This window comes from Channa argus, chromosome 10 (assembly GCF_033026475.1).
Source record: "Channa argus isolate prfri chromosome 10, Channa argus male v1.0, whole genome shotgun sequence".
In the NCBI taxonomy this organism is placed as follows: domain Eukaryota; kingdom Metazoa; phylum Chordata; class Actinopteri; order Anabantiformes; family Channidae; genus Channa; species Channa argus.
In genome coordinates this window covers 11,325,809-11,448,024 of record NC_090206.1, presented here as the reverse complement: position 1 = coordinate 11,448,024, position 122,216 = coordinate 11,325,809, and the positions used below count along the sequence as shown (strand labels likewise).

Genomic DNA, 122,216 nt, shown 5'->3' with positions numbered 1-122,216 from the left:
GGCCTCACAAATGTGTTCCTGATTTGGTTATAGCACTGGAATAACATATGTTATTAGCTCATGGTTTACAGCCATAAAAATAAAGCAGCAAAATCTAGGTAAGAGTTGTGATGTTTCGTATTGCTGCTCTGGGCTTAATGATACAGGACTTATGTTTGAAGACTGTTCTTGGAATGCTGGAGCTTGTTGGGTTGGTGACTTAATTATAACATTGGTTTGTAATGAACGTGAACTGTCACCTCCAAAGCTAGATTATTTTTAATTTGTTCTCTATGCTTTTCTTACTTCTTGAAAAAGGGATTTTTGTTTAGCAGGGAGAAGTTTGTCATAGTAACATTAGTTGCATCTTCTAATTGTTGGAAAGGATAACATGTTACTTCAATTTAAAAAGAATTATCCTTTGAAAACTTTTTTGCATTTACTCAGGTTTCCTTTGTTACTCAGGTTTGAGTTTACTTTGGTTTGCATTTATGTATGAATTTCTGAGGATCTGAGACTACTTATAAGATCCAGAGTTAAAGAAAGGAAGGGGTGGGGTTGTTGTTCTTTTTTTTTTTCATTTCTTCACAATGTTGGACTGAATGGAAATTTTATTTCTGGATTCTTTGGTGATGATACAACTATTCAGTAGTTGAGCATCTGTGTATGGTTTATTACTACGTTGTATGTACGTATTTTAGCCTATGAAGCGCAGGACTCTACTCTGGTTACTGTGGTGAGGTGAATCGCTTCCCGATATCCGGATGAATCAGGCATGGTAGTCGAGCGCAGATGAGAACAGAGCTTAGATGGAATATGGCTCTCTCCAGAGGTTTGAGATGCTGTCAAAGGGTTTTCTCCTGGATACCTGTGCTTATTATAACCTCGGTGATATTGTGGTCGTACTACGCCTATGTGTTTGAACTATGTCTTTGTAAGTACGACAGTGTGCTTGTTTGTTGTCATTTAGATCGTATAACTGTTGACAACGAAGATTGCCGCACAGCAGTGAAAACAAAAATAACGTTGTAGACAGAGCAGGGGCTAGCTAACTAGGCGGAAGTGGTTTAGGGTGTGCGCCTGTATTTAGTTAACGTAACATTTTCTTTAAAAAAAATAACTAATACTTGAATTTATCATCACCAGTATGAGGTCAGCGTTAACTCTGTATTCATACAAACTGTGCTGTGCCTCCTAGCTACAACCTGTAAACCGGGCTCGTAGCATTAGCCGGTCAGTGTTTTTCTTTTGGATAACGTTACGTTTACCAACTAGGTGTCAGTACAGACAGTTACCTTGACTGTGTCTTTTCTCCGGCATCCGTTTGTGGTTTCATTATATTCTTCTTGTTTTTTGTGGTTGTTGTTTTTACAGTTACACTCACCAACACATTCGAAAAAGGTGAGATATTAATTAATGTATGTGCTACGCAACAAACTTGGTTCATGTCATTGCTGTTTTTGCGTATTATTATCACTGGCCTTTTGTACTTTCAGTGGTGTATCTACTGGTATTTCATGTTTGCTTTCTGATGTTCACCTGGACCTACTGGAAGTCCATCTTTACCCCTCCTGCATCACCATGCAAAAAGGTTTCCCGAACTCTTAAAGATGGCAAACTGACCATTAAATTATTAGTTTACTGTAGCATAAATTACATCTGTATTTTAAACAAATGTGGTGTTAATCATAATGCATGTTTTTTGCTCCAGTTTCAGCTGTCCTACTCAGACAAGCAAAGATACGAAATGGAAGAGAGGCCAGACGCACAGAAACAAATCCTGATTGAGATTGCAAAGAAACTGCCCATCTTTACTCGAGCTCAATCTGGAGGTAGACTGACAAGTAATGCATATTTTTACCCTGTAATTTCCTATGGTATTATTTAATTATTTGCCATATCTGTAAATCAGTGGGGTAACATGGCAGGTACATTAGCTACGGTCCATCATCCGGCACGTAATCTGTGTATGATAGAAGTAAATGGGTTATGGCAAATAGCTTTGTGTGTGCTCCTGAGCATCCCCATCTAGAGTTATCAGCCAATGTATTTCTTTCATTAGTGCTGATTGGTAAGGCCGCAGGATGTTAGTGAAGGGTAAGCTCAGCTCAAATATCGTTCATTTAACTGGTCATCCCCTTGTCTCTAGCTATCAGGTTCTGCGACCGCTGCCAGGTACTGAAGCCTGACCGCTGTCACCACTGCTCAGTTTGTGAAACGTAAGTCACCCTTTCCTTCCCAGTGCATTCATTTAGAGATTACCCTAGGCAAGAAGATATTTGTTGGTCAGGGAGTGTTGTGATAATTAGAAGGTGTAGCGTTGTTCGCACACTACCCCTTAGAAAGAATATCCTTTTAATCAATCAGAGAAGTGGTTTACCAAAATGGATCAGCAGACCTTTGTCAGAAACCTTCTCAAATTTAAACAAGAATTTTTTCTGGGAAATTGGTTAATGCCTGTTAAGGCTGACTCATATATGTAGAACCTAAAAATTGTATACAATTTTCTTTTTAGATGCGTCTTGAAAATGGACCATCACTGTCCCTGGTAAGCTGTACCTTAGCCTGTATTTAATTTTACTAATAGATTTATGTGTTGATGTTGATTTTGTTCACACCAGAATGTTTGTCTTTTAGGGTGAACAACTGTGTGGGTTTTGCCAACTACAAGTTCTTTCTGCTTTTCCTCTCCTACTCCATGCTTTACTGTATATACATTGCAGCAACAGTCTTTCAGTATTTCTTCAAATTCTGGGTGGTGAGTAGTCCAAATGATTAAACTCATGCTTAGCATCTGGTAATGCAGCTATACCAGATGCCTGAGTTGCACAGCAGTCTGAACTATTGTAAACTCAAAACACCAAAGGAGAAAACCCTATCTTATGAGATACACCCTACTAAAGCTCACCATTTTTTCTCACCCAAGTTTCTAGCTCTCCTGTTTCTTTCTCACAGGGGGACTTGCCAAATAGCCCTGCAAAGTTCCATGTCCTCTTCCTTATGTTTGTGGCACTCATGTTCTTCATTAGTCTCATGTTTCTCTTTGGCTATCACTGTTGGTTGGTGGCCAAAAACAGATCTACTTTAGGTAAGAGTTTACATATTTATTGGAAACCCCCTTTCAATATTGCTCACTTACCTGCTCTGTCACTGCCTGAAAGACAAAAATAATTTCCTTTAGCTTTTTGGGTTTGTAAATGCAAACTTAAAGTATTTCAAACATATTTCAACCCACAGCAGTTTTTTTTGTTTGTTTGTTTTTGTTTTTTTTTTCTAGAGGCCTTCTCAGCTCCAGTGTTTGGAAGCGGACCAGATAAAAATGGCTTTAATGTTGGTATACGCAAAAACTTGGAGCAGGTATTCGGAGAAGATCGGAGACTGTGGCTCATCCCTGTCTTTACAAGGTACGTTTTGATTTGCCATTTACATACTCGCATTTAAATTTAAATGCGGCTCTTTAAAAGGAAATAATAAGTGTCCATAATAAGTAAAAATGATAATCAATTATATAACAAAATGCAGGAAATACGGATATTTGAAAGGATGAACAATATAAAGCTCACGGTCTCCAAAATACAAGGACTTTTCCATGGAGCTATTGGGTAGTGCTAATAACCAAATGCATAATGAAAGATTAGATAAGTGAATGGGAGTTGCTACCATTACTGTTCCTTAACTAGTTTCCCACATCCTTTGTCCAATGTACATATCAGCCAAGGAAATGGCCACTACTTCCCCTTGAAGAGTTCCAGTTCTGATTCACAAAACCCTTTATTATCTAATGAGGACATGTGGGAAGAGTCAGATGATTGCTCTGAGGAAGGAAGCTTGGGTGAGTCACTTCAGACACACAATTGTGACATATTTATACTTCCATAGGCAATGTGTAGAACATAAAATACAAGCGCTGTAATCAACTTGTCAATCAACTGCAAACAATGTAGATATTTTGACAGTTTAAATAATTTATCAAGCAAACAATGTCATACATTGGTTTCAGCTTTAAATGTTATGCAATTTCAAGATCTGTTGGGGTTTAGATGATTGATCACATATGCAAATTGAAGATGTGACATCATATAGAATAAACTGCCAAAATTTTGGATTATTACCTGCAGCCTTAGGTGAATGTGAAATTGTTTTTAAAATGTGTGTATTCCTGTGTAACAATTTAGAGTGTATTACAAATTATAACATAATATAGATAAGGTTTTTATGATTTAAAAAAAAAATTCTGATACTAAAAAAGTGTTCACAACTCTTGGAAAGTCTCTTGAGCTGCCTAATGTCTTTCTTTAATCTCCCTAATCTTAATGGTATAACCACACCTGCTAATAAGCTTTTTAAGCTACATTACACATAACAAACAAAAAATTGTTTTTATGCAAGACATGGGAGACCCTATTAATCTTGATATGCTAATTGATAACATCAGTGTGATTTAAGCTTTTTCTGCTTTTATAAAACCAACAATGTTTCTGTCAGATGTTTGGACTTACCTTTTCCTTCAGGGATTCCTGGCATTGGCTTGCTTTCCATTAAAATCCATTAAAAACATCTTGAGAGTTAAGATATGTGTAGTTGTTTCCCTGAGTTTACCATGTAGTTAAGTCATGTTTTTGTTTGGCAATTCCTGCCTCTCAAAGGACTTTGCACGGTTACTTGTGGCAAGACGGGTGTAGTAAGAGGAAAAAAATGTATGCAGATATACTTTTATATATGCTATCACGATCTGGATCCATTTAGACCGCAAATTGTGGACAGCTCATTTTACTAGCTATTTACATATACAAATTATACAACAAAAAAGTATTTTATGCAGAAATTCACTTTTTATATATGTTCTAGCACCATAAATTTGTCACGTGGGATTGAAAACAGCTTAGGTGTGAGCTGCTCAGTGAACTAGAGGAGCTGATCTCACCCAGTAAACATGATTGTTTGTCTTTGGGTTCAAATCATAATAATTTGCAACCACCTGTTGGTCACATGTATCAAATGTATAAAATTAATTTCTTTCTACAATTTCTGAAAAATTATTTATTTACAATATAAAATGCTTTTTTTTTTTCTTTTTTCAGTTGAAGACCAAGACCCCTCTGTTACCATAGAGATGGAGGAAGAGTAATTTATTGTAAAGACAATGCACACTGGTACAGAGGATGTAGATTAATATTATACACAGTGTACCACCAGGCAAATTCATTCCAAATCATGTGGACGCTGAGACTTTTAAAAAAGCAGAAGGGGGCCAAACATTTGGATAAAAATCTGCATTTGGACCGTTATTGCCGCTTTTACAATGGTATTTTATGTAATGATGAATGGAAGAACTCCATGGATGGCCAGCAGTATCAACACATATCCTCTTATGGATGGGTAAACAACAGTATTGGTTTGATTTTGGGGCGAGGGGATGATAAAATGTTACCTTGCATATAAAAGACAAATGTTATTTACCATAGGCTTTCTCTATTGCTTCTAGTTGTTCATCTTGAAGCGCAGGCCTTTTTGAGATTACTGTTGAGTGGGAAGCTTCTGTGTAGAACTGTGTTTTTTTTTATATGCCTCTGTTTCAGTGTTGGACTGAATTTATCTGAACTGACCTCACACCCATAATGCTTCAGAGTTCTTTTGTATTTATTCAGTTGTGTGGCCCCTACTACTGCCCCTTCTTTGAATACCTATTGTAATCTGCGCCTTATACACTAAGTACAATTATTCTTGTGCTGTAGGAGTTAATTCCTCCTAAGAATGTATCCATTATCCTGCTTGAGTTTAGATTATGTTAATGTTTTGGCCACGTTTAAAAAAACAAAAAGTATCATGTATTCATCATAGATATTGAGTTCATATGCCATTACCAATGTTTGATCAGACTGGTGACAGTAATAAAAACACAGCTATTACTAAATATGTTGGAAAGTTAATGCTGTAATCTCAGGCACAGTATTTGAATAATGTTTTTAATTTTGTCAGGATTGCCTCATGTAAATACACTGTATATCATTGTCTTAAATGCAGTTGGCTACATTGCTGATGAGTGTAGAAACTCCGTAGTCACTTTTGATTTTCAAGCCTGGGACATACTGTGATATATATTTTCTAAAATTATCACAATCTTGTTTTCTACCATTGCAGCCAGCTAAGATAAGTTGACACTTCTGTGTGGTTGCAATGTGGTAAAAAAGTGATGTGAAAAGATCTTTCATCATAGATGGAATCAAACATAGAAGATATAAGGTTCTTCTATAAGTTTTTAATTTGTAGTCTTTGTAAACTGTACATATAATGACTGATCCTCATCCACTGGTTGGTAAAGATCAGTAGCCTTCTGCAATATGTTATTCTGATTTTTTTCTACTTGTATGTTTTTTAATACCAGTGAAACAGATTCTCCTATTGAGGTTTGCTGACTTATGCTCAATATGTGTATTTAGCCAGTGTAATTATGTAAAAACCCATTGCTGTTACTAAGTACATCCATTTATCCAGTAAAGATAAAAGTTGGGTCTTTATCAAACTGTGATGCTGTTTGATATCGACAACTCAACTGCTTCTTCAGAGCAGTTTTCCTACTTGGTTGTGTATGCCAAATAAAATGCTGCTGATGTCTGAGGAAATCGCAGAAGTCATTTACTGCATAAAACTGAATGTCGTCTTTATCTAGGATATGATGTTAAAATCATGTATAAAACATTAGGAAAGATTTGGATGTTAAATGTTTCATATAGTCTTGTGTCTATTTATTATGCTTTTTTTCCCCCGTGAGTGTACTGATCCGTAACTGCTGTAGTTGGTGTCTGTGTATGTTGCTCCATCAAGTGACACTTAAAATACTGAAGCAATGTGCTATTATCAAATATTGAGATATTTAAAACACCAGAAAGTAACATTATGCAGTTAACTCTCGCTTTGGATTTTCTGGGACTGTTTCATTTGCTGCTCTGTTAACAAATATAAATTCTTTATTGATTCATAAGTTGTTGTAACATGCAAAATAAAATGATCCAAGTTGTACTTTTTAAATGGTTCAGTTCTTTCCTTAGCATAAGTAATCAGCAAAAAAAAAACCAAACATAAAATACAGCCGATCTACTTGATAATTTTGGATATAGTATACTTTGGATATAGTATAGCATATAAGTAGGTGTATATATATATGTATATATATTTTGTGTGTGTGTATATACGTGTGTGTGTATATACGTATGTGTGCGTATATACACGTGTGTGTCTATATACGTATGTGTGTGTCATTATATACATATGTATGTGTGTATATACGTATGTGTGTGTCAGTATATACGTATGTATGTGTCTATTTGGCACGACAAGGACAACATGAAATACACTTAAACATTTTCAGTTTCATTTCTGTCAGTCTGTTAACAAATATAAATTCTTCATTGATTCATAAGTTGTTGTAACATGCAAAATAAAATGATCCAAGTTGTAATTTTTAAATGTTTCAGTTCTTTCCATAGCGTAAGTAATCAGCAAAAAACAAATCATAAAATACAGCCGATCTACTTGATAATTTTGGATATAATATACTTTGGATATAGTATAATATATAAGTAGGTGTGTGTGTTTTTATATATATATATATATATATATATATATATATATATATATATATATATATATATATATATATATATATATATATATATATATATATATATATATATATATATATATATATATATATATATATATATATATATATATATATATACACACACACACACACACACACTATATGTGTATAGTGTGTGTATATACGTATGTGTGTGTGTATATATGTATGTGTGTGTATATTTGGCACAACAAGGACAACATGAAATACACTTAAACAAATTTAATACTGCAAATCATGTTCCTCAGGTCATTCTCGGTTTAGTCAGTACCAAAGTACCTCTGTCCAAAATGTGTTGGAGCCACTGGGTGAACCTCTGTGGTCAAGATGGTGATATCTGGAAATTCCTGAATTATGGATTTGGCACCTAGGAAAAAATGAAAAGATGTTAAACTTATTTAAGTTTTAAGATGCATTACAGTAGTAGTAATGCATTACTACTGGTACGAGTTAGTAACACTGGTAGTTGAAACTGCCATAAAATGTCCACAGAGGATGAATACTGTTTACTCTGGTGATCTCTTGACTTTGGATTACATGCTGCGCTGCCCTGCCAAAACTTGCCAAATACTGAAGCACCTCACCGAATATCTAAATTCCTGCCAGCCTTAGCTGTAATGAACTACTATAGTACTGACCAATGCTGACAGGGTAAATTAAAAAACATAAAAAAGGACAGATGAGCCCAGATGTATTTATAGTGTTTGCAATTCTAGAAACATGTCAGCACTAACAAATCCAACTGTATTTTATAAAAGGACAATATTTGTAATAGAGCTAATGTGCTAATTCCTTAGGCCAGTATGCTAGGAGGCTTTAACCAAACACAAAACTGAAAACATTTGAGAAAGTCTGTGTTGTTAAAATGTATAAATCCTTGTAGGAACATTAAAGGCTTTAAAGTTTTGATGGTAATGTGCACTTAAGATTAAAGTGTACGTTTTGGTAAAATAATGGCACTGGGACTAAAAAAAACAAAAACAGAAATTTCTACTCTGGGAAACTATTAATATCTGAAGTAAATGTCCTGACAACCTGTAAAGTTGGCAAAACATAAATCTTTGTTAACACATTAACAAACAATTTCCAGTTTTATTAAAAAAAAAGGGGGGGGTTATGAGCGAAAGACTATTATACAGGAACAGAGGGACAGAGAAAATTGGGGCTCAAGTTTGTGCGCTGCAGGGTTAACAAAAGTAAACTGCCAATAAGCTGCAGTTGCAGTGAGCTGACTGTAGGTATACCATGTGGAGTTGAGAAGAGGCTGAGGAGAATGATGTGTTTGGGCTGGACTCTGTGCTCTATGAGCACCTTCACCGCCTCAATCACAGTGTTCCCTGTGCCTGCAGAGAGAGAACATTTAAGTTTAAATGTCTGATTCACATTCCAATCTTTACAGGGTCATATTAATTTGCAGAAATAAAAACATATTAAGGTAAAACTTACTGACTTACTTACTGACTTACTTTCTAAATTGATCAATTTAGTAAAATATTGTAAAAACAAAAACAAAAGCAGTGCAATAAAACTGCATTGGATCTACTTCACTGACTGGTGTTAGCGTCTGAAAAAGGTATCGAGCTGTGTGCCCACGAGTCTGGGTACTTGGCAGGCTTTAATTTCTGACCCTCTTAGTATGCTTCAGTGTAACCATATGTTCCATTATTCTGACATAATGAAGCATACCTTCAACCTAGCTTCACTGCCATCATATTTTTGAAAAACTCAGAGCATAAAAATGCTGCTTTGTGACATTGCGAAACCAGGGCTATTAAGATACTATTTTTGTTGGCCCTCATTATGCTATTCAGCAGCTTGGTGGCCATCTCTCAGGCACTGTATAATTTCCCCCATGAGAGCTATAATTATCAGAACTGTGTGAATGAGCCTGTATGATGTGGAAATGCAGACTTGGTGGTGAAGGTCAATTTAAGGGAGATTTTTCAAAATGAATAAATACATTAAATTGTTTTCACATTTACACAAAAATGGACATCTCTTGACATTTCTGTGCTGCTGAAGGTGTTAAACTGGAGTCATCAGTAGAATAAACTGTGCTTGTTCCCCCCGGTTACTTACTAAGGATGGGGTACATGAGCAGCACCTTTCTTCTGTACACATCTGGGGGGAACTTGGCATAATAGACCTTGGCTTTCTGGGTCTCCTCATCGCTCTGGATCAAGATTTTGCCGATACGGATAGAGCGGCAGCAGTCCCGAAGACCCTGCTCCATGGCTTCCCCTATGGGGAGGTACACAGAGCACAATAGGGATCAAACTGTTTCGTGTAGAAATTCCCCTTCTACCTGACATAACTGCTTCCTGTATGGGTGGAGCTCTGGAGTTTAAACAAGAATCCAGCTTTTACCATGATGTCAGACAATCCAATACTGGACTTATTAATTAGTGTCACGTTTTTTTGTACAGTGCTGGTTTCCAACAGCCCTTTGAGGTATATAAAGAATAGCACCACTCCTGAAAAAACACAAAAATCCATCTCCATTAAGAATCACGATATGTTGTGATAAAATATATTGTAATTCATATTTTTTGGTGTTGAAACTTGTTATATATGCTGATAGGTAAATCACAAATATGCTTATCAATCAACAAGAATATGCCAAAATGCAACTCTTGCCTGGATGTACAGCTTTTAGACACATTTGTTCTGACTTGTGTAATACAGTGCTGGTGTATGTTACCTTTTAGACCTACTATTTGGGCTGTTCTGGGTAACTTCATAGCTGTAATAATAAAAATAACTGATAAATCCCACTAAATTTCAAATGAGAAAGAACAAGCAAGTCACTCTCACTGACTGCAATGCCTTTAGAGAATATCCTCTGCAAACTAAAGAACTGCCTCTAACTCAGTGCTCTATGTTATATTATTTAATTGTATTATTAAGTATTCACATGATCAATCCATTTCATTGAAAGAAAGGAAATGACAGTTGCTTAAAAGTACATGATCCAGCACACATAATGGTCACACCTGATGAATAGGCGAACAACAGAATGTACAGCTGTAGTCCACAGTCTGCACAAATTCATATGCATCGAAGACATAATATGTGCTCATACTGCACAAAGAAAATACTCCAGTTTGGAAAGTGACTTATGGCAGGTTTAACTTACCACTTCTCATAATGCTGACTCCACAGTTGCCTCTTTCAAACCTGACACCTTCATACTTATAGCCTGAGGGAAAAAATTAAATATGGACTTTCAAAAATGTGTCACATATACAGAAAGATGGGATGTTTTTATTAGGTTATATTTGGTGAGCTGCACCAAGCTTGGTCTAGAGTTATATTAGATTTAGATCAATATCATTTAATTTAATTTAAATCTAAATGTTTAGTTTGCTATTATAGGGAGATTTTCACCTGTTGGTGTGGTTACGGTGCACTCTGAGTAGGGGAGTTGATTTAAACCCTCTTCAACCACCAGTCTTATCTGTTGTTGAACAACAAAGGAATATTAATTGTGTGTGTGTGTGTGTGTGTGTGTGTGTGTGTATATATATATAAAAAATACGCACTTGCGGTATTATTAATTTAGTCATGATCTTACCAGTCGGTCAGCACAAAAAACAAAGTCACCTCTGCTGGTTGTCCTGAAAATAGAAATATAATAAATTTAGGGTACAGCCCATTACTCATCACTGATCTGATGTGAGTGATTTATTCTCTCTTTCAGTTACAGTATCTAACTCACTGTGTGAAACTGACTAAGTTAACGTAACCCTTTGCTATAATTACACAAAACGTCTTGTGATCCACTAAGCATTTCCTGATACTTGTGCTACATTTAAAAATTAGTAGGAGATTTATAAACATTTGTATTTGAAACCAAGTAATTAAAAGCTAATGAAGTCACTGGAGCTATCACTGGGCAAGATGCAGGGTACACCCTGGACCGACACCCAATACAGAAAAACATAGACAAGACAATCATTGACACACCTATGGGCAACTTCTAGCTACCGATTAACCAAACATGTATGTCTTTGGACAGTAGAAGGAAGCTGGAATACCCGGAGGAAACACACGTAAGCGCATGGAGAACATGCCAACTCCACACAGAATGGCCACAGCCTGCCAGTATTCGAAAACGGAGGGGGTTGGGGGGATTTATGATATGGGACAGCAGCACTAACCACTCCACCACCGTGCTGCGTTAAGAATCTTTAAATTTCTGTGGGTTGAAAAATGGCTCACTGAACAGCATGATAATGGCTGTGGGACTGAGAAAATCCAAATCGATCAGTCACACACTCTGTGATTATTACCGATCAACTATGAGGTCAGCATTTAAGCTTATATCAGATTTTTACATCACTACTCCACCTATAAACTAACAGATGCAAAGATTATTCAAGGTAGGGCCAATAACCAGTCAGTACTTTTATACAGTTACATAAAAGTTGAACATATAGTATTTTAGGTATAGTTCAGCCTTAATATAACAATGTCCTACAGCTAAAGGCAGCCTAAAAAGAATAGATATCGAATTATTTGACTATTCCATTTAAGCGAATGAACAGTTAATACATCCCTGGCAATCATATTCATTTTTCCACCATAAAGTTAAACGAACAGCTTAGATTCATTACTCAATTACAGCATCTTGAAGATACTGCAGATATTTCTTGATTTACAAAAAAGTAACAGTATAGTTTACACCACAACGACCAGAGTTTCTACTGTAACATGCATGTAAGAAGAGTTGGGACTCACTTGTCCCTGATTATAGTCTGTAATTCACGGATCTGGTCGTTCAGAGGAAGCAGTTTAAGCTGGGGTCCCAAGTTTTCCTGGCTGACAAGTTGAATGGTGGCATCACTTGGTTCAGAGTTGGACACCACTTCTGGAACAGTATCACTGCCGCTGACAAAACGCACCTGCTTCATTGGGTGCTCCTGGACAGTGTTGACTGCTTCAATCAGCTTATTAGGGCACGGCATCCTGAGTAAGAGATAAAAGGGGGTTCTCTTAAAACTGTTATAAAGCCAGTCCCTTCACTGATCGACACTTACTGGGGCTTTTCGTGCTGTCTAATCCAGGAGACAACGTGGCTTTCTGTCCGCTTCGGCCCTTGTTTTTAAGTGATCTTATCCGATTTAGAGACCTACCTCATAAACCTGCTTATCAGGACCACACTCACAAACAAGTTTAGATAGTTAGTCACGTTGTGTTAAAATTAACAAACCAACTATTGGCTTTGTTTAAAGAGGCTAAGGCTTTTCTCTTGCTAGCTGCGACACTACGACTAAACAACTACGACAGCCGGATATGGCGTAAGCGGCGTGTTCACGAACAGTCTTCCTTCTTCGTCAACATGGCGCCGATGTTGGTACGGCTGAAATGCGGCTTTTACTTCCAGAGACAAAAATTAGCACACATTCTTCGACAGACGAGCACATATCATATTTGGAATAAAAGTCGCAGTGAAAACTGGACCGAGCATAAACGCCAAAGTAGATATTTGGTGAGTGAGAACTAAGGATATGGTTGTGTGGACAGGACAGTGTTTGTGGTGTGACGGACGCCACACAAGGGCAGAGATGGAAAGTCTAAGCAACTTTCAGGAAAGTTACATTTGATCATTTGGTCATTTTTTTTGTTTTTTTCAACAGTTACATGAACGGTCATTGGCGTGTGAGCACAATGCTAGTCAACCATTAAAACCTTAGCTTAGCTTAGACTGACTGGCCACAGCTTTACTTAGTTGGGTTACTTGTGTTAACGTTATAACATCAGCGTTGTGTCATGTTAACGTTACACTGTGGTAATTTGTTATAATTGTAAAGTCCTTGTTCCTTATATTTTACCCCATGTAAAGTAAACGTCTCACATTCCCCCGCTGCCTGTTCTGTAGCCTGTAATCGCAGTCACGTGATGTTAGGAGGTCGACTGACAGTAAATATTAGATAAGACGTGGTTTTGTCCCACCCCGGGTATAATTTCAGTGCTGATGTATCTGTCATTGCGTGGTTTCACAGTGTCTGTTTACATGGTGTGTTAGGTCATCTAGCTAATGGGATGAGTTCCATTCATAATGTGTCTTTAAGGAGGTAAAAATATATTGTATTGGTCACTAATATCACCAATAACTCCTAAATGTAAGAATGTTTTAATAAGTGTAGCTACACCATAGATCAGGTTAAAGTTTAGTATGCTTATCTTAAACCTCCCATAATATATCTTGCACTATCAAGACCTCAGCCTCTGTGGGCGTGTTAGTTTTCATCCTTGAACAGTGACTATGCTTAAATTTAGTTTTCTTATTACAAAGTCTCATTAGTGTTGTCTAATAACCAGGGGCTATGAAATGACTTCTTAAGATAATTTCACTTAAGAAAAAGAAAGTTTATTAGTTTCATTTAGGTCAAAAATTATTATATTAGTTAAAGATATTTATAGTCACTTGAAAACAAAACTTTCACCAACCAACTACTACCAACTACTTACCTGTAACGAACTTTGCCTCCGTTAATATGTCTGTTCAGTATGTCCACAACCTTTAACCAAAACCAATTGATCTATGAACTATTTGGTGAAATTGTGAGAAGATATTTTGGGCCGGCTTGTATTTTTGGAAGTACATCTGTTTGCAATTCGTTTTATTTAATGTAATATTACTTTAGTGGAATTGCTTTTCCTCATTGTTTGTTTTTTTAGTGTTTCTTGATTTTTGAAAGATTCTTAAAAGACTCTGAAGAAATCTGAAACATTAGTCAAATATGCCATCTAATGTGTTATAGTTGAGTTACCCTCCACACTTAAGCACAGCAGCATGGAGTACAAACCGGGGCAAAAAAATTGGACAGATTTTGGAAGCAGCAAAAGTAAGTATTTTTAAAAAATTATTGTGAATCAGCATTTGCTATCAAGCTCAAAGAGAATAACAAAGCATATTGTTACCAAAAGCACTTACAGGTAACAGACAAACGAACATGCTGGCATGGGCATGCGGGAGGAGGCCTGAGTGCAGATCCAAAAAATGTGGTGAGTACAGTACCTTCTTTTTGTCTTTGGTTATTATAACAAAATAAGGATACATTTTCATGTAAACACTAAATATGCCAGTCTGTGTGTCATACCACAGTACATATGAACTGCAAACAATTAGAATTCTTAGTATTTTCACAATTTTATATTTTCCTTCAGAGTCCAGTGTTTTCCACTGTTTGGGTTGGATCGCATTCAGGGTTCGCTTGTCAGTCATGTATAATTCCTGAACCTGGTGCATTAGTGGAGATATTGACATATTTAAAAAGCAAAAAAATTAAATGTTTAAAATACTTATATATATATATATATATATATATATATATATATATATATATATATATATATATATATATATATATATATATATATATATAAGTATTTTAAACATTTAATTTTTTTGCTATATATATACTATATATATACTATATATATACTATATATATATATATATATATATATTATATTATATATATATATATATTATACTTTTTTATAGTATAGTATATATATATATATATATATATATATATATATATATATATATATATATATATATATATATATATATATATATACTATACTATAAAAAAGTATAATACTATATACTGTAATCCCTTGCTTTATAATTCAAACGTGTCATTAATAACTCAATGACACGTGGCTGTCTGATGACAGAACTCTCAACTAATAGCTTTTTTGCTAAATCATGGCTATTGTTTCAGTCCTCACATAAGTGGATGCACAGCTTCCTCTTATTAATAGTTTTGATGGTATGAAATGGTTCAACTCCTAAGGCATAATCCAACATTACCTTTATAAAACAAAAAACTTTCATGGAGTTAGTCTAAGAGACTTGTATCACACATTAACCGGTCTTCTCCACATATGTTACAGAAATCTTCACTAGTCCATTCAACTGTTAATGTTAATCCTTTCTTCACAGTGTCACATATAGCTTCATTGTATTTGATTAAAAGCAGGTGTTGGGCAGAATTTCACAGTAATTTGCTTGGATGTGTACCATGGGTAACATGGTACACCATATTGAGTGGATTAGTGGAATTACTGCATATTCTTTGGGCTGCTGCAAGTCCCTGTGGCAGGTGTGTGGTGGAGCGTGGGTAAACAGTCATGTCGGCACCAGTGGGCTTTCAACCTTAGCTGGGATGACAGCCCAGGTGTCTCTTGGGACTTGTAGTGTCACGTAGGATCTCCAGGTCCACCTGGAGTCTTCTGTCATTGTTTCTCCCAGATCTCCCAAGGGAAGTCAATTGACATTTGATGTTCCATATGTGTGATTGGCTTACGGAATGCTAAATATTATATAATAATAATAATATTATATTATAAATGTGAGGTAAATATATTGTATGTATGTATGTATGTATTCATTTATTTATACATACACACACACACACACACACACACACAGAGAGAGAGAGAGCAAATACACTTTGACTTGTATCTTACAGGACAGACTTGTTTATCAAACTGTGGGCATTATAATTTACATTTAGTCATATAGCAGACGCTTTTATCCAAAGCGACTTACAAGTGAGGTACAAGGCAAGCAAAAATCTAAGACAAGGAGAAAACATCAAAGCAAAGTCCTATCAGAAAACTGTCCACAGTTCACGAGATGCAAGTGCAAGAGAGCAGAAAGGATATTTATTTTTTTAAGAGATTTAAGTGCAGAGGAAGATGCGAAAGAGTTCAGTTTTCTGCAGTTTTTTGAATATTGGGAGTGAGTCAGCTGAGCGTGCAGCATTTGGTAGCTAGTTCCACCATTGTTGGATCATTGCGCTAAACATATAATTTGATTAGAGACTTTGCTTTTGTTTATTTCTTTTCCACAGCTGAAGGAGGTGAATTCAGCCAAGATCCTATCTGCAATGCTGTCTTATGTGTGGCCAAAGGACAGACCAGATCTACGGGCCCGTGTCGCTATTTCTCTGGGTCTTCTTGCTGGAGCCAAGGTATGTTGACAGAGACCAGGGTATCATCATTATATACATCATTGTCATGTAAACCTGATTTAATCTGTTCAATCAGTGAAAGCTTTTGTTTTTCAAAAGCATGACATTTCTTCTGCTTTAGGCGTTCCTTTGTAGAATAGATCAGTGGGTTTCGGCTTGTCGCTTCAGGGGTCGCCACAGGGGAACGTGTTCCGCGTATTGATTTGCCCATCCATTTTATCCAGGCTCGGGATGGGGTGGGGCCACACCTGGTGTGGTGGGATTCAAACCAGCAGCCTTCTGCATCCCAACCCAATGCTCTACCAATGTGCCACCAGGCAGACTATTCTTCTGCACCATGTTTACTGTGAATCATAAGTTGATAGAATCAGTTTTTAGTTTCAAGACTGATGTATAAATCTTATTAAGTTTTAGGATCAAATTTGCGCACAAATGTAGTAAATTCTAGAGCGTTAAAGGAACACTGCTGTACATGTAAGTAGAATAATGTTGATGTAATGTGTATATAGGGCATCCAGGTGAAACTAATTTGCTGACGTTTTGGGGCCTTAAAGAAAAATAAAATGTAGCAGTGACACACAACTTTAAGCAAATGTCAGAAATCAAGAAAGAATGCCATTGCTCAGTCAGATCTACTCGCCTTTAAACACAGTTTCAAAGCAAAACGGTACACCTCTAGCTGTTTTGATATGATTAACACCTTGTCAGTGTTGCCTGGCATTGCTGTTGACATAAAAAACCTGCAACACATGAGAGTTAGCTGTTCACGTAGCGTTACGTTTATGACCTACAGTACACTGCTTGAAAATTAAAACAAACATTGACACACAAACAAACAAAACAGTATCTGGTAAAAAAGAAACTGGGAGAATCAAGAAGTGCTATACGATTTTAATAAATAAATAAAAAAATAAAAAAAGTACCATCACTTCATATCGCCATTGAACCCACACAATAACAATATACTTACTATTCAGGGGTGGCCAATCAGTCAGAGAGTAAGAGCCACTTTTTTTACTGTGTTACCGCAAAGAGCCACATCATACATTTGGGCACACATTAAATTCACCCCATCTCTTCCTCATACACACACACACACCTCTGCTCAGCCAGGTCTATTGTAAATGTCACACACCAACATGATAATGAGGAATGAAATTGACTCCTACATTTTCAACAATGAACATTGTGTGCACTGTCTCACACACAAACTATCAACCAAGCCCACAAACAAAAATATAATATAATATGCATGTTGTGTAGTGGGAGCAAGATATGTAGAGTCTACATATCTGGCTTGTATTCCATTGTTGCCACTCGAAGCAATTCTTTCACATGGGTGTCAGTCAGAACAGATCGATGCTTTGATTTCACGTGTTTCAGGGTAGAAAACACAGACTAGCAGACATATGTTGACCCAAACATTGACAGTATCTTAAGCGCAGCCCGTTTGACATTAGGGTATTTTTCCATTGGCACACTTTTCCAGAACTCAATGGTCCCTTCCCTTAAAGCAGGTTTCAGTTGGTCCTCCTCACAAAGATCGATCTTCTCCGACTCAGCCGCAGCCTCATCTGTGACTAGCTTTCAAACAGTCCGTCTCCGCATTAAATGGGTTGGCGAGGAACGTAATCGGTGGCATTTTCAGTTATAGATCACGGAAGCGGGTCACAAAGCTTTCCTGCAGGTTTTCAACCAGTGTTGCACACAAATTGTTTACTCAAATGATCTTGCCCCTACTGTGAAACTTTGGGTATTTTCATCTCACGCACATGCACATTTGACGAAAATACCATATTGAAATCAAGTGAAGCGAACACGCTCATAAAAAAAATAAAAAAAACACAAACTTCGATATGAACGCAAAAGCGCATGAAACCAGGCAAAGAGCCGCTTGCAGCTCGGAAGCCTCGGGTTGGCCAGGCCTGTAGTATGTGAATTATTCTTTTTAGCAATTCGAATGATCAATTTCTGCTAACCTCCCATTTTAGTGTATTAACAGATCCCATATTTATTCAAATGTTTATTTTGCAGCATGTACATATTTTTCACTAAAGCCATTAATAACACCATCTCCATGATCCACTTACTGATGGATGGATGATTACTGCTTTACAGACACCTCATGTCAAATTATTGATATTAAGAATGATGGTTATGTGTACATGTAGTTTAATAAAATTATATCCTTGCCAGAACAAATAACCTCCAAGCTCTGATGACTTTTTGATCAAATGACATGGCTACACTCTATAAAGAACCTGTAAGAAAATATGTGTGAAGTTAAAAGCATGTTTTCTTAATAATTAAGTGCAAGTGCATCAATCAGTGCATGTATTTGATCTTCCTTTGTTGATGGTCTCTAATTTACACCCTGGAAACGGTAACAAATTCACAGCTCATAATAAAGTATGCCCTGCTGCTGCTTAGCATGGCTCCCTCTAGTGTGTTCTAAGGAGGAGAGAGCAACACACACACACAAGTCAACTGTCTCCATCCATTTTCCTACTTGGCTGGAGTTAGCCTCGAATTCAGCAGTTTGTCTGTTTGAACTCAAATCACCAGCAGTGTGGAGGCAATTTTTAAATCAACTGAATAATTATCTGCTTACAGTGCCTCACACCTCTGCACTCCACATTATCACTGACATTTTCATTTCTAAAAACCAAGCTTTTGTTTTTGCTGGCCTCAAATAAAGCCTGTCTTCATGCCAGTCTGTGTGTCATACCACAAGCGTAAGCTAATTCTTGATAGCCTGAAGCCTTCTTTCCACTACTTGACACAATATATCTATTATGAAATGACATATTGCCAGGTACAGATTGACATGGTGCTGATTTAATCTCCAGTGCTGGCCGTTAATGGATTAAAAGAGCACATCCAACCTTATCATGTATTAGTGGTAAAATTGAGGATGTGTTTTGGCCCTTTGATAATAGGCTCAGGCTATTTTTGTGTCATGTTCTGTTGTCTTGGTAGCAAAGTGGCAGATATTGTTTTTCCTTAAGGGTTTCTGAGGACTTCTATTGTTGAGTATAATACCCAAGTGTATAAAGAAAAAACCCAGGAGATGTAGCTTTTGCAGTATAAATAGTGAATTATTAGGTGTCCCTTTATCTTAGCAGGATCGACTGTGATTTATTTTAATATAATAATGTTGTTAGTATTATTTTTAAATTATAATACGTAGAATTTGACAGAAGTAAAGGAACAAAGCGAAAAGTAAAAAGGAAATAAAATAAAAGCTCTCCCCTGTGTTAGGTGTTGAGAGGTTCAAATGAAATGGGTTTCAAATGAAAATGCTTTGCTGTGTGCTGCTGTGTTCTCTGGCTGTCCTAATGTGCTGTGGACCGCCTAGCCTGAGTCACACAGCTGTCCCTGTGCTTTTAATTAGCCTTAATAACCATTTCAATTCCATTAGCAAGACGCACTGGCACAGCCAGTTAAGAAAAATGCACAAGCACACGCGCACAAACACACGGCATAGGATACATACATATCTTGGGATGCACCTGAATTGCTAACGTTTGATTTCCTTTCCAACAATAGTGATAATCCATCTTTCTAAGCATAAGAGAGAGACACGCTTATATTAGCTAGAGAGATGTCACAGAGGGATAGATGAAATCGCATTGGACTAAAATGAGCAAATGTCTGCCTAATAGGCTATTTGAAACTATTTCCCCACACTTTTTTTCACTTTTTCTCTGAATGTTTCCTCCCTCCCTCTCTGCCTCCCCAGATCACAAATGTGATGGTGCCCTTCATGTTTAAGTATGCAGTGGACGAGCTTAACCAGATGTCGGGACACATGCTGAACCTGAATGACGCGCCAAGCACTGTGGCTACCATGGCAACGGCCGTGCTGATTGGCTGTGAGTCCCAAGACTTGTATTGCACTGGCAGGTGCTGCGCTCATCAGAGGGGACTGTGGGACTGCCTATTATCTACAGGCTGACCTTTCCCAACACATTCATATCAATGCTATTCCGCAACCCCTGGCTCTCCATGACATTATTTACATCATGTACTCTGCTCTGCTTTGGAGTTCTTTTAATCCACGTGGCCCTCTCGTCAGTGCTCACGACTTTTCCATAGGATACCTGTGTGCTCCCAAGGCAGAAAGAGCTGGATACATTATTAAAGCAGAAGGAAAGGAATTGCTAACGTCCTTTGAAAATAGATAGGTATTTTATAGTAGTACACAGAGGCCAGGGATGTTTTCTTTCACTTCATCCTTTTAGAGCACCTCTCTTTGTTCTAATGGACCGTGTGAATACAAGAGGGCCAGGGGTGAGATGTAGCATGAATGTGAAGCTGCTTGTTGATTAGAGTATTTCTATGAGCTGCTAATGAAAAGCAAAAATAAATAAATATTGTAAACCTGACACCTACTGCAAGTCACTTTGAGTGGGATCAGCTAGAGTCCAATGTACACTTAGCCCTGTAGCCACTTATTTTAATGAGCTCACTTAGGTCTTGCACACTAATGCTGCCTGTGGAGTAATTGGAGCACGTGAACAGGACTCCAGACAGGACAAATTAGGATGATGAGGAAGAATGAAGGGGATGCTTTTAAAGAAAGGAATTGTATTTTTTGGTCCCACTTCGTGATGCTCATGGCTCGTTACTTGAAACCTGCAGTGACGTGTAATTTGTCTGAAAAGGTTGCACAGTGCTCATCCTACCTTGTCAGATGTGGACACATTGTTCATTAGATGAGCATTCCTATTTAACGCCACATTACAGCCCCATTAAGACTAGCAGACAGAGCGATTATTACCCTGACTATGGTCTCAGCAGACAAGTGATGTTCACACAATCCGCTGAAATCTCTACAGGAAGGCCACATGTCATTCAAACACAGACTAATATTAATATGACAGTCATGCTAGCCATCTGCTTGTATAACAGTTTATAAGAAGTGTTAGGATCTAATACCTGACTTTCTTGGAATTGAATTTGTGATTATAGTGAACTTACAGGTTTAAGCAAATCACTTACAAAACTCTCAAAATATGCCACAACAGAGAAACTGTAAAGAAAGGCAATGCTGCTTGCATTGACTCTCATCATACAAATCAGCGAGAGAAAGTCTGGACTCTGACTGGTGAAGTTAAGCTGGTCATTGTTCATTAATGGCTCATAGTTACATTTTAACATAACACTCATATTAAAACCTCCTTCCCCTCTTCCAGTATTCTGCTCACACATGTATATTCCATTCCCCTGCCCCACACTTGTGTGCTCTCAGATACCCTCCCTTTCCTCAGTCTGCAGTGTGCTGGTCTGCCAAAGTAGCGAGGTTTTAGACAGCATCCTGCTCAGTAATTACAGAGACTGCTGCTGTTGCACTGCAGGACTTGCAGACCAATGATAATGTGAATAACCTGCCACTCCAACTCATTCAAGCCTTTACTTTAGAGCAGTCGACAAGCCTCAACCCCGTCTAGTCTCAACTGCCTCATTACGCTGTATTACATCTTACAGGACAGGAAAAGTATGGGTCAGATTCTTGTTTTGCTGCTTCATATCAGTGCTGATGGTTTAGGATGACGATAGATATTCACTTGAGGGTTCACAGCAGCTAGCTAATAGCTTTTTGAACCTCCCTGCATTTCACAGCAGGTGTGCTTAACTCTCTGTCTTCTCCACTATCCCAGATGGCTTGTCACGGGCTTGTTCAGCTCTCTTCAACGAGCTGCGGAACACTGTGTTCGGCAAGGTGGCCCAGAGCTCCATCCGTCGCATCGCCAAGAACGTCTTCCTCCACTTGCACAATCTGGATCTGAGTTTTCATCTCAGCCGCCAAACGGGAGCGCTTTCCAAGGCTATCGACCGTGGCACACGAGGCATCTCCTTTGTCCTTAGTGCACTTGTCTTCAATCTAGGACCCACGGTCTTTGAGATGGCCCTCGTCAGTGCCATTTTGGTGAGTTTCCATGTAAAAATGATGCACACATAAGTAGGCATCAGCTTTAAATACTAATATATTTAGGAGGCTATCCAGTAACACTTCCTACCATTTTCTGGCCCTGCTTTCACGTTGCGGTTACCATTTCAGTCTTTAATATTAGCTTAGGATCTTCCATCACCTTGACACTCTTCACAGCAGATTGTCCGGAAATTAATTTCAGGGATATTGTCTCATTTACATTCTAAATGGAATATGAATCCCCATGATCTTTGGTTGCAACACAGAGCCCATTAGTGTCAGTGATGAATCCCAAAGCTTTGTTGGAGCCTAATGTCCTCCTGCAAAGTATCCCCTGAACAGTGGCCCCCCCCACCCGGCCACCACTGAAAGAAAGGCTTGTCTATAGCTTTGTGCTATTATTCCACTCAAGACCATAATGTCAGCTTGCCTGTAATGAAGCCAGACGTCATTGCCCAGATAGCTAAAGCATTAGTACGATTACTTCTTGTAGTTTCCCCTCCATTGGTAACACTCAATTTCATAGTGGAATGGTCAAAAACTGCTCGTTCTCAAAAACCTTCTAATGCCAACCATGGGACCTGGGGGGCTTATGTGGTCACTTTTTTACAACTGTGTCTTGACTTCTTTTCTCTTCTGCAGTATTACAAGTGTGGTGGACAGTTTGCAGCAGTAGCCTTGGGCACTTTATCAGCATACAGTATTTTCACCATTCTCATCACTCAGTGGAGGTAATGTCAAGTGTGTTTGTACTTTTTCTTTATCTTTCTGTAGTTCATTTGTTTGTTTAAGTGCCTGTGTTTGTTAACACTTCACTACGCTTCAATGACTAGATCTGTGACTGTGCTGTCATATGTACATAAATAATGGTTTATATCATTGTGCATGTCTGTCTGCACACAGGACTCGTTTCCGGATAGAAATGAATAAAGCAGACAATGAAGCAGGCAACGCAGCTATTGACTCCCTTCTTAACTATGAGACCGTCAAGGTGAGATCCAACCCCCCGCACATGCACACATTTCTTATACACTCTTTATTTCAGCTCTTCCTCCTCCCTTTCCTGCCTCATCGCTTTCAGCAGTCCTTCCCATCATTTCTAGTCTTTTTCTTTTTACTTAAGCCAGGCACATTGTCGTGAACAAATATTTACTCCCCTGTGATAATAGTGTTTCACTGGGATGATTGCCACTGTCACAATTTGCCTTTTAATCAAAGAAAAGCTTTCCCTCTCTGTCCCTGATTCTTAGCACTTTCATACTTAATCGCTGTGTCAAAACAAGTACAAGATGCATTTTAAATTCCATTTTAAACAGCTCTCTCAGTGAGAGTTACAGCCATGCTGTCTTACAGGTTTACTTGAAGTTGACCAACTATTCACAGTAATTGTACACTTTATGTAGCCAACATAAAAAGCTATGTGGTATGGTCACGGAGACTTTTTCATAACTGTGGTTTTATATATTATTTATATTCCTTTATTTTTCATGGCATAGATTCACTAAGGTGCTGTAAACATTCCTTAAAGAATTATTCTCCATATTGACGTGATGGCATAATGCAGTTGCTGCAAATTTGTCAGCTGCACATTAATGATATGAATCCCTTTTTCCACCACATCCCGAAGGTGATCTATTGGATTGAGAGCTGGTGACTGTGGAGGCTATTTGATTACAGTGAACTCCTTTTTATGTTCAAAAAAACAGTTTGAGAGGATTTTAGCTTTGTTACGTGGTGCATGATAGTGCTGGAAAGGGGCCTTTAGAAGATCAGTCCACTGTGGCCATAAAGGTGTTGACATGGTCAGCAAACAAAACTCAGGTACGCTGTGGCATTTAAACAATGTTAATTTTGTATTAAGGGTGCAAAAGTGAGCCAAGACATGAAGCACCACACCACCAGCAGCCTGAACTGTTGATACAAAGCAGGATTAATCCATGCTTTCATGTTGTTTATGCTAAATTCAGACCATACCCTCTGAATGTTGTATGAGAAATTAAGACTAGTCAGGGAAAATTTTTCTACTCTTCTGTTGTCCAGTTTAATGAGCCCTTGTGAATTGTAGCCTTGGTTTCCTGTTCTATGCTGATAGATTTAGTGTAGCCCATCTGCTTCAAGGTTTGGCGTGTTTGTTTGGAGAAGCACTTCTGCATAACTCGGTTGTAACAAGTGTTTATTTGATTTACTGTTGTCTTTCTATCAGCTAAAACTATTCTGGCCATTTACCTCTGACCTTTGGCGTCATCAGGGCATTTTCACCCAGAGGACTGCTGCTCACAGGATATTTTACCCCTTTTAGACTGGGCTATGTAAACCCTGTAGATGGTCGTTCATTAAAATCGTTGTAGATCAGTTGTTCCTGGCATACTTAGACTAGCACATCTGAAACCAACAACGACACTACCATGTTCAAAGTCACTTAAATCAATTTTCTTACCCATTCTTACTGGTTGGAGCTTCAGCTGACCATCTTGACCACGTATACATTCCTAAAGGCATTGAATTGCTGCCACAAGATTGGCTGATTTGATATTTGCCTTCCCCAGTAGAACAGATCTACTGAGGAAGCAGCTGGGCAGTGCATACTGGATCTAAAACTGCAGAATCAATCAAAATATCAGTTTTTCTGGGACATTTTTTTCTTAAATTCAGATATTGTGGTTAACAGTTGTCATGTGTAAAGATATGACAAAATGTTATTTTGTACCACAAAAGAGGGTAAGATCTGAAACATTTAGGGGGAAAATAAATAGTATTATAGTTATATAAGTAAAGTGCTAAAGACTCAGTGGGATCAGCTTGAGGTTGATATTTTTAGGTGGAGTACAGTTAATAACCTTGTCTTTCAGCATTAAGATAACAGTGATTGTTGTTGACATAGTTTTGTACATATTGATGTCTAACCTCAGCTAAGAATAGTTTTCATTTCAACTAATTAATTTCCTGATCTCTAAAATGTCAAAAATATTAGAAAACAATCATCACTGTTTTCTTAAGGCATTTTGTCGACTAACGCTCCAGAACCTAAAAATATACAGTTTACTGTCACATAAGACAATTAATTTTCTGTTACTCAGTTAGGTGAGAAATCTTTTCATGTTTCTGCTGACCCACTCACACACATTTGAATAAAACATTCCTGGACTTTTACTTTGCCTTACATCTTTATTTTTTGAATCTCCCTTGCTCTCATTCTCTGTCTTGCTTTTCTTTTCTCTGCCGAATTGTCCACCCCTTCTACATTTTGTAAATGTAATTCCAGTTGCTGAAACTATGAGACATTTATCTCTGGAAACTCAGCACTATTTTCCTGGCTTAGTCATTGACCCAAATTGTTTCTTCATTATAGTTTTGGGCTAAAAGTATCTGCCACTGGAAGCTTTGATTTGAATAAAAATGTCTACTGAGAGCTAGGGTGGTTTGGGGGTGAATATGATCTCACAGACACCTGACTGTTCTGATGTGAATATAAACATTGCTTTATACTTATTCTCAGTGGCACGGTGATCCTATATATTCTTTTTCTGTTTTAGGCCTTTTTATAGGTAACTCGGTACACAGAACACACAGAAACATAATTACCATCTAGTTTTGGCTGGTTTGTTGGCTGTTCCAGATATATTTGGTACCCATGTTATTTTCTTTGCTGTATTATTTTGCATCCTGTTTTCTTAATGTTTTGTTCTGTGGTATTTTGTGTCATCTGTGTCAATGCGGCCGGATTTAGCATCACTCTGAGCTGTTAGTGTGCATATGTAATTAGATCTCCGCCCACTCAGAAATCCGTTCCACTTTCACAAAGGGCTGGATGAGGACCTGAACACGGTGCCTTGCACTGCTTTGGTTTGTCATCTATGTGCTACTTTCCTCTCTCTCTCTCTCTGTCTATTGCTGATTTCCTGCATTTCCCTGTATGCAAATCAATGGCAAGTCGGTAGCTGCACAGCATTACTGCCGTTAGCTAGAAAAGCAAATCGCCCACTTAACTGGAGCAGAGAAACAGCAGTGCAACCTAAACAAACAGCAATATTAGGTAATTGACAACAGAGTTGAGGAGGGTCATTGTTATGATTATGCTGTAGTGTGCTTGTGGCTGATTCATTAGATTTTCTTTTCTCTAAATGATAGCTGTATGTCCTAATCAAAATTAGCGTCGCCTCTGTGTTGTAACATCTAAGAGAGCTATATGTGCTCTGTTGTTGGGTGTCTGTGTAAGCTGCTACAGATGTCAGTACAGAGGCTGAAAACAGTTCCAGTGATGAATACTCTGCAGCAGTTCGTATTTGTGATATTTGGACATCCCTTACAGTCATAACTGCCAGATATTTTCTAAACTGTTGTTATGCCTTAACCACTATGCTCTGCCAATGCTTCAGATCCAAAGCCTGCTCAGCAAAGCAGGCTCTGGATTTTGTTCCATCGCCCTCTACGTCCTTTAAGATCAGTGGGGAAGAGATGAGACACTGAGATGTGAAAAAGTGCTTTAGAAGCCAACTGAGACCCAGACTACGCCTAGAACGGTCACCGAGAACAAATGCAGCCTTGAGGCAGGCTGCGTTAAAGTGTCTATCTGCCTGACACTGCTCTCCATGCTTCCATAACCTTTAGCCTCAGCCATATTTTGTATTCCCTCTCCTTCTTTCTCACACTACTTACATTTTCTTTCCTTTTGTGCATCGTCTGTCTGTCTCCGTGCCCTGTGCTCCCTTTTCTCATCCCTGTCTTCATGTTTCTCTTCTGCTGCAGTATTTCAACAATGAGAAGTACGAAGCTGAAAGGTATGATGGATTCCTGAAGATTTATGAGTCATCCTCTTTAAAAACCACGACCTCACTCGCCATGCTCAACTTTGGCCAGAGTGCCATCTTTAGTGTCGGCATCACTGCCATCATGTTGCTGGCCAGCAAGGGTATCGCAGCAGGTGAGTGAGTGGCTTAGGGAGTTTTGTTTGTTTGTTTGTTTGTTTGTTTTTGGAAAAACATTCTCTCGTACTCAGTAAGCCATGAACAAATTTGACAGTTTCCAAGTGCAAGTGTGCAAAATGCATCGCCAGCCATGATTTTATGTCTTTATGCTCACAATCTGTGGCCACAGCACAATGGAAGAAATTGTGCATTTAGAAATATGAAAGCTTGAAAAAACATCTCAAAACAAAATCAAATGGACAGATGAAAACAACAAGTAAAACCCTGACTGAACTGGATAATAGAAAGTAAATGAGAACAAAGCACAGCAAGCCTGGAAAAGAGCAATGAATGGGATATAAAGTAGCCTTGATGCAGAAAATGAAATCACTGAGGGTGGAGATAGATTCAGACTGTAACATGCATTGTCTGCTTTCAAAACTTGAAAGAAGAAATGGTTTGAGTGTCATTTTCTAGATCCTGTTTCCAAATATACATACATGATATAACAGTGCTTGATCATTTGCTCATCTCTTAAGTTGTTCTGTCGCTGACATGTAGGTACAATGACTGTGGGAGACCTAGTGATGGTGAACGGCCTGCTCTTCCAGCTTTCTCTCCCTCTCAACTTTCTCGGTACAGTGTACAGAGAGACCAGACAGGCCTTAATAGACATGAACACCCTTTTCACCCTGCTCAGCGTTGATGCTAAGATCAAGGTAACATGTCAACATGACATGCACTTCACTGCACTATGGTGGTAAATCACAAAATGTTTTGTGTGTTTGTTAATATTTTTCTTCCTCTAACAAAAGAGAATAGAAGAGATGAACTTGAACACAATAAGAAGGAAAATTGAAAGTAAAGATTAACCTAAAAATAAGAAATGAAATTGATAGTATTTTGTTGTACTGTATTTTGATATTATTTGGATTATTTTGTCTGGACATCTTCTAACAGTACACTCTTTAACTGCACAACTGATATAAAGATTTCAACACAGGGCAGAGGTAACCTATTTACATGTGCTACAAAAGTAAATAGGTTGTAGCCAAAGCTATTAACTACATGGTTTATGTTACTCGGGTGCTTGCTTACCTATTACCTATACAAACCACAAGGTTGTTTTGGTTGTGTACTATAGTTTTCCACATGTTTATGATATGATTAAAAAGTATCAGTCTAATGATGGTAATATATTTTGTTGTTGTTGTTCCGTCTGTTATTTTTGGTGCAGATTCTCCTGTAAACAATAAGTGAATGGTGATCATTGTCAAGATATGAAGGGGAAGAGTGAAACTGTTGTTAATGTTTTGTTTTGAGTTGTTTTTTTTTTAACTTGCCTGGGGTTCACATTTGCCCCTGTTTCATTAGTATTTGTATTTATTTTTGTACATTCTCTCTACACTGCTCCTTTCTTTATGATCCCTTTATGAAAAACTAAGTGGGATACAACTAGATAGTGTTATTTAACTGAACAAATAACAATAGGCATAACAGATGTTAAACACACAGGGCCGGTGTTTCTTCAGTCTAATAGCTGTCAGTTGTTTCTGGGAGACATTTCATAGCATTTATCTTTTTTTGTTTTGTTTCTTTTTTCCTTTTAAGGCATCAGCCCATCTTGCGTCAGAAGAGCACACTTAAGTGCAAATGTGCGCCTGCTGCCTAACAATATGAATACCATTCTTGTCTACAGCCTGTAATTACAGTAGAAGACATGAATCTGTCCAGTTATTTTTCACTCATCAGTAATACTCATCTCCATTGTGATTCCCTGTGGAATGGCGCTCCCCGGCAGCCCATTACTGTCTGAATGCTTTTTTTTGTACAACACATTGGCCTATTATGTAGATGTATAATAATTTAACACTCCCCCTTACTTGAAACTGTTCCACAATATGAAAAAAAAAAAATTGGGCTCTTTTCCATATTGGGGTGTGTGAAATTATCATCTATCTATACTAATGGACTGTGAGTTATTTGTATTAATTGGCTGAGGTGCATTGTGAATGATTATTATGCTATTGGGTAGTATAGACCAGAGGCATAACAGGCTTTTACTCTGAGAATAAGGACAGTGCTTTATTCATTACTGACCTTGGCTGCATCTCAGCACTATGGCTTGGTTCAGTACGTACCAAACGTTTTCACGCTTATTGATCCTTCAGTCACCATGAAGGGCAGCATGTGAAGATTCAGACAGTCTTTTAAAACGACCTCCTGAATTTGCTGTGAATGTCTCTGCTTGATGCAGTCTGTGTAAGCGCTGTGCTCCAGCATTATCCCTCTTTACAAGGTGTTGGAAGAACGTTGCATCATGCCGGGGCCTTCTCTGCCAGTGGGTGTTCTGTATCTGTCTCTTCTTTTTCCATTTCGTCTGTCTTAACCCTCTGATGGTTGGCTCTAGGAGAGGGATCTCGCACCGCCATTAGCCATCATGCCACATGAGGCCACCATCCGCTTTGAGGACGTATATTTTGAATACCTGGAGGGCCAGAAAGTGCTAAACGGAGTGTCCTTTGAAGTACCTGCTGGGAAGAAGGTGGCTATAGTCGGTGGCAGCGGGTCAGGGTAGGTCAGCATACATTAAAGTACATTGACTGTCAAACATTCAGGCAGCAGCATGTCATCTCATTTGTATGTACAGCCAGTCTTATCATCAGATATCATCAGTAGACTGTGGGGGTGCAGCTCACAGACAGAATGAAGCTGACGATTGGTTCCACGTCTGGTTTGCAGGAAGAGTACCATTGTGCGACTGTTGTTCCGCTTTTATGAGCCTCAGCGGGGGAAAATCTACGTAGCAGGGCAGAATATCCAAGACGTCAGTCTTGACAGCCTGAGGAAAGCTTTGGGGGTCGTACCTCAGGTCTGATACACACCAACACAGTAAAATAAACAAAAACAATGAAAAAGTAATAACCACATGTACAACTTTTTTTGCATTTAAAGCATTTTTACTATAAGTAAAATGCACATGTGTCCAGATACTGCATGCATTTAATACAAAATAAATGTATTTTGCAATTATTATTTGTAATTATATACAACAAGGGGGCAGCATAGAACAATGTAACATTTATATTTAACAACACTGAATTCAGTTAGATTTTCACTGCAGTGAGCTTAGAAGCCGATGTGAACAGATGGTACACGAACAGTATTTTGTTATTTGCATTCTTTCTCCTTCTCCTTCCTACCCTTGTCAATGTATCTGCAGTTTTCCGTTTCTGTCTCTGCTGCAATAAAAACATTATTTTTTTTTTTTTTGTCTGTGTTGTTGTCAGGATGCTGTTCTGTTCCACAACACCATCTTCTACAACCTGCAGTACGGTAACATCAATGCTACACCAGAGGAGGTATACCAAGTGGCGCGACTTGCAGGCATTCATGATGCTATCCTCAGGATGCCCCATGGCTATGAAACCCAGGTTGGGGAGAGGGGCCTCAAGCTGTCAGGTTTGCTGTGCCTTTATGACTACTGTTTGAATATGGTCTCCTTGCACAAGCAAGTGATAGAGTTGCGTGTTTCCTTTATTTCCCTGGATGGTATAGTAAACAGGGAAAAATAAATAAGCTAGCCGTTATCTCACTAACCGGTTGTTTATAGTTTCATGGGAAACTAGAAATACAGCTTTAGTAGATATAAGAGAAGAATTTAAAATAATTACTGTTTTCATCATAGTTAAAACTACTGATTATTTTCTTGATGAGTTGTTTGTTCTATAAAGTTTTAGAATTCTAACAAAGCCCAAGTTGACATTTTATCTTGTCCAACTAGTAATTAGATCATTACAGGAGAAATGCAAAACCAGACAATATTAATATCTTAAAAGCCATCAACAATTTTTTTTTTATTAAAGAAGCTGAGTATTTTTTTGTAGTGTCTATATTTTTTATGGTAAAATGACAAAAAACACTTTATGAACTTAACACACAACTTTAGCTGTTGAACCTAATTACATAATGCCCTCTTTAGTGACCAACTTATTATCTTTTTAAACAGAAATAATCCTACCTAGATTCACTACCAATAGGGGTCACTACCATTAAATATATGTTTTGATATTTCATAATGTTGTTTTTTTACAAATCTTTACCAGAACGGAAAGCCTGCAGGTCATTTCTATAATGGTGCTAGAAAAAAATGTAACTGTAAAAGAGATGATCTAAGTCATCCACACCGCATCTTGAATGTTGTCCATCTGCTCCCTGGTGTATATATTGGGAACAGTAATTTGCACGTTCATGCAGGAGAGATTTTGAATTTGTACAGCTTTGAATTATATTAAATGTTTTCAAAAGGTTTAAAATTGTTATGTTTTGATAATGACTTGAAGTCTTTTAAAAGTATGTAATGATAAAAATTCACTTATTAATTTGATTTGACTTTATTGTATAACTTTCTTTTATGATAGTTTTGATCTTTGACATAGTTGATATTTTATAATTTTCTTAAATTTTGTGAATAAATGTTTATAATGGCTTGTTCCCCAATAGTTGAAAGTAAGTCTTGCTTGATCTTTAGTGAAAGTATAGTATAGTATTTGGCTCCTAGCATCACCCTGCAACTCATTTAGCCCACGTAAACACTGTGTGTGAGTACTTTCACTCAACATTCAAGATGCAATTACGAACAGTACAGATTTCTTTATCCAGAGTGAGAGAATGGACAAAATAAAAACACGACTAACTTCTCATTAATTTCACTGCTGCTGTACGTGGCAGCTGCCAATGAGTTTGTGAAAGGAGGGAGGCTCATGGAGGGGGGCAGTCCAGGCTGTGAGGCACCGAACTTCCTTCATTGCTTTTCTGCACTGGCAGCGATATTTATATCTGCTGAATGGCGCTTACTTTCAAGAGGCCACACACAGCTCATATGTAATAAGGTCCGAGTTAAACACAGTAGGAGAAGTCTTTGTGTCATGCTGATTTTTCTTCACAATTAAATGAAAGTCTGTTTTAACAGTCTGAAGGCAGTAGCATTGGTATTGTCATAGACCTGGCCCTCTGTTTGAAGTAATTATCTGATGAGAAGACCCAAACAGAGAACGGCAGTATCTTCACATATATCAAACCTTTTAACTTTAGCTTGGTTTGCTTTCATTTATGATGTCTGTTGTTTTAAATCAGGAGGGGAGAAGCAACGTGTCGCCATTGCCCGTGCAATACTAAAGAATCCACCTATCCTCCTGTACGATGAAGCAACATCTTCTCTCGACTCTATCACGGAAGAGGTGAGCCTGACAGTGCATGAAGACACACAAACTGACAGAGACAGGCATGCATGCATGCATTACATATACGCAACTGCTGTTCCTTGCTGCACTTACAGGTTGACACCTTACCGTGCCTGCATACACATTTAGCAGAACAAACACCCACTCAGTCACCTGCTGTAGGTTCACAATAATTCACCTCACTCCTGCATCACTTACCTGCTGTGACATACACCCTCCCCCTTACACACACACACACACACACACACACACACACACACACACACACACACACACACACACACACACACACACACACACAGACATACACACCACCCACCCCCATATTCTCCCTTGCCACCTGCCAGTGTTTTCTCCCACTTAATCTCCAGCTCAGCTTAAACCCCACAGTCTTTGTAAATGTTACATTTAATGAGAAAGTTCAGCGTGTCCTCTCTGAACTTGAGGAAAGGGAGTGGAACAAAAGATGTGATTGTTAATTTTGATTTTCCATTGCTTCTCATAATAATAGTGTTTTTAAATTATCATATGTAAACATTGGAAAGGAATACCATATGAAGGTGAATGTTGCACGGCAACATTGTGTTGACTTAGCTCCTTCCTCAAATCAAAGTTTGACTGTACATTTCATATATATTCTGTCATTCATGGACTTTTATTCCCTCCTATTTTTGTAGACCAGCCTTATTGAAAACCTGGGGGACTATTTTTTTGATTAGGGGATACTCTTGTACGGCCTAGCAGAGTGATAATGATATTTGTCTTTGTGTGCTTCCAGAACATCCTGAGTTCAGTGAAGGAGATGGTAAAGGACAGGACATCAGTGTTCATCGCCCACAGGCTTTCCACAATCGTAGATGCAGACGAGATTATAGTGCTCAACGAGGTAAGATTTCATCCACTTATTATTTTTTTACTTGATCTAGTACCTTGCCCGATTAACATTTTCAGTCGTAATGTCAGTTTTATCAAAGTAAACTACAAGACGCTTCAGATTTTCTGAGTATAAACATGAGCTGTGTTAATAGCCAGTCCAATTAGACAATTTTGCATTGAAGGGAAGGATGATGACCTGCACTCAGTGTCACCCTCAGTGCACTGCCAGCAACAAGAATTTAGCAACTAGTTTCAGTTTTTGCGACTCATTTATTTGCTGTTAACTTTTCTTTTACGTACATGATTAAAACATGCTTTGTTTAGCTTTTCTCATTAACTTCAACAACGACAGGTCACTGTTAGTAGAAGTGAATGTATTATTTTCTCCATAAGGGCTCATTAAAGCAGTCAGACTCGACGAGCTGTTTTGGTCAGATGGCGTGTCTTGTTTGTCTCGGTGACTAATAATGTATGGGCCAGCTTCCCAGGCACTGATGAGGCCTTATCCAGGACTAAATGTGTCTTTCAGTGATTGCCATTCAAATGGTCTTATCTATACAGTTTTTGGTCAGTGGGTTTTAAACTAGGCTGGATGCGATATGGAGACAAAGCAAATGTGCAGATCTTAATCTCTTTGGTACATTGTCACATTATTGTGTATCAGAGAAATATCTAGCTGAGGAGCAAAATGATGCAGCCCATTATAGGTTACAGTTGAAGACACTATAAACGACAAAGAGAGACGGTGTGAAGTCAGTTATTGTCTGGAAAGTAGGAGTTAATACGAAATATAACACAGGTGAAGTGACATTTTCCACCAGTGTTTGAGTCAAATAGGATAAAATGAGAAGAGGATTCTTTGAACTGTGGTAAGTGAGCATGTGTCGTTCCATGTTTCCAGAGTCAGATGGTAGGGATCAGAGGGTCGTGGCGAGGAGGCATGTTTGCGTGTGATGTCGCCATGGCGTTTGCTGGTGTCACCAGCAGAGGACTGCCTGGGGTGCTCATTAAAATAACGAGCGGAAGCGATCACGTGCTCATCTGCATGCTCATGGGAGGTGGGGGAAGGGGGTGCCTTCATTTTGTGTTTGACTGTGTGGGAGGTATGTGTGTTTGTTGTGTGTGGATGCATGTGTGTGTCTGTGAGTCTGTGTTTTTGTGAGAGGAATGCAACAGTTGTTGGGGAGGCGGCAGGGATTCTAGGGGGGAGCTGACTCTCTGCAGAATGTGGTCAGTGTTGTGTGGTCATGTAGAGATGCTAACTATAGGACTTGGTGTGCATGTTTCCCTTTAATTGCAAACACTTTTCTTATGTTCTAATATTCTAATTTATGCTGTGTTTTTCTTTGATTCTCTTTCTTTTCTCTGCCAGGGTAAAGTGGCAGAGCGAGGCAACCACCACGCCCTCCTCAGCACTCCAGGCAGCTTGTATGCAGACCTGTGGAACACCCAGAACAGCAAAATCCTGAACAACAGCAAGAACTCGCCCAAGATGCCAACTGAGCGCCTGTCCCAGAAGGAGGAAGAGAGGAAAAAATTGCAGGAGGAGATACTCAACAGTGTGAAGGGCTGTGGGAACTGCTCCTGTTGAGAGAAGCTGCCACCTCCATGTCTTTTCATCCCTCACAGATGGCCTACACTGGAATCCCTGGTCTGTGCAGTGCTGGGGAAGGAGGGGGGGGCACGCAGCCCCACTACCCACTCCCACTCCAGCCAAGCCTCCACCCATGTGACTATCCCTCCTCCTCATGTGAATAAAGGCCACTGCTCGCTGGAGTGAAGAAGGAGGAGCAGTAGAACAGGGAGCAAGTGTGTTTAGCACTGGCTGGCGTCCAGAGATGGAGCTTCTATGCCAGTTGTCTCAGCTGAAGCCAAGCATAAGAGACCTTGTATATCACATACGTGTGGGTAAGACATCTGTTAGTCAACATGGTCCCCCCCTTCCCCTTCCCTTATTTTTGACATCAGGTTTATTGACATCTTCCATTGCACTGGAAACAGATGAAAGTACACGTAATGACATGCATATGCCTTGATTTTTGACACAATTTGTATTGATTTGATTTTTTTAAAATTATTTTACAAGTAATTTGAACTTCTCATTTGCTTGTTTATTTTAAGGATGTGTACATATTAAGTGAATCTGTGGTGAAGTGATCGCAGTTATATGTGAGAATAACCAGATTATTTTTGCAGTATGTGTTTGAGTAACACTATTTCATTAAGCAAATACATCAGTGTAAAACACGTTGAAATAACATGTTTTCAAACTATCAAATCTGGCAGATAATTAAGTCTTTGTATGGATGTTTGGGGACTCCCCGTCACATACAAACACACACACACACACACAGAGTCACAATGATGTAAATATAACACTGAAAATGACAAGTAACTCTAATAAACCATGAATTCTTTTCCTAACAATTGAAGCCACATTTAGAGGCAACAGCTTGAAAGCCTCCTTTGGGAACATATCATTCAGTGACGTCATTTAGACTTGGTCGATGGTCCTCTACTAATGAAAAGTTTTCATGGAGTTTTAATAGTACATAGATAACTTTTTTTGATTGTATGCTCAGACTATGTTGACTTCCTCCTGAAGGTAACATGTACAATAAATGCTACAGGTTTGTCCTCATTTTCTGAGGGCTGTTTGCTGTGAGATGCACATTTTGTTAGGAACCTTGATATTGTATCTTTAAATAAAAATACATATTAGTTTGGTGTCTTGTATCATGTACTATACACACAATGTAAAGTCTGCTGCATAGTGTCCTGGCCGATTCTGATTGTGAGTACAATGCAGACAGGCTCATAAATGTTGGGCTTTGTCTAAATAACAAGGTTTTCAGGTGCTGTTGTTCTGATTTGTGTTGGGCCATAACCATAGATACTGTACAAGGATATACGTATACATGTCATAAAATTCATACAAGCTGGTTAAATGTCTGGTTGTACTAGAATAACAATGTAGGGTAACAAGCTGAATGACAAAATAAAAATAAAAAGAATATTTCTATATAAGAAACTTTTTTTAACATTTATTTGGCAGAACAATTTAAAGTGTGTATCCTTTCAGTATTTTTAGAAACCTTAAAATTGCATTGTTTTCAAAGGGGCAGTTGCACAAAACTGACAAACCTCATGTGAAATACAAAGCCACATTCAGCATCTACTGAGTGTAGCTTAGCATAAAAAAGTGTGAAATAGCTAGCCTGGTTCTGTCCAAAGGTATCAAAATCCAAGAACCAGAACTTCTAAAGCTGGCTAATTAACACATTATATGTTGTTTGTTTATTCTTTAAAAAAACCTAAGAATAGAAGTCACAATTCACTGTTTTATGTGTCGTACTATCTGAGCAGTTGCCAGGAAACTAGCAAAGATTCCAAGAAGTTAATGGTTCCACTCAAATAAATAGTCACGCACATAACCCCTGTAAAATGGCGAACTGTAGTTTTGCACTTTAGTTGCACTTGGAACTTTGGTTTGTTTGAAATAAACAGACAAGATATAATTTGTTAATTAGTGAGTTGTAGAGGTGCTGACAGGCTGAATGCGTTACCTTAGCTTTTGTCCTTGGTTTCCAGTCTTTGTGCTCGCTAATCGAAGCAAACCAGCTGCTGGCGGTGGCTTCATATTTACCAGGAATAAGAGTGATATCAGTCTTCTCATGTAAAATCCACAGATTTCCTCAAATCTTAGACTGTTTTTATAAATTTGTAATATTACACCATCAGGCCTAAGCATATTACTATGAAGCAGCCTCTGAGGAGAAAAATCACTATTTGGTTGAACTACTTGAAAACATATTGGCAGTACTTTATTTACAGAACTTTTGCATCATTATCTTAACTAGATTAAGTAGTGTCTAAATTGAGTTTTCAGAAATGCTACCATAATATTAATACAATAATTACATATGACACATTTTATTCACAGTTACACCTGAATGTTACGGAACTTAGTACTTTAGCTTTTTTACATTTAAATTGTTATGCTCAATCAAGAGATTTGCAGTACACTGGAAGAACATGTAACTCTTAAGAGAGTAACCAAAGAAATGACTGTAAATTCTGTAGTTAACATTATATTGATCAGTCTTCAAGTTAATACAAACTAGTACGATTTACAGCTTCAAATGTATAAAGACAAGTGATTCTAATGCTTTCTTATTGTGTTTATTGTCTGCTGGACAGGATGACTGTACAGCTCGGTGAATCTTCTTCTGGGACCAGATACATAGACCACACCGCCTGTGAGGCCTTTCAGGGAGGATTTTAATTGAAACCGACAATAATGAAAACATTCATATACCGTGTCAGTCCAAACCCTGCTTCGCTGCATACCAAAGCCTCTATCACCTCCTCAGGAAGTCGCACATTATAGATGAAAGTAGACTTTGATAGAGCCCTGCTTAAAAGGAAACCAACTGGATGATTACTGGCTGGATGGCTCTCCTTTCATGCGTCAGATGTCCAGGCAGATGAGTTGATGTTAATGACGTCCTTATAATCTAACCTAGGAAGAGATTATGAGACTATTCATTAGCGAGTCCCAACAACGTTCAGCTGCTGCCCTAACAGGTTAGTTGCTAATTATTCAGTGAACATAAGTCACTATGATCTGCCTGGGTTCTCTGACAGAGCCTTAGATATGACACGCAGCAGATTTTTTTTTTTTCCTTTCCCTTCTCTTTGCAGAATCAGAACGTTGTGTGTGTGTGTGTGTGTGTGTGTGTGTGTGTGTGTGTGTGTGTCACACGGTCAAGGACATAACACTCTCAAGTATTGAAGTTACTGAGCAATCTGAGATGGACTAATGTGGGGAGGGTTTTTGCTCTCTGGCTATTTATGCCTAAACTGAATCACAAAAAACTGTTGTTCAGTGACCTTTAATTGTTCAGTATGGAGAGGAAACCATCTCCCTGCTTACCATACAGCATTCTGCAGACGCAAAGGACAGGCCTCTAATAACGCCTCTTAATGTGGACTGCAACAGGAGAGTCAGCCCCTAATGTAAACCATGACCTTCTATTAAAGGAGAGTTTTCAAAGAACGTGCTGCTAGTGTGCAGATAGAGTGGTTTCTGCTTCCTGTCTGCAAATATCTTATTATCCTGCATGGTGATTTAGTGATGCATTTAATATGTATCATTTCTAAACAAGAGCTACGTTTTTGGTCCCTTGAAAGTGTGTGCATAAGTGATAAAAGGGGTTTGGCCACACACCTCAAATCCCTGCTGACCCTTCTGTGGCCTGTTGCATAAGTCTGCTGTGCTCTTTTTCATCATGGTAATAGGGGGGCAGGCTGAGGCTCAGGGTGATCCCTCAGCACCAGATAGTCGACTCACTCCCATCCCACTACAATGGAACTAGTATGTAGCCAAGGGTGTCTACGCCTTAATAAATATGCATCGATGCCTCAGAGAAGATGTAGTTATTTCCATCGTTTTGTGTAGGAGTGTAAATTTATGTGCGTAATCCCTGTGTACTATATCAGTGCTCCTGGTCAAAATGAGAATGAATATTCAGACATGCATGCACTTGCACTCACACGGATGATCGTTTTAAAGTCAATAAACACAGATATAGTTGGTTTTACACAATATGCTGCAGATGATGCAAATCTTGAGCAGAAACCGGTTGATACAGGCAACACATTTGTAATATGTATACTTGCTGCAAATGCTAAATTTATGAATCTCTTATGAATTTAAATTCACAGAGAAAAACTTTAAAATGCTTTCTCTTTTGAAGCTAATTGTGAAAAATATGAGAGCTCCACAAAATTGCACAGTTGTGAACTTGGCTCAGTTATGGAATTTTCTTAAACCTTTGGTACTTTGTGTAAGATGGTACTGGTAGGCTCATGTGGTGGTGCTTTGATATTTGAGAAGCTTTTAGAATTTACTGTATAAGACCTAAAATGTGGTCTGGTTTTTACTGTTCTTAAACTAAATGAACAGAACCAAATTTAACAAATGAGGCCATTACACTTGTTCATTTAGCAAGAAACACAATCCAAACTTGCATATTTTTGTGTGGCATGTATGTGAACCTGCAGGAGGCCATGGGATCGAATCCCACCCCACCAGGCGTAGCCCCACCCAGCCACCAAGAGTCATCTTGGTGCTGGTCCCGAGCCAGAAAAATGGGAGGGTTGCAGCAGGAAGGGCATCCGGTGAAAAAAATTCAAATCAACAAATCAAAGCCAAATCAACGTGCGCAACATTTTCAACTGTGGCGACCCCTGAAGGGACAAGCCAAAACCCGTTGATATTCGACAGGAACATGTCAAGTAGTCAATCCGTGACATTCAACAGAAAGTGCATCAAAAAACACAAGTTTTTGTATCAGAGAATTTTTAAAGCAGAAGCAGTGGAATGTTTTGTAATGGGTGAGTCCTGACCTTAATTTTATAGTAATGCTGTGGAAGGATGCGAAGCAGTTAGTTTATGTGAGGAAGCCAACCAACATTCCTGCGCTGTAAGGAGGAATAGGTTGATACAGGCTGTGCAGAGCTAATAAACAGTTACATGTAACGTTTACACCAGTTATCAGTTCACATACTTTTGCTACACACAAATATCTAATATTTCCACAATTACTAATTAAGAGGACTTGAATGAAAATGTCAAATTTAATTGGACATGTAGAAAATTCTACAGAGTCGAGTGCAAGATGGAATAAATGGATAATAAATGGAACTAGTCTCAGGTATAAAAATGGGAAAGAAATACTACAAACCTATAAGTTAGGTTGTGTTTATCCACTGATTTTTGACAGCAAGTTATACTGACTCTGCCAGCTTGACTCACATTGAATAAGTGACTGAATCTATGGCCAATTTTAAATGTACCTACACCAGCTATGGATCACAAAATGTCCCTGTGCCCCAATAAAATAAATGTGGCTGCTAACAAAGAGTCTCACTGGAGTTGTTCCATTATTCACTGTCTATGGAGCTGCTCTGGGATTTGTGCCTAGATGACATCATCACCACTGTCTGTCTCTGTGTTACACAGCCTTACAACAGACTTAATCAAATATACAAATTAAGAAGTATCGTGGAAATGTGTAAGGTGCCACAAACAGCTCTAAATTGGGTCATCATAAAGCTTTTAAACTGGAGCAAATGTCTAAGAGTGAGGACTTTTTCTGGTTACTCCCTGTCGTACAGTGGTCATTAAGACTTGGATGGTTGGATTTACATAAGTCAGTGTATGTATCTGCATGTACATTTCAGGACTGCTTTTTGAATCAAGATCGCCACATCTTCTACCGGGCTCACAAATCACACTGAATGGCCCCTTCTCAGGCTGTTTGGTCAGGCATGATGATGCTAATACAAAGACGGCTGCATGCAGGTTATAACTGTCATAATCTTATTAGAGATTTTACACTGACTGTCAGACCTAGTGAGCATCAAAGCCTGAAATTTCAGCATTTACATCCTGCTCTCAACTCCTCACCATCTTTAACTTTACATGGCTGTGAATTCCAGAGTCACTGCCTGTAGATACATTTAAACTTTAAAATGTGTTACGGAGAATCTGTGTATTTCCCGATATATAATTTAGATTAACTTTTCAACCCACCTTATTGAAATGTGAAACATTTTATTGCTGCTCCTAAACTGCCAGTTAAGTCAGTATACAGTACATACGGTATACTTACCTAGACATAAATGCTATTCACCATTTTACTAAATTTCAAGCTTGTTTTTGATTGGTCACAAAAAGCTTTTTATTTCTTTTTTTAAAAGCTATTTACATCTAAATAGCTTTTACATAGACCCAAAAGAGAGAAGAAAAATACTCTATAACTCAAAATTAAAAACTCACACATTGTTGTGCAAATCTAAGTAGAACCAAAGGTCTCAGTACAGAAATGCAGAAATACACGCAGTACTATGAATTCACTTCACATCTATGTAAAATGAATTTAGACCTGTGAAGCTTCCAGCTGTGATGGACAGATGTTTGGACGTTGCATTAAAAGAGCTTGTTAGTGAAACTGTTCCTCTGAAATACAGATATTCGAACGGTGTATCACTCGTTTGTGGTCTCTGCAAATCCCTTTATTTAAATTTTCTTTTAATAATGTATTTTTTAATAAATTCATGTTAACTCTGAGTTCATATGCTGTGTTTTGGAAACTTTGTGTTGAGTATATGGATAAAGGTTCTAGGTTGTTGACACCCCATAAACATGTTTTAGTTTGAAAACTATTTCCTATAATGTGTTCTCTGTCAAGGCAGGTAAAATGAATTCAAATAATGACAAATGTTATGAAAAACAAGTACATGTAAGATATATTGGCCTTTAAGACCCAGTTTTCAAATCAAAATTGCCATATATTTTTGTGTTAATTGTGTCAATAGTTAAATGGATTTCTAACATACACATTTCAGCACTTACACTTACATTTAAGCAAATAATTGCCTTGTATTGATTGCTTTGCACTGAGGTTGATGCTAACATCTTTTAATATCACATTAAGCTGCTCTAATCATGTAGAGAAACAAACATGTAATTATTTTCCATACTGGATGTTTACAGATAATAGATTAAGTTTGCTGGATTTGAAGCTTCATATACATTTTCTAAAACAAATGTTGTGATGACCTTTATGATAATGCCATTATCTGTTTTCAGTGCTTTAAATTACACAGCTTATGAAGAGCTGCTATCTTTACAAAAAGTATATTAAAAGATGTGTTCTGCTCTTGCCATCTTTGACTTTTGTTATCAACTTGCAGTGCTCAAGAGAAGCTGTAACTTAAACCAATTTGTCTCTTCCGTAAAAACATCTGTAATGATGACTGTAGATGAAAAAGTATTTTAAGAAACATGGGCACAATTTCTGTTACTATGGAGTCACTATGGAGATCATTAGCATAAGTCCTACACTTTACGTGGAAAGTGAAAACATACCTAATAACTAAACGCTTCTCTATGATTTCCAAGCTAATTTAACAACTTAACAACTCTATCTCTCTTTCTGTGTGTGTGTGTTAAAGTGTATTTCAGTGAGTTATATTAACATATATGATAGGTCAATGCATGTTTGTGCGCACAGCACACAGAAAGAAGAACAAGCTCATTATATCTACTGTATCTAACTTTATATGCCATTTAAATTATAATATGTACCTGAGCTGTTTTTTTTTTTTTTTTTGCCTCTGTTTGATTGGAGACCATAATCAAGTGTCCACACAACAGGAAATAAACTGTTTAGTTTGAATCAATTGTTTAGTTTAGTGGTTCTGTTTCACTGGGCTTCACTGCACATTTATATTACACTCCAGTGATGGTAGGAACTAAGGAGCCACATGATGTCTGAATATTTATATAAGAAACATACCTTTATGGCCACAGGCTTGCAGTAAAAAACAACAGTGGATTTATAAAGTAAATCCACAAAAAAATAATCTGCATCAATTATGGAGTTGATTCATATTTTAAGATATGTTTGAGCACAAATGCCAACGTAGTTAGTGCTTCCAGTGTCTGAAATGGGAATATTTAGTTTCTCGTATACTAGTAACATGAATAAATTTTAATTATAAATGTTTAGCAAGAAAACAAACAAACAAACAAACAGTTTGAATACACTATGTCAAGATGAAATTCAGGTAAATGTGATGTCAAGCATTTGTTTTTTACATTGATACATTTCAAAAGTGATTGTTAAAATAATCAATAGAATGGTTAATTACATGAAGGTCCGTGCTTTTATCTGAAAATAATTAGACAATTGACAAAAGCCTTAGTAAAGTTCACAGAGACGGCGGTAATGTCTTCATATGCACAGGGCTACCCAGGAAGAACTAGTTACTACTTATGATGGTGTATAATGCGGTTCTGAATAATAATAAATTGTAACTGTCCCAAAACCAAACATTATATAAAAAAAACATGATATGAACAATTGAATATCTCTGAATTTGACTCTGTTGGTCCTAAAAAAAAAATCGTCATCTGAGAAATTATAAAGAGCAATTGTCACAACTTTCTGATTTTATTGAAAAAATTAGCCACAAATAGGGTTTATTGCACCAATAGGTTCTTATTCCTCTAATCCACCCATCCATCCATCCATTACCTGCACCCTCTTGTTCTGTTCTGAATTGCAGGGGACCTGGAAGCATATTTGAGTTTTTCTTTGGGTAAGAGGCAGGGTCCAATCATGGACAGGTCGTCAGTCTGTCTAAGAGCCAACACAGGGAGACATGCACAGACAGACAGCCATTTACACTCACATTCACATCTATGGACAATTCTAGTGACCAATTATAACCTAACATGCACGTCTTTGGACTGTGGGAGGAGATTGAAGTACCTATAGTTACCTCTACTTGTCCACAAAGCTTATCTGCTCCTTTAGTGAGACACTGGGAGTGAACAGGGTGGTTGGTTTATTTACCTTGAAGCCATTTATGGTCAAAATCAGTTAGAGGCTGGTACAGTTGTGTAGGGAGTGTGCTCCAAGTTAAAACTTAATAAAAAAAATAGTTCAAGAAAAAATGATTTAGTTGTAAAACTTTTTTTTTTAAATGTTGCTATACGTTGTAAAAGAAATAGGCATTTGACTGTGTTATATGTTTTACAGTTTGCAGAAAAATAAATAGATAGATGGATGAGAGGGGGTAAAAGAGAGAGGGAGAGAGAGAGAGAGAGAGAGACCCTCAAGACTATCCAAATACTGTTTCCAGTCCGGTAGGCTAAGTGTTATGAGTGGGCCTATCATCCACCACAGGCATACATGAGTAGCCTATTCATTATTCATGTGATTGCAGTTGCCCTGTTATGATACAGTCCTATTTGGAGTGGGCTACCTGATTTGCTCAGCGCGGCCGTCAAAGCAGTGCGTGGCCCTGCGTCGGCTGGCTGTGCGCGCTCATAGGTCGGACCGAGAAGAATCGGAGGGGGAGCAGGCCGAGTGCGCGCTTACGAGACTGCGCGCTGCAAGGAGGGGGAGAGGTCCAGCTGCAAAAAAAGGAAGAAAAAATATGCCGTGACAATGGCAACATCAAGCATCTCGTAAAACGTAGATAAGAGGCGAGGGGGCGCCGCGAATCGGGAGTTTGAGAGGCGACGACCCCTGTTTGTCCCGAGAAAAGCGGCGATTTTAGGACATGCTGGCTGCTCTATAGCGCGTTTCCTGGAATACGAATTCTTCCGTAATTGAAAATGGAGCGGCGGGGGAGAGGAGAGTCGCGCTGTCTCCATCATTGAGAGGCGCGTCCACCTGCTCTAACTGGAGGCCCGGGCTGCTGCTGCTGCTGCTACTGCTGCTACTGCTGGTGGTGGTGGCGGCGGCGGGGAGGGTGGGGGGAAACATGCAGGGGAAGTGTTTGCATTTCAGGGGAAAGACGCATTTCTGATACTGTCCGAAGCAGCTGAGAAGGATCCCATTGCGACGGGGGAAAAACGCAGTTTGGGCGCATACGCTCTGGAGGTAGGCAGTGAAAACGTTATTATGATGCTATTCAGTGTGCCATATGTATCTGAACTGGGAGCGAGCTCCATTAGGTATGCACATGACAGCTCGATTTAAACACACACGGTTTTACAGCCTTGCTTTCCTTGATTTGATCTGATCGGATATTTTATTCAAAGGGAGAACACACCAAGCATGCGATGTATAGTAGCAGCCCTACCTCCATGGGACAGCTGTCGTAGCCTACATTCATTCGTCTGTGCTCCATCGATTACCTATTCCCTGCGAAAAATACCCCTACATATACAAAGCACAGGCTCTCTCCTGTTAGCTTTATCATCAGAAATACAACATAAATACAGATGCCACGTGTGGTTGCTCATATTGAAGCCAGTTGCCTCGCACTGTGTGTATGTTTTGAAGACAAGCACTGGCCTGTGGACGTCATTTTGAATCTACGTTATGCATCCCGAGCAGTGCTGCTCCAAAAATGATCAAGAAATGAAAAGAGGGGAATAAGCTGTAGTCCAAACTAATGAATCATTCATGAATGGGCCATTGAAACCCGATGGGATAACATATCATTGTACAGCTAGGCCCCTCCACTGTGAATAAATCATTCATAAAAGGCTTTTAAAGCACAAATTCCTAAAAGTGACCTAAAGAGCATCATAGCAGAGCACACACAGGTGCACCAAGGCACGTGTGAATGCCTGCACTGTCGGGTCACTAGATCAGTAGCTTACTGTGTCTGTACTCTCCTTTAAGGATGCCTAATGACAGATGTTTACTGGATATCCCAGGCAGCCACACTACGAGAGAGACAAGCCATGCTAGAAAATAATGAGTTATAGCCCTTAATAACAGCCTCCGTGCTGTGGTTCTGTGGATGTGTTAGAATTAGTTGTTAACTTGGTTTAAAAGAGGATTTTAATTGGATTAAATTTTAACTTGCTAGAAATTTGCCTGACTGATGTTTATTGGAATGTCTTGTGAGATGGGTTTTTTCAAATAAGAACTTGGTGAATGTACCAGCACGATTAATAAGCTGCACAGCACACAGTTAGTGATCCCACATGACTTGCTTTCGTATATGTTTTGAAGTTTTTGAAAGTTTTTTTTTTTTTTACTACTTTTCAGCTTTGAAAATCCAAGAGTCCAAAGGGCAGTTATACTGAGCTGTTAGCACAATGTCTGTCGCCGGCCTCTCCCTCTGTAATGTGAAGACAGCAGAGGAAACCAGATGGAAGGCCATGCATTGAGCGTATGAGAGCCTATGAGAGGGCTGAATTGAGTTGACACGTTGATTTGGGCGTCATTATCATGTGTGACATTACTGTGCGCCATTGGGATGGAGGCTACAGTGTATGTGACGAGTAGAGGGGAGAGGGCCTTCCGCTTCTGCCCGTCGAGCCTTGTTTGAAGATCATACATGCGGAAACTAACAGGAACGCTATCATGTGCAACTGTGTCTTCATTCTGTGTTGTGCCCCCCCCCCAACTCCCGCAACACAGACACACACACACACACACACACACACACACACACACACACACACACTTGAAGGTTACATCATTTGCTATTCACTTCTCTTCCAGGTCAGTGTTATTGCTTTTGTCTCACTCTTTGTTTGTTAAATTTGATGACAAATTGAGCCCAATGACAAATTTCAGCACCATGGCTTTGTTCCACAGGAGTGAGGACAGCCCTGGCAGGTTATCTAAAAATGTGTTTAAAATGCTATCTGAGCATTATGTTGCAGCAATAAAGCCAGGAGCTTGTGTACATAGTCTCTTATCTTCCCCTGTCCATGTGTGCTCTGTGGCTTCTCCTTTGCTTCAGCCTTAGGCACATGTGTTGGCTTTCCACTAGCACATCTGTCAAACAGGGAAGAGTTTCAGTCTGACAGTCTCAGTGAACTGATCCTCATCAATTATGCTTTTTATAACCAGTGGACATATCATTCATATGTGAGGATCATGCTTCTGATAAATATTTTACACCTTGCATATTTAGATCACTGTAAAGCAGAAAAAAGAAAGAAAGCAACACATAGGATGAAAACTGTTTTGCTTCTTTAGAAATTATATTACACGTTCTGAGTTTATGCATGCCAGAGTACCAGAGTGACCGTCTCCTTAAACACACAGGATTGGCTTTGCTCCCCTGTATGGAGCCCTGCTGTGTTTTATGTCTGAAGTGCTGTTTTTCTCCACATTGTATTGCTACTGTATGGAAGCACTGTTGCTCTGTCCCAGTGTATGTAGAAACATGCTGAGCCCATCAGGACCGGCTATATGCTTAAGCACACTATATTTATGCCAGGCCACTGTATGCAGAGGCCTGCTGCGTCGACCCCACACCCCTGCATTTGGGCTGTGACATGCTGGCTGTGGCCCAGCGGAGGCAGTCTTCCTCTGTGCTGCTGCTGAGTTCTGTAATTAAAGGCAGAGGTAAGTCCAGGGGAGAAGGCTGGGCTCTGATTGCTTTTCATGGCCGCGAGGAGAGAGCTGCAGCATGTCCTGAGGGACTGAGGCGCTGCTGAGCTCTTTGCTGCCTTTGCTCTGCCCCCCTAGACAGGAGCTGTTCCAGGAAGACAGACACATTTGTACTCACAAGCTACTAGCATACTCATGCACAAACACACACACACACACACACACACACACACACACACACACACATACATACATACATACACAGCAGCTGAGAGAGACAAAACTTATATCTGTAGCTGAGAGACAAACAGTGCTAATCTACTTTAAAGAATGCCCCGTTTTAGAAAATATGTGTCAGTATGAGGCGTGAAGTGCTGAGGCAAAACTGTTACAGTGAAGTCATGTAATGAATTAAAAACAGCGCAATCAGAAAGACATTAAGGGGTCTCTCCCTCGATTGGCTGCTGGTTGGCATTGACTGAGCAGTTGATGTGTGATTGGGCTGTGAGCAGAGGCTGCCTGTAGTTGTCTGGGACCAGTGCTCTGCAGGGGGAGCTGTGCATTCCCTCCTTTATGCCCCCCTCCCTCCCTTCCTCCTCCAGCAGCAGCCGCAGCCAAACTGGGGAGGACTGGCCTGGACTCTGAGGACTTGGCAAATGTGAACATGCTCACATATAGGATCTGGGTGGGCCTCAGTGCTTTTAGGGGGGGAAAATGGCCTCAGCTATGTCTGCTCCTCTGTGTGTGGATTCATTCATGGGAGCTGGGCAGTTACAGTACACTGAAGGTTTAACCCATCACATGCCTTACAAGTCCTATCAGAGAGATTCCTGTGGAAGGAAGACACAGGAGTACTTTGAAGATATGAGGTTTTAAAAGAGAGAGAGAAGGAAGCAGTTGGAATCCATTTAAATGCCAAGTCCAGTCACGTTTTTGCACCGTGTTCATGAATTAGTTCTGCCAGGATAATTAAAGTAATGCATCAGGATTTCTGCCATTAACAAATAAAAGTCCAATTAAACTGGGGTCTATTAAACCACTTTCCGTGTTGCCTACTTGATCTCAATATGTAGGCTGGTGGCCGCTGGGACCATGAGCATGCAGGCTTGACGTTCATAGCTCATTTCCTGCTTCCACATCAGGCCCTTATATTGCAGATGGATAGATAATGTGAAATTTCCCCTGTTCTGCAGGCACTCTCTAGGGCCCGTTTGTACTTTGTGGGATTCTTGAAACAGATAGTGCAATGCGATGCTGCTAAATTTGAGAAGGAGCCGAAAGAGGTGGAAATTTAATGTAGTGGACACAGGTGCTCTGACATGAATGGTGTGAAAGCAGAATATTCACAACATAACTTGGAATGGAGGAAGTTTTATGACAGTACTGGATTTTAATTGGTTTCACATAGTGTGCTTTCATGTATTGTTCCCTTTGTAATGACACACAGTGGCAATAACTGCTCTGGTTTTTGTTATATAATAACACTAATAGATTCATCGTCCCTTGTCTAATTTGAACATGTTTTTTTTTTTATTTTATTCCTGATGTTGGAGCCAGAGGAGTCGCATATCCATGTTATGCTTCATGTGTGTACTGTCAGAGTCCCGAATGCTAGTATAATAGGCCACCTTCATTAGCCTTATCTTTGATTTGGCGAATGGAAAAGGGGGGGAGGGGGGAGATGAAAAAAGAGGTTGATGATGAGAAAGGGAGCCAAACATAGGGTAGGTTATACTGTGAGAAAGAAAAGTAAAAACAGAGGAGCTGCAGAGGAGAGAGGGGATGAACATGGTGGGAAGATTAGAGGAAGGGCTGGACAGACAGAGGGAGAGGGACAGAAAAAAGAGAGGGACATAGTTACTGTTGGTGGTGGGGGTTCAGGGAGGGTGCGTCCTTCCCATCAGAGCCAGTTGGAACAAACAAACGGTTGTGAGACAGACAGTGTTATTTCTAATGGGAGAGAAGCTCACTGTGCCCTGGATGTTTCCCTGCATCTTTCATTTTCTAAATGCTGTTTTGTCTGTTCACCACTTAACAAGCCACCAGTGCCTCAGAAAGGAACCACGCTTTATTTGCTGCTGTACATAATTACCAGCCATTCAAGACAGGCTTGTTTGCTGCTCTAAACGATGTTGTGAATTTATGTACAAATAGGAGACAGGCTATATTTTGCTGTAAATCTTTTCACTGCATATAAGTTGAGTGTTTAAAATTTATGACATTGCGAGTGTTCGGTTTAAGATTTGTTGTAATTCATTTTACTGTGGTGACTGAAGCATTTGTGGCCTAATCAAACATTTGTGGTAATTGAATTGAATTGCTCTTTTATTATACACTGCGGTTAATGTAGACGACAGTATTACAAAAACCTGTTGCGCAGTTGCGATAGTCTTCCTGTCAGCTGAGGGACGAGGCTTTACTTTCTTTTTACCATAGCACACCAGAGGCAAGACACAATCCATGTGCAACAAATGTACAGAAAAGTGAGATGAGAAATGCATTTGAGTACTTAAACTCAGAGAATGTGAATTGAGTTGCATACACAAATTTCAAGTTGGATTTGACCCTGATCTGTTGGATGATGTTGCTGATGATACAACAGCATGAGTGCTATTCTACTACGGGTAATAATTATAATCATTCACAGCTAGTGGTCCTTGTCACAGGAGTGGGGCACAATGGAAATAATAATTAGGACTTCTCATTTCACATGCATCTCCAAAGAGTGTATGAAGTGTGTACTGTGGCTCTCTGACTTCTAGGATATACAGCTGTGTGTATACTTGCTTGTTTCCCAGCGTGCGTTAGTGCCAGCACGCTTCGGTATTTCTACTGGCTTGGGGTTTCCATCAGCTTTGTGACTGCTGTTATTTTTCGCTCACACACACACACACATACGCATATATTGTACGTTATGACAGTGGCCCAGGCTCTGCTGTCATAAACAAGTAGCTAATTGTAGCATAAAGAGACATGAAGGGCCAGAACACTGGCTTCACATTTATTCTCAGCTCACCCCTGACAGCTACACTCAGTGACGTACTGAAGCTCTGTCACGCGCAAATAGACATTTTTCAACTCACTATCTTTCAGTGCTCTTCTAACCCATTTCCCCAAGTCATCATTCAGCAACACTGTCAGAATACAGCCCACATATATCACAGGTGAGCCAGTAAAATGCTCTCCAGAAGGAGTCAAATATGTACCTCAGTGTTGCCACTGCTGATAAAAGAGCTAATTCATCATTTAGTCACACAAAGCCTCAGAGATTCTTTGTAATATTTTGTATACTGCTGGAATTCAGGAGATAAGGATTTGCTGAATAATTTCCAGACTTTCTGCGTAATGACAATGTACAGTTACCGAATGTAGATTTGTTTTTGAATGAGATACCATGTCCTTTTCTCAGTTTATGTATGCCATATTTATTTTTTAAGATAATTGTTGTTGCGGGTTTTGCTAATGCCCTGCCAAAAAGCTTTTTTTTTTGTAGCCTCAAAATTAATGAAGCAATAAAAAAAAGGCAATTCTTTAATTTCCAGGTCCTTTATTTTACAGATTATTTTCTAGGAATTAGGAAGGTTTCTAGGAAATTAGATGGAAAATACAGGAGCTGGAAAATAAAGGGTTACTAAACACTTACACTGGAAGCTCGTTCATATTCTGGCTGTGGCACTGATTCTTATGTACTTCATTTCTATTCATGTATTTCCTCATTAGTTTCAAACTATCTCATTTTAGACTTTATTTTGTTGTAATAAAATCTCTTGTTTGCTTTGAGTTAAAAATGAAAAGATCAGTCAAGTAATCGCTTGATCGCGGGAAACATAATCTGCAACCATTTTGACACTTTTAAAATTATATTTAGGTAATTCATTTTCAGTTAATTCCAGCAAAACCCCAGCAAACATCTTGTACTTTCCAGTTCGTAGGTTGATAGGATGTGCTACCATCACCTTTAAAATTGTAAAGGGGTTATTTTGTGTTTCAGAGTTCAGACAAAACAGTGGAAATAAACAAGCAAATTTATCAAAAAGTGAAAATAGGCAGCCTAGTTAAGACAAAAATTGGTACCGTATGTCAGGTAGAATATCTTCTGATGGCAGACAACCGTTACAGATGCTAAGAGAGTGTGCAAAGGATAGATGTGTGAACAAACTTTTTTATAAGTGCATACTGCTACATATTTTTGGGGAGACAGATGCAGATGCACTGGTGAGTAACTGCACTATTATGACTAATTTTATTACAGTAAGATACACACGTTACTTGTGATTATTACATGCAGTAAAGAGAATGTGAAGTTGATGTCATGCTATGTTAACCGCTGGGGCACATGGGTGCACTCTTGTCAGAATCCCACTTTCTTGGAGGCTGTGTTTTGACTTTCTGTGGTGATTCTAAAAAGTTTCACCATGGTAAGTCATTGCTGCTGTCATAGTTAGTAGAGGAGTGCCATCTACCTTTGCAAGTACTCCAGTACTTATATGAGCAGATATTGCATGAAGCCATTCAAAAACTGTCGCTTCATTTTTTTTTTTTACAAATACCATAGCTTGATACTGCAATTTCAGTTCCTTTCCATGTCCATCCAGTTTGAACTGTAGCTGTCAGCGGTGGTACTGCAACCTCTTCTTTGATCACATAATGCAGCCTGGACCATTTTAGACAAGCAGTCAAAAAAAAAAAAAAAAACGGAATATGAGCAGCTACAAAACATTTCTGAGTGTTACAAACTATGCAAATGCATTCTTGTAATATCAAATTTGATTTGATATTATTTGATATTATTTGATTAATTTGGCCCAATATTGTTTGAAAAGTCTCGAAAAGACATGGGATTATATTATTTTATCCCCATTCGTGTGTGGAGCCGACAGCCGCGAGTGGAGAAGATCACTAGTGTGTATACTTGAGGCCAAAAAATGCAGATGCATGAGGATCATTTGAATCGTTTTAAACTATAGAATCCTGAGGGCAAGGATTTATGTCTGCACTACTGGGCAACTTTCATTGGAGAATATAGACGCTATGTTTTGATTTGGTATCCACTTCTCATAAAACATCCATGTTAACTAGGCGGGACGTGACTTCACACTCTCTATATGCACCAGGAACTGCTGTTTTCCCCTCATATACAATGTCCATTATTCTTACTTCCAGTACTTTGATTTCTGTAATAACGAGTTAAATATTTTTTAATCCACATCAGGGATTTTCTTTTTATATTGAAATTGCATTGTGTACAACCTGCTCCTTTGAGATCTGTCTTTGAAGAGTGTATATACTTATTGGTGAGCATGCCTTCTTGCCTTTTGTGTGCATTATTTGGGATTTGCTTATGGCTTATTTACAGGTAATTCAGCTGAGAGGGGAGAGCCACTGTATTGTCTGCTTACATACTTTATAGCCATATGATCTAATAGGTTTAAAACTGACTATCAAAGATGTATGCTGCAGTGATGAGGCCTCTGGAGAGGTTCAGTGTCTCTGTGCAGGAGTACATGTGCTAGGTTGTTTGTGTGTTTGTGCATATGAATTATCTGTAACAGGGGCAGTGAGTGCAAAGGGAAAGCCTCTGTGCTGACTGTTATTCCTGAGCGACCTGACAGAAAATTAGAAATAACATGCACGCGTCTGTCTCTTTCTTATAGTCTTACAAATTATGCCTGCAACTGTTGAGACTTCACAGTCAGTCTGTCAAGTGTTTCAAAATATGAATGTGTAAATACATTTGTACACATGCTTATTTGGCCTCTGAACTTCTGCTTGGGCACAGAAGTTTGTTTTTCTGTATGCACGGGTCAGTCTGCATTCATGAAATAATAAAATGTTTTATGTTTTTTTCATCTTACACTGTACACAAAATGATACAGAGTGAACACTGTTGTTTGGATAACACCGAGTGCCTACAAGGAACTCATATTCAGAGGACAAAGGCTCCATTGTTGAGAGAAAAGTAAAAAAATTTGTAACAATTTACACGTTGACTCCATCTCTGGGGGCTTTACGAAATGTTAATTTGAGTTCCTATTATAAAATGTATTTAAGTCAGACTAAGAATTAATTCCATTATTCTTGAAGGCAGCTGGGGCTCCTGCATCCGTCGAGACGGTTTGCTGCTCCCTCCTGAGACCTGTGGGTTTTCCCATCACTTTTAAAATCAATTATCTTCTGCCTCCCTCGCCTCTCCAACTCTCTTTAAGTACTCTTCTCATATTCTTCATTAGAAAACCCACCACTTCACCTATAGCTCACTATGAACACCTCAACTGGAACCCTGTGTATTTTCAATGGTTAGTGGCACGTGTGAATGCCTCCCTCTGATTTAATAATATGTCTTACAACGTGGTGGATAGCTGGTGGCCTGTGCAAATTGTTCTCAGCCAGCATCTTCACTGTATCCAGACAATGTCGCTGCCTCAGGTATAAATAAGAAGACAATCTGTGACTGGGTAAGACCGGTTACCTGTTGTGACACTAAAACCACAACAAAGACGCTGCTGTACTGCTGCTGAGGAGTGGCTGCAGCCTTTGGGAGAGATCATGTTATTCTCCCTTGTGTGCCAGCTCACAAACATCTCACCGCACTAACTGAGGGGCAGAAGCACGGATGGGTTTGACGGCTGCTTCCTATTTTAGTCATCGGCAGGTAGGCGGATGAGTTGAACTGCGGAGGATCTCTGTGCAGCGAAGTCTTCGTCTAATTAGTTTGTTTAATTATGTCTTTGTGCTGGAAATTTCTCAAATTAGTGGTATCGTGCAGAATGTGAGCATGCTCATTATGGTTGTCATGAGAATTGTTGCGGTGGTTGAGAGAAGAGAAGAAAAAGGGAGAGAAGGAGTGTCACTGGAACCAAAAGCTCTCCATGGTCCAAATCCCTTTATCAAATACAAATATCTTTCAAAGGGAGCTACAGTGCCCAGCTTCATCCTAGAAATTGTTACTTTGGCCTGCAAAACACTTGGCACACTTCCACCCAGGGCAGGGTTCGCCTATTTGTGGCAGTCTATGAAAAGGTCCCCTTTGATATTCTCTACTTGTGCATCAGCTGCAAGAGTGTCATGGCATTGGCTATGAAAGTACCTTTTTGATTATTCCTCCTTGTGAGGTGCCACAGCAACTGGGATGGAGACACCTGTTCTCCTCCTTCTCTCCATCACCCATGAGTCTGAGCTGCTTCTCCTGGCCACCAAGCTCCCCTGGATCCCCTTCCTGTGACCCAACTGGTGTTCATTCCTCCTCCTGTACAGCTTCTCTTCTTTTCTTGCCTTTCTTCCATCTCTCCTTCCTGTTTCTTCCCCGTTCCTTCTCTACCATTCTCTCTCTCATTCACCCTTTTACTCTATCTCCCTCTGTCTCCTTCCCCCACTCCTGGGCCTACAGTAATTGGTATTCCGAGTGGCAGCTGGGATCCATACAAACACAGCAGACAGAGGGAGAGAGCAAGCGAGACAGAATGTGTGTGAGCGAGAGAAAGAGAGAGAGGGAGAGAGAGAGAGGGAGAGAGACATGGAGGCAGAGGGAAGGAGAAAGCCAGTAAGTCAATACGCTGGTTCATTAGAGCACTGAGTCACAGTGGCCGCTGCCTCGTTTGTTTGTGTTTGTCCAATACTCTGTCTTAAGCAGAGCCCACCGCCTCTGTCCGCTCACACTGGCAAACCTGACAGCAACACACCCCAGGCTGTCTGGTCGCCTGTGATATGGGCTTTTCTGCACTTGTGTGTATTCTGACATACCAGCTTATGAAATAATTACCAAATCAATAGCTCTGAATTAAGTGAAGCAAGGCCTCTTTTCATAATTCTCATGAGCATCAGTCCAGGTTCATGCCTAGAACAGTCCCAGTATGGAAATTGGCATGATATATATTGCTTCTCGTGTATATTAGTTCATAATCAAGGTGTGATTGAGTTATATTTTCCTTGACTGATTATGTGTTAGCAATATGTGATATTTTTACTGGGTTAACCATGGTGTTGATGAGACATGCAGTGACAAAAAATAGCACATCTGATTATTGCTGTGGATGTAAAGAAGACAGACCAGTTCTCTGAAATAGAATTTAGAGATCAGAAAAAAAACAGAGAGGCTCCATTAGGAAACAAAAATAGGATTCTGCAGTTATTGAAAATATGAAAGTGGATGTTCCAAAAAACAAGAGGGAGGAGTGTTTTCTGGTCACAGAAAGCTAAGAGCAGACCACTTGTCAGGATATTGAAAGAGAGAGAGAGAGAGAAAGAGAGAGAGAGAGACGGGCGGGTTAAGAGAAAGGACTAAAATGACCTGTTCCCGTCTTCAAGGCCTGTTTATTTTCGAGGAAATAGTAATATGACGGTAGCTGTGTGGTTGTCTGGCTGTGGTTGCTGGCTCCCAGGGCCCTCATGGTGCACAATGACCTCTCATTACCACTGGTTGAGGGAGCGTGAAACAGAGGAGATCAGTCCAAAGGGCAGCTGTGTAGATGCGCCTAACCTTTTAAACCATCTGAATACGTCAACCATACAAATAACTCATTAACCTTATCCATTTAAATGAAAAGCACCTACTTTTATCCCCCCCACCCCCTTTCTCTCCCAGTATTAGATTTGTTTAATTGGCCATTGCAGATGATGAAAATGGCAAGTCCTATGCAGTGTGGTGTGGTCAACACAAGTCATACAACTGGACAATGGGGATTATCCTCCACTGGCCCGGAGACTAAACAAAGTTGGTTTAAGATTTGGGAAGAGGAAAAGGAGAAATGGAGGATTGCAGAAGTGATGTTATATTAAAATGTGTGTGTGTGTGTGTGTGTTGGGGGGGGGGGGGAATCCGCTTTTGTTTAGGAAATGGGCTTTCGCTCTGTCCAGTAGCACAGGAGGACATTGATTGGAGGAGCTCAATAGCTCGGGCCTTTTAATCACCTCGCTCAGAGGCTGCATTGTCCCACAGGCCCAGAGAATAAGTGCTGCTAATACCCCTGTGCATATACACACACATCCACTGGCTCCCAGGCTTCTGCAGCCCCTCACAGACCCACACAGCCACTAATCAATAGGGCTGATTACCAACAGGGAGGCAGACAGGCTTTGTTCTCATTTGTCCACAGAAAAGCTCTCCCCGCTCCCAACATCTTGGCAACTTTTATCTTTATTACACACAATATGGTAACAGCTTAAATTTGACCCGCTGCACCTAGACTCCGATCTGTCGGTGTCAAACCACTAAATACTTGTTGTGTGAGTCTAGAATAATGTGCTGTTCTGACCCAGTTGTAAAGAAAACCTTTAGACTTACACATCAGCCTTCTAAAAATGGTTTTTCTCCCACTCTCACTCTCTCTTTGCACTCTGTCTCTATCTCTTCTCTCTCTCCCTCCCTCAATCTGTCTCTCTGCCTGCTTGGCTGTCATATCTCTTTATACTGTTTAGAAATGCTGTACATTGTGTTACAGGGTTGTGACTGATAGCCTGCCAATTTCAGCTGTGGCACATTAGTGAGGATAACCCCCCTCCTGAACACAGAGAGCTACACATTAAAGCTGTGACAGTGTGCTCCTTTTACTGGTTTCACTGATTCCATACTGCCTGATTGAGTGCTTTACAAGAAAGCTGGGCTTTTATTTATTATTGGTGAAAGACCCTGTAAACTCAGCGGCCAAAATGGCAACATACAAGAGCATCTGGATGCAGGAAAACACAGAAACTCCATCCTGGCACTGTTTGTGTGTTGTAGATATGTGGCAGCTTTACACAAACAATAGACAAGAATTATTGTTCACTCTCATCAGAGATTCTGAGGCCATTTATATTTCCTTTGCACAGCCTATCAATAAGCCTCTAAGCCGGGTTTCAAAAACTAATAACATCAATGACTTTAAAGGGGAAAACAAATATCAAAGAAAGGGAGCGTATTAGCAAGCAGAGATGGTGTGTGAATATTGAGATTTGAGTTTGTAAAGGGTCTGAAGGGCAGAGTAGGGCTGTTGTTCCATCCCATGCTTGCCTCATTATTACCCTCTAGCACATACAAACACATGACACTCTTACTCTGACTGACACCCTTCTCTGCATGTTTCTATCCTAACGTTCTGTCTTTTTCCCCTTCTGCCATCCCTTTCCCATCCCCTCTTTCTGTCTCTTCTTCTTTGTTTATCTCCATTCTTCTCCTTCTGTCCTCTGCTACCCCCCCCTTTCAACCCCGCCTGCCCCTGTCCTTTGGTTTTGAAGCCAAGTAAAGGAGTCGCCTTCTGAATCAACGGGGAAATAATTTGTGGCTCAGAGAACAAAGGGAAATCTTTACTGTGAGAGTAATGGAATGGATTTTGTGATGTGGATGAAAACTGTCTTCATTTTAGTCTCATTTTGAAAAACAAAATACTGATAAAAGACTATGATTTAAAGAGAAAAACATAATAAAGCGGTCATATCTAATGGATAAAATATATCACTTTGTAAGAAATATTATTACATTTAATAGCAAAAGTGGAAATATAGGATACCAAAAAAGAACAAGCGTGCTTTTACTTTAATTTATATCCATCCTTTGTACAGGTTTTCCTATTAAGGGACAGCCTTTAGCAGCCTATCCTACTTTCAGTGGGTTAGAGGCCTGGACACTCTTGACAGGTCACATGTCTATCAAATGGCTCACCGTATTATATAACACTATAAATTGTTATAATTTGGTGAGGATTGTTAAAGTTTGTATCCATGTGCAGCTTTTAAAAAGTGCCATGTGCCTTCCATAGTGGTTGTGTATTAACTGCAAATTCCTCAAAGCCCCAGGCAGACCTCCATGTTCACTTATTGAGGCTGTTATCAATGAGCTGATTTTGTCTTGGCTCAAGCGACTGTGGACACATTAGCAGGACATTTATTGTGTTAGAAAAGAAAGAATTGGGGAGCCAAAGATGCAGCAGATAAGAATGGCTGAATTGTTTTTCATTGAAGAGATAGAAAAAAAATTGTTTTTTGACACTCAGAAAACAACCGAACACTGCTTGATGAGGGACTGAAGGCAACAGGTTTAATGTGAGCTTATTTTGAGCTAAGACAGATATGTGTGACTGTAATGGTTATAATTAATTGGGCCTGACTGCTGGAATACCTGGAGATTTTACATGTGCCTGCCATTTATCAAAATCAGTAACCTAAACATATACCTAACTTACTGTTAGAGCAAACAAGCCACAGACAGGGATCCAACATACAACACTGGCTTGGTAAAAAAAGTCTCATACAAATAGGATACCTGCTGTCACATCCTGCAAGACACAGGACCACATTACAATTCTTTGGCAGTTTTGTTTTCTGGCCAGCTGACCTGTAAGTTGATTTTTTTTTTCTGCTCTCTTTTTATTCTCCCGAGGAAAATCTCTAAATCCTTTGTTGTGGATTTTAAATGATAAACTCTTCAGCTGCAAATTTTTTTTTCTGCTGATGCTGTGTGTATGAACTGTCTTTATCAGAGCATTTTAGCCAAAAAATGCGCCTGCGGTGGTAGATGACTCAGGCTAAACCGTACAGTAATTGTGCAGGAGGTAAAACCGAAGCACCAGAATAATGTGTAAGCAGAGGTTTAGAGATCAGTAGAACTGCAGTTTGGTGATAGTTGTTGTCATAGCGGCACTACGAGCTACCCTTTTTATTACATAGTGTGGATTAATGCAGTGTTAATAGGAAAACATTTAGTAATGCCACCCACATCTCAGATTGTTTTTAAATAACTCAAACAGGTCTTGTTGTAGGTAGGTGTGTTTTGAGTTTTGGGCAAAGGCAACCTAACTGTTTTCCCCTGCTTCCAGTCTTGATGCTAAGACTGGTGTCTCCTCTGCTGTACTTAAAGAAGATAGAGTGGTAGCTGAGTAGCAGAAAATGAAAACCAAACTAAATTTGCTAGTGAGTGTTATGTGCCCATGTGACCCCCCACAGATAAACTGTGTCACTTGTGAGTTATTTAATATATGAAGTAGTTACAAACAGTAATCAGTGTAGAAGCAACTTGAGAGTCCTCACTCCTTCAGTTACAGCTTCACCTTAAATACTGGATGACAAAGAGTTGATTTACAGGAGGTGGGGGGGGAATGACCCCCTCTATTTAAGCTGCTGGAGTGTTACTCATCGATGAGTCTCATCCATCAATACAGTCAGCAGGAGAAAGTAGACCTTACATCCACACTGTCCTTTTGTCACCATTATTAGAGATAACAGTATAGTTTTATAGGTTTTATTGCATTGTTTGCAATTAAACAAATGTTTAACTCGGGCCAGTAATTGTTTAAAACTCCTAGATAATTACATTCAGCCTAAAAATATTCATAATCATACATGGTTTTAGATTAATTAGTAAGACAGCTGCAATGCATGTTCATGTCTTCAGTTTGCTTTAGATCTCCACACCACAGAGCAGTGATAAATAAAGTCAAAATGGATATAAACTTTCTCTATAATTCTAAGCCTAATACATATACATTCTGCCCTTATGGTATTTATTTTATTTATTGTTATGTTTTGTACAGTGGAAATGTTACTGAATGACAAAGCCTTGGAGGGCTGTGTCAGGAGGAAAGGAAGAGGGTGATTTGATAAATGGATGGGTCATTAAAACACTGAATTTTAACTGCCACAATCTCATCATTTTTCATTTTTTAAGCATGACCATAAATGTATGTGTAGGTTTAGTTAAAGGCCAACTGTGACCGTTCTCTAAACCTACACTTAAAATACTGTAGTTATTGTAACTATTGTAACTATATCTTTTATGTTAGATAATACATTTACTTTTTCTACATGATGGGACTGACTAAAGGACTAAATGGAGTTTAAGAAAAATTATTTTAAAAATGCATTTCCACTACAAACAGACTTATACTTGTGCTTTTCATAGGTTTTAATGGTCAGAATTTTTATTAAAGCATGAATTCATAATTAGTCAAATTTGTATGTCAATATGGAGGTTTCTAAATGTAATAGGTTTAGTCTTTGTACCATTTCTGGCTGTGCACAGTGACCTTGCCCAGAATAAAAGTATACTTTATAAACTTTGGGATAAGATCTACAACCCTCCTTCCATGCAAAATGCACTCCAAAATTTGGATGAGGCTCAAGCTGAATGAAACCACAGCAGTAGTATCAAGCTGAATCGAATTGCCCCCTTTTTCTTACAGCAGTGTCGCGATCTGGGTGAGACAAGACATGGCCACTGTGCAGAGCAGGAAAAGTTTTAGCAAATAATTTATCTATTCTCACGTATATTTAGGTACCCCAATGTTGTATGAAGACCATCTTGAATAACCAATCGTTTAGCACCTACTGGAACATCTTGACATGACAAATGAATTTACTAGGTATAAATGTAATGTCATGTAATTTTTATGCACACATTGTAGCATGTTGCAGCTGTAAAATTGAAAAATTAATCCTTACTTGTATTGTTAATTACTGTAATTAAAGCTACATGAAACCAACCTGAAGTGTTAGGGATCAGTCTATTTGCTGTATTATCATCCTGTGATTTTGCTTCTGGATTTGCCCTCATTTGTTGTGTGTTCAATAAGTGATCAGAAGATTCAGGTTTTCCTACAGAAGCATTCTGTCCTTGCAATGTCATTTTCTCCTCGTCCTTTTTAACCATCTCCAAGTGTGTGAACAGACCGTGGATGTAGCCATTTATTACACAAGGTAGTAAATACTCTTTGATGGTCATTAAAAAACAGTTCTATTACAGAGGTTACTGTGCCTAGCAGTTAACCTTCTCCCCGTTGGTCTGTAGCACCATATAAGCTTTTAGAGTGGCAGGAGGGGGAGGGTGGGGAAGCATCCTCACCTATGGCTGGAATGTCCCCCTTTAGCAGCTTTTGAATTGTTGTGCAATCATCGTGCAACCTTTTGTTTTCCTCCCCCAGTACTTCTCCTGGCCCCCCATCACTCCCTTCTTCCCCTTTTTCTCCCTCCCTCCTGTCATCTGAAATGTGCCCTGCATAAGTGGAGGCAGCTGCTTAAGTGCTGAGAGAGGGAGTAGAAGGGGAGAGTAGAAGTGGAAGGAGGGAGGTAAGGGCCGAAGAGAGAGAGAGTCTGACTCACAATTAGCTTTGCTTTCCCTCCCTGAATGCTGCAGCATCTACTCCTCCCATTGCACTCAAGGTCTTTCTCTCTGTTTTTCTCTCTCTTACACACACACATGCGCTCGCGTATTCACACACACGTTTGCAAGCATAAATAAGCTGGGTTCAGTGTTTTACTTGAGGTTTCTGGGTTGTTGAAAATAATTTTGTATTGTGCTGCCTTGGTGCATTATTGACTTGAGAGGCTTTATTGTCATCTTGTTTTTTGTTATGAAATTTTAATGCGGAACCTCATAATTAGGGTGGCTGTATTTGATGCAGCTTCCAGCCTTATCGCTTGCTCTTGTGCTTCAATGTTGGTGGTGGTATATGCAGGGCTACTGATGCAATACGATAAATAACACACGTTTAGAATAGTGACAATCTTCTTTGTCAATAAAATGTCAGATGAAATGTCTCTGGAGCTTAAGGGCAATTTGGCGAGGGTTTGTGGCTGTGTGTTTAGTGCTCTTGTGGCAGTGGGCTTCATAGCTAAAAGCACACTCCCCTGCAGTGGAATTACATAGTGACGCCAGCAAAAGCCCAGGGCTTTTATCAGCTGTCATTCACACAGGAGACGCTGGGTACAGGCAGCAAGGCCACCATTGCATGGCACAGGACAAAAGTCTTACACTGAGCTGTAATTGTCAGGAAAAAACCACATCTAACAAGGTCAGAGAGGTGCTGTGCTGAAGTTGATGCACTGTTCTAATGACACAACCATACTGTAGCCTTGATTTGGATCAGCAAATGTATTTTCAAAGAAAATACTAAAGATTTTTTACATCTGTCACATCCCATGCTTGGTAATATGTGACCTCATCTCAATTGTTATATAATACATTGCGTGCATGTTGAAATCTGTTAGGAAAACAGGCAATAAATTACTGTAGATCAAATAAAGTCAAGTATAATTTTAACTGGTGACAGCTTTGTGTATAAAAGAAGAATATATGATACCTTAAAATCTATTATGACACAGTCTTTAGAGTGCCAACTAATTGTATTATTATCTAATGTTTCAGCTTCAGATGGGTTTATTTGGTGTTTCTGTAGTTGTCTGTACTACGATACTGACAGCAGAGTGGCTAAAGACACGAGAGAAACCGTGGTCATGGTGATTTATGGTCTGAGACTCGATCCCATCGATCAGACCAATTTTTATGCTACTGAACTTGATACTATAGCTTTAAGTTTGTACTGTTGGTCACATAATACAGACCTGGGCTTTAGAACTTGTAATTCCAGTTTTTAATTTTTTTCCCAATTAATAAAGCTACTTTTTTAATTGTTTACAAAAATTGTCTGATTGACCGAGAACGGAGGATGTGTCGAGACATATATGACGCAATGAAGACCCATTTTGCCTCCTTAATTTCATGTAATTCCTGTTCAACTATGAAGATCAAGTTTTTATTTGATGGAAGAGATGGAAGGATGAGTTGGTTTACACAAACCCAATGATTTGAAAATTTACAGATAAACCTGAGGACCAAATGCAATGAACTCTTGTCACAAAATGGACTATCTAGAAAACAGGATTGGAGATGTTCAGTTTTCATAGGACAACAATGTGGGCAGGATTTGTGAACCTTCACCGGAACAGCTTGAGGTAACCAGAAAACATATTACGAATAAATATAATGGTATTTGAATAAATAAAACACATTATGCACACACACACACACACACACACACACACACACACACCTACACACACACACACACACACACACATACAATAACTACTTTACAGCAGTAAAATCATGTTTTGAATTTAGTATTTACTTTGACTCAGACAGGTTTTCAGTTTATTGTGATGGGAGAGGAATTAGAAAGAGCCAAATTATTATTCTTTAAATGGCAACAATTTTATTGAGCGGTCAACTAAATCCAATTTGCACTATAGATTCAATAGAGTTGTGATTTTATCTGCAAAAATTTGTTTTTTTAAAAGAGGAAGAATATGTGGAGGCAGCATCATTGGCTTAGAGGTTTAGGAAGCCAGCTTCTGAGTTAAGAAGTGCCAGGTAAAAACATGGAACATTAGGGACAGTGGATGTTTGTCTCTTCTTGCTCACAGAGCTCTCACACAGAAACCTCGTGTTTATCACCAGATAATGAACACACGCTCCACCTGCATTTGACCTCTTCAGCCTGCTGGTATCCCTGGTCCCGACTATTCACAGGTCTGCAGCTGGAGTTCCATAAATACCACAAGTAAACCTGATAATTACACCGTGCTTTTAAAAAACCTAATCGGAACTGTCAACTTTCACTTCATTAAAAGTTGTTGCCGTAAAGTTGAAACTACAAATTTAGTGTGATTTTGTGGCTTAACTTTGTATCTTTTTTTAGTTCTTCACTTTAAAAAGTTAATGTAGCTAACTAAACACACAGCAACCTAAAATTAAGTTGGAATCATTTGAAGAACAGAATTTGTGGTTGACAGGTGCAAAAGTCACCATCAACCCGGTGTAAATTCTGCTGTAATCGTTTAATCATTATGCAATGTTATCATTATGTGCTTGAAACCTTGCTGTACTACACACAGTTAAACTGTGTGGGGTGATGTATGTAAAGCGGATTTTCCGTGACTTTATGCTAAAAACAATTTGATACTATATGTGAAATGTGCACCAGTAGCCTGAAGAGTTATTTCTCTGCTGTTTCATTAAGCTCGTGTTTTTAGGCCGACTGTGAATTTAAGCTGACAAGCTGACATTAACGTTAATGTTTTGACCCAAAATGATTAGGGTCAAGGTTTCTGACTTCACTAAACACTTAAACTGAGACACAGTCAAGTCTGTTTGATATTATTACAGATGTCTGTTCTTTCTTCATTTTCTCATAAATATTCATGATCAGTGTGCAGGCTTACAGGTCAGTGTGGGCTGTGAGCTTCTTCCATCAGGCCACAAAAATCCATTAAACAGATGGTAAATATTAATTCACTGCTATATCATTTTACATGCCTGGCACTGTGACATGCAGTCATTCACCTGTAATGTTCAAAATGAACTGTTTTCATTTATATATTGGTTAATTATAAGTACAGCACTTTTAAAGGACAATACAGAATCCCTCACAATGGCTGTTTTTTAAAGTTAGAAGTGCAAACTCCAGGTGCCTGTGTGTGTGCACCAAATTTATTATTAATATTGGTCACCAGAAATCAGTGCTGTGAAAGACAGAGAGACCGCAAGACTGCAGATGAATACGTTGTTAGTTAAGAATAAATTATCAGCAGGGGCAGCTTCATTAATGGCCAATCAAATCAGTTCCTCTCATCCCATTCAAAAGCTGATGATAGTTTCCTAATCAGCCGACAGAACAGTTCAGGTTGGGTTCTCCCATGAGGAATGTGCAGCACCTCAAATCTAGTTTCAAGAACAGAGGATGGTTCCTATATTTTAGAAGTGAGCACAGCAATTCTTTCTGTAGCTTTATTTAATTCATTTGAATAAATTATACCAAAAGGGTCAGTTTGTTTGTGAATTTGATGCCTCTCTATTAGGCTCTTTTCCCGGGGACTTTGTATGATGTAGAAAGTGACAAAATACATTGCATCACTTTAATGCAATTATATGACACTGACAACACAATGTACATCCACAGCCATGACTAAACAGCAATACCCATATGCTGTGTGAAAGCAGTTACCTCTTCCACTATAGCAGTTTACATAATTGCATTTCTGCTATTCCCATAACAATCCTATTTATAAGAAATGATGTTTGCAGTTTGGTTTGAAGGAAAAAATGTCCTCACCACTTTTGTAAAGATTGAGATTGCTTCAGTGGGGAGTTCTGCATATGTGCCTCTATTAACAAATGCCATTGTGTTATCAATAGTAAAAGAATAAAGCAGGTAGAAACACAAGTAGAATTTTCTGCAACAACAGGAATCATGTTGCACAAATTTGTGACACTTTTCACTACCTGCTCGTAAATGGCAATACAGCTAAAACTAACTGGTCTGAGCTTTCTACCTTGATGCTCTGAAAATGTTTTTAGTTAGCACTGATTTCAGATCAGTTAGTTGTGAGGCTGATTTTAACAAGTGGCTGCTTAGATGTCTCTAAATATATATTCTTTTTTCTTTTGATCATGCTTGTATTCGCTCTCCTTTTCTTGTGTCACGTTTATTTGTGGCACTCTCATACACACACACAAACACAAGCCTACTCACTGACACTCCCCCTTCCAAACACAGCATCATGCCCATTTTTGATTGGAAATGTACTTACCACGTTTGGTTGTTGTGAGATGTTACAGGATTCAGATGTTCCTAGGTGACATTTTTTTATTAAAACTGAAGATATTTTACAATGAAATCATTCTACAAAATACAAAAGTGCACCTAAGTATGTAATGTTTCCATTCAACATTTAAATTCAATTCCCTAAAATTCAGTTTTGTGTGATTTTTATTCTGTATTTTTCCAGATTTGCTTGTTGCTTTCTTCATATTTAGCCATAGATTGGTCTCTTAAGTTGATTGCCCTGCTTTGAAACTTAATATACTTAGTGTAAACGCTATGTGACTGCTGAAGCGTCGACCTCTATAAGTTCAAGTAAATAATTGCATTGGGGTTATGAGTTTTTTTCTCTTCTTTTGATGTCTGTCTGCAAACTGGCACTTCACATAAATGGCTGATCATTTTCCTTCAGTATTTTGTCATTAGAAATGCAGAAAGTATTGATGGTAAAATGAAAATTAACGATAAACTCACTTCGTTTGCAAAGAACTCACCCACAGAAATGTTTCTACAAGTGCAATATGCATATGACATATTTTGATATTACTGCTTGTGATATGACTGTCGACCTGAGAAAACCGAACTAGTACCTTTTGTCTCTGCACAGTACTGTCAAATCGAAACAGCTTTTGGATGCTGCTTTTTTACTTTCTAACGACACTGAAACTGACTGATTATATTCATAATGCAAATAATAGAAAAATGGGCTTTATTTACAGGCACATCAAGTTAAATATTCAAGTAAAGCTAACACATAACTAATATTTCCACAGTAGCTTGAGTTTACATGATGCCGAAAATTATATAATTGCATTACAGGAGGGTAATTGTTCTTGCTTATTGCTTTTAACTAGAATATTTTTGCTGTCACTCAAACAAAACTGTCTTATGCCGCATATATCTACACCAGATTTCAGAACAATCAGAACATGCACAATTAGACTAAGCCCCAGCATACATTTTATTTACAAGATTGGAAACTAATCCAGGTTAAATTGGGTTATTTCAACCTTAATCTAACTAACATGAGCCTAGATGTTTACATGAGAGTTGAGATAATTGTAGTATCGACATTAAATTGAGTATAATGATAACGTAGGGGGACTGAGGAAGAGCAATTACCTACTGCCCTACATTTTAAGATAAGAAATAGTAGTAATAATAGTTAAAATATGTAACAACAGAAGAGCCATCTGGAAATGCACTCAGAAGAGCCGCTGCTAATGACAAATAATGTCGCAGTGAAGAAAAAATGTTTTTCACAGGCTCATCAACAACAGTGTGGTTATTCTGGAGGAACTCTGTTATTTGGGATATGAGAGTCTTTCTGTGCTGCTACTAGGGGAGCATCTGAATGGCTGCCCTGGGCATTGTGCACAACAAGGCACACACACACAGAGTGAGCTGCAGCAAGCAGCTCTGGATAAACAGCAACACTATTGGCCTATGCTCCAGAACATTGTGTATACATCTGTAATCTTACCTACCCCCTGGGCTCACACCGAACAACCTCCCCTCCTTCGCTCTCCTTTTCTACCATCACCACCATGTTCCCTCATTCGCTCTCAGCACTCATGTCCATATTCATTCTCTCCTCTCCCAGTCACTCTTATCACAGCGTCATTCCCTTTTTCTCTCACACAAAGATATAGTCAAGCAAATACACCCACACACTTTCTCGCATTTACACCCATACACAAACACACCAAGGGCCTTGAAGATACACCCATGTGTGAAGATCACACAGTCTTAATGTGTCAGAGTCACTACAGCCTGCTCAATTAAAATGAAACAATTGCTGTGAGAACAATCTTTCTGTCCTGGGGTCATCCACTGCTTTGTCTCTTTAGCTTATGTGTGTGTATATGTGTGTTTGTGTGTGTGTGTGTGTGTGTTGAAAAAGCAAATGTTTTTAGCTGAAATTGAACTGGAGCGGCGAGTATTTAAATATACATGAAGGAGAGTGCTACATGAATGCGATCCTGTCCTGGATGGTGAGCAGTTATGAGCTGTGTCATGTGTTGGCGCTTTCGACTGCTCTGTGCAGGTCTTTCATCAGCCCCTGCCTCTGTCACTAAGACATTCCCCTCTCCCTTGCTGCTCCCAGCTCCACTTCACACAGTGTAATAAGGCATTCATACTCGCTCTCTGTTGCCTTGGCTGTTTTGCCGCACCACTACATTGCAGTCCAAGTGTAAAAGCCTGCTGTTGTGTCAGTGAACGTGTGCAGCTCTTTGATGTGCACTGATGTTATTCTACCCCGTAGATATGTATGTTAACCAGCTGCATTTAAGCATTTTAAAGTAGATTTTAGTGTTTTTATCTCTCAGCTCTTTGTCTTTCCTCTGACACTCCAGCTGTTTAAGGTGACTGGCTTGTAGGAACAAGGATATCTTGTGCATTGACATGTTTTGATAATCTATATGATGTATTGTCATCATCTCCTGGTTAATATGTACTGCTGTTTTCTCTGGAATTTGATGTGGCTGTCATGCTTGAGTTTGAGGATGTCATGATATCAAGCGGCTGCCTGCACTTTAATAAATCTTTATTGTTTTAATTGAATTACTAATCAATCATGGTTTAATGCAATTACCATGGCCTTTCTTTGCTTTGGTGTATACTAAGTGTACTCTTAACTATTTTTGTAGTTTTAGGGTTTGTGTGTTTATTTATAATGGGAGGCATTATAAAACACGTCTTTTAAGCTCCAACAGAGTTCAAAACAACAGGAATGTATTTTTCTCCTGCGTCTTTTTCTTTTCTCAGACAGCAGCAGCTTTCACAATTGAATTTGAATGCCATGCTTTTAGCGCCAGGGTTGTTTGATTATCCACAGACAGGGAGCTGTGCTGGATTCCATTCCTTTCATCATGCTTTAACCAGTGTGAGCTGGCTCCCCTGTCGTATTTTATGAGAGGTGATTTTAGTGCCTCTCCTTTATGCAGATCATTTTGGCTGCCTCTCCCCAGTCTAGTCTTCAAGAGGTGGATATTGGTTTTGACAAGAGAGCTCACCCTGCTACCTTCGCTCTCACCAGGCTGTCTTCCTGACTGCTTCACCAGGCTGGATATTCTGGGCCATATGCTAATGCAAATTACACATAGTGAAAGGGAGGATGCTGGATGCATCTACAGGTGTTTTCAGAATGACAGGAATATTACACCAGCCTGCAAACCTCATTGACCCCTCTCGCTCCCACAGGGATGACAGTGGCTTTATATTCAACCACTGAGCCATAGATGCTCTTTATTTGCAGTAATGCTTGCAGTTAATATCCACATCAGATGACAGGGGTCCACAAGCACAGTGTATTAAGAAGAATCTATGGATTACAGGTTGACACCTTATCTCTATGGGATGCCATGCTTTCATTTACAGGATTCTTTCCCGTCCACTGATGAGTCTTTAAGCATCTTTTGTGTATGGCAAAGCAATGTGTACCCATGGACTAAGCAGGGGTTGCTCCTATTAGATCTAGCCAGTGGTAAGCTGCATGTCTCCTTCATGCCTTTACACAGGAAGCACTGATGATCTGATGTAAATTTAGTGAATGCATTGGTATAATGACCATTAATGTTAATGTGATAATTCTAGCCCAGGTTCTGGTTGGCCAAAGCTCCAGCATTGAAAAAGCCACATGTATAAACTCTATCAGCGTTACAGTGACTGAACAAGAGGTTGCTTTGCGTTCATGCATCCCTAATTTGGACAGAACCGTTGATGAATAGACAGGGTTCACAGGATCGTGTTTCTGTGTCGATGCTGAAGCTTGAACTATGAAGTCAGTCATACAGCGTGTGACGATCATGTCTCTCTTCCACGCTTTCTCTTTCCTGTTGCACCGACTAAGTAGAGGGCTTTGCATGATTGCCTAGATGAGTGTTTCCCATCAACACTGCATTGCTATTGTCCACTTGTCCCTCCTTCATCTGTGTAATTGCATGCATGAAATTTCAGCTATAAATCCCAGCTGTTGGCAGGTTGTCTGCTCCTGCAGTGCTGGGAATGCTGGTAAGTCATTGGCTGAGGGCTATTGGTTTTACTAAAGCTGGCAAACATCATAAAGGAAATCAAATGAGGGACTAGGTAGGTTGTGTTTTTTCCCTGTTTCACCAGTCAAATAGACAGGAAAAAGCAGGCGACATTTGTCTGTCCTCTCTCCCCACTGAAACAGATAGAGTAGCTGTGTGGAATAAAGGAGATGCTTCTCTCTCTATCACACTCAATCAGCATTATTTACCAGACCTGCCAGTTGCTTTGTACAGCACCTATCCCTGCCAAGTAGGCAACTGGCGTACGACCAGGGGCTAGTGACAACAGGCTACAGTGGAAAGCAAGGAGAGCTGTGTGGACGAGCCAAGTCTGTTCAATCCCCTAGGCCTCTGAGTGAAGCACAGAACTCTATCTGCTCTCACTAAGGAGAACATAGCACTTTATGGATTTTTTTTATCATAAGCTGTGCTAGTAATGATCATAAACTTGGCTTATCTTTTGAATCATTGTAGAAATGCCACAGAGTGTAATGCTGCAACAATAATAGGTTTATATTGGCCGTGAATGGCCATATTTGTTAACAATAAGGTGAAGTTGAAAGGCTTAGAAGTACAGTACCAAGTGGTTTTGACCATGCTCCGTGTACTCTATGTACTGTGTTGGAGGTGAATTACAGATGTCAGAGAATCTGTAATAAATGCGTGTTTCTTTTGTCATCCCCAGCCACACTCCCATCAGCCCTCCTCACAGAACCTATGGAAACATCAGCACTCGGGGCTTGGAAACAGAAAGTGATTTTTTTTCCACTGCGTGTCACAGATGGTGGGAAAGCCTTTGTAATGCTAATATAATATCACACTGTGTCGGCCTAGCTCTGCAGTTCGCTCTGTGTACCAAGCAGCCTGGCTGTGGAGTGATTTACCAGTATGGAGAGAAAAAGACCTCCCTCGGTTCACACTGAAAAGGCTGTGTGGTTGGCGGGTCCTACCGCTTGGCCTGCTGCGACTGGGCCTGCCTTGACTTTATTGATTCCGTGGTCCATCCAGTGCTGTGCACTGTTAATTAACTCTATCTTCCAGTGTTTGTCACATTGTGTATGCTTATGAAAAAGGATATTACAAAGAGGGATTTGGCAGTAAAAGCAGCAGGAAAACTATAGTGGATAATTTTCGGAAAACCAAGGGAAAGGAGTTGCATATTTAGGTTATTAGGTTATTATGGTTATTTTACAAAAATAAAGAAAACTACATATTGTAACACAAACATTCTAAAGTGAATTAAGTTTTCATTCTCCTGTGAAAAGCAGGTGTTTGCAGGAGAATGTGCAAGAGTAGCTAATATTACTACCAATGTTATGCCACCTCCCAAAAAATGAGCCAATGGCAGGCCGCTTCCTTCAATGTGAACCAATGACTTTGTGCCTCCTTCTGTGGCATCGAGTCAGTTGCCAGAAAGAAGGATATGGGGACGTTGAAGTCTTTCTTCAGCTGCGCCACGTCACATTGTTGTCTTTTTGATTTTCAGCCCTCATCACTGGTATTTGAATCACAAGGGGGGAGCGTTTCATATCCTTGCTGGGAGAAGAAGGGGGATCTTGTCTATCTGAAAGAGCATGCTGGATTAAGGGGGTTATTTCCCCAGAGGGGGGGATATGAGAGTGAGTGTCACTCAGACAGCGCTCACTCTCACACTACCTCTGCATGTTGCCAGAGAGCCCCGGCTTTGACTTCTCCCCCTCTTACTCCCTTCCTCTCCTTCATCATGCTCTCCATAGCTTTTTGCATTCTCCTCTTCCTCCGTCTCGCACGCATCATCTTCCTCGTAGTCACTACCATCTCGTCACGCTCCCTTCTTCCCCTGCTGGTTACATTGCTGCCCTACAGGGAATGGAGAATTGCGTGGTTCGGAGGATGGTTGTTATTCCAATCACACCTCAGATGCAGCGAGGGTCCAGTAAAGTACAGAATAATTGGCAGGTTCCAGCAGCTACAGACAGCCATTCTATTCTTGTATGTGTGTGACCGTGTGTGTGTAGCTGTGATGAGAGGGGGCTGCTGTAGGTGCAGCATTCAGAGGTCATTTCATTAATTACTAGCTCTTGTGTTACGTGCGTGTTCTCACATTCTGTTTTTCAGTCTGTGTAGTGATGACATGTACATGCTGACAAAAGAGCTGGCTGCTGACAAAAAAAGGAAATATCAACCAAAGGACAAATGACCACTGGTGTAAAAACTAAACCCGCATTTTTACTGTCTCATTAAACCAGCCAATACGGTAACATATTGGGTGGTTGAAATTTGGCTGGAGTTTTTTGTCAGTTTGTTATCTTGCTCAATATTTTGCCCACCTCTGCATCATAACTCACTAATAATATTTGTGTCTATGTTGTTAATGCAGTTCTATATTTTTGTCAGTAAAATAATGGTGCAAATGTGGCAGATGTTGGGTAAACACACACTCCTAATTACCAGTAGGTGATGCTGGGTCAGAGGTCAGCGGTCAGAGGTCACATGTGTTCGCCCAATGCCTTCTGAGATTCCCTGACTGATAGGACTCTGGGGTGACTGCTGATACACATCAATGGAGCCAAGCAGGGCAGTTAATCAGGCATGTGGGGTGGGGACAGGTGTCAGGGAAAATAAACCAGTGGTATCTTCTGGCGAACACATTGACCTGCAGACTTAATAGAACATGCCTCTCATAGGTGCACTGCTCTATTGATTAGCCATCGATGGCAGTTGTAGCCAACACTGATATTGAGTGTGATTTTGCTTTTTTCAGCATCTCTGCTGTAGGCAGGTCTGTTCTTGCAGAGGTTGAATTAAAATTAATACAGTATAGTCCTGTGTCGCTACATAGCTGTTTTTTTTTTTTCTCAGCTATGATTGGCTACCATGGAGGCAAGCACCATAGCGACCATCATCACTTCTTGTTCTGATGCCCTTTCTCTGTGATCCAGCCTCACCTTTAAGGGCTTCTCATTATGAGGAACTCAAACTTTAAGTTGAACAGAGTTGCACAGCGGGCACGCACGCATACACACACTATTAAACACAAACACACACAAATCAGCACATAAACACACTCCTGCATATTCAGATGCATAACTGTCTAATACACAACCGGAGCCAAATGCAACCACATGTTCATTTATAGTAAAGAACACACACACACACACACACACACACACTCACACACTCACTTGTGAAGGAAAGGAAGGCAGTGGCCCTGAAAATTGCATAAATGTCAATTATTCTGGAGCTTATGTGAAAGCGGGAGAACAAAGTGGTGGTAATAAAAAATATTGATCACTTCTTCCCATAATGTGTCTGACAGGCATTATTGTGGCAGAAACAGGCATTGACAGAGTGCCTTTGCAGGCATGTAAACCTGCAGGACAATATGTCACTGTATTAGCACTGATCACTGCGATGTAATTGTCTCCAATACCCCCCATTCTGATTTAGATTCAGCAATGCAAACGAAGCATAGCTCTAATAAATGCACCTGTTGGAAATATCATAATTGCACTGTTGCAGTGCAGTGAAGATTATATGATGCATGCAATCCAAGTGCTTAAGCGCGTGTGTGTCAGTCAAGAGTTCGAGGGGTTGGTCATGATCTGCAGTTTTGGCTCAGTATTTCTGTAGGGTGGATGCATCTTCTGTATTTATCAGTTACTCATACATCAGCATCTTTTAACCATACCGAGTGGGAGCACTGTGTATATAATAAGTATGTGTGTGTGTGTGTTTGTGTGTCTACTGTATGTATGAGAGCCTGTGCAGAGAGCTGCTTGTATGCAGAGCCTCATTAAATACGCAATAGTTTCATAAGACTGACCCTTCAAGAGCAGTGGGTGGACCAAACATAGATTTGCTCAAATAAGCAAATGAATCTGTAATGGGAAAGTTTATGGTGTGTTAGTCCGCACCCGTGTGTGTGTTCTGTGTGTATAAGCATGTTTAAAACCTACAGTGCATTTCCAATTTCAGTGATCAAATAATTTAGCTTTATATGCCTCGCCCAGCCTTGCTCTGTACTGTGTGTTCTTGTGCATGGCTTATTACAGCAACCTCAGGCTAGTCGAGATGTGTTTTGTTAATGTCTTCACATTAACCGGCTCTGGTGTGCATTCTCATGTACCATATAAAGATTGCTGGACATGGAAGCAGGATATATCCATATGTTAGTGAGGATGCCATTGCTTCTGTCTCATTAGCGCCAGTGCTGAGGCCCTGAGCTGCTTCTTTTGCTCCATTGGGACAGCTGATGAGGCCTGACTATGTGACCTTTAACAACCTAATCAACTTTTAACACCTCGCTTACTGCCTGCCTTATTGCCATTCTTCTTTCTGTCATTCACCGGCTGGTCCCCATCCCCATTTAGACTACATTGTTTTGTTTTTTTTAAACATGAATCTTGTTTTAACTGATCGTCTGTACATGTTTAAAAGAAACAGCACTGTGAACACGTGCAGCACATCGCGAGACCTCATGTATTGTCTCTCTCCTCCCTCTTGACCTTCTCTCTGCTTATTTCATTCCTCTGCTTATCTCTCTCTGCCCTCTTCTCTTGCTGCTGAAGAGGTTGCACAAAAAGTAAACATAATTATCAGTTAATATACAACAATTAAAAAGTGATAGATAATACAGTATTTGCTTGTTTTCTCACATGTAAAGCAAAGTGTGCCTCAAATAAAAACATAACTATTTAAATTTATATATATAAAAAGTGACATACTTAGGACTCATTTGTAACTGCTGACCTCCATTAAAATATGATTGCCACTATATATATATATGGTAGAAAAAAGTACACATAAGAGAGTTAAAACCCACTCCTCTATGAAGAAGCCACATGCTGTCTGATGGATTAAAAAGCTGGATTCTGACATGCATTCAGAGGTCTGCACCTTAATTCTGAGGCAGACATGGGCCTTACAGGTGGTTGCTGGTTACAGTTTTTCAGATCTGGCTCTGCAGGTTGTGCAGTACCGATAAAGATCAGGCTCGCTCTGTAATCCGTATTTTTTTCCTGAATCTTTACAATCAGATGCTTCCTGGGCTCTTCAGCCGCCTGTGATTGACAATGATTAGCTGAAGCTGATACCATATCTCTGCCATCACCATGACCATGTCAGAGATTTTAGGTGAGGATGTTTGATCAAATACAGGACCAAACAAACTGCCACAGAAGATGTACAGTATCAGAAGCACATGTAGAGGACACCATTGAATTAAGATAAGGAATTCTTTCTCTCTCTATCTACACTGTATGCGTGTGTCAGAAACCAATATCATTGAGAATTGTCTTCAGCTGCAGCACAGATATTACCTGACGAATAATCTTCATGACAGAGTCAGACAATTGAAGCTTTGTGTTGAGAGATGGTGAGAAACAAAAACACAGGCATGATTCAAGAAACAGCTATATAGTTTAGAGCTGTTTAGCCCCTGACAAACTTAACTAGCAGTCAGATGATGAGCGCTTCTGAGGATATGGGCTATTGTTTTTAAAATGAGCTTTTATCTCTGTAATTTTTTGGAAGGGGATTATGAATAGATTACAAATCAAATAATAAACATTAATATGATTGTTAATTCTCTGTTTTTCAGTAAATGGTTTTGATTGTTTTTTGACAGCACAAGCGCATTCAACTTTCACAACTATCATGTTGTGACAGGATATCAGATGATTACTGAAAAATAAAAAGCAGCTATAATCAGAATTTTAAACAGTAGACAAAATAACTACATGTTATAAATGTTATTGTTTCTGTTTTATGGCTGCAACTTTAGCAATTTGGTGGACTCATCACTCTGATCATTGCTGTTCCCACATGTAAGCAGCTGTTTCAGCAGGAAATAAATGTACCCTACCCTTTTCAACACCAAAAAACACAGACACACAATTAGTGACTAGTTGGTGAAGTATTTTAAAACTAAAGAGCCCAATAATTCCTATTAGGAATTAATGGAAAGCAAGACTGAGCTAGAGAGGAAATGTTGGACTAAAACCAGAAACATAACTCCAAATAAATCCTAACATAGCTCTGTATCTGCTCTGTGTGAGTTCAGATGTATATGTTTTAATGTGAAATATTGATATTAGAGAATTATCAAAATGATATCAAGCAATGTAAACTCTCTTGGTAATTTCACTCAAGTAGGTGCAGGCCATACATACACACTGAGAGTCAGCAGGAGGCCGGCTGTAGTCTTAGTGTTCAAATGAAGACGAAAAGATGTGATGTGATACACAGTGCCTGATCTTTCATCCATCGACAATGCTGTGTTTTTGCGCTTTGCTTGGTGTGTCAGAGCCCTCAGAAGAGGAGAGCTCTGACATACAGTATCAGTTGTGACAAGAACTGTTGACCTTCGGCAGAACAATGCTCATATGTGAGAGAGAGAAACAGGAAGCGATAGAGAGAGAACCAGAGCATTACTGCTTCTTCTGCACAGTAACAGAGAGAAGGAACAAAGACAGGACTGTCCACCTGGACAGTCTAACCAAGGAAATGTCAACATCTGGGTAATGACTAGAAGAAAAAAAAACTTATGATGAGGCATGATGGTTTTGTGTGGCAGCAGACAGATCTGCAAAGATTTTACGTCTTCTCACTCAATAGCAGTTCTGCCTTTCAGCTTGTTGCCAGTTGCTCGAGAATGCTTATCCTCTTCTTTGTAGTAGGACAGGTTAAATTAGAGGTGAAACCTGAGCATGTGAAGAATGCACTCAACATTAAAGAGTCTGTACTTATAATAACAGGAGCCCAGACACTCACTGCCATTCAAAATGCAGTTCTAACTGAAGGTTTTCTTTATAGATTTTGGCCTTTAGAATTAAATACAAGTTCCTACATGGTCATGAGTGTCTGTGATTACAGTGTGTATGGGGACCTGTGTCTCTTTGTACTCCTACCATGTATTGCTGCAAGCTCACAAGCTCAAGAGTATTACTGTGGGTTGCGTGTGAGGCAGGTTACTCAGCCTGTCTTCAGCTAGGCAGTGAACCTGCTCTGAAACTGTATACCTGTGTTGAAAAGAGGAGTCGCCATTTCAGCGCTGTCTGTTTGGATCAGTGTTCCCTGTGGCGCTTTGCCCTCTTTGAGAGCTCCTCTGTTGGGGATCTATTCCTTGGCCCCTGACTCTCTCTCTCTGTTGACACAATGGGCCCTTTGTATCTTCATATACTACTTCTGTGGGACCTTGCTTCGTATTTTCAGCAATTATACAAGATCCCACTTCAGCCATTCCTCTTGTTGCCGCTTCATTGGAGAGAAATGCAATAGGATCGAGGAGAAATGCAGTCAAATGGGGGAAAAGGAAGAGGTTTGCAGGAATTAGATTGTGGCGGCGATAAGTTCCATATAGAGCAAGTAAACATGTTCTTATCTTGTTATCCAGCTTGCACATTAACACATGGTGTGTGGAGGAGGTGGAGGAGGGTTTAAAAGGACAAATCAAATCCTAATCATGCTGTTTGGCTTTTCCCACTCTCTGCGCTTTGTCTCTATTTCTATTTCGCATTGTGCAACGAACCCCAGTGCACACGCAAGAACAACGAGGGGGTCAAAAGTACTAGCCATTTTCCTACTCCTGCTGAATGTACCAGAAAATGAGTGCACAGTGATTATGTTCCCTAATGTTTGGTGTTTAAAGAGCGGTTTCCTGCAGCAGAGTTAAATGGTGGAGCCCTCTGTGAAGTATTAATGATGTGGATGGATGAATCAGGTCAGTACAAACCTGTTGACGGCAGTTGCAGCGCTCTCTTAAAGCTGCACCCAGACATCAGGCTTAACCGCTTGGCAAATTGGACATGCTTGTTGGCTGTAGCTTCAATTTATGTGCACTCTCTATTGCAGTTAGTCCATCTTCATTATTGAAATGGCCTCTCGTCAGGTCTTGACAGAGTGGTGGAGATGGTGAAAGGAGGTAGAGAGGGGGAGCATACAGGAGAATCATGAATAATGTGGAAAATAAACACATTTGAGGCATCGGCTGGCAGGAAGGGTGTTGCAAGTGTTGAGAAATGCCCGACTTTCGTTTTCTCTCTCTGCCTCTCTGTCTCTGTCTGTCTGTTTCTTTCTCCCTCTCTCTCTTTTCATGTGATTGTATGTGCAGCTTCTGCCAGTGGATGCTGATGCTGTGGATCCTCAGCCTTGGGGCTTTGCTAATACACATGCAATTGGGCATGAACGTACACACACATGCACACAGAAACCTCACTACACATCCACAAGCAGCTCTAGGCGCTGAGCTCTGGCAGGACCTCTGTAGCCTGACCAGCATCCCAGCTGTGAGTTGTGTCACTGCCACTCTGGAGACACACTGCTCGGTGGATACAGCCTATTTTTAATAGGGTGACTTCAGTTTTTCTGAGTCCTTGGGATTGTTGCATTGTTAAGTATGAGTTTAGCTCATCTGGGTCAGCCAGTTCAAGAAGGATATCAAATTCCAATTCATTCTTTGTCAAAGAAGATGTGTTTACCAGATGTAGAATTTCAACTTCTCATTGTGCCTAATTTGTACATGGTGACCTCAAAACTATCACTTAGGTGCACTTGCCTTGCCTTTAGGAGTAACAGTTCTCTTCTATAAGATGTTTGGACTCTGGCTCTTTCTACCTGCAGGGTCCGTGTACCTGCTGCACACATGAACAGATTTGATGGCTCAAGAGGTAATTACCCACCAAGCCGTTGTGTCTGCAACTGTAAGCTAAAGCTGGGGTTCCCTTTATGTAGAGCTCCCTCTCAGGTCAGTAAACAGCTAATGACATTTAGTAGGAATAGGATGAAAAAGATGGCAGTTGTTTGTAGTCAGCAGAGCACTGCCGTCTGTCTTAATCTCCCAGCCACCCTTTTCACACCACAAGGAGATCATGTTATTAGATCCCCTCCCCTGACTCATTTGTCATCCTGCAGCACCACTCCTCTGAAGAAGGACTGCAGCAGGTGAAAAGAAGAAAACAATATAAGAAGACAGGAGGCCACAACATCAAGTGTTCATCATTTACTGGCCCATAGTCTCGTGTATCACCATTACTCTTTCAGGAATCACACTAGATTAATATTCTTTTTCTTCTCCGTGCCACCCTGAAAAGGCTTACAAACTTCAACCTCTCTGCCGTCTGCCTTAATGTATTGTTTTGTATTACACTGTATTCCGTACACCCCGTCCTGCTACACATACACTCAATCATCCCCCACTTTCACTTTCACCATCACTTTCTGAAGTAGAAAGTACTGTCAGTGTTCGCAGTTTGCTGTTACCGCATCAGTCACATCTCTTTAATCTCTCCTCTTTGAGCTGGGCTGGTTTTCTTGCTGCCGAGGCACACAGGAGGGAGGGAGTCAGCTAATTACAATAAACAAATATGCTCAGAGCCGCCCATGTACGGTTCGCATAGGTTAACAACTCTGCTATAAATGTTAAATGAAGCTTAAAATAGGATGGTATGGCATACAGTTGCCATAGTGATCTCATCTGTGATTCTTTGTGTACTTTCCTGGTTGGCAAAGTTTAAATTAATCTTAGACACAAATCTGTGATACTGAGAAGAAATGAATGATTGTTTGCTGCCCCAAGGGCCTCTTTGATGTCTCTATCATGTTTAGAGCTTTTTCTTCAATTACTGAAACTTTGTGTTTGTCTGTGCCTGGTGTCAGTATTTGTTGTAATGAAATCTAATCTAATCTAGTGCAATAAATGTTATTCTGCATTAGACACATAGCAGCCACACTTTAACGAATCCCTTCATATTTATGTCTTTTTATTTCTATGTCTTCTCTTTATCTCTCTGGCTGTCTCTTTCAACAGGTGGGACAGTCAAAATGATGCGTAGGAGGTGCAGCGTTGAGCCGTATTGATGGATGTGTTAACAGACAGCGGTCTCACATTGATTGTGAAGACTTCAGAACCAGAGAATGCAAATGTAGTGGAGAACCCAGGTGAAAACAGTTCACTTTTTTCACAGCTTGTAAAAGTAAAAGAAGTTATATTTAATGGACATTAAAGTGAGAAATGCAAATGAAAATGTTAATTTTGCCTTCTAATTCTTTGAAAATTTGCTTTGAACATTTGGATACTTGTTGTTGACTTACAGTACGAGAATAAAATTACATTTTCCCAAGAACAATCAAGCATTTGTTAGAATAAATGAAAGCTTAATGAATTGAGTTTCTCACTGCACTACAGTTTAAAAACTTTGAAAAGACAATTAGTATTACCACATACGATGGAACTAGCTTTTCCAAATAAGTGTTCACCTTCAGTTTTAAGCTCTTTGACAAGATATGAGAATGTAAAATACATCCTGTATTTTTGAAATGAAAAGTTGAAAAAATAAATGAAGCTTTTTAAGCTATTGTTAATCCTGTCTACTGATGCTTCTACAACGCAGAAAAATGAAATTTATCTATTTGTATTTGAAGGTGAAAATGTGACAGAGGATGTAGTTATTGATACATCCATATTCATTCATTATTCATTAGCTAAAGAAAAAAAGGGGTTTGTGTGTATGTTTATCAGGTTGCACCTGCTCTGTCTGTGAATTCCCAACATAAACCCTCCATTATAAAAATATTTCATAAATTCATAAATTATATTTCTAGTAAACTCAATTCAAGCCAATCTAGATATAAACAGGCTTTTTACTGGAGTATAAGTCCTGTTACTGTTTTGCTTGTCCAAGACTTGTTCAGCCACTACCTACTGCCCCCTATAGTTTACCTCTACCAAGCACCACTGATCTTTAAATTAGGTTTGCCTTAGTGTTTCAGCTTTGGTGAAGCTGATGGGGACTGACCAGTCCCCTCTGCAAGAATCATACCGATGATGTATAGAGGAGTTGTGAGGGTAAAAAAAGAGAGAGAGGGGAAAAAAAAGAGTTGTAACAGAAAGGGTGAAAGCTCTCCATTGAGCAGGAGTAGGACAGCTCTCTGAGGAGGCTGGCCATGAATCATGCTGCAGTTACTCACCAGTTATTATGAACATCCCGTACTGGCTGGATTGATTTCCCCCCACCATTCACAAAATGTCATATAGTGAAGATGGAGCAATAGGTAGCAAGTGGCTTCTGTGGCTGCCATACCAGCTGGATGAGTGAACTCCCCGGGTGGCTGTGATTGCAGAACGGCTAGCTTGGCATTTTGAGAATGCAAAAGCCTCTGTATAACAGGGGTAAAGAGCAGGGAAGTTGGAAGGGAAGGAGGCAGTGAACAAAAAAGGACGGAAGATGGAATGTTAGGTGCAGATGGAAATGAGGAATCATTTTAAAAAAAGCCATTAAAAGGAGGGAAAGCCTATGTCAGCTGTTTTCATTTGCATTATACTTCATATTGTGATATGGAAGGGATGTATGAATTTATTCATGTTAATATCAGTGACAGATGGTCTATATTTTGTGTTTGAGTCCTATTTATAAAGTGTATCTAGTGAGAGAAAAAGTGTGGTTATTTGTGTGTACGTGCATGTGTGGCTGTGTGTGGCATCTGACACACTAATAGATGAAGCCACAGATGCCAGATGCTTGTCTCTCCCCTCATGTCCATGTCCCTCAGCATGGGCTCATCTCCCTGCAGAGCCGGCTGGCACAGGGCAGTTTGGGCTTACCTCAGGTCGATGAAGCCCTGACTGTCATGGCTAGAATAATAGGTGAGACTCGGAGAGTCTGAGTGCTAACTGGTCTGGTCTGGTCTAGTTTGGCGGTTGTCAGGCTGTCTAGCATGGCTGGGCTTGGCAGGGCTGGGGATCAAAAGATCACCACCACCTGCCAGCAGTCGGGGTCCTTCCATATGTTCAGTGGTGAATGTCCATGCCAGTTTGTATGAGCTGTGTCACATCCAGCCTCAATTTCTATTCAAGGAGTCCTTCTCCTTGAATGCCTGACTGTACAAAACTTGTTTTTATTAGTAAACGAGCTGCTCTGTTTGTAAGCTAAACATTGAATTCTGGCAGCAGTGAGCATTTTTGATATTTATCTTGTTTACTTTTGCCAGCTCAGATGCAGTAGTAACATTATGCTGTACGATATCTGGGAATATGAAGCTGCCGGTCCCCCTTTGACCTCTAATGTCAAACTCGATTTGTCAGCTACAGTCATTGCAAGACCCCGTGTGTGTGTGTGTGTGTGTGTGTGTGTATGTTTGTGTACCTTTCTTACTGACTGATCTGTGGCACATTCTGAACAGCTGAAGAGCTAATGGTCCAGCTGGAGACAGATGGCCTCTCGATAACACTATACCCCCAAGCCAATACTCACACTCTATCACTCTCCCTCTCATACACACACATGCACACACACATGCACATGCACACATGCGCGCACACACACACGTACAATGACTATAAACATGCATTAATGCATGCACATGCAAACTCAAATGCATGCACATATGCACAGACACACACACACAGAGAAAAAAATCACATGCACATACACACATTGGATAGGATAGACTGTTAATCCATTATAAACCCTGAGGAAACACATTTCTCAATATGAGTTTAATGTTTCACAGCAATTCCGAACAATCTTTTGGCAATATTAGGTGGAAGCTTAGGTTTCATGTGAGCACAGGGGAATAAAGAAAGTTAATTTCTCTCCTTTTTATAATTTCCCTCTTTTGTGGTTTTGCTTCTTTGTGGAGCTAATGAAAGAGATAAGTAATCATTACTTTATATTTATCTTGTATATGAGTGCTGGAAAATTACTTGGTAGATTTGAAGTACTGGCACTATTTACATATAATTACAAATAAATCCAAATGAATTGTGTCCATGCCTAGAAAAATGGCATCCCGTGATCCTTTCTTCCCAATAATTGCCATACAATGCCATGTGGCTGAAGATACTGAATGTAGAAAAGTATATCTGTCCTGTCTCTGTATATACATATGTGTCAGTTTAATGGTTTTGTATTGAGGTCATTTTGGCTCATAGATTGCACTGATGGCCAAATGCCTCACAGTGGTGCTTCTGCAGCCATTGACTAGTTGCTGTTGTAACAGTTTTCTAACTCTTAGAAGAAGAGAGAGGATGCATTTAGTATGCTTTTAGTAGCTGTTCTGGTTGCACCTATGTGTCTGCGGGCCGCAGACCCAGAGAGACCCACGCTGAGAAATTTCATTACCTCATTAAATCACTCTTAAATCATATCCATATTCAAAGATTTACTCACCACCAATACAGCCATGTTGAAAACTGTTTCTTAAGCAGTCTTCCCCTCAAGCGTTTATCACTACTTCAACAACAACTACGTGCATTCATTCTAAAATGGGGATGCTGCTAGTTAACCTCTGTGGACACACAAACTACTATGGTTTGTTTTTCAATTTAATTTTTTTCTGGCTTGATTTTGAAGAATGTGTGCGACGCTGCAGCTTGGGATTGTAGAGAAAGGCAGGTGTAGATGATATTGGTTATACAGTCTCCAACATATGGGCCTGTCGTGTCCCATGTGTACGTACCTGCCTCTACTGCTGTCATCTAATTATGCAGAGCAAACAAAGCTATCTGCCTGCTGCTACAAGCCTGCTTCTGTGGATTTTGATTGTTACTCATCAGATGGATGTCTTCAACTGATTAAGACATTGTCACAATCGACCTGTAGAAAATCACCAAAACCTACTTCCTCAATTTAGTCGTTACTGCTATTGTTGCTGCCAATATGTGTAATTTTGTGGTGCCTTGTTGCTTAAGAGTTTTATCTGCATCTGTAAAGATGATATAGTAAAAGAAGAGGGAGGTAATGCACAATGACTGCAATAATTTGATCACATACATTGCTGTTGGTTTTGTTAAAGGAACCGATAATACTATAGTACTGTGATTGTAGAGCATTTCTGAACTAGCATTTATTTTGTTAAGCCAATTAGTAAAACTTTGGAGCGACTTTTAGACTCTCTTTCTGTCAGTAAAGGCTTTATTTACCACAGAATTCAAACCATTTATTGATAAAAATCTCATGTAATAAATGTTGTGTTGTACAAGTCGGCATTGATCACTAACACCCACTTTCAGGACGCTCTGGGAGAGTTTTACACTGCTACCTCGAAGCCCATGATAACACACTGCTCTATTAAAGAACTGCATTTCTTGCAGCTCTTTATCGTTTTCACAATTTGTGAATCACCTTCTGCGAGTTTTATTTGTTCTGAGAATCGGGTATGAATTTTATATGGTTCTTACCTAATCTAGACTTTTACATTTGAATATCAAGCACTAATGGGTAAGACATTGTCATTACCCAACTTGACATTGCTAATACCTCTTACTGGATCTAGTACCAAAACTGAATTATTAATGTTTAAGGCTGGCATCACAAAATGACATTTTCAGCTCTAGGGGGTTAATTGACACTAATTGCATTTCAGCAGCCCTGAAGAAATGTCACTGTAACTACAGGCCAAAAACATGTAATTTAACTTGAGGTTTACAGTTTAAAGAATTAGAAAAGCTCAAATCTGTTCTTTTCTTTTCACTGCAGGGGTATGTGAGCAGAGTGGTGATCTGAGTCTGTGCGGGCTCGTTGATGCTACTCTTTCTCCATCCTCATCTCCTCCTGCCACAGGGACTTCACAGCAGGCCTGCCTAACTCACCAGAGGACCCCCCTGCCCCTTGCCGCTGTCCCTTCTCTGGGCCTGACAGCAGCTCCATGCCCTCCCTCCGATGAGGCTCCAACTGTACTCCCCCACCTCCACCGCACTCTCACTCCTACATCACTTTCTGCCCCAGCCGTAAGCTCCTGGGGCCCAGCAGGGGACACCCAAAAGACTTCCCTTCTGCTGCCCGTTGCCCTCCCTCTGCCTGCTACAATGATGGAGCCTGGCAATGTGTCTCCACTGACAGAGGAGTGTCTTCTTCAGCCTACTCGCACCTGCCTTGGCTGCTTCATTGAGACCCGTGATACTACTGAACCCAATTCCATCCAGAACCCAGCTCATGACCCTAACGCCAACCCTGACACAGAGACTGGTCTAAGTGTCAGGATAGGGGATGTGAGCCGGGAGGACTTCTCTGACATCAGCAACATCAGCATCCAGTGCCTGAGCCATGCGGGGGAGGCAGTGAGTCACTATGGAGAACAGCTCCTCTCTGACCAGCTACTTAGCTTTCCTCTGCCGAAAGCCCCAGGTGAGGGCAAGAGAGCGGATGGCAACAAAACAACAGAAGACTGTGATGACCCAGAGGATGAGGCAACAGCTAAGAACTTGTATGAGGGGCTTTTGCTGGACAAAGTGAGTGGGGAGGAGGTACTGCTGGCTAACGCCAGCCAGGACTGGGGCTACTTTGAGTCCTTCATCAGCGAGAGTAAGATGGAACTGCTGGACCTTTGTTCTAAGAATGAACTGTCAGTCAATCTCTTCTCTGAGGAAGATGTTGACAATCTGTTTGATGATGAGGATGATGATTCAACTTTAAGCAGTGATGTCTGTTCTTTGAAGATTCGTTATGAGTCTTTCCAGGACAATATGAGGGAAAAAACAAATGTGCTCCAGGAAGAGACACAATTCAACTTCTTTCCTAGTGTGTTGGGAAACAGTGCCAAGAAAGAGGAAGGAGCGGGAGTCTTGAGAAGGAGCACTGATGAACTTCAGCCCAAAATTGATGTGCTCATCCTGGAGACAGGACAGGAAGGAAAGGCTGGGGACTGCAGTGGTAGGAGCCCCCTTCATGGCTCACAAGGCTCACCGCTGTCCACCCCCAAAGTCAACTACCTAATGGACTTCAATTCCACAGAGGAGTCAGGCGAATTCAGTGATGACAGCTCCTGCACTGGCTCCTCTTCAGACACCCTGCAGGAGGGCAAATTTAAAAAGGGCCACTCAAAGAGATTCCTCAGCCCCTCTAACCCTCTCAACTATGGATTGCGATCCAAGAGAAAGGTTAGATACAGTGATGATTACTTATATGATGTTGACTCGCTTGAGAGTGAGAAGAATGCAGAGAAAAAAGAGAAAGCTCCTACTGGTCAGAAAGAGGAGGAGGATGTAGACTGGTGCCCCAAAAAACGCCGGAAATCCTGCCGAAAAGAGCCACCCGTGGTCATCAAGTACATTATCATCAACAGGTTTAAAGGAGAGAGACTCATGTCAGTGAAACTAGGCAAGTTAGACCCTGTGGATGCTACTGTGAGTTTAAATGCTGACACAGTAAGCAAATATGAGACACTGGCTCCTCTAAAGGATTTCTGGCAGGAGAGGCAAAGAGAGAGACAGGAACAGCTTAAGCTGGCTGCCAGAGATAAACAACAACACGGTTTTCATCTAAACGGACGCCATCATCGCCCTTTTAATTCTAGTCATCCCAAAAGGAAATACAAGATTGCAAACAGGTTTAAGGTTCAGAGGATTCACACTGTGGAGCAATCAGCAACAGCACAGCGCTCCCCTCACTCTGATCAGGGCCAGGGAGGTGTCACTAAAGAGGAGGCCACCCCCACGGTAGGGGGAATAATAGCAGCCACAGGCCTCCCAGTCACATTAGACACAAACTCCATCACGCACACAGTTACAGCCAAGAGCCGCTCCCAGGAGAGGGAGGAGAGGGAGGGGAGGAGACTGGGAGGAAATAAAACAGTCAGGATAAGAAAATTCAAAAGCGAAGCCAGGCTGAGGAGCAAGAAAATGAAAGAGGCAGAAGGAGAGGAGGGGAGGAGCGTGACAAATGAAACGGATGCCTGTGTCGCTGCGGCACAGATTGAGGACTCTCATGCTGGGTTAGAAGAGGCAGGCATTAGCTCAAATACAGTCAAACCCCATTTCTCTGACAATACCACCACTGCTCATACATCTGAGGAGAAATTCCCTTTTGTTTCGTCCACCTGCTCACCTGACAAGGCCCCCGCCTCAGAGGAGGTGGAAGCCGGTGTCCCTGTCATCCCGGGGGGCTACCTGCAGACCCTGTTAGATGCTACAGACTCCTCTGGTGGAGCAGCCATCTCTTATTTCCCTCAGCAGCCCTCTAGGCAGCAGTATCCTCTGGGGCTGTCCCTAGAGGAGAAACAGTTTTCTTCTCTACAACTCGCTCAGAGCTGCGTGCTCTCCCCTCCATCTGAGTCTGAGCTCCAGCAGTCTCCCCAGAACTGCCCCAACTTCCCCCAGATGTGGCACCCCCAGGTCTGCACAAGTCACAGCCAGAGCTTTGGGCCTGAGACCCCTGAGACTCCCATTTTACCCAACAACTTTCCAGCTGCTGTTTCGCTGAATGACAACCTGCCAGTGTCTAACTACAGCCAGCTGAGCCCTGAGGCTGACAGGCTGCTTTATGAGAAGAGCTACCTGACTGAGGCTGAGCTGCAGCCTGGGGCAGATCTGCAAGTGTGTCAGTCTGCATGTGTGGAGGGCCAGGTGCAATACCAGAGAGGGTCCCTGTGCACAGACAATGGCAGACTCATCAGCTATGACTCAGTAGGCTCTCTGTCAGCCTCCTCCAGCAATTACAGCTCCCTCAGCCTCAAGTCTTGTGAGCGAGAGGGTGAGGAGGAGGGGCGAGACAGTTTCTTAGCACATTGCAGTCCTAAAGTGGTAATTCAGCAGAGTGTGGACGCCCTGACTCCACTCAGGGAGTCCTCAGACCTGCTGGATATCTCCAACTTCACCCCTGACAAATTTAGACATTCATCGCTGTCAGAGCTTTCCCCTCCTGAGACCCCCAACCTGTCCCCCCAGGTGGTGGGGCGTGAGATGAAGATGGCAGGAAATGTTGGAGAATATCAGGATGTAAATGATATGACTATAGAGTGCAACAGGGAGGTAAAGTGGAACTGTGATGTTATGCAGCAACAAGAGCACACAGCAAATGCATACACAGTGGAAGATGGCCAATTTCCGCTGCACAACTTCAACAGTCAGGATGTGTTAGGTTTAGATAAAAAGGAGCTAGGAGCTACTGAATTTGATGAACAGACTGGTGAGGTGTTGGCTGGTGCAAAAAGCATTAAGTTAAAGAGGAAAGGCAGTTGTAAACAGCCAGCTGCAGGACAAAGCCCAAAGAAAGTCCGGGCTCCCAGAGCTCCTAAGTCAGAAAAGGTCAAAGCCCCCAAACAGAACTCACGTTCCACCAAAAAGATCAAGGCCATGTTAGAGGGCAAGGCAGCAAAGAACCAGACAGGTGCCTCAGGTACAGGTCTGACTGACAGAAGCAGCACTGGGGATTGGTCTGGCACCGGCTGGTCAGAGAGCAACAGTCTGGTAGGGGACGACCAGAGAGAATTTGAGGAACCCTCCAATATTCTGTCCAACATTGTCTCCGGCATGGCTGAGGTCCAAAGGTTCATGATGGCCTCCATTGAGCCACTGTGGAATCCCATGTCGGAGGCTTGCATCCCCTCTGAGGCCAATAGCCTCAACCTAAAGACCCTAAAAATCTTGGCAGGCACAGAGGCTGACCTGAAGAAAAAAGGAGCCACTCTAACGGGGGCTGGGAGAGGCAGAAAGGCAGGGGGAAAGGGAGGTAAAAATCAGACCAAATTCAATCCCTCTCATCCCCTATTCCCTCAACTAGCACTGGGCTGTAATATGTTTGATAAACCCGGCTTTATTAACCCTGGGCCCGCACACAAAAAGCTGTACCGCCACAAGACCAGTGCAAAGTTTCCAAGGATTGAGACACTGAAGGGGAAGCGAGCTGAGAGAGACCCAAATAAGGACATAGCACTGATGACCTCTTTTGAGAAACTGAGGTAATATTTTATCGGCTGCTGTTGCACCCCTTTCACTTTCCCCCATTACCTGCTCAGCCCCCCTCCCAAGCATACCCACACTGACGCTATGCCAGAGCTGCATGAGTACTACGTTCCCCCCTGAGTACTCCCACTTCCTTTTAACCCCCCTGAAGAGGAAATTAATATCTGCATGACAAACTTCTTGTACTTTGGCAACTACCTATTGAGTGATTGTGTCAAGCTTGATTGAGATTTGAAACGACCACGGCTGCATTTTCTTGCTTTTGTTGTTTCTGCTTTGTTTGTTCTTATAGTCGTTTTTGTTTTATTCTTGTCTGAAAAAAGAAAGAATAAGCCTTGAAAACAGTTCTGTCGCCTTTTTGAGAAATTTGTTTTTGTATTTTCTCAGCAGAACTTTCTTCCTTGAATTATGTACTTATTCCCCCCTTTTCCCTAAAGATGTAGCTATATACACAAATGCATTGAGTGACATCTACGCACCCCTCCTCCTCATCTGTTTTGTATGCAGAATATGGATGTCCTGTTGTTGCTGTCCTTCATACACTGCCTGGCTCATTTCAAGAGGGAGACCTACAATTAATGAGCCCAAGTTGAGCCCAAGACATCTTGAAAACACAAGATGGGACTATTTTGTATTGATGACATATCAGACATTGTCTTTTTTTTCCCCTCAAAGTTGGAATGACTCCCCATTTTCTTTTATCAAGTCATTCTTTTTCTTCTGGAGTTTAGAGGAACTGCCTATCTAAATTTACATTTTTACGCCTTGCAAATTCATAAAAGCTCCACCCTCAGAGTATTTTTGTCAATGGTGTTGTACAGGGACATGCAATATTTGCAAAAAAGATAATTATAATCTTAAAATCAATGTGCCAAAAGTAACAATGCTGTGTAAATGACCTCTTACATATGTGTGAATATTGGCTGTTCCTCTTTTCTATCCATTGGAGTATTGGCTGCTCGGGTTGGAGGCTCCTTACAGAGACTTGCCACTACAGGAATTCTTTATTTGGGACTTTTCTCTCTTCTCTGATGAAAGGCACCAACAGCTGGCAGTGGTACACCACCACTTACTAAACCAAATCAGAAAGACTCTGAATTTTCCTCGTTTTCCCCACTTTGTTTGCCAAAATTCAATTTACCTCAACATCGCCTGGCACAGAGAAGCAACAAAAGAGAGGCAAAGGGGAGATCGGCTCTGAAGGCTACTGTAGACGAAGAAGATGAAAAAAGAGATGTTCAAATGAGCTTTCTCTGGACCAAGGAGAGTCTAGTGCAGATGTTTGAGGGTAAGCAAGGAAATTATTTGTCGTTTGGGGCTGTGCCTCACTGAATAGTTGTTTTGTACTGGAAATTCAAGGCAGTTTATTACTCATAGAGATTCTGATGCATACATCAGTTGTGAATGGACATTACATTTTTGCAGTTAGATTTAAAGCATAATATGTTAAAGCAGTGTTCAGGATGAATGGAATCAGTAATCTTGTAAATGAAAGAAAGCATGTCTTTGCATTAGCTCCACTTGAGAATATTACTTCAATCTTACCTGAAATGTTTATTGTTCTTGACATTCTTATTTATTTTAACACTGCCATGCTTTATAAGTTGGATCAGTCACATAATGTCTTAATTGTTCTTTTTTGTTACGTTTTAACATATGCATGTTTTAAATTGTCATCTTGGTTTTGATCGGTCAAAATTGTGGCAGAAGATCAGGGCCAAATAGGGGCACAAATTGAACAAAAATGTATTGGTACTACAGTATCTGATCCAGTGTATTCCCGTGCCATTTGTGTTAATTACTTTGGGCTCATTCACTGCCTTACCGCCCTGAAAAAAGTCCACCTTAAAAAAGACTGTGCAATCGTGTTGAATCTGTTAGAAAATCGTTATATACTAAATGAATTCCAGGAGAAATGGCGAGACCTGTTAGCTGGTTACGAGACTATCTTTTACAAATATACTGTATATTAACACAGTCTTGTTCTTTCCTTTTCATTTTAAACATAGCCGTAATTACATGAGATTGATTCGAGATGTGCAGACAAACTGATGCTCAATTTAAAAACAGGCCTTGTCATTCTGGATATGGAAATTTTGACGCACAGGTGATAGTAATTGATTGCTCGCATAAGGCAAGAATCATAATCAATCTTTCTCTGCCTTTCTTTTCTCTCCTCTCTGCCATGATCCTTTGTTTCTTTTCTCCAGTGTATCAGGGTTAGGACCACGACAAGCTGCTGATGGGAAGCTCCACATGGGCTGCAAGCCCATTTAGTCTGCCTTCTCTCATTTCTGCCTATTGTCAAATTGAATGTACTTCTTTGAGTTCATATTCTCTTCTTTCTTTTTTCGTTTTGTTTTTAAAATGTGCCACTGTTGAGCTGCCTCACGTTAATGGTGCTAAGAAAGCTGACAATTCTTTCGTTTTTTTTTTTTTAATTTGTTTTCCCAGAGTTGACAAAAAAAGAAATGCAAAATAGATTAGGTACCTAACCCTCTTTATGAATGTATATTATAATGTTATGTTTGATGTATTCACTTCATGATTCTTTGACATTGATTGGAATTACTTTTGCTCTTTTCATTAAAAGATTACCGAGCTTTATATATACTGTCTAGAGTTGTTACCAGAAGGAATCTTAATTAACTCTTGACACTACAAAATCTTGTATATTTTTTGTGTGCCAATTTGTAACATATTTTGTAAGTGTATATTTTTCTTAGAAAGTGCTGTGAAGTATTTGTGTGTGTGAGTAACCCTTTTATGCGCCTCTATGGGCAGTGGAAAGGATATACAATGACAAGTTTCTGGTTTTAAAAACCAAAATATGAAAGTAACAACAGAAAACTAGAAATATTTACATTTTGTTGGGAGTTTTGTAATAAGACCATGATCTTGTTGTGAGAGTGTTGTGTTACTGTGCAAAACACAAAGAAGCAAAGAAAAAAAATGAAAACTTGGGAAAAAAAAATATAATTTGTGAAAAATTTGCTGTTTTATAGATTTTCATGTAAATTATTTGAGTATTATTTTGTTTTTTGTTTTGTTGTAACTGTTGCAAAGGTTTTAAATATTTGTGATCAAGCCTGTATGGTGATAATGTAATATTGGTAACTTGCTGAGTTTTGTAATAATGTTTATGGAGTAAATATACAAATTAAAATAAGATTTTGAATGCTGCTTTCTGAAGAGAGTTGGGTTGTGTTTTTTACCACCCACCCGTTGCTGTAGCCAGAAACAAGTGTAGACAGAAAACAGAGAATCTCCACACTATTACATTTGCAAACAATTCATTTAAAAATAATAATTACATATGCTCATGGCATGTAGTAATAGTACAACTTATTCAGATGTCAGGATTTAAGTACTGTATCTGTTCAGGAAAAATTCCGTTCACCGTAGTGGTACTACTACAATGGTTACAGGAAATAATATAATCTGTTATATTCAATGTTTGTTACTGCCTCAAAATGTGTAAGCATAAATACAGCCTAAATAATTCCAATTAGTCTGTCCCCATTTGTTATATTCGAAGATTCTTAGATGAAAGGCATTTTAATTTCTCCACAAGTCTGGCTTGGCTCATGTTATTTTAATGTCATATCTAATTAGCACTCAGGGTCAGGCATTGCTAGAGTGACTGCTCATCCATAACTCTGAGCTGGGCTGCTGTGGTCCACACTGCAACTCATTCTGGCATGCTTAATTGGAGCTGGAGATACTGTCTCAGACCATAAACAGATCCTGTGATGTATGCCTCTAAAATTGTCAGGTGGTATTAGCATTGTTTTTGTTCTTTAGTCAACCATAGCAGATAAAGGAGCAAGCAAATTATAAGATGCATCGTCTAATGCAATGGCTTAGGTACACCTGTGGTTATTAAATGAGATGCTATTGTTTTGTCAGTGCATGCTCACATTGCTTAGACAGCTATAGGTGGCTTTCTCATTAGGACATGTGTGTGTGTGTGTTTGTTTTTATATAATTACAGAGAGAACTAGCATAACATTTTTGAAAGAACCAGTATAAAAAATTTTATAATGTAGGTGAGAACATATTAAGTAAAAGGTTTGTTCTGTATTTTTGTTCAATGAATACAAACCTTTACAACCCAATCTGATCTGTTGTCATATATACACATATAGTTGGCATATACTACTGCTATAGCCACGTATAGCTTCACAAAAAAATTGTATTTTCGGGTATCAGGGAAAAATAAGGAATCGTTTGATTTTCCCAAACACATGTCTGAGATAGCTGCAAGTGTGATTGCTTTTTGTGCACTGGCTTAACAATGTCCTGTAAGTAGATGCTAACTACAGCTAAGAGGCCACCAGTGAGACTCTTCTGGCATGCTGCTTTATCAATACTGAACCACTTCCGCTGATAAGCCTGTGGTTTTTTGTTCTCTAAAAGACATATAGTTTTTTCATATGTTTTTAAATACATGCTAAACTCCTTGAATTCCTACAATGCTGTTTCATAATTTACCTACAAGTGGGATGTTCTTGAACTACATTGAGCTACCTTTTTTGTTTAGAAGCATTGTAGGTTTACAGAAATAACATTGCAAAATATTTTCACCTTGCATTTTTATTATTGTGTAAATAAGCAGAACACAAGAACACGTTTTATACTTAATTTGGATTGTTATGTCCCGTGTGTATAAAACCACTTTCCTGTTGGTATTTATTTTAGGTTTTTACAAGGAAATTTCTAAGGGTAAGGGGCTTCCGTTTTGTTTGTTTTTTGTTTGGTAGAAATGTATTTCCTGATTCATAGAAAAGTAATATTAGTAATGAGAGAGAATGACTTGTTTTTGCTGTACTGATATATTTTCTAGCTTCTTTTTTTAAATTCCAATTTCAACAACTAATACCTAAAGGACTGGTGAGATCATATTAAAGCATTAACAGGGATTGGAGGAGGAAGGATGGGCAGAGCGGAGTGGGTTGCTTTTCAGTCTCATGTTGCTGCTTGATTCAAAAAAGTTGTAGAAAGGTAATTCTACAAGAAAAATATCAAGGTATCCATCTACAAACTTAAGCTCAACAGAAAATGGATCATGCAGCAATACCCTTTTTTCAATGGCCAGGTCAAAACCCCGTGGAAAGGTAGGTTATGCAAGGCAGACAACCAACATCCTTTAGCTGTTTTCCTGAGCTGAATCTGTTGGGCCCGTTACTGCATAACAGTAAATGGAAACGTTTTAGTTGAAGTTGTTGTTGCAAAATTGGGTTACACACTTTTGTCACACACACGTAAGAATGTGATCTGTTTTTTCCTACAATAAATAAATGAAAAAGTTAATATAGCTTGGTAATATTTTGTAATATTTAATATTTTGTTTTTAATATTCTGTTTCTAATTTTGAAACTTGCATTTTTTAAAATGATATTTAGGCACAAATACAGACAATTCTAAAGGGCTCAAAAGTGTTTGTTTTGCACTTTTCTACACAATAGGTGTGCAAGGCATGGTGCAACACTACAAACTGTAAAATCAAATAGGGTATTAATAATACATAAACAGTAGAAAGTGATTGTAGCACTGTTTCGTTGTCATTTGAAAACTCATTGTCTCAAAAACCGACCATTTGTAGGTCAAAAAGGGATACAATATTTCTACAATACAGAGAGTGTTGTTTTCTGGCTGTACTGTCTTTAGGGACATTTGTAATATTGGGTTATATAAATAAATGTTGCTTTTGGCTTAATATGACATGTGGCTAATTAAAAACCTCCAAAGAGTGTTTTATGATGACCATTTTGTCACATTTTACAGATCCTTTCCCTCAAATCTGAATCCGGCAAAAAGGTAAGAGTTATTTGCATTTACATCATTTCTCTGTGCTCTGTCCTCCGGCCGGAATTCTGCAGAAGGTAAGAGTATTTGCATTTACACCCGCATTGTGACGCTGCTGCTGAACAGTGGCACACTGTCCAAAACAAACAGCTTTTTTCTAATGCTTTAATGCTCTCTTGTTGCCCCGAGTTAAGTCTCACAGACAGCTCCACTTAACAGGCTGCGTATGATGTACCCCCGCCTCCTTCTCTGGGATTGGAGCGCAGACATCCCTACCATTTAGCCGAGCCTGTGCCATTGCGGTCCCTGCGTGTACCTGGCAGGTTGAACTCGGGGAGAAACGTCGCAATCCTTCGGTTTCCGGTAGATTGTTGTAGCCTTCCTAAATAAAACGAATGAATTCCTTAAATTGCACTTGGCTAAACAGCCAATGGTTTTTCGGAAAATCAGAAAGTGTAACACGACGACGACGACGACTCTGTTTTCACATTCAGTGTTTCTTGTTGGAATTATTCGGTCCACCTTAAAAGTGGAGTATCGCCTCTGAAGGACGCTCTTCAGTGATTTTAAAGCTGACCATGAAAAACCGCTTGAACAACGTAAACAAGCCAGAATTCATTCATTCAGTCATTCAAGGGCAACAAGACTTCTTTATTTTAAAATGAAATACTATTAATTTACATATTATCCTCTGGAAATGGCAGAGTCAGAATATAACAGTCCTGAATCTTAGGAAGTCACCTTATGGTTATAAGTGAACATACAGTGACATGACAAAATCTAATTTGCAGTTGTTCCCAGTTTTTAAAAGTCTAATAAAAATCACGACACAAAACACCACATTATCATAATTTTAAATATTAAGAAAGGTCGCTGCAGATTATTTTTACTGCCCTTTAAACATGGTACATGTTACGCAAGTTTAAAGTCTTGCAACTTCCACATTTGCCATGTTTGGACATTTATTAAAAAGTCTGAAGAAACCAACATTCTAATGTAAGGGGACACATCTTAGTGAAGTCATGGTATAGCACATCTTTATTACCTTTAATTACAGTAGCTGATTATAGTATAAATGCAGTGGTGGACTAAGGCTGTCTGAGGGGTAGGGGTAAAAAATAATCAAGGGCCCCTAATTCATTAGAAGGGACTGGCTCATGTTGAACTTATCTGGGCCGAAAAGTGCCACTTAAGAGCAGAGGAGCATGTAAGGCTACACATACTGCATTCGCATGACGAGAAGAAAAATCGGAAAACCTGGAACCACATATGTGCAAACTCTGACAAAGCAGCATTACCATTTTCTCTCACCACAGATGGCCTATAGCTACTTCTAATTGGCGATGTGTCTGATAATAAGTTAAAAATTGTAATATCATCATTAATATTTTCTCCTTTTTTAAAATGCACTGATTCAGTAAGCGAAACAATCAATCAGAGTGCTCCGATAGCCTAAGGCTGATTCAACATGGGAGGACGTGAGGGGTCCAACTAACACCGATGGACACAGTGCACAAAATAGGCTGACAGACACCAACCATTGGCTCAGTGTGTCTCAAAGGGCACTCCCACCTCCTCCCCTTGAAGTCCATCTATGTCTGTGTAGGAGAAACAAATTTTTAACATAAAGTCTTTGTAAAGAGACTTGAAAGTAGCTTACTATGTCCTATCAGCACTGGACACTGTTGGTCGAGACTTTTTACAGTTCCAAAGGTAAGATTACTACAGTAAAAATCCTTCAAGTTCATCATCGTAACTGTATTTTAATCAATTAAAAGCAATAATTGCTGAAGTAGTGAAAGATGAAAGATAATTGAAAGTATTGCTACTTTTTCCAGTTCTTGCTTAGCTTAAAAATGACTGAACAACGCCATCTGCAGGCGTTACGCCACTTTTAAGGTGAACCGGAAAATTCCAATAAGAATCTGTGGATGAGAAGCTAGTTTCAGGCAGCGTTTTAACAGAGTAGTACGATTACATTGCCAACATCACTTAGCAGGTAATGTATCGGCGAGTTGATGGCAGGCTGTGTTTTTCCTTTACATTACATTGACTTTCATTGCCTAGCGTTCGATCATTTGAGGTTATTTGGTTTGGTTAAGAACTGGTTGTGGACGTCATTTGTTGACGTCGTTCGGTTGGTTAGCTTGCAGTGATGCTAATAGTAGCGTTAAAATGTTTCTTATTAAACCGTCGTATTTCAGCCTTGAATGTTCACTAATGGTAATAATAAATAGGCAAACACTCATTTCACACCATCTTTCTTTCTCTATTAAGTATTTATTTACCTCAAGTCGATATAACGTAGGCTACTTACCAAAAAGTTACTGGCTAAATTACCGTTAGCTAATCTAGTTCTAGCGTTGAAGGCAGCTAGCTAGCGTCTCCGATACTTAACATGGGGGCTAACTAGCTTTTTGCTTTTGGTGAGCTCAACATAACCGGGGTGGTTTGGTAATGTGAGATGGTTGTTTCACACGACCGTACAAATTGTGACATACTTCTCCCACAACGGTGGTCAATATTTGTTTACATTACATATTACAAATATAGTGACTCGTCTTTCAGGCAGGACTACTTGAAGTTGACAGCGTTAGCAACCATGAACAAAGCTAATAGCCAGCTAGCTTATGTAAGGCAAGCTAGATGATGCCATTTTGTTTTTATCTCGACTTTGAGCAACATAACGTTACAGCTTTCTCATAGGGCTCGGAAACCCAGAGACCATGATTTCCTTTGAACGTGTGTGTTAAATGGTCACATTTTAATAAATCCACGAAAGTACAGTGTATGTTACGGTTACCGCAGTGGCCTATTTCCCTGGGGTTGCTTTTATAGTATTTCCAATTTTCTTTGTAACAAGCGAAAGTAAAGCATGCTAGCATTAGCTACCCGGCAGCTACCGTTAATATTTTTCCTTCTCCATAATTGCTCGTGTCGCATTGTGATGCTGTGGTGTATTCTCTATATGGCTGTTTCCTAAGCTGATGGTAATACACCGGTTCAGCAATTACATCAATCGCAGCTAACAAAGTGAGAATATTTGCAGTGTCAGATAATACGTTTTTATTTGCCTTAGGTCGTGAATATCTCTTTATGGCCTTCTCCAAATCTGAGTAGTCTTAATACCTTAACTCTTCTCATTACCTGCTGATTTAAGAAGAACTGCATATTTATATATATTGCATATTTATCTGTTCTTTATATTTATCTTTTTTTTAATGCTACAGCAACTGGATCTTGGTGAATATTGGAGAAAATCCCTTGACATCCCTTCCTATTGAGTCAATGGAAGGGTCTGACGGTTTAGAGCAGAGTGGCAATGATCAGCCTGAGTCGCGGCGCAGGAGGCAGTTGGACCGTCTGGGTAGGGAGGAGGCCTTCTACCAGTTTGTCAACAATCTCAGCGACGAGGACTATCGTCTCATGAGGGACAACAATCTTTTGGGCACTCCAGGTAATATACGTCGTGGCTTATTACACTCGTCTTGTGAGTAATCTCTGTGAAAATGTTGACATTTGCATTATTTCACGGAATTGAAAAGCTCGTCGGTGTTATTGTAGAAAAGGTGAGGCTCAGTTTCACTTTGTAGTAATTCAAATGATACCATGTCAAATAATACCGATGTCTGTTAAAAGTTCCTGCAACCTATATTAAGCTTCTGGGATTAAATCATTTCAAGTTTATTTAATTTTTCTGTTTTGTTCTTAGCTTTGTGAAGTCTTAATGCCAAGTCTGATCAATATTAAATTCCTTTTCTGTTTTTGTTGCCTGGCAACCTTTTTTTTTTTTTTTTATAAAAGAGTGCTTATATACATTTAGACCAATTTAAAGCATACTATTACTAAATAAGCACAATATTTGGGGTGTATATTTGAGGTGCTTGTTAGGTTTTCAATCAAAAGTCATCTAGTTGGACAAATGCTCTAGTGCTTCCTTAATACAGTCAATATTTGAAACAAGAATGTCAAGAGTAGTGAAGAGTATGTAACAAACTGTAATGCAATCCAGCTTGGTGTAGATGCCTAAGACTAAGGACATCAACCTAGGGTTACAATTCAGAAAATTGCTTTTAAATTGCCAAGTCCAAGCATTCTTAAGTGCCTGTTGGTGATAATGATTTACTACAGTCAGCGTTAAAGAAACTGTTCATGAATCATTTAAAGCCCAATACTGGCATGTTGGTCATGTCTACTCAAAGTGTACGTAAACGGCAACATTGTGTCCTTTCGTGATTTATTCATAAAACCTGTCCTCATTCATTTCAATTTTGTCCAGTAGATAAGATGGTAAAATAACAGTTAAGCCCATCCTTCCTGTAGTTTTGGATTTGTCACTGTGCTCAAAATGAAACAGCCAATGGACAACTAAAGATGCCCAATCCGTTTCTGTGCCAGGACAGTGGGAGTGGGAATGTAAGTTTGGAGCATCCTTTATTGGAGCACCCTGCAAGCAGAGGGCACTGATTGGTCAGTGGCATGCCCTGGTAAGTCTGGAGGTTTTCCTGTTGCTGTGCTCAAAAAAACAAAAAACAAAAACACCGCTTTATGGGACAATACAGTACAAAAATGAAACACCAGTATTTTGGTTTTATTTCCATACAGGTACAACATTGTTTCATTCTGTTTTTTTTTTTTTTTTTTTTAGTTCCTTGCTTTATAAGTATGTTGCAGATAAGGTGACTGTCATCTTTCTGCACAAGGGGAATTGAGTTTTAATTCCCCCCAGTCACCTGCAGTGTCTGTCTCCCAGCTTACATTGATGTTGAACATAGAGAAGAGGAATTGAATCCAAACCTAGTAACATAAAAAACGGAACATTTGGATTGCCAATAAGTATTGTTTCTTTTCTTTTAATAAGCAACTGTTCTTTTTTGCAATGTCTTTTTCAGGAGAGGTAACTGAGGATGAGCTGTTTAATAGACTTCAGCAAATCAAAGATGGCCCAGAGCAGCAAAATAACACTCCTCGTATTGAAAGTGGAGAAGAGCCAGTTGGTAGGCGTGACTTCTTTTTGATGTTGTAGTTTACTCTCATATTTAGAATATGACATGTGAGTTGTTTCTCTTAATTTTCAGAACAACCTGAAAGCCCTGAGGATCCTGCCAATGGAGATAGTTTGTTAGACTGGCTGAACACAGTGAGACGCACAGGCAACACAACGAGAACTGGTCATCGTGGAAACCAGTCGTGGCGGGCAGTAAGTCAGACCAACCCCAACAGTGGAGATTTTCGCTTTAGCCTGGAAATAAGTGTGAACCGCAACCTGGCTGAGCAGCAGGCAGTGGCTGAAGGGGAGCAGGAGCCTCCAGAGGAGTCTGCAGAGGTTCAAGAGGTGGAGGCACATGTTGAATCCCAGGTCCCCATGGAGACAGAAGTGGTGGAAGAACCAGTTGTAGAAGAGGTGGCTGTCATCGTAGAACCAGAACCTGAGCTAGAAGAGGTTGTTTCACAAGAAATTTTAGAAGAACCTCCTAGCTCACCTGCTGCCCTCCCAGCACAACCTCCACTTTCTCCTTCTCCACGCAGAGGACAAAGGAGAGCCCGCAGCCGTAGTCCAGAACTACGCAGGACCAGGGCTCGTACAACTAGGAGTCGTTCCCCTCTCAACTTGGATCAGTTGGATGGTGTCCCTAACCCACATCACACTCACAGTTCTCAAAGCCCCAGCACTGCCACAAGTACCAATAACCCACTGTCTCACGTGGAGGGCAGTTCTCGGACTCGACAGCATGTTCTTTCCAGGCAAAGCACTGCTAACAGTGATGTTCAACCAACTAGGGCTGCTGCAGAATTGGTTTCAGAGGCCCAGAGTGTTGGATCTCAGGAAGGAGAAGCACCTGGGGGAGAAGGAGGTGCAGCAGGGCGTCGTCCCCCAACTATAATGCTTGATCTTCAGGTGCGTCGTGTGCGTCCAGGAGAATATCGGCAAAGGGACAGCATTGCCAGTCGTACCCGTTCACGTTCCCAGAACTCAAACAATGCATTTCTTTATGAGAGTGAGCGTGGTGGATTTCGTAGGACTTTCTCACACTCCGAGCGTGCAGGCGTGAGGACCTATGTCAGCACTATCCGCATTCCAATTCGAAGAATCTCTGATGCAGGTTTAGGAGAAGCAACCTCAATAGCTCTCCAGTCTATGATTAGGCAGATAATGACTGGTTTTGGTGAACTTGGCTACCTAATGGATTCAGACTCTGATTCTTCAGATTCAAACCGTGGAGCCAACACACCTTCTGATCTGGCTGAAACTCTTAACAACCCATATGCTACTCATTCTGCTGCTCCTGCTGCTCCTGCTGCTGATGTTGAACCACCTGTGGTTGGTGGAGTCAGAGCAAGGACAGCTGAGACTGATATTGATGAGAGCCTTGCCATTGGTCCACCTGGGTCTGTTGGCAGGGCTCGACCTAGACCACCTATAAGCCTAGAGGAGCCCAACTCCCTGCCTTTCTTGCGACTTGCCCACTTCTTCCTCCTAAATGATGACGATGATGACCAGCCCCAAGGGCTGACTAAAGAGCAGATTGACAACCTTTCAATGCGCAACTTTGGTGAGAGTGATGCCTTGAAGACTTGCAGTGTATGCATAACAGAGTATGCAGAAGGTAACAAACTACGTAAGCTGCCCTGCTCACACGAATACCATGTGCATTGCATTGATCGTTGGCTGTCTGAGAACTCTACTTGCCCCATCTGCCGCAGGGCTGTCTTAGTATCGGCCAACAGAGAGAGTGTGGTGTAGCTCATGAGACTGCAGGCATTTTGTCTTAACCTAAATAATCTAATATCCCAAGTCTATGACATGCTTTGAAAAGAAAATGTCTCACTGTTCAAATGTATTTCCTTTTGTACCGTTTGTGAGTTTGGCCATAAAGCAATCACAGGTTTGATTTGAAGTGTCCCATATTCACTCTCGATGAAAGCATTTTCCTAATGCAGTCCAAAGTTAGACACAAGTAATGCATGCAGTTTGAATTGACCTGTAACAACCAATCTTTTTATTATTTTTTTTATTTTAATTTTTTACATCAGTCTATGTGCGCAAGCAGACCTGTCTCCCATTACAAAAATCCCCAGGTTATAAATGCTGCACAGGTAGTTCAGGCACTTCAAATCTGCTATTTTGTATTGGCTCCTAAATGGCGCTCTATAAACTATAGGTTGGGTATTAATACAGTTCTCAGTTATCCCAGTTCAAAGTATTAGCTGTAAATAAGCTTGTAAAAATAATTTGTAATCATGGAAAGCATTTAAATCATGTATCACTAAATTGGCTTTGGATTGTAAACGAAGATTAGGGACATGTTGGCCATAATGACTTGTCTCATAGTGTCCCTAAATTTGTTATTATTCAAATTGTTGGCATCAGTGTACATGACAGAATTATAATTTAGAAATTGTGATGTCCAGAGGATGTAGGACATGGTTTGCTGTTTACTGTGCGACTTTTATCCCCCCTCCTTTTTTAATTTTTTTGTTTTTGTTTACATAAAAGAATCAAGATGCTATTTTGGAGTGGCATATACCATGAAACTTCTGTGTGCTGAATAATTTAACTATTTGTGAATGTTGTACAGAAAAGGATGAAATAAATTCAAGTAGGTTACTTTTGCAAAGTGCAAGTTTATTTTAGAAACACATACCCTCTGTATTGATGATTAAACATTAGTGATTAATATTTATACCATAAACATGGGATGTTTTAATATTGGTAATAGATAATGGGTTTGTATTAAGTTGCTTCCATATTACTTTTTCCATCTGGAAACTATTATACTTACAGGCTTGGCAACTTTAAAAGTTAGAAATTCCCTTAAATTAAAATTAAATGCATACATTTTATGTTTAATTCAGGATATAAATATTTACCTTTAGGTTCAGCATGATGTACATGTGACAGCTTGTGCTATTAACCCAAAGGTTTTGAGTATCATCAACATTTCCCAATCTGCCAGTAAACAAAAACAAAGGGAGGCGGGGGATACCTCAAGTTCTCCCAAGGTTTGCAGAAAGCTCAGGAATCTCTTCACATTTCAAAGTGATGGATGACCTCAGTACTTAACTCTGCGGAATTTGTCACATGCAGTGCACATCAAAAAAGAAAAGGATCTAATCAGCTGATTGATTAGCAGCATTTGTCACCAATGACACATTTGTACCAAAACTCCATTCGCTGGCTAACAATTTCTTTTGATTGCATGAGTTTTAAACATTCTGAAATGTTCCCTAAATGGCACTCTGCAAAAACACTTAAATGCTGCACCTCAGCCTTTCCATGCTAAGGAAGCTCCTGACATCACATCATTGTCCCTTGTCCTAGTAAGAGATTAGTAGAAAGTCGGCATGTCCCCTCACTGTGCCCTCCTGCCTCAAGCAGATGCTCCATATGCACGTGCAATAGATACAAAAGGAAAAGTATGGAAATACAAACCATGATACAAATGTATGTTGTTAAGAATTTGTTAACGCTTAAAATCTTAAATGAAGACATCTTATTAAAAAGTGTTGAAGTTAATTTTATTTAGAGGTGCTGTAGGTTTTTCTTAGCACTGGTGATGAACAGAAACATTGGTTTAAGCAAGAGCACGGCATCATTATTAATGCCATTCTGTCATGTTTGTTGTTTTGCTATTTAATGTTTTTACCACAATTATTTCCTCCCATTTTAGGATGAGGTTTAAATGCAAGACATTGTCATTGTTGAGTACATAAAAATGTAAATGAAATGTATGTTCTATCTTAGGCCATGCTTTAGTTTTGGCCTTGTTCTGTGACCAATCCAGTGCAGTATATCGACTGGGTGTTCAATGAAACCGACCGGTGAATTAAACAAGTTACTATGCTATAAGATGCACTGCAGTCATACATTCTGTACATTCAATATGCTGTTAGGTAATGTTATGCTTTACATATAGACGCACATATTTATTGCTTCCAAATTAAATACTAAACATGCTTATCACTATTTTGCTTTCATCTAACAGTTTATTGTAATGTTTTCCTACTATTGCATTTTTGTTTTTTTAAAATAGTTAATAAACCCTTTCCACCAGTGTAATTAGAATTAAAGATCTTACACAGTGTTCTGTACTACAGAATATAAAACACGATGTTCAGTTTATTAAGTATACGTATACTAGAATCTACTGCGATTCAGTACATCATCACTGCTGTAAATGGCACTGTTTTGGAAATGTGTAAATTAAATTGTTCATCATTGATGTCATAGTTAAAGGTGTTCTAGTGGATTACAATATATTTAGATGTGTTTACATTTCTTTTTTTGTTCTGTCCCATTTACACAGATTGGAGAGCAGAACATTACAAACACCTCCCAATGTAATACATTCTAATTCAGCACCTTCAGTGCAAAAAGATAATTAGCACCTCTAGGCAAGTAGCAAAACTCTGAACGTGAAACTGTAGATGTTATGTTTTGAACTGCATACGATTGGACTGTATTCACTGTATGTGAACCCAAGAAGTGGCCCACAAGTTTGTGCAATAGTATGATGCACACTAGGCTACTTGCACCTACGGAAGTAGGACCTCTACTGATAGGATTCGCAAAACATTCTCCAATTCCACATAAACACTTATGTGTATGAACTTGGCAACAGTTGCAGGTTTTAACAGAGTCTTATATGAGAATTGTCCAATAAATAGCCAAATTTATAAAAGTACGACATCAATGCTACAGCTAACGAACCATTTCGATTTGAAGGCAATCTGCATTTGGTCTCTTGGAGTCTTTCCCTGACGCTACATTACCTGACGCTACAGTACCTGGCGCTACAGTACCTGACGCTACAGTACCTGGCGCTACAGTACCTGACGCTACAGTACCTGGCGCAGGCCCACTGGGCTGAAATAATTGGCTAACAAAGAAAAGTTCGCTCCCTGTTTGTTAAACGCTGCTCGGTGTTACAATCGGCGTGGTGCCGCACGCAGCGAGGTCACTGAATAGGGAAGAAACAAGGAAGTATCGCTGTCACACCGCGTCCAGGATGGCGCTCCGCATAGTTGGGAAACGTTTGTCGCATTTTCAGGGAAACTGTTTCAAGGTAACTTAAGTCGCTTTTTGGATGCTTTTAACCAATAGTTATATAATTATTATATCGTCACGAAAAGCTCAGATGTGTCACTGTTTAGATGTAAACGCTTTCTTTTGACATTTATACAAATAACCGAGTTTAGGTTTTACTCGTACGATTTATTAAACTTACACTGGTGAACGGAAGAGAGTAATGCAACATTACCGCACTTTAAGTAATTACTGAGCCACATAACGCCTCGTTAGTCCATGTAACCGCAAGCTGACCCTCCGGGGTTTGCAGGACGCAGCTAACATCCACCACACGGCGGCGCTGTTGGCGCACACACCAATTCCAATGTCACCAAGTTCTCTTCCCTTTTAGACGGTCTGCCTCCAAACGCTAGGAGTCGTGAAGTTCAAAAGGACATGTCCAGTGGAAGTGACCCATCTGGACCATTTGGTTCTAACAGTGAAAAGTGTACCAGACACCGTCAACTTCTACAGCTCAGTCCTTGGTATGGAGGTTGTCACTTTCAAGGTACTGCAGATATTACACCTGTTACTATTGATTACAAATACTCGACAAGAATTCATTAGATTTGTAGCATTTCTTACCCACGTGATTTTTTGTTTCCTATTACTGATGTCTAAACAAGGCTTTGTTTTTATCTGCACAATTAATTGATTGCTCATTTAAACAAACAATTATTTTGCAATCACATTTTTCCTGTCACCCCTTAAAGTTAGGGAAATAACCTGAACTGATCTGAAATTACCTGGATTCAAATATCTTCTCAGTTGAGAATAGACATGTTTACCTGCAGGGGAACCTCAGTGTACACTTTTATTACAAAGGGTTTATTAAGTCTGAAAAAACACATCATCAGACCAAATCATTGTGCTTGTCTTAGTAAGACATTAAGAAAAATGCTAAGATGCTCACCCACTGTGCCCTCGTGGATAAACAAGAAAACACTAATATTGTCATAATATGTGATTGTTTTACACAATGACCAGGACAAGGAAAATATTTCTGTGTTTTAGTGTAAGAGAAAATCCACTAGGGGGCAGGCTTTGATTGACTGACAGTTGGGAGAAATCCTCTCCCCTTTCACAACATGCATTCACACACATTCACACATGCAAACTCTGCAATTTCAAGGGAAACCGTAAGGCTCTGAGTTTTGGGCAGCAGAAGTTTAACCTTCACCAGCTGGGTCAGGAGTTTGAGCCCAAAGCCAAGCAGCCAACCTCAGGCTCTGCAGATCTGTGTCTAATCACCAAAACCCCTCTGGCCACAGTGGCTGCACATCTAAAGGTACTTCCCCTCAACACTACACCCTGGCTTTAGTTACTGATGTCAGTCTTAATTTTGTAAGAGGGGCTGCTTTTTCAAAACCACTTGACCTCTAGTCAAGTTTGTGGAATATTCTGTTACCAGTTTGTGATTGAGCAGTAAAGCGCTCATTGTCAGTTTCTGTTGCTTCTAATCTGCAGGTTTGTGGAGTTCAGATAGAAGAGGGTCCAGTGGAGAGGACTGGAGCTGTGGGGACCATCACCTCTTTGTACTTTAGAGATCCAGACCACAATCTAATTGAAGTGTCAAACTATACAAAGTCAGCATCTGAGAAATCCTCTTGAGATTGTTTTTGTCATGATTATGAACATCCAAATATACAGTACACTTCTACCCTCTGAACACACAATGCACAATTACTGGTTTATCTATAATATTTCAAACAAGACATGTATTTAAGCTGTGTGTAAACACAGTAACTGTGTATTTCTGCTTACCAGTGGTTGTTTTTTCAATCATGTTGAAAAAACTAATTTTTGTTTAGAGTAAAAGAAAAATAAAGATTAACTATCTCACCACCTAATTATAACTACATAAACTGTAACTGAACATCAGGTACAGTTGAATGGACGCTGAATCAGAAGAAACTGTATACGGAATGTGTTTACAAAACACAGGTTGTTCAGCTGGAAATAAAACTGCTTCCATGTACGTAAGATTGTTGTCTTTTTTTCACATAAACATGGGGATCATGTAGTATTTTCCATGATAATGTTCCCCCTGTAGGTGCCTTTCTTTGTCTTTTATAAATTCTCCCCCGCTCACATTGAAAGAACAGTCAGGTCTTTGTTTGTGGTGTTACATTTCAGCAAAAAGATGACTACACATTTGTGACCTATTTCTACCCATTTTTATAGCTGTGCGCTAGAAGCAGTATGAATTTTCTATGAACATATTGTGTGTAATTAATCATTTTAAAAGCCAGTCTTACCTTATTGTTCCAATTACTGTTTCTGTTTCATTACGACAAATGTTTTATCTCGTTTAATAATTTTGCATCTAAACCAACTTTTTCCAACAAAACTTAATAGTTGGTATCTTCAGTGTTTAAAAAAGATTTTTCTTAGTTCTGGGTAATAGCTTTTATAACAAAAGGTGCCACATTATTTAGCGTGTGCACAGTACTTTTGCTCATTTGACTGTCATCTGCTGTTATGTGGCTCATGAAAATCATATAGGTCTAACTTAAAGTTCTGTAGATATCAAGTTTTTCCAGAGAGTTGTGAATGTATCACATTTAATTATAGAGAAAAGTGCATATTAAAATATGAGCTAATCTTTGGTGGCCATCTGTTAGACCTTAATACATTTAATATACATTTAAATTACTTACATTTAAATACCACCAACTGACTTTTAGCATCAGTTTAATGGATCCTTTTCTAGTGCTTTGTAAAACATTGTGGCGTGGCAACACAAACAAGCAGTGGGGACAGAGGTGAAAAGGTAAATGACTCCATGTTGAAGCACCTCACAGTGGAATGAGGAAAAAAAAAGACTTTTTTTTTCTCCGAAATGCTCTCCATTCAACACACCTTAATGGATGTATAGTGTTTGTATGCAGAACTTTTGTTGACTTTTTTTACTCTGTTAATTTCCCTTATTGCTTCAAGACACCGCCTCTAGGTTTTAAAAGATTTACTGTTAATGACTTTTGTGCCATGACCTCACCAGTCACTAGTTCCTCTATTTCTTCCAGTTGTGTTGCTTTCTGTATGTTTATGTTCTTAGAAAAGAAGAATTCTCAGAACCCATGGTTTTGATATTTAATAAAGCAAACAGAAATGTTTCTGTATATTTTCTTTTGTAATGTAACTAAATCACATTTCACAGTTTATTACATTGTTTGCTTAAAAACAATAAATTCAGCATATTATAGCCTGACTCCCAGCACTGCACAGAAGACACCAAGCAAAACTCTTCAGTGCAATGATCCCACGATGGTGGAACGAGTTACCAAACTCTGCAGGCTCAGCAAACTCACTCCCAATATTCAAAAAACTGCTGAATACAGAACTCTTCCACACCTTCCTTTAATAATAAATAAATAAATAAATAAATACTTCCTTTCTGCTCTTTCTCTTGTGCTCTTGCATCTCATGAAATGTAAACACTTTTCTGATAGGACTTTGTGTTGATGTTTTCCCCTTAGATTTATGAAATCAGTGCTCTCCATGTTTTGTGTTACAGCAGAGCTCCACTGTTGTTCTAACACTTCCCCAAAAGGTATCTGCTGTCGCTGACTAAAAGGAACACAACTGACCTTTCACAGATCATTAATACCATTTATAGAGTTTTTCCATGGCACAGGATCGTCTACTTTAGTCGTGCAATTCTAAACAGAGCTCCAATAATGTGTCCATAAAAAATAACGTAATATCAGCACTGTTATCACAGTGAGTTAAGGAACATTGATTTTTACCAGCTATTGAGTTTGATAACAGTTTGATATTTGGGGAAAATAATGTTGACTTCTGCCAAACAACTAGTAATTCTCCTGCTGCGGCTTTAACTTATAACAGACTTCTTGGGGATGTTGCAGTCCTCATTAGAGAACCTCATCAGTCGACTCCGGCTCTCAGCGCTGACATTGAAAGCCAGCAGGAAGTCCAGGCCTGTGTTAGCAGGCAATGTGTCACTGAGTGCTAACACAGCATGAAGTACTGCTCCTGACGGATGAGTGGTGGGGTGCCAGGTGTCATCAAAGTCCACGGAGTGAGTCTGCAGCAAGGAGAGAGCTTTGAATCAATAAAATAACTGTACATAAGTACACAGTGGATTTTTGATTTATTGAAACGAGAAAATTACATGGTGGATTAAATTTGTATGCTTCTAGCAAGAAAATTAAATTTCAGTAATTCCTGCAAATAGCAGCGGTATGTGTGGTCTCTGTTTATAATGATACACTTTATGTCACAGCTTTATTGGCTCTGAGTCCTGCAGTGGCTTCTCTGTGGACTGAGATCTCGTAATGTTTCCAATTTCTGAGATCATCACCAGAATTTCCATCAACCTCTCCTGTGTTTGGCTGCCCAGATTAAACAATTTGTTCTAGATTGTTGGATTTTATTTTGTTTGTATTTTGATTTAGGTTACAGCTCAGATTATAGTAGAATTGCTTGTGGATAATATAAATAAACCTTCTCATACCATTACATTGCATGGAAATACTTTTTCCTTACATGTCAGTTTTTTTTCCCTGGGAGCCAAAAGCCAAGTTTCTTCTTACTTCATGTTATGTGTTTAATAGAATGCTGAGTATTAAAGTATACAATTTCTGCTTGAAAAATGAATTACAGCAGTAGGTCAATCACATATTGCATCTGTATTGCATTTGTTCCTGCTACTTTTCAATGATACATATATAAATCTAATTTTATTATACTTTTTTTAAAAGTGTGATTGTTGCATATTTTCTCTGTTGCTTTTGTACAAGCAAGGACAGCTTTATGAGCAGGAAAGAAAGAAACCCATTTTAGTGTATTGCTGCTTATCAAAGCCAACCAGCAACAATGACATTTTTTCAGTCACTTTCTCGAATCTTCTAGAAACGTAGAAAATGCAAGCTTTATTACAATTCCAGAGGATTCTGTAAAGGCACCTATGCGAACGTGAAGGAAAATGTTAACTGAGGTCTTCTTGCAGTGAGCTGTAGAGATCATTTTTACTGCAGTTCAAAGCTGTAGCTTTAAACTTTTCCTTTATGCAAATGTATCTCCCCTTCCTTTCTGCTGCTTCATGACACATTAAGATTTTGGTGAGATTGACAATTGATTAACTAAACTGCTGTCTGTGCCTTCTCCTTTTTTCCTGTTTAATCTCTTCACTTTTCTAAATCTTTAGTCTACATACACTGTCTACACTTCTACATTTCTTCTGCTGCTCACTGGGTTTAACAGAAGCTATTCTGCTGACATGTAGGAAGAAATATGGGCTCCAAGCTCTCTCCACCACTAATACTGAAATACATGTCAAAACAAAAAATGTTGGAATAAAAGCAGTCTGACATTAGAAAGCATGGCCAGGAAGTATGAGCTGGCATTAATTTGTTGTCACTGGTCCCTTATCAGCTGATATATCTTCTTTGAGAAAATACAAAACATGCAAGTACAGAAAACATACACTTTGTTCAGATCATTTTAAAGATTTTGACTAAATGAAGTATGATTAAGTATGTTCATACTTCATTTATTGTTTTTTTACAAGTCAAATCATTATTAAAATGCAAATAATCACCATGTGTGACAGTAAGTGGATGCATCACAACACTAATGAACAAACTCATTGGTTGATTTAAAGTTTTAAGAATGATGAGGACCCAATAACTGCTCAGTGCATTAAAATTTTAATGAGAAGGTTAAACAAGTAAACAACAAGTATGTGTTTCCAGCAAGGTTTCCAGCAAGCAGAGGCTGGGATAAGTGTGTGGTATAGTCTGGGTGGACTGCATAGATGAGCAGGCAGGTAGATAAAGGTAAGCAAGATGACACCAGAACAAGATGGCCACGCCCTATGTAGGCATCTGCCATGTGGCTGTTGATATGGGAGAATAAAAGGAAGTGACAGCAGAGAAGATGGGGGAACTGAGATGGGCATGAGCCTAGAAGTATCAGGGAATATCTCTGATGGCACTGAAGTTCCTCCTCAGTAGTTTCACAAGTACAGTCTTACTGAATAATCAGCACAACCAAAATATAATTACAAAGTCAAGCTTAGCACCGTAACATATTATGGCCAGGACAGTTCAAAATGACAATTCAAATATCTAGAACCAAATAAAGTATGAGGACAGTAACCAGTTATTCCGAATATAATTCTAGCACAGAGCACAGGGCCCAAGTTCAAACCCAGTCCAACTTTCCCGAAATATATAGTCAGATAATCAGAAAGAGGTTTCCAAATAGGACCAGAGGCAGAGCTCAAAATCAAAAATGTCCATAATAGCTAAGTTTTCAGAGGATCAGATAATCTGGCAAAAACTCACTGCAACAGGAACAGAGTCAGGTCAGCAGGCTGATAAAGCATGGCGTTTAATAAAAAAAAACATTAATCCTAAACAGATTAATTAAAAAAAAAAAAGAACAAAAAAACCCCGGAACACTTTCATGGTGATGTATGAGGCAGACAGACTTGTGTAAGAAGCAGAAAGTAGCCTATCTAAGACTGTATCAGTGTTTTAGATTTTATCCTAATGTGTAACATGGAAATCTCTATCAGAACTGGAACATGGAAACAATCATTTCCAGCATTTGGATTATTTATAAAACAAAATTGCCCAAAAACAGGTTCCAAGAAGACGTGTCATGCACTTTTAAAATTCCCAGCCAAGATAAGCAACACATATAAAGTACATTCCACAACACTGGAATGACAGGAAGAGAACAAGACACTTCTTTGTCTCCACCATGGAGATCATTTAGAAAAAACATTAGTCACCATTTAATCTCAAAATGAATAGCGTAACATCTTCTTTGGATGCTTTACCTCAGGTTTGTGAGTTGTTCCAGGTTCCAGGTTTGTTCCAGTACAAAATAAAACATGAACTAAAATATGATTAAATAGTTTCCAGTGGAAATAAAATTAAAACTTGATGACAGAATCTACTGAACCACAGACTGCACTGTACTGCATGTTATCTTCTGTTATTATTGTTACTTTTCTGGTGATTAAGAAGTTAAAATTGTATTGAATAAAGCCATATTTAGAGTCGCACAGTCCTTCTTAGAACTAAGCATTATTGTTAGGATATAAATAAATATGTTACAGTTGGAAAATATCAAAATTGAGATCTTTATCTCTAAAAATTGTAACTAATGCAATCGATGTAACATATAAGAGCGAAGGTAGAAACACTAAGGTGGACAACATCTTGTGTCGACGTTGTGACGATCCTGTGATCCTGTGAGCATCTCTTGAAATGCACTTGGCCTTTTGTTGTGTCTATGTTCTCACAGGACACAGTTTCAGTGTTTGCCACTAAAATTGGTAGAAATTAAGCAAAATCTGAGAAGATTTCATGAATTTGCTACAAGCAGAAAAGATCATTTGTAATCAAAGCTGTTTTGCTGTTTTTTTTTTAATGAATGATTAAATGTCATATCTCAAGTAACGTTTTAATTAAACGATGACATTTCCGAAATAACAGCTCAGAATCTGAGCTCAGAAATAATAAGATTTCTGAGCTCAGATATCACCTTATAAATGGTGCGAAGACAGAGTCATGTAGATGTGTGAATGAACCATTGTCTTGATGAGTCACACTGAATCCATCAACAAACGGAAACAAGTATTTTTGGCTTGTGTATTGATTAGAATACAATACAATAGCACAAGCACAAGCACAATTCTATAAGTTTTACTTGCACTTCCCTTAAGAAGACTGCCGCAGGCCAAGAAAAGTAAAAAATGACATTGATTGACTGACAGGACGAGAACAAGACACCTTTTTGTTTCCTGCATCTGTTGAGATTATGTAACACAAATAGTCACACTATCACTACAAAGACGTCATATGCGGAAACTGAGAAATTAGATTTTATTATATTCTTTTTTTAATTTGATTCCAAACGGTTCCTACAAGGGCAAGTTAACACTGTGTTGCATCACCTCTTCCCACAAGCTGTAATGATTTGGGTCCATGTCATCTACTGGTGTTGGACCATTGTGTTATATTAAATCCAAAGTCAACGCAGTCATCAACTACTTTTTCAGTAGGACTGCCTGCCGTGCCAAATCTACCACTAACTGTTTCGCTGACCATGCCTAACTTGAACCCCGAGGAGGATCAATGGGGTATTGTCAAGGTGAACATGAGAAACACCTGATGCAACAACACAGATGACACAAAGGCTGCTACCTAAGCAACCTGGTCTTCAATAATGCCTCAGTGCCTTAATTTGTGGTAATAAATAAATCAATTTATTGGATTGGTTTTAATCACATTAAAAATATATATTTCAATACAAGGAGTGATCTAATGCAATATCCTAAATACACATCTGATAGGCTAAACAGCAATAATTTAATAGCGTAGGTAATAAATACAAACAATAATACATATTGGTGGTGGTGGCCCACCCATGGCAGAACCAGCACACAAAGAGGATTTCTCTCAGTGACTGTGGCCGTGACTGCAAAAGCTGCCAACACACTGCAGGTATGGCCTAATACCTCTGCATCTGCATATTTAGAATAGCCCAGGTGAGGTGTGTGTCGTTTTGAATCATGTTCTCTATGAGTGAGACACTGCATCCTGGTAACTAAAGTCTTGAAATAACCATGTCCTGTTGGAATCTTGGTAGTAGAGACCATATTGAATGTGGCAATTAAAAGCATGCCAGCAGAGACTACAAATACAGCTGCCTGTACACCCTGACTGCCTCCTTGGAAGAAGCCTTGAGGCTGGGCTGCAATGGCAATACAATAGGCTGCAAAGAATAATTGGTACAGCCCCTCTAGCAAGTTTTTCTGACAACTGGACAGAGCCAAGATGAAGAAAAGCACAGAGAAGACGACAGGGAAGGGGACAGGTGAGACAGGCTGAATTGAGTAAAATGACAGTAGAGCACTTTATCCCTCTGCAAATTTCAGAAGAGCAGTGAAGCCATAAAAAGTGGCACCTAGTGTGTCCATTGCTCGGTAAAGGAGGACACACATAACAAGCTGGAAGACTTCAGCTGTCCACAGCCAGGGGACATGACCAGTGGAAAGCTGGTGGACCACACCTAATAGAGGACAAGCTAATACAGAGGCTGACAGCAAGTTCATCACCAAACCCACTGACACTGCATCGCTGCATCTCTGCTTCTGCTCTGTTTTCAACTCAGCTTTTCTTTTCAGGCCTTTTCCTGGAGGTTCCACTTTACCATTAGTGATAGTGGACAGCAGACGTCCAAAACCAAAGTAAACACCCACCAGACAGACAAGGAGGTAGTTAGCAGCTGTGGCAGACTGACCAAAGCCTGCAGCTGAAAGCCCAGCGATTTGATGGGCACATGCTAAGCTAATGCCGATAGCTATGAGAGCCAAAACGGCTTTCTTTACTATGACTGCAACGCTGCCTATGATGAGAAGGGCCAAGGTAAATGCTGCCAGACCAGGAACCAGAGAAGATCTTAGCTCTGTGGGCTGTAGCACCCCCTGCCCCACCAGGATGTACACCAGACCTGACCCACACCACAGGGCAGGGACAGTCAGACACAGAGTGGAAAACAGCTGGGCGTGGGACAGACTGCAACGGATACCTAAACACAGAGGAAGGGCCAAGGAGAAGGTTATGATTTTTACAAACAAACTAAACTAAAAGTACAAATGACAATGAATAAAAAAAACGCTTGTGATACACAGTTGTCAAAACCCACCTGCATAAGCTAAGAGAGTTGCAATTATAAGAAGCAGAATCCCCAGTGCAGTGCACAGAGTAGGGAGTTGACCTAGGCTGATATTGTGTTTTACAGTTTTGTAAACGCACAGAAATGCATGTGAATTAAATGCTACCGGCAGAGGTGCTCACGTGGCACCAAGGACAAACGCACGAGTGATTGGACGTGAGGCTGCGCTTTTAATATGATGTGAGACAGGAACAAGGACAAGGAAGATCAGCTTTGTGCATGGAAACTGTAATTAAGCAGGTTTATTTCAATTATTTTGTTATTTAAGTAAGTAAATACGTAACATTTATTTATATAGCACCTTTGACAGATAAAGATTATTAATAAAATCTTTAATCATTTTATTGATATTTCCAAGTACCACTATTGTATGTATCATTACTTTTGCCGTATTAGTGTTTGACTTTAGCCAAGCTACATCCTAACAAGCATTTTAAAACGACTCCAAATAGAGTCAAATTGAATATGTCATATCTGTTATAACCTGGAATGATTCAGCATTTTATTTCCAGGTGCCGAGCTCCTGCTGTCGTGCATCGGGCTGTGGGAGGGGACAGGACGGACAGGCAGGACTATAAAGACTCCGCTTCTGCGCTCAGATGACACTTGAACACCTCAACCGAGCAACTCGATCATACGCTACGTAAACCTTAAAAAGGTGAGATCTGCTCCATTTTTTCTGTCTTTACTTTAGCCCAACGTGCTTCACCCGCTGCTTTTCTGTAGGGAACGCGTTTAGAATGGCGGCTCTAAGCGGTGCGTGGCGATTAGGCGGTGAAATACATAAGTAGTTTACTCAAAACTTAAGATGAAAACCAAAGTAACGTGTAAACACAAGAAACATTACAGCAGGTAAACTCGGAGCCAGTTTTAACTACTTTATATTCAGTCAAGTGATAAACTATAAATATAAATGTATAAAATATCTCCCAGTATTTCTGTCTGATCTGTACTGGGGGAGAAGTATTGAGTAACTAAGTAAAGTGAAATAACCAGTGTCTGGTTATTTCATGGTGTTTTCAAACCTCTTCCTGTAAATTGTCCTCGGTGTTTGTCAGTGTTACCTGGCAGCAGCGGGACTCCTGAGACTCACCTGCCTCTGTAAATATTTTATGTAAACATGTACAGTAGCTGACTGTTTCTGATGGGCTCCTCCTCCAGTAGTGGGTAAGGAAATGAACCGGAGACCAACATTTGGTGTTGTCAAAGTATGTAGTCTAAATATACTCGGATTAAATACCATAGATTAAAATATAGTATGTGCACTGTGCTTGTATTTTTTCCAGGAATCATGACGAAGCGTGTTGCAGTTATTCTGTCCGGCTGTGGAGTCTACGATGGCACAGAGGTCCATGAGGCCTCCGCTGTCCTTGTCCACCTGAGTCGTGCTGGAGCAAAAGTAATTATTTTTAGTTGTTATGTCAAACAGATATTTTATGATATTTTTTAAGTTCTTTGTGCTGAAATTCCTCAGCTTTCACAGTGGTGGTCTCTCTTTGTTTACTATTTTAACATGTCACATCTCTAACTCACAAATCATCCTCAAACAAATGATCCATTTTTACATGTAAGTGTTTCATTTCAGGTGCAGATGTTTGCTCCGGACACAGACCAGATGCATGTAGTAAATCACTGTGAGGGGAAACCTACAGAGGAGAAAAGAAACGTACTGCAGGAAAGTGCTCGCATCGCCAGGGGCGACGTAACTGATCTGGCCAAGTTAGAGGTTACAGAATTTGATGCTGCCATCATTCCTGGTGAGAATGACTCGATCTAAACACACCTCCATTTAGAATCATGTTCTAAATTTCTTTCCATTGCTTTTTCTTATATTTGTACCATCACACTTGTGTTAGGCTTATTTAATACTCACTTATTTAATACTAACTCAAATTCAGGTGGTTTTGGTGTGGCTAAGAACCTGAGTGACTGGGCAGTGAAGAACAAGGACTGCACTGTCCAGCCCGATCTAGAAAAGATCATCAAAGCCTTCCACAAAGCTGGAAAGCCGCTGGGCATGTGCTGCATCTCCCCCGTCCTCGCTGCCAAAATCCTCCCTGGCTGTGAGCTCACTGTGGGACAGGACAAAGAGTGTGAAAAGTGAGTCAAATGTCTTGTCATGATCAGATTTCTAAAGATATTATGGGGAAAAAATATCTACACTTCTGTCTGTTGTCCTCTTCAGGTGGCCGTATGCTCAGACAGCAGGTGTGATGAAGGAGATGGGCTGCAAACACGTCAACAAGAATGTGGAAGAAGCTCACGTTGATGTCAAAAATAAGCTGGTCACCACTTCTGCCTTCATGTGCAGTGCACCCATTCATAAGGTTTATGATGGAATAGGTGTCATGGTTAAAGAAACACTGAAACTGGCTTAAGATGTACTGTGTGTTTGTACTAACATTACTTAAAAATAATTATTAAATTATAATTATAAAAATGATTAAATATTTGACTACAGTTTTATCAATATAGATGGGAGCTCTCAAACTAACATGTTCAGATGGTCCTTGTATTGCAGTTTTGTAGCTATTTATTTTTCATTAAAATGTGTGAGATGTTGAATGAAAATATTAAATAAAAAGCTCCTGTAAACACTTACATTTGGTGTTAAATATGATGTGTTGCCCAAGAAAGCAAAACTTTATATCCTAGAGTTCTTGACTTCTCTATCCTTATTAAATTATGATGACCCGGTGCTTGCACATGCAAATGTGCAGTAATTCAATTTAAAAATAAAAAAAGATCAATAAAGCATCTATTAAGGTCAGTACTATATTGTTTTACCACTCAGACCCCATGACTTTGATGCATCTGAATAAGGTTACTAAATATAGGAGATGGGGAGAATCCCCTAGATCAGGGGTCACCAACATGGTGCTCATGGGCACCAGGTCGCCCGCAAGGACCACATGAGTAGCCCACGGGCGTGTTCTAAAAATAGATCATCATGGCGCCACTTACCAATGAGCTGCATCTAATTTTTTTGTTGCTATTCTTTTTTAAATCCCATTTGATAGTTATTGTGAGAAATCATTAACCAAATCTGTGTCTTCACATAGATGAATATCATTAATGTAATTGATTATTAATAATAACATAAAATTAAAGGTAAATTGAGCGGATTTGTTATTTCAAAAGTGTGTACCAAACTGGTAGCCCTTCGCATTAATCGGTACCCAAGAAGTAGCTCTCAGTTTCAAAAAGGTTGGTGACCCCTGCCCTAGATTATAGATGTAGGTGAAAGTCAAAGAAGGCCAGAGGGCGGAAAATTTCATGGGAAACACTTATAAAGCTGCAAGAAAAGATGGTGGTGGTGAGATAATGTATTATATAATGAGAGACTGATACTAATATTTAAGCAATGGTTACCAAGGCCTGTGGACAGGAAGATAATTGGTCAGGAATTACGACTGCAAGGTATTTTCATGCCACAGAAACAAGGCAAGTAAAAGAAAAGATGGAAATGGAAAAAATGAACAAGTGAAATAGAACAAGTAAGAGGGTGAAGAACTTCTTCACTGAACAGTCGCAAAAGCTTCATCTCTAAAGCAGAATGAAACACAATAATGCAGTACTTGTTTCTCAGTGGCCAAAGTGAAATGGCTTTGTAAAAGCTTTTTGTAGATATACATCAGTAATTCCTAATATGTTTATTAGGACAAAAATCTGTGTGTATGTGAAAGGAAGGAGAAGGGTTTCTTTGTAAGAGTGTCGGTCAAAAATAGAGGGAAAAGGTGTTTAACAGTGGCTCAGACACTACAGTATAAATAAGAATATTTTAAATTAGATTTCACAAACACATTTTAAAGCTGCACTCTTTAAGCATTTGAGAACTGACAAGACAAGGAACTCTTTTATGGTATTTTTCACTTTAGCTTGCTTCATTACCAAAAGGTTAACAGGTCTGAACTGCAGTGAGAGTATTCAGCATCCACATTTATACCTTATACTATAGTCACTTGAAATTTGGTTCATCTAATACAAAATGTGCTGTATTCTATGCTGACTAATGTATCCAGAGTTAAATACCACCAAATAAAGCACTGCCAAGCATCTTTAGTTTACTGAAAAAAACAAATTTGTTGGCCTTACTTTGGCTTGTGCAAGTCATATTTTACAGTGTATTGTGTCAATAACATGGGTCAGGTAGGATCAAATGTTTATGTATTTACTGTAATTCCCTGTGGTCATAATTTGTCCTAAAATTGAAACAGTATCTGAGCCCAAACAACAGAAAAACAGGTGGAACTTTTCATTGTGTTCTATGAATTGTCATTTACTCCCATTCAGACTTTTGTCTGTGACCTGCTCATATGATGAGCATAATCATGACTTTTTACCTCTTCTCATACCTCAGTGTGCGTGTAAGGTGGGTTGTCAGTAACCAGAAGAGGAAAAAGTTTCCTTCCTGTTATCTGTAACAATGGCACTTACCTCATTCTGTTTATCATTGTTGTATGGGAAGTCTTACTATGCAGTGTATGCACTTACTGGGAAGTCCAACGATAAAGCTATGGATGTTGACGGAGTCTAACCTTCTATTATTGTGTTGTCATGTTTACTCTGGGTGCAGCTTTTTATGGTTTGAATTTCCTTCTTTGTTCTTGAATGTGTTCCAAGACCAGAATCACCTGATCATCTTAGTCTTTAATGTCCACGCAGATACTTTTATTTTAGCTGCCCAGGGTCTTTTGGGTTCATTGTTGCATTTACCATAGAAATATTGTCTTAGGAATTGAAAAACAGCAGTGTATTAAGTGTACAATATTCCCCAGTAATGAACTAAAATTAATTTATACTAACAGTTGTCATAATTACCAATAAATAGGCATTTTATTCCTGTTTTTTACTGAGAATAAAGCTGATGTGTTCATTGTTTTTACTCTTTGCTTTATTCTTGATTTTATTACCTGACAAAATTATCTCGATGTATTTTTAGCAGCACCAATATTTCATTCTTGTTCTGGGGAACGTTTTTATTCAGACATAACACAAAGTCAGACCTTACATATTTCCAAATAGTAGCAAATCTATAATTGAATGCTCGTCTAGAACTTTAACGCTGCAAAATCTTTATTTGTGAAAATTAACTGTGCCAACTCACACAGGCATGTCCAGAAAGGGCTAAGGCCTGTTGATTTCCCTTTGTCATGCAGGACACAATTGGGCAGGTGTGTGAACCATAGGCCTGGTGTCTCTGAGGCAGGTGAGTATTTCCTCCTGTGCAGACTTATAGATAGAAAAAAGGAAAACACACTAACACACTTTCATCACTTGTTTTTGATTGAACTTTAAATGTACACACGTGAAAAAGAAAATGGTTTAACTGAAGATATTTTGTGTCATTTGTTCCTTTACAAAATTTCTCATTTATGTGCACTTTTTCATCCTTATCATTAATAACAACAATACCAAAAAAAAAAAAAAAAAAAAAAAAAAGAGGAATGCTTACCCCAGTGTTATCTCCTCTTCTTTTAACAGCATTTGTTAGGTGTTTGGAATTTTTTTTTCCAATCAGCTGCTCAGTTTCAGGTCTCTTTTGTTCTATTATTTACCTGAAAATACTCCAAATATTTTCAATGTGTGACAGGTCTGGACTGCAGGGAGGCCAGTTTAGCATCTACACTTTGCTTGTTCTTTTAGTCATTTACATTTTGGTTCATCTGTTGCAAAATGTGCTGTATTCTATGCTGATTAAGGTGTCTATAAATACCCTAAAAAAGTATTTTTAACTTAAATGTCTTTACAGCATGAACATATTTATTGACTTTTCTTTGGTCAGTGTCAATCATTTTCTCAGGAATTCCCTATAGTCATCTTTTTCCTCAATGTTGAAACAGAATCTGAGCCACGACAACAGAAAAAGAAGTGGAAATTTTCATTGTGTTCTATGAATTCTCACCCACTCCCATTTAAACAGGTCACAGACTCATATATCAGTCACAAGATGACAACACTGTTGACTTTCTACTTCTTCTCATACCTGTGTGAGGAGTACATCAGTGTGTGTAAGGTGGGTCATCGATAACAAGGAAAACTTTGCCTTACTCTTAACCGTAACAACTGCACTCACTGGGAAGTCCATCGATAAAGCTATAGATGTTGATGGAGTCTAACCTTCTATTATTGTGTTGTCATGTTTACTGTGGGTGCAGCTTTTTATGGTTGAATTCCCTTCTTTGTTCTTGAATGTGTCCCAATACCAGAACCACCTGATCATGTTAGTCTTTAACATCTAAGCAGATACTAATAGATAAATAGATACTATTTTTGGTGCCCAGGGTCTCTTGGGTTCATTTTTGCATTTTCCATAGAACTAATGTCTTAGAATTGAAAAACAGCAGTGTATTAAGTGTAAAATATTCCCCAGTAATGAACTAAATTGAATTTATACTAACAGTTGTCATAATTACCAATAAATAGGCATTTTGTTTTCTATTGAGAATAAAGCTGATGTGTTCATTGTTTTTACTCTTTGCTTTATTCTTGATTTTATTATCCAACAAAATTATCTTGATGTATTTTTCACAGTACCAATATTTCATTCCTGGTCTGGGGAATGTTTTTATTCAGACATAACAAAAAGTCATAGGTTTCTTTATCACATATTTCATAAAGTACTACCATGTCCGTTGTTGACACCATTATTGGCTTTATTGTGGAAGACTGAACACTGGGCCTTTGTTGCTGAAGCTCTCTGCTCCAGTAGTTCAGAACACATAGGATTTAAAGTAATTGTAAACAAACTTGTGGACTTTTATAGATGAAAATGCCTTGTTTTTGCCAGAGGTCAGAGGAGAATGTCCAGATTGATTCAAGCTGATAGAAAGGCAGCAGTAACTCTAACAATCCCTCGTTACAACTGAGGCATGCAGAAGAGCATCTCTGAATAGACAACACGTCAAACCTTGAAGCAGATGGCCTAAAGAGGCAGAAGACCACACTGTGTGCCAGTGCTGCTGGCTAAGAACAGGAAACTGAGGCTACATTACATAGGGGCTCACTAAAATTGGACAATAGGATATTGAACAAATCACCAGATATTTTTCCAATGGAGCATCTTTGGGATGTGGTAGAAGGCGAGATTCACAGAGTAGGCCATGTCTTCGTAGGTTTGCAGCTGTGCCACACTCTTTCCATTTTCAGATGATTGATTGTACAATGCTCCATGAGATGTTCAAACCTTGGGATATTTTTTTATAACCTAAGCTTGCTTTAAACTTCTCAGCAACTTTATTCCTGACCTGTGTGGTGTCTTCCTCAGACGTCATAATGCTGTTTGTTAACTAATGTTCTCTGACAAACCTCTGAGGGCTTCACAGAACAGCTGTATTTATACTACAAAGTAATTATTCACAGGTAGACTCTATTGACTAATTAAGTGACTCCTGGAGGCAATTGGTTGCACCAGATTTTAGTTATGGGTAATTGAGTAAAGGGGGCTGAATACAAATGCACGTCACACTTTTCAGATATTTATTTGTAAATAATTTTGAAAACCATTTCGTCACTTTCCTTTCACTTCACAGTTATGTGCGACTTTGTGTGTTGGTATATAATATAAAATCCCAATAAAGTACATTTATGTTTTTGGTTGTAATGTGACAAAATGTGGAAAATTTCAAGGGGAATGAATACTTTTGGAAGGCACTGTCTTTGATTGAACTTTAAATGTACACACTTGAAAAAGAAAAATGGTTTTATTCAAGGTATTTCATGTCATTAGCTCCTCTGCAAAGTCCTCGTTTTTTTTTTTTTTTACACTTTTTCATCCTTAGCATTAATGACAACAAGAAAGAAAAAAGAAAAAAGAGGAATGCTTACCACTGTGTTATCTCCTCATCTTTTAACAGCATTTGTTAGGTGTTTGGAAACTTACAAACATTTTTTCCGTCCAGCTGCTCAGTTTCAGGTTTCTTTTGTTCTATTATTTACCTGAAAATATCCCAAATATTTTCAATGTGTGACAGGTCTGGACTGCAGGGAGGCCAGTTGAGCATCTACACATTCTTTTAGTCATTTACACTTTGGTTCATCTGTTGCAAAATGTGCTGTATTCTATGCTGATTAAGGTGTCTATAAATACCTTAAAAAAATGAATTAGACCCAAATGTCTTTACAG

At 39.5% G+C, this 122,216-nt stretch overlaps 7 protein-coding genes and 1 long non-coding RNA gene across 16 annotated transcripts; 7 read left to right on the top strand and 1 right to left on the bottom strand.

The window, feature by feature from the left end:
• The first annotated feature begins 644 nt into the window (after positions 1-644).
• Positions 645-6,999, top strand: LOC137134471 (palmitoyltransferase ZDHHC15B-like). 3 transcript variants are annotated; one of them, XM_067519348.1, is made up of 11 exons: positions 670-913; positions 1,354-1,380; positions 1,476-1,570; positions 1,691-1,823; positions 2,129-2,198; positions 2,495-2,527; positions 2,617-2,737; positions 2,935-3,067; positions 3,257-3,383; positions 3,693-3,811; positions 5,061-6,999. In XM_067519348.1, exons 1-11 carry the CDS (start codon positions 772-774, stop codon positions 5,105-5,107), a joined length of 1,047 nt encoding a protein of 348 aa, XP_067375449.1. In that variant the 5' UTR covers positions 670-771; the 3' UTR covers positions 5,108-6,999. The 3 variants fall into 3 exon arrangements, with proteins under 3 accessions (XP_067375451.1, XP_067375449.1, XP_067375450.1); XM_067519349.1 differs by having other exon boundaries at positions 682-913; positions 1,691-1,811; XM_067519350.1 differs by lacking the exons at positions 3,257-3,383; positions 3,693-3,811; positions 5,061-6,999 and having other exon boundaries at positions 645-913; positions 2,935-3,250.
• Positions 7,000-7,700: 701 nt separating this feature from the next.
• Positions 7,701-12,939, bottom strand: uprt (uracil phosphoribosyltransferase (FUR1) homolog (S. cerevisiae)). Of its 4 annotated transcripts, XM_067519352.1 has the most exons (9): positions 12,661-12,937; positions 12,362-12,589; positions 11,196-11,238; positions 11,009-11,078; positions 10,758-10,820; positions 10,323-10,364; positions 9,701-9,862; positions 8,866-8,964; positions 7,701-7,988 (listed from the first exon to the last, which is right to left on the bottom strand). In XM_067519352.1, the coding sequence occupies exons 2-9, from the start codon at positions 12,586-12,588 to the stop codon at positions 7,882-7,884; spliced, it is 813 nt and encodes a 270-aa protein (XP_067375453.1). In that variant the 5' UTR covers position 12,589; positions 12,661-12,937; the 3' UTR covers positions 7,701-7,881. The 4 variants fall into 4 exon arrangements, with proteins under 4 accessions (XP_067375453.1, XP_067375452.1, XP_067375454.1 ...); XM_067519351.1 differs by having other exon boundaries at positions 12,362-12,937; XM_067519353.1 differs by lacking the exon at positions 10,323-10,364 and having other exon boundaries at positions 12,362-12,936.
• On the top strand, positions 12,931-36,294 carry abcb7 (ATP-binding cassette, sub-family B (MDR/TAP), member 7). Its single transcript, XM_067519347.1, has 16 exons — positions 12,931-13,112; positions 14,389-14,472; positions 14,555-14,632; positions 16,495-16,614; positions 20,357-20,489; positions 22,278-22,546; positions 23,192-23,280; positions 23,453-23,540; positions 27,296-27,470; positions 28,015-28,172; positions 29,864-30,027; positions 30,196-30,325; positions 30,744-30,915; positions 32,590-32,693; positions 33,475-33,582; positions 34,945-36,294. Exons 1-16 carry the CDS (start codon positions 12,963-12,965, stop codon positions 35,161-35,163), a joined length of 2,241 nt encoding a protein of 746 aa, XP_067375448.1. The 5' UTR covers positions 12,931-12,962; the 3' UTR covers positions 35,164-36,294.
• Positions 36,295-44,340: 8,046 nt separating this feature from the next.
• Positions 44,341-88,829, top strand: nexmifb (neurite extension and migration factor b). 2 transcript variants are annotated; one of them, XM_067519346.1, is made up of 4 exons: positions 44,341-45,037; positions 46,160-46,618; positions 79,627-79,757; positions 84,296-88,829. In XM_067519346.1, the coding sequence occupies exons 3-4, from the start codon at positions 79,676-79,678 to the stop codon at positions 88,495-88,497; spliced, it is 4,284 nt and encodes a 1,427-aa protein (XP_067375447.1). In that variant the 5' UTR covers positions 44,341-45,037; positions 46,160-46,618; positions 79,627-79,675; the 3' UTR covers positions 88,498-88,829. The 2 variants fall into 2 exon arrangements, with proteins under 2 accessions (XP_067375447.1, XP_067375446.1); XM_067519345.1 differs by lacking the exon at positions 46,160-46,618 and having other exon boundaries at positions 44,342-45,037.
• A 412-nt stretch (positions 88,830-89,241) lies between these two features.
• On the top strand, positions 89,242-91,693 carry LOC137134469 (uncharacterized). The gene is made up of 2 exons (XR_010915437.1): positions 89,242-89,785; positions 90,708-91,693. It is a non-coding gene; the product is annotated as an uncharacterized lncRNA (long non-coding RNA).
• Positions 91,694-96,163: 4,470 nt separating this feature from the next.
• Positions 96,164-103,162, top strand: rlim (ring finger protein, LIM domain interacting). Of its 3 annotated transcripts, none has more exons than XM_067518570.1 (4): positions 96,164-96,304; positions 97,536-97,762; positions 99,198-99,302; positions 99,384-103,162. In XM_067518570.1, exons 2-4 carry the CDS (start codon positions 97,594-97,596, stop codon positions 101,048-101,050), a joined length of 1,941 nt encoding a protein of 646 aa, XP_067374671.1. In that variant the 5' UTR covers positions 96,164-96,304; positions 97,536-97,593; the 3' UTR covers positions 101,051-103,162. The 3 variants fall into 3 exon arrangements, with proteins under 3 accessions (XP_067374671.1, XP_067374673.1, XP_067374672.1); XM_067518572.1 differs by lacking the exon at positions 96,164-96,304 and adding an exon at positions 96,312-96,528; XM_067518571.1 differs by lacking the exon at positions 96,164-96,304 and adding an exon at positions 97,056-97,338.
• A 939-nt stretch (positions 103,163-104,101) lies between these two features.
• glod5 (glyoxalase domain containing 5) lies at positions 104,102-106,357 on the top strand. The gene is made up of 4 exons (XM_067518573.1): positions 104,102-104,372; positions 104,727-104,882; positions 105,507-105,662; positions 105,842-106,357. Exons 1-4 carry the CDS (start codon positions 104,316-104,318, stop codon positions 105,983-105,985), a joined length of 513 nt encoding a protein of 170 aa, XP_067374674.1. The 5' UTR covers positions 104,102-104,315; the 3' UTR covers positions 105,986-106,357.
• An 8,246-nt stretch (positions 106,358-114,603) lies between these two features.
• si:ch211-153b23.5 (uncharacterized protein LOC321177 homolog) lies at positions 114,604-116,692 on the top strand. Its single transcript, XM_067519417.1, has 5 exons — positions 114,604-114,749; positions 115,378-115,490; positions 115,677-115,848; positions 115,990-116,191; positions 116,277-116,692. Exons 2-5 carry the CDS (start codon positions 115,383-115,385, stop codon positions 116,467-116,469), a joined length of 675 nt encoding a protein of 224 aa, XP_067375518.1. The 5' UTR covers positions 114,604-114,749; positions 115,378-115,382; the 3' UTR covers positions 116,470-116,692.
• Positions 116,693-122,216: the final 5,524 nt, after the last annotated feature.

Excerpts from the sequence above, each read along its gene's own strand:
- glod5 (XM_067518573.1), top strand. The coding sequence starts at position 104,316 with ATGGCGCTCCGCATAGTTGGGAAACGTTTGTCGCATTTTCAGGGAAAC. Across the intron at positions 104,373-104,726 it reads TTCAGGGAAACTGTTTCAAG|ACGGTCTGCCTCCAAACGCT; the intron begins GTAACTTAAGTC and ends CTTCCCTTTTAG. Across the intron at positions 105,663-105,841 it reads CAGTGGCTGCACATCTAAAG|GTTTGTGGAGTTCAGATAGA; the intron begins GTACTTCCCCTC and ends TCTAATCTGCAG.
- rlim (XM_067518570.1), top strand. The coding sequence starts at position 97,594 with ATGGAAGGGTCTGACGGTTTAGAGCAGAGTGGCAATGATCAGCCTGAG. Across the intron at positions 97,763-99,197 it reads CAATCTTTTGGGCACTCCAG|GAGAGGTAACTGAGGATGAG; the intron begins GTAATATACGTC and ends TGTCTTTTTCAG. Across the intron at positions 99,303-99,383 it reads AAGTGGAGAAGAGCCAGTTG|AACAACCTGAAAGCCCTGAG; the intron begins GTAGGCGTGACT and ends CTTAATTTTCAG.
- si:ch211-153b23.5 (XM_067519417.1), top strand. The coding sequence starts at position 115,383 with ATGACGAAGCGTGTTGCAGTTATTCTGTCCGGCTGTGGAGTCTACGAT. Across the intron at positions 115,491-115,676 it reads TGAGTCGTGCTGGAGCAAAA|GTGCAGATGTTTGCTCCGGA; the intron begins GTAATTATTTTT and ends GTTTCATTTCAG. Across the intron at positions 115,849-115,989 it reads TGATGCTGCCATCATTCCTG|GTGGTTTTGGTGTGGCTAAG; the intron begins GTGAGAATGACT and ends ACTCAAATTCAG.
- LOC137134471 (XM_067519348.1), top strand. The coding sequence starts at position 772 with ATGAGAACAGAGCTTAGATGGAATATGGCTCTCTCCAGAGGTTTGAGA. Across the intron at positions 1,571-1,690 it reads CTGCATCACCATGCAAAAAG|TTTCAGCTGTCCTACTCAGA; the intron begins GTTTCCCGAACT and ends TTTTTGCTCCAG. Across the intron at positions 3,068-3,256 it reads CAAAAACAGATCTACTTTAG|AGGCCTTCTCAGCTCCAGTG; the intron begins GTAAGAGTTTAC and ends TTTTTTTTCTAG.
- abcb7 (XM_067519347.1), top strand. The coding sequence starts at position 12,963 with ATGGCGCCGATGTTGGTACGGCTGAAATGCGGCTTTTACTTCCAGAGA. Across the intron at positions 23,281-23,452 it reads ATTCTCATCACTCAGTGGAG|GACTCGTTTCCGGATAGAAA; the intron begins GTAATGTCAAGT and ends GTCTGCACACAG. Across the intron at positions 27,471-28,014 it reads CAGCAAGGGTATCGCAGCAG|GTACAATGACTGTGGGAGAC; the intron begins GTGAGTGAGTGG and ends GCTGACATGTAG.
- nexmifb (XM_067519346.1), top strand. The coding sequence starts at position 79,676 with ATGGATGTGTTAACAGACAGCGGTCTCACATTGATTGTGAAGACTTCA. Across the intron at positions 79,758-84,295 it reads AAATGTAGTGGAGAACCCAG|GGGTATGTGAGCAGAGTGGT; the intron begins GTGAAAACAGTT and ends TTTTCACTGCAG.
- uprt (XM_067519351.1), bottom strand. The coding sequence starts at position 12,588 with ATGCCGTGCCCTAATAAGCTGATTGAAGCAGTCAACACTGTCCAGGAG. Across the intron at positions 9,863-10,322 it reads CCAAATAGTAGGTCTAAAAG|GGGAAGCCATGGAGCAGGGT; the intron begins GTAACATACACC and ends ACCTCCCCATAG. Across the intron at positions 8,965-9,700 it reads GCTCATGTACCCCATCCTTA|GCACAGGGAACACTGTGATT; the intron begins GTAAGTAACCGG and ends CTCTCTCTGCAG.